At 31.2% G+C, this 121,896-nt stretch overlaps 1 protein-coding gene across 3 annotated transcripts; it reads left to right on the top strand.

The window, feature by feature from the left end:
• The first annotated feature begins 429 nt into the window (after nt 1-429).
• On the top strand, nt 430-111,119 carry LOC126772803 (suppressor of lurcher protein 1-like). Of its 3 annotated transcripts, none has more exons than XM_050493392.1 (15): nt 430-561; nt 50,441-50,477; nt 72,675-72,747; nt 76,581-76,758; nt 97,037-97,266; nt 98,472-98,628; nt 99,194-99,253; nt 99,356-99,444; nt 100,321-100,440; nt 100,793-100,861; nt 101,079-101,265; nt 107,002-107,192; nt 107,558-107,765; nt 108,734-108,960; nt 111,006-111,119. In XM_050493392.1, exons 2-15 carry the CDS (start codon nt 50,448-50,450, stop codon nt 111,080-111,082), a joined length of 1,896 nt encoding a protein of 631 aa, XP_050349349.1. In that variant the 5' UTR covers nt 430-561; nt 50,441-50,447; the 3' UTR covers nt 111,083-111,119. The 3 variants fall into 3 exon arrangements, with proteins under 3 accessions (XP_050349349.1, XP_050349347.1, XP_050349346.1); XM_050493390.1 differs by lacking the exon at nt 430-561 and adding an exon at nt 595-771; XM_050493389.1 differs by lacking the exon at nt 430-561 and adding an exon at nt 40,204-40,501.
• Nucleotides 111,120-121,896: the final 10,777 nt, after the last annotated feature.

The following is a 121,896-nucleotide window of genomic DNA, read 5'->3' as shown; positions in this document are numbered from 1 at the left end:
CAACGATATCCCACTCAATAGAATGTGAGGAAAAAAATTCCATTTTAACTTGACGCGAGGGAATTTTAAATCCGTTCGTTGTTTGACTTCGAACCCTAATTATACTCGACTATCGACTTAATAAACCGAACTGAACGAAATTCGTTATTAAATCATTAATAATATTTTTTCAGATAAAATTGGTTATTTACTTTTATTCGTTTTTTAATTTATCAATTAAGAATATAATCCCAAAACAAACTGCGTTTGTGTTGATAAATTCTCTTAATTAATATAGCTTGAGATAATTTATCAATATAATTAATATAATTAATTTGTTTGATAAAATGAAAATAAGCCAATTAATTTAAATGAGATATCATTCGAATTCATCATAATTGGTTTCTATAGTAATAGTTCATGATTGAGTGAAATATGGAAGTCTTTATAAAGAAGTTATTTTGTGTAAAAATAATTTTGTAAGTGGAATATTTATTGATGTAGATTATTTTTGGAAACGATTTTAGTTCGTGTAATTCAGTTTCGTAACGAAACGGGTGACATTTTCGACACATAATTTCAGTCTGTATTTACTGTACTTGTAAAATAAATCTTTAAAAAAGTTATTGCTTAAAAGAAAGTTTGTTTTTAAAAAAGTGTCATAGTCGCCGGCCGAAGGTTTGTGTTGTTTAGTCGGAAAAAACACATAGTTCACGCTAGACGCCTTCATAATGGCACGAGGATTACACACCATTAAGAGAGCCTTGTATCATTACAATCGTGCATCAGGTGGTAAGTGGTCTTCTTTGCTTTCACCCAAAAGTCCAGAACTGTTTTCGGCACCATAGTTAGTCGTTTGTAGTTTGAGTTGCAAGAGTGTTTTTTCAGGGTTGCAATCTAAGATCTTTTGTTCCTCGTGTGTGTTCCTCCTATAAATACACTTACTAACGCAGCTTTCTAACAGAAATTACAGCAATACAAAATTTTACCTTTATCAGTATATTCGTTTAATAAAACGTAAGCAACTTGAGAAATTACAGCAAACAATCTTATTTAGATCCCAAACAGATTTAATCGTAAAACAATACTTATAGTGTTAATAATAGTCAGTGTTATAAAGAAATAAAGTAAAGTAAAAGTAACAGCCTGTAAATGTCCCACTGCTGGGCTAAGGCCTCCTCTCCCTATTTGAGGAGAAGGTTTAGAGCTTATTCCACCACGCTGCTCCAATGCGGGTTGGTGGAATACACATGTGGCAGAATTTCGATGAAATTAGACACATGCAGGTTTCCTCACGATGTTTTCCTTCACCGAAAAGCACGAGATGAATTATAAACAGAAATTAAGCACATGAAAATTCAGAGGTGCTTGCCCGGGTTTGAACCCACGTTCATCGGTTAAGATTCACGCGTTCTTACCACTGGGCCATCTCGACTTAATAAAGTAATAACACGGTTTATTGTACATTCGATTAGCATCTAAAGAGTTATTCGAGAACATTTATAAAGGTATCAAGCGAGAAAGTAATTACACGCAGCGCAGATCGCTATTTTTACGGTAACATCGGTTCTCGTGCGAGGGAAGTGTGATGAAACGCTCTTGAAAATCGGAAACATGAGCATTAATTTGTTTAATCTATAATACTAGTTCTTTGATATTGTACTAAATTTTACCTACAAGATATCCAATTTATTAAATTTATGTACCATAACTTATATATAATATAATGGAAATAAATTGAACACGGGACTAATTATCTCTTACAAGAGATCCATACCAGAAACCTTAGTTCAAAATCAGTTGAAAATTATTTACATAATATGAGGTTTAATATATTATTAAAATTTAATAACTACTTATGGACAAATTATGTGCTTATAAGTGCTACATGAAAAATTTTCGTACAAAGAAAGAAGTACCGAATGAGACGTAGGTTCTCATAATATTTATTATTATTATTAAAAGATTCAGTGTCATATTATTAATCGAGGCATGCGTTAATGCATTCGATTATCTACAATAACCAACGACAAAGAAATCAAAATATTTTATAATACAATAATTACTTATATGTAAAAATATTAATGCATTAGTAGTTGATAGCGCGTAGTGCGTAGTAGGTAGTTATTCCGTATGAAATGTTGACAACCGATTTTTCAATCCAAAATTGAAATTATGGTCAATGTCGCATATCAACTTTCTGACATTAAATTGTTCTTAAATAATTATATTTTGCATAAAAATGAAAACAACGTTCCCATTTTATATATAAAAGCAACAATCATAAATGGAACTGGTTTTAATTATTATTAAAATTTATTTATTTAAAATGGGAAGACAAACTAACAAATGAACCACCTGTTAGCCAATGGTCACCATCGCTCATAGACCTTGGCGCCGTAAGAAATACATATTACTAAGATGTTATGTCTCACGTACCTGTAGTTACACTGGTTCACTCATTCTTCAAATCGGAATACAGCAAAATTAAGTATTACTGCTTGGTGGTTGAAGATGGTATTTATGTGGAATATGTAGGTTGGCTGGATTGGCTTTCATAAAACTGTTTGACTTTTGGTCTAGAGAATCGCAAGTTTGACTTAAGGAGAAAATGCTGCTAGCACTCTTGCCACCATCGCACGTGCTCTTGATTTTTATAGTAGCTATTTTTAGTTTTAATTTTTTTTTATATTGAAGTCCTTAATTTTAATAAATAACGATAAAAAAGGCAACAAAACATTGTTGGCAAAATACATATTTATTTAAAATAACCATTCTTACAATTGACATATTCAATTGAATAAAGATTATGTTCGCATATGTGTACAGTAACAGTCTGTGAATGTCCCACAGCTGGGCTAAGGCCTCCTCTTCCTTTTTGAGGAGAACTTTGGAGCTTATTCCACTACATTGCTCCAATGCGGGTTGGTGGAATACACATGTGGCAGAATTTCAGTGAAGTTAGACACATGCAGGTTTCCTCACGATGTTTTCTTTCACGGTCAAGCACGAGATGAATTATAATCACAAATTAAGCACATGAAAATTCAGTGGTGCTTGCCCGTTTTGAATCCACGATCATTGGTTAAGATTTACGCATTCTTACCACTGGGCCATCTCGGCTAAGTGTATCATTGAGAAATATATTTACTCACAAATTTTATGTTTATATATGTAAACTTATGTACCGATCTCAAGCCGCATAACTAACAATAATAAATCTTACGCTGACGTCATCAGACGCTCAAAATGTTACGTTAAATTTTACGATTCGACCCCTAGCGCGTACCGAGCGCTAAGATATTTATACATCAAAAAATGTAGAATTCATTGAAATAAATAATCATTAGAAATAAAGACAACGATTTCGTTGAAGTGTATTTAAATTTTCATAATAACATCAACGTTCATTATAATCTGTCGCGTCGATAGTCACGAAACATCAAACAAAGTATTTTGAACCGTGGTTCTTTTGATTATCGACGAAGTATTCGAATAAATTTAACATTTTTATTTATAACTAAATATACTAGAACAATAATTATATTTAACTTTTTTTCTTATAGTTTCCAATCCAATTTATGCTATTGACATACTAGTGGTGTATTGCATGAATATATTTTTTTTTTTATTTGAAAATCATCTTTTATTGGATGGCTTTCTTTAAAATTTAATATTATTAAATCATCTTAACCCTTGATGTGTAACAAATTGTTTTATGTAATATGTATAAGCAAGTCCTGTTAGTTTTATTATACTCGTTTATAAAAGAACAATTAATATATTAATTGTATAAAGTTTACAACATTAAGATATTCTATAAAAAATCCACAAATAGCAATATTTGCCAATTACGTAAATTTATACCTTGTTCCAAAATAAATCATTTATATATTGTATATATATTGAAATTGATATCTTAATTTTTTGTAAATAATTAAAATAATTATGTAATTTAATTAAAGAAGTAACTTAAGTATCCTTCCAATTTCGCTCGTTATGATGATTATCCAAAGCGGTTGTAGGATTACATTTCTTTTAAAGTTACTATTCAAAAGTAAGTCTATTTGTACTCGTCATAAAGGATAATAATATTATTATCATTTTTAATTATAATAACTTAATTTTAAATAAATATGACAAAAACGGATACAATTAAAGATTTGCAAAATCTAAAAGCGATTTTGTTAAAATAATCAGACAAAATAAATAAGAGTTGAACAGTGGAAAGCTCTTCCTTAGTTTCATTTAGCGTTTGATCCCCCATTATTAGTTTGGAGTAAACATTCGGCTTTTAGCTGTGACCGTAATTATTAATTTTCTTATTTTACGCCACAATAACAAATGTCGTGGTCACAAGCCAACTTTGCACGTCCACCGTGACGTAAATTTTATGAGGTTTCTTAACCTATGGCCATTTTGCTTTTGTTTTTATCTCTACTACGAGAATAATGCAAACAAAAAAAAAAAAAACATTTCGAGCTACACAGAGTAGGTTTTAAGTGTCTACTTACATTTTCATCTTGTGATTAACTTTGAAGGACTTATAACCCAAATAAACATATCATTACAATTTCATGTATTTATTAACTTAGAATCGTGGAGCAGTTGAGTTTTAATAGGATTATTAACTAGTATATAAATATTTTCTCTTTGATATATTCTATCAAATATCTCTAACCTTAGCGTATTAAATATCAAATAATATAGGTATTTAGACACAATATTGTCACTAGTTTATTTTAAAATAAATTAATGGTATATTTATGTATGAGGAGAAGGTTTGCTTACTTTTTGATTATAATTCATCTCGTGCTTGACGGTGAAGGAAAACATCGTGAGGAAACCTGCATGTGTCTAATTTCACTGTAATTCTGCCACATGTGTATTCCACCAACCCGCATTGGAGCAGCGTGGTGGAACAAGCTCCAAACCTTCTTCTCAAAAAAGGAGAGGAGGCCTTAGCCCAGCAGTGGGACATTCACAGACTGTTATTGTTGTTGTATTGTTATGTATGATAAATTAAGTAAGGCTACTAAAGATATTTTAAAGGATATGTAGTGACTAAACTTCATAATTGAGACCATTTTTGAATGGCTGTCTGCCAAGGACACTAAAACTTTTTCACAAAATCTTCCTTTCAACCGACTTTTAATAGACAGCTATCTGGATTTGAGGAGACTAGTAAAAAGTTTATTAGATTTTGTTCAGAAATTTCTTGAATAAAATCGTATTAATTTCAGACGATTTTCTATTTTTGAACTATTTTACCTGTCTTTTTGTTTCTATTCATTATAATTTTTATGGCTTAAAATAATATTGTAAAACTATAATTAACTTAAAATTATTTTACTTGTAAAGTAGTGGTTAGAAAGCCAGAATCACTGTGCCAATCACTTTTTATGTGCTTAATTTGGTTTTATAATTTATCTCGTGATCAATGGTGAAGGAAAACATCTGTATCCATCAAACTGCATTGGACCAGCGCGGTGGGAGAATAGGCTAAGGCCTGGTCTAAAGTCCAGCAATATAATATTTCCAGACTGTTACGTACGTATTTTATACTTGAAAACGATTAACGAATTTCTCAACATCGGTAAGAAATTCATCAATAACTTTCAAAATAAATTTAGCAATTTTGTGCATTTTTGCTTTAGAAAAAAACCATTAAAATTCCTCGCCCACTCTTCAAAATATTTCATCATTCAAATACTAAGAGTATTATAAATTATATCCCAACAAACTTCTTGATTTTAATCTCAATATTCTTTGATTAGCACCATTGAGCTTAGAATATGCACATCACTTCATGTAAACAATTGTCTTTATTATTTATTTTGGGCTTAACAGTAGGGGAAAATGTCGTAAGGAAACTTGCACTGTGTCTAATGAAATTATGTCATGTGTATCCACTAACCCGCATAAGCGCAGCGTTGTCAAATAAACTTCAAATCTGAGACTGTACTTTTTTTAACGCTAACGTGAAATCAGACGTTAAAATTAGGTCTTACTTATCATTCGATCGTCCTTGTTTTTGGGATCGCTGCACAAAAAAGGACTTCGCTTTTACATCTGGCCGTCTGTCTGACATCAACCCCTTTGGGAGTATTTTTGCGAGTAGATTGATTGATTGAGATGGTGTGTGTGTGGCTCAGTTCTAGTTTGCTAGTACTAAACGTGGAAAGATTTTCTATGTGTTTGGACAAACTATTTACAAAATATGAAAACGAATTCGATTGTAAAATTTTCAAAGAAATTATGATCTTCGTTTTCTTTGGTGATTTCTTTTGACATAGAAATGAGAATTGACAAACAAACGAAAAAAATACGTCAGACGACAACAAAGTTTTACGACTCTTAAAAATATTTCGATCGTTGATCGCTCAAGGAAAAACAATTGGTTACGGAGTTTTCTATTCGTTAATGGTTGATCATGCGATATATCGAAAAGCTATTTACTTTTTTTTTCAATTGACTTCATAAATAGAGGACGTTCTTAATTCATCTGTTAAAATATCAGTATAGCTTCAATCTGGTTCCATTTTAATTTACACTGGACATTGTTAAGTTTTTATTTGAAGCGAATATTCAAACAAATTTTGAAAACGTTTTTTCTAATTTAAAATTAAATTAATATTTTTTCTCTTTAACCGAATTGTCGATCGGTTGATATTTTTAGTAGCGAGATAATGAACGGTCAAAGTCACGTCCAATAGAAGTATATATAGCTATTATACTTATATTTTGTATACTGTATACTCAAGAGATACCCAATATGATTAAAGTAGACTATTAAGCATATCTTCATCTATTCTCGCGTATCTACACTGCCTGTCATAATTTAACCAATGAGATATCATTATAGGCTATGTGACATCAAACTAAATTTGATATGGCCATCCAGAGGATATAAGGTACTGCATTTAAAAAAGTGTACCGTTTGGGTTTTTTCTTTTATAGAACAGGTAGGCGGATGAGCATATGGGTCACCTGATGGTAAGAGGTCCCAACGCCCATAGACTTTGGTATTGTAATAAATTTTTACTATCGCTTACATCGCCAATACGCCACCAACCTTGGGAACTAAGATGTTATGTCCCTTGTGCCTGTAATTACACTGGATCACCCACCCTTCAAACCGCAACACAACAATACCAAGTACTGCTGTTTTGCGGTAGAATATCTGATGAGTTGGGTAGGTACCCAACAGCTCGTCTGGGTAGGTACCCAGACGAGCTTGCACAAAGCTCTACTACCAGTATTTAAATGATAGGGCTTCATTTTAAATTGCTTTGTTAGAGTTAACTCGAAAATTTCGAATAATTTATAAAATCGTCTTTATAAATCAATGTTAGTTTAGGCAAAAACGGGACGGACAGAAACGTAGTCGATATACATTCGACAAACTTTCTGATACCAAAATGAAACTTAAATATCGAAATTAAACAATACCGAATTCGAGTACCGCGTTCATTAGCAGAAGTTTGAAATAATTGTTCATTAATTGAAATTGTGAGAACGTGCTTTTTGGATATCGACAAAATAATTCAATGTTTCATTTACGATTTATTTATTTTATTTATTAATAATTAAAACAATATTATAAAATTAATATCGTTTTATTTAAATTTATAATATTATTTATTAAAAACAAATATCTTCGTATCAAGAAGATCACTAAATCCAAATAGTTGTATATTTGTTGTTATGTATGAGAAATGACTTCATTTATATACTTTGGAGATTTTATGTTATAAAATTGTTAACTGATTTAATTATACTATTGTACTATTTTTTTATTAAGATTTACATTTTAAAATTAATATTATCAATATATATTTTTTAAGAAGATCTTTGAATGTTTAAGAAGATATTTACTAATTTATTAAAGTAATAAATACGTACTAACATATATATATTAAATTTAAAATAAACAATACTTCAATCCCGTTCCTCTTCAAATATGAATCGCACTTGAACTGCAAACACTTTTAATGTAAAACTATATGTTTGTACGAAACCGATTTACCAAAATTCAGGAAGGTTCCTAAGTGCAAGCAAATATTATTACGACGTACGTACGACGAATTATGGATGGTTGGTTCTATTTTGTTTATTATAAAGAAAAAAATATTTTATTTTTTAACATAAATAAATTTTAAAATAATAATAACATCCTACAGAATGAAATTAAATAATTATGAAAATAATAAAAAACTATACTAATATGTATAAATGGTTTCCTATTAATAAAACAGTCATTAAGTTGTCTACCTTTAGAACAGACATTTCCTCTGATATAATTTCAATTAAATTCGAAGTGTTGTACAAATAAAATAAAAAGTCTTTGTTGAATAACGTTTCTTAAACTAGATAATATCTATACAGTATAACAAGCGTGTCACGAAATGTTATGTAATTATAAAGAAATAGTCTGAACTGTATCCCAATAATGGTGAGTGAAGGTAAACAGACCCTAGATTTACATACTCTATACGAATAGTTCTGCTCAACAAAGAGTTATTGGTTGTTTATAATACGTGAATATTCCATTTAACTAATTATATCCACTTTAATTTTCCTATGACAAATTCGCAGCCACTCATAAGACTGTTTTATTCATGAATAATTATGATATCTACAAAGCCAATTATGATTTTTGCTGATGAGCAAATGAGTCATTTTGATCCTGATGAGCTTGCTCAAAGTCCTACTACCAGTATGTACGTAGTATGTTACGTCAAGGTCAAATATTTGTTAATCTCTGCGATGTATTATCTTCTAGTAGTATCTCCGCATTGGAGCAGCGTGGTGAAATAAGCTCCAAACCTTCTCCTCAAAAGGGAGAGGAGGCCTTAGCCCAGCAGTGGGACATTAACAGGCTGTTACTGTACTGTACTGTACTGTACTGTATCTTCGTTGATCTTTATAGCACGTATGACGCTGTATTGTAACATGTGCAGTATATTAGTAAAAGATAATCTGGTTATTATTTTGACTATGATATGAAAATGTATATACGTTTCTCAACTTCTCATGAAGTATAGAGGAGGACCAGATTTAGAGAAGGGTTTCAAAAGAAAGGACCTATGAGATTTTTTAGTTAAGAAAAGCATACAACTCTTTTGAATTTTGAAACATTTTACTAAGCATTATTAATTCATCTGGTTTTAATTATAATAAGTTCTTATTACTTTGTTGGCAAATACTTTGAGTATTTAATTCTTATAAAAAACTCATATTAAAATTATCCAGAGTAAAATAAGACCAACGAAGCGAGGAATTTTATAATAATGTTTAACGACCGTATTAAAAATTCTATTATTGACGGAATGTACGGAATATCTTGTCATAAACTCAAAGATGCCGCGTTGGTTAGATATAGTAATTTGTCGTTGCCCCCGGAGGAAACGGGAACCTTATTTAAGGGTAGCATTAATTACATTAATTTTCTCGTGTTTTCCATTTATATGATAATTTTATTTTTGTCAAGATGTCTGCCTAATATACCACAGAAATATTAGATATTTGTATCATATAAAAATATATCATATTGAATATTTAAATTTTTATTTGTTTATTCGGAAAGATTTAGTCTGCCCACTACGAAAAGTTAATCTGCATTATGGTTTGGCTAGCGGCGCATTGATGTTGATACAAATTATATCAATAATAAAACCAGACATAGAAAACATGTACAATATTTTTATTGAAATAACGGTAATGGATCAAATTATAATATTTATATTTTAAGCAACCCAGAGTTTGAGGTTTATAAATGTTATAGATATTTTGAAATTCAAACATTGTGGGTTGAATCCCTGCTAAATTTGTATGTGATTGATTTGTGTTTATTTATTATTTATATATTTATTTAGTAATCCAACAGTTCAACAATATCATATTAAACATTACCTATATATAATGTCACTTAAACCAAAATAGGATAATATAACTAGCTTAAACATGTCTTGAATTACTAAAAATCGAATAGTAACACTTTTAAGATATGAGAATCTAATGAATGAGTTTATGAGTTCGTCCGTCCGTGTGTGTGTGTATGTTTTTGTTTTTGTAGGTATGTATTGCACTTAAAGAAATTTTAAGTTGTTGTTTTATGTGGAGGAAAATATCATGATGGAACTTGAATGCGTTGCGAATTTATGCCACATGTGTGCCACCCACCACCCATACCTACTTTTTTTACTTTGAAAATGTACTCCTGATCGAATAGCGGTCACTGCAGAAATTTAAGATAAAAAAATTATATATTTAAAATAACTACCCAGTTATTTCGTCAATGTTCATGTTATCGAAACATATTTGCATTGTCTTGATTTAGCTAACGCTGATTTAAAAAATAAACACTTGACACAATCGCGGTGAAGAAGGGTTAATTTTATAATAAAAAAAATCAATTCCTATATGTTTCACTGCAAGCATCATTAGTAAAACAATGTTTTTGTTCTGTCTTTATATGAATATTTTTAGCACCAGGAATAAAATTATGTCAGAAAACAATCAAGAATATATCGTTACATACATATTTTTCCATCAGGCAAAATAACGCCAACTTAAACGCAAGCAATGACACTAGAGAAGTTAAGTAAAACATTATTAGTTAGAACTAAATCAATATAAAAATAGATGACATCAAACAAAAACGTGTGAAAGAACGTATTTTTCACTTGACAACACTCCATTATCGGTTCACTACGTTTTTTTTTCTTTAAAAGTTACATCAAAACTGTGCATGTTTTCACAATAATAATTGCTTTCGCAACCTTAATACTGTAGTGAAAAAATCTTGTTTAAAGATTGGAGTTAGGAAATTGGCAGTTGAACACTAGCCACTAGGTACGGAAGTGCATAGAAATGCATCGAACATCAATAAATCCTTTCTAGTAAATCCGTTGGTCCTAAGGTCGAACTCTCTTCGGTCGTGTCGGATTGTCCCATCAAACGATTAGAGCGAGGGATTAAAGAGGTCATCTATATCTTCTTGAAATACTTTATTCAATATACAAGTTTTACAATTAATTATTGATAGTCAAATTAGCTACCATCAGTTCGGAAAAGAAATACTCTGACCTGAGAAGAACCGTTGAAAGAAAATCAGCGGGTTAAAAATAAATGCATAATAATAAACACCTAGATGACCAGTTTTCGTTGAGAATGGCTAAATTAAATAATATATGTTCTATAATATGTTAACTAATATGAGTTGTGTATTGGTTTTGAAGGACGTTATAATTTTCTAAATTGATACTTCATTTTTAATGACGTGAAACATTTATAAAATGAAAATTAAAAAGTGCTTGTGTGTGATGCCCTTTTTTGATTGAGGATATCAAAAAATTGAAAAAACTCTGCGGCCGTGTTTATCGTCTTATCAGTACTGGCAAGTAATAAAAAAATTGCACTTGCCTTTTGCCTACACATCTATGGACTATAATATGTCCTGTGTAGTTGGCTAGTCCTTTAAAATTACTGTCGTGATCGAAATCTGTCAGGTGATGGATATCAATATTATTAATACGAAAAATTATCGCGTTTTCTGCTTGTTGTTGACATGAGTCGCTTGATAAAAAAGTTCTTCTGTTGTAAAAGATTTTACAAGCTTTATTATTATCGTGGTAATATACATATACTGTCTATATAACTTCGTCTAAACTATATGATTATAAACTAGATAAAATGTCAAAAAGTGATATGCGACATTGACAACTATAATTATAATAATTGGGGATACATGTATCAAAATAGCGTATCAGTGTGCGTGGGTTTTCAAGATTTTACGATCGGGTCGAGCTCCGATTGCCAATTTGTTCCTTACATAAAAGCTTTGCTTATCATTTAAAACTAAAACTTTACTTACGTTTATGAATTTCATGGACACTTCCGCTAATTAAATGATTTAAAGTGTCAATAACGCGATGGATAATGTCATTTAATTGAAAGATTAAATAAGAATGTTATATGAAACAAAATTAAACATACTTGTTATGAAGATACAATTGTTTATTATCATTGACATAATATTTGATCGCATAAATTAAATTTTATAAAAATATTAGAATTAATATATAATTTTATGGGTCAATGTTGTATTTAAATAAAACATCCTTAATAATATTATGAATGCGAATCTTATTATTAATAATGCTACTATCATTAAATTTTACATACACGTTGTCAAGGTTATAGAAAAGGACATAAGACACCTAATACCTCTCTCTCTCTCGTGGGTCTCATTTTTTTTTATTATAATTGGGAAACAAACAGTTAACATCACATTCATTATAGAACAAGCAAACAAACAGAAAGAAAAAAACAAACAATGAAAAGAAATTACTAAATTGACAAATGCACACTAACTTTCTTTTTAAATGTATTGAGCATACAAGAAAACATGTCCAAGTCATTAAACTTCCTATTGTAATTCTTACAAGAGCGATAAATAAATTCATTTTGAGCATAATTTGTTCGAGTAGAGTAAGTGAATTAAGGCCGTAATGTGTGGGTCCAGTTTTTTACATCTAAATTTTCCTTAAAATAAATGGACTATCATCTAAGTTATGTATTAGTTTAATAAAAAACTGTACGACGATCCAATACGGAAGTCATTTTAGACCGATTTTAAGTCACAGTGAAACATTTAGAATTCAGATATTTAACAAATTTATGTTGAATTTTTCCTATTGTATCAATATAAATTGTATATTGTGGAACAATTAACAGCTAATGTTATCATATAGAATGGTTTTCATCTTTCACGTTATATTATATGATTTTCATAAGATCATATATCAACTTAGCAGTATTATATTTTATTAGAAAATCAATTTCTCTTAGGTTTTATCAACGTCCGCCACGTGTCGTTTAAATCGAAGTAATTTATAATATATTTGAAGCATTTTATATAGCAATTTATAAGTGAATGTCAACATTTTTGAATCTGTCTTAAGGATTATATTTTTTTTATAAAACATGTAGGTTTGACAATTGGGCTATGGGACATTGGCGCTGTAAGTAATATTACCTTTCCTTAACTCGACTATAAGCCATCAAGCTTGGGAACTAAGATATAAGTCCTTTGTGCCAGTTACACTGGTCACTTAAATTTCAAACCGGAACACAACAACAACACTAAGTATTGCTATTTGGCGGTAGAATATCTGATGAGTGGATGGTACCTACCCAGACGGGCTTGCACAAACCCCTACCACAACAGTATTAATGTATAGGTCTAATATTATTTTTGATTGCCTTATTGATCTGATGTCAAGTATAATAAGCTGGATTGGATAAACGAATATTATTTCCACATTTTATATGATCTCCAATATCTTACACAATATCGAGTCAGTTGATTTTATTTTTTTAATATTTTTGTGTCAAATGTATAAATAGTTCTGAACTTTTTAACGTAATAGCAGTTACTTGTAAAAAGAGTGACAAACTAGAATTGAGTTTTAAAACTGATCTAAAGTACGGTAGAACTCGCTAACTTATATTAAATTATACTAGTTGCTACCTGTATATTTTGTACAGCGAAAATTAAAATATAATTACCTTTTATTTATTAAAAAATTAAATATAACTTTCTTATTGCATTTGCGATAGCTTAGTGGATAAGTGGACTGTATTATGATGATTACAAAGGGGCTTACCTTGATATCCGGGCTCTTAATGAAGAAGCTATTCCTCTTGGGAACGCTCATTGGGTCTTCGAACACTTGAAGAACACAGGCAAACGGGTTATAGTATTTCTGGGATATAAGAAGCCACACAGCGTCACACGGCCCACACGTGAAGGGAAGTAAAAATTATCCAATGTAAACATTAAAGTAATTAGACTACACATATTAATTAATAAATGTTAATTATATATTTATTATCGTTATGAAGAAAAATATAAATAAATATTGGAAATCTATATTTATTAAGCGCATATTTGTCGCAATGGGGGTACCTACACGTACGCCTTCCTATCTAGACTATAACATTAAGCTTAGTACAGTGTAGTAACAGCCTGTTAATATCCCACTGCTGGGCTAAGGGTTTGAACCCACGATCATCGGTTAAGATTCACGCGTTCAAACCACTAGGCCATCTCGGCTTTTACATTTACATTAAAAATAACGAAATAACAATTACAACTGTTTAAATTGTGGTATATATAATTAGTAAAAGCCTCATATCTGTTACGTTTGAAGTAAGTGCCAGAACTGTGACGGAATTTCAATGTAATTTCAATACTCATCAATTTGACAGTACACCTAAGAGCTTTTAGTGACTTCGATCAACACGTAACTACAATACAAAAGAACGTAGCGTTTGTATTACACCATTTTTTTTTAATTTTTACCTTCTTCTTATGGTTGCCTGATAAAAGTGGTTACAGACTTAGCATCTCATTTTTAATATTTTGGCTAAGTTCTTTGATGTACAGTAAAGAGTATTTGTATTGTATTTGTAAAGAATTAATTCTGTAAATATTTTTCATCAATTTTAATAAATATTTTTTCATAATTTTACTTAACTATACTTGTCTTGTTGTGTTACGCTCTGTTTGTTGTGACGTCATAATAAAACTCACGCGTAAAATGAATATTATTAATCAAAATGAGACAAGATACATCTTCCCTTATAGGGATAATAATATCTTGCGTTCATGACAATTTTAATAAGGTCTTCGTGGATTCATTTTCTTAAGGCGTATAATATGAAATATTATAAGTTAACGTTTCCAATTTCGCGCTGAAAATTCATATATTTTGTGCAATTTGTCAACAAAATTACGGCCATTGTAATAAACATAATTGGGATGCAAATTATTAGGCTTTACCAACATAACATGAATTATGTTAACACGCAGATTATATGAATAATTACATAATATTCTATGTTATTTGTAAGCATTTGTTAGAAGTGAACCGCTAGTAACATATTGCTTAAATTAATGAATGTACTAATTTATCATTAAAATATCGGTATAAATTCATCGATGTAAAAAAAAAAATTTTTTGTTAAAGTTGCATTTAAAACATTATTCATAATAAAACTTTAATTCAGATTTCCTAAACCGTCACAAAACTTCTTTAAAAATATGTATGATTTCTTACGATGTTGCGTCATGTTATTGAAAAAATAATTATAAAAAGAAAGAAGTATATTCAGAACAAAGAATTGGAGCACGAAAACAAAGTTATATTAAATGTATAATTAATAATTAAGTTACAATATATAATAATATTAACGCTTTGGTATTTAAATTTGGAACACATTCGTATTTATGGATTTGATTGAAGTTAAGTGGCTGATCATGATAAGATGTATTGACTATTATTTATATCGTCCATGTGCTTCTAACTATAGCATATGAGGTTTTATATAATTATTATGATATTACATATGCAATATATTTATGTTAGGCAGTTGTATCATTGTAACGTATAATTATAGGGAATTGAGTCTAAGCACCTTCAACAGCACGTAGCTTACGTAGACTGGGTTCAGTACGTGTCTTTGATCTTTCTTTAGATATTCCATAGGATACCAGCTGCTGACGGAACCAGCGTGTCGTCCACACTTATAAATATGATGATAGAACTCATAGAGAACAGATATTTAAGTTTTTAATGAGAGCGCGTAAAATATATATCGACCGGTCTGTTCAGATATCGATGAGACTCGATGAGAAGAGGGTAGTACAATGCATGTGGTGCTGTAGTCACTCGTGTAACCAACAGGAACGTTTCTATTCGATTTCCTTTATTATGAATGAAAAAAGTACTCAAACTCATTTCCAAAAAAGAAATAAAACAATAGATAAATCATGTTTCTAATCATTATGTTGTCTTATAAATTGAAACAGTTAATAAAAAAGATTGTAGTATAAATTATGATAGTATTAGAAATCAAAATAAAAATAGGATTTTTAAAAGAAATAAATCAAAATAACTATACAACAATAAAGTAAACGTAGACTGATACGTAAAATTTACACACACAAATAGAACATAGGAATCAAGACTGAGCAACTGAAATACCGAGAGTCCAAGCAGAAGTGTCTAAAACCATCCTGGCCAGTCAATGAGCTCGGCAGGGCCAGTCCCCATTATGATGATCATCACGTGATTAAGTCGCGTCGCAAGGTCGTTCCCCGTCGGAAGACATTATTAACAATAGTATATATAATGTTCGTTCGAATCGACTCTCAGCCATTGCATTTAATGTGATATACAAATACTACGAGATAGTACAAATCCGTGTACAAATCAAATAAATAGAAATTTATTAAAGAAAAAAAAAACAAACAAATTAAGGAAAAATACGGTTTATCATTTTGTTCTTAAAGGATAATTTTCAACTAAGCACTTTCTACGCACAAAACACGAAACAACCGTAAGACTTGCGATTTGCTCTGCGTGTAATTACTTTCTCCGCTTGATATCGCTAATTTCTTCGAATAATCCTCAGAATTCTTATTAAAACCGCAATTAACAAATTCATTCATCAGCGAAGAAGAAACGTTTATATTACCTGATATAAATGATAAAGTATAAAATATCGATTTTTTTGTTATATAATTTAATTTCATCCATTGTTTCTAACGTTTTTTTTCCCGTGAATTACCTTTTTAAAACTGTTATATAAATAATGAAGTTGTTACCGCTCATGGCTTGTATAAAAGTGGAGGGAAGGTGTTAAGTATACCTGTGTCATTTTTTGTAATTCTGACAACGTGCGCGCCAAATCGTGATGATCGATAGAGTAGTTAAAAGTAGAGAAGTGAACGTGTAACAAACAAACTTACTTTCGCATTTCACTGGTGGTAGGGCTTTGTGCAAGCTCGTCTGGTAGGTACCACCCACTCATCAGATATTCTACCGCAAAACAGCAATACTTGATATTGTTGTGTTCCGGTTTGAAGGGTGAGTGAGCCAGTGTAATTACAGGCACAAGGGACATAAAATCTTAATTCCCAAGGTTGGTGGCGCATTGGCTATAAGCGATGGTTGACATTTCTTACAATGCCAATGTCTAAGGGCGTTTGGTGACCACTTACCATCAGGTGGCCCATATGCTCGTCCACCTTCCTATTCTATAAAAAAAAAAAAACTATTGAAAACGATTATTTTCCATATTATGTTAAACATGCCTTACCTCCATTTTCTAAACGGTTGGCTTTAATCTGAAAGCTGATTGGTCGCTTATTGCGTCATTCGCTGTCAGTGACCAATGACCATTTAGATTACGAGTATATCCAAATTAATTTGACTTTGATCAGTGTTTCAGAAAATGGAGTTTAGTCTGGCAATAAATACAACAAATTAGTGTTATATTTACATATAAGATAACATAAACAAGTCTATATATATTTTGATACATTAATCAAAATTAGATTAACTAATTCGCCTTTAATTTGGGCGTTCATTGGAAGTCTATTGCGTTATCGGCTACCACTAACCATTTCCCATTTCGATTAGACCTAAATTTGTTTACTTTAATTGTTTCAGAAATTGGATGTTAGTAAAGCAATAACTATATTTTTCATTTTCATTATTATAACATAAAATAATTTATATATAATAATATTATACTTTTTTGTTGTTGTTTTTTAGTCTCCACAGTCTGTCTGTGCCGTTGGTGTAAGTTTCTATCAGTTAAGAGTTTGGTAGTTTAATGTACTGCTTGTGTTTATTTTCAGGCAGTGTCATAATCAATATTTTTGATTTTTTTTGTCTTTATTTTGTTTTGCTTCTGTTGTCTTCCTTATTGTTATCTATTGATCTCAGCGGGATTCTGGATTCCTAGACTGGTCTGGATGGTGTTTGGCCAGCCATCATCATCTGACATCTATATAATGGATCGCTATTATAAGGTTTATTTAGGTTTATAGTCCAGAATCTCCTTGATAGCCACCATTTATACCTTATTCACCAGTTTCCGCTTTGTTACTGTCGACGTAAATATTTTCAATTATAAAGTAAATTAAAGAATTAAAATAAATTATCATACTAATGTTATAAAGTGGTAAATTTTGTTTGTTTGTTTCTGGAATCACACAAACATTTTTCTGATTTATAAGTAACTTTTCATACTATGATAGTTTATACTTTACATGATATTATAACTATTACTTATGTACTATTACATTTTGAAATATATAATGTCAACGTAGTCAAAGATAAAATTGACAGTCCGGGTGCTTTCCAAGCGAACGCTGCCAAAAATATAACAGACACACGTAAACTTTGTTCGGAAGATTTGTCGCTCTATATCAAAAGTACAATACAAAAGCGTTTGTCTATCTTTAAAACATAAATTAAATATCATTTATTTATTTTATAGTGAAGCGAACGACAATTATAATGTGTCGAACATAATATAAATGTTACAATTGTTTACAATTAACGATTTATTACACTGTATATCATAATAATAGGCTAACTTAAAATGCGAATGAATAGCAAAATATTACTCTTTGTCACAATAGTCACCAATATTTATAGAACATTAGCATTGTAAGGAATATTAACCATCCCTTACATCGTTAATGAATCACCTTGGAAATTAAGATGTTACGTCCCTCGTACCTGTCATTACATTTGGTCACTCACCCATCAAACTGGAACTCAACAATACTAAGTACTGCTGTTTGCGATAAAATATCTGATGAGTCTATAATGTCAACCCAGACAAGGTTGCAAAGACCGACCACCAAGTAAACTCACTCCAACATTTAAAAAATGATGGAAATAACAATATTACACAACATACATAAAAATAACAATAATATCGTTGCAGTACATAGATTATTTTTTATTTAAAAAAATGAGAATAAAATGAACGATAACTATAGTGAATGTACGAAGTATTTATTAATATTACTTTATTTATTGATATAAATAACTTATTAATCGTTTGTTTTCGTCGTTGTCTGTGAATAAAAATTACGGGTTGCAATTTGGACCAGGCGCAGACATCGCTTGATGGCGAGTTTAAAAAAAACGCTTTTGTGTTTTTTTCATATCCATATTTCTTCATTCTTCTCCATCACAACTTTAAAAGAACGTTTAAAAACACATCGTCGCCTAACTTATATAATTGTGGCAATTTGCTTTATGGCCTTATGCCAAAGACGCGAAAACTTTTTTAATAAAATCTTTTGCCACATCCCTACTGGACATAAATTTGGATATGACATATCTTAAGAAAAAGTTCTAATAATTTATTTTTAGGACAATAGATCGGATAAAAAGCTTCGATAAAAGTATTAAGGTTTTTTTTTAAGTCTCTATTGCTAGTTTAATTACGTAATTATGCCAGAATTTATTTAAATATCTGGGTTTTATAAACTTATTTTTTAGTAAAAATTATTATTACTAAAAAAAGTATTATAATTTAACATTACTATTCCAGGCAATTCAATTATAAGGAACTTCCAATGTGCAAGTATAACTAAATAGCAATTAAACTGCTCTTTTCAAAACATGTGTAAGAATAATTAAACTACATGAGAAAAAAAAATACGGAAAATATAGCATATACCGATTTCGGTATAAAAAATTCAAATTTGAATAAAGAATAAGATTTTTTTCAAGGAGCTACTATGAAAACTCTTTTTTGTTTTCTGTGTTTTTAATTATAATATTTTTATTTTCAAATCTGATCTTTTACAAAAAAACCGTTTGGCTGTACTGTTGAGTTACCTTTGCCTGAACAAAATGGGACAAACAAAATAAATATGACTGGCAGTAAAACAATAAATTAAAAACAAAATGTTTCTCTATTTTTTATATTTATGCCCTTATGTTTTTGTGACAAAAGCACTATTAAAGCCTTAACGAAAATTACAATTGCCTGATTCGTATTATTAAAGTCCTCGCATGCGGCTCAGACGTCTCTACTCATCGAGCAATATTTATTATTATCAATATTGTACTAATACTTAAATATTATGTTTGTATACCCAAATGTGGACATACGTTTGGATAAAAGAAACGAACCTAACCAAATGGCTGTTTCATTTTATATTAGAAAAATGAATTAATTAATAATTTATGCGCATTGATAAGAATCACATCAATTTCCCTCAAAGTAAAATTTGGCGATTAAATACGTTTCATTTCCCTCGCAAAAAATTACCATTAAAATTCTTACTTTTTATTATATTTCTTCGTTTCCTCAAATAATCATAAATTCTGTTCCAACAAACTTCGCAATTTAAGACCAAGTGATCTTTATATCTGTTAATTACGAAGAAAGAATAATCAGCGACTTCGCAGAGTGCAAAAGAGTATTTTTATTCTTGGTTTTATGAGTGGTGTTCTATTGGTGCGATTGGTTAAATTGAAGGTTAAAATTGAGTGCAACGGTTTTTTTTATGTAACGTTTAAGTGAAACAAGTTTGACACAAAAAGCTTTAGTGTATATAATGTACTTGGTTAGTTTGATCACGCGTTTGAAGGCTCTTCATGAATCTGTTCGGTCTTCGATCATCACTAATCACTACACAGTGGTGATTACGTCTAGGAGTCGTAGGAGTCTCAAGTCGTGCTTTATTAGGAGATTTAAGCTACGGAATTTATCACAACGCAATCTTGATATTTTACCAAAAAAAAACTGTTTACTTAAAATAGCTGTCCTGAATTAGAAAAAGCATAAGTAAAGTATTTTAAATAAAATGGTCGCAAGTTTTTCTGTCTGTTATAGGTATCTCTTCAGTTCTTTTAACTTATTCGAATCGAATATTTCCTCTCCAACTATGTCGTTCATAACAAGTTCTATATAAAATGATATACAACATAATATGCAAACTTTTTGATCACTCCAATAACTGAAACTTGCCTGAAATTAATCCTGAAACTATAATCTATCGTATTTATAGTGAAATTTTCAAATAAACTTGATCTTGTTACGTGATTTTGGAAAAGTACATAAAAGAATGTATCTCTTTAAATATTATTGATACGACTTACAAACTATCGAACATTGAATTATAATGCACAAACCAAAGTACATGAATAATTACTGTTTAAATTATGATCGCATGGAATGGTAGCAAGAATACTAACAGCAATTTTCCATTGAATCGAATATTAAAAAAATACAACCTACGAGTATATAGATGAAAACCGTAATGAACGAACCACTCTCGTTAAAAAGGGCGGTCACAACAAAATAATACAAAACACTGTATCCGCACTGCATTCATTACTAGAAGTTTTAATTAATTGTTGATTAATAGGCTCTCATTGTAAATGGCAACATTGGCAAAAAGCTCAACAAAGTTTGTTTGATTCTCAGGCCGTGCTCAGCGGGGAAACAATATAGTTTGATGCAGAAGTTGCACCATTGCATTAAGGTTTAAGTGAGTTATAACGAAGTATAGAGGTTGTATATTTTCATACAACTGCCAACTTTGGAACATCCCTCGGGGCTAAAAGGGATGCATGAGAAGCTGCGAAAGTTTGGTAATACGGGCTCACTAATGTATTGTAAGCGAAAAGTTTAGTTATTGTTAAATGTTATATCCATATGAATATTAAACAGCTATTGTCATGTTGGATAAGTCTACTTTGGCTTACTATATAACATGAAAATGTAATAAAAATCAAAGTAAAACAATTTAAGTTCTATTGAAGTCGTAAAAATTTGTCTATTAATTTAAATATCTTTTATATTCATAAAAATTAGACCATTTCTAATTTTCAAATGTCAAAGAAAGTCACGAAGAAATTTATTACATTACAAAATTTAATAAATAAAATAAGCGTTAATTGCGTCACTCCCTTTTTAATTAGAAGATTATCTTGCAGTTAATTTGACCTCTTTTTGTATTTTACGAGGCAAAAGCAATAACATTAAAAGGCTTTAAGCGCTTTAAAATATTCGCCTCGATTGATAATATAATTTTAGAACGCATACCTTTGCTCCCACAAAATTTATAATCATTACGCCTCATGATAATTTTCAAAGAAGTGCTTATGATCAGTTTTAGAAGATACAAATAATTATATTATTTAAAAATTACAACATAAGAAAATGTTTTTTTGATAAATGACAATAATGATATATTTGGAAGTAAACTGCTTCGTTAGTGAGGAAGATTTTATGGCTGCAGATCAGATCCGGGCTGTGAATCCCAGGCGGATTAATAAACGTGTCTTGATTTTTCTGCCAAGAAGTTTTCACTAGCAACCCGAAGTTAGAAAGTTGTATGTGTTACCCTTGCCTCGAAAATCACATACAACCGTTGGTCCTGCGTCTTATCTCTTTCCGATCGTGTGTAATTGCAGTCCCATCGGACTATGAAATGGAGAAAATAGTGTTTGTATTTCTTTTTGCGCACAACTCCGTAAACAATAATATTTCTTTGATAGTTGGACAATCTTCCTTGAGAATAGCTATGACTGACATCACTTAGGAGGAAATTATTTAGCCCATGTTGCATTAACGTGTCTTAATTTGATATAGTCTATTAAACGTTCTCAAAGTATATAAACAAGTTGAATTTACTTTACCGTAAAGAAAAATTGCTGTTAAGAATTTTGTAGGCGGTTAAGTTTTTATAAGATTGTTGAAATAATATGAGGAAATTGAATCCCGCTGCTTGTCACATACATAAAAGTATGACTGTGTAGGTTTAGAGAGGTCTAAGTGCGGACGAAGACCGATCGACGAGACAGAATTGAAAATACCAAGATTTTTTTATAAGTAATATTTACTTTGCAAAGATTAAATGTTTAACTAGTCTAATTTTATTATTAGCATGTTCACGAAAAGAATTGGGTTTGAACTCGAAATCATCAGTTATTATTTACATGTTATAACCAAATGGCCATGTCGGCCTTATTACATTTACGAATTAAAATTAAAAATAGTACAAGTCCTGGGAAAGGCATATTTAGATAAATTATATCGTTTAATACGTCATATCCTGATTCCCAGGGCAAAAAATAAACTAGCTGACCTGTAACAGTAGGCACTCGTGGCATTAAACGCGAAAATGTTTTTTTTTTTAAATTTTTGCAGTAATGTTGAAGTGTTCACATGTTTTAACTGAAAAGCATTTATACAATAGGAACTTCGACAATTTTTGCTTTATGTCATGGAAATGCATTAAATCTATTTGCAACAACGTTTCGCAAAATCTTTTTACATTGAGTATATTTGCTAAACACTCCATCTCCTCTCAAGATTTTTACTTTAAAAATTTCCAACTTCCATTTTCACCGTCCTTACAAAATACTTTGCAAGTCACTTATATTATATTTAGAAAGTTTAAGAATTGTTAAGTTTCGTTTTACGCAAGTTTTTAAGATTTACTGCGGTTGAGGTTTCATATTTTTCTACTGAAGGGTTATATTTACATATAATAACATATAATATAACATTCTTAATATATTAAGTATTATGGTTATTTTTTTTCTAATATGATCAAAGATAAAAATTTTATTCATAAACGAAAGTATTTATATAGCGCCACATAAAGGACTTAATGTGATATTTCAATTGACGTAGATTTAAGTACTTTAAACTGGGTCCAACGTTAGTTAGGTGCTATTAAAAGTGCCCTCAAACTAACAGAATCGAAAAAAGTTGCCGCGAAAATTGTGACATAAGTTATAATAATAATATGAGTGTCTAATCCATTAATAATTGACCATCAGTTATTCTACTTATCTAGTGTAATTAGGGGCATTATCAGTGTAATATTACTTACATGACTGGTAAGCCAAGAAGAAAAAACGAACACAAACCTTGCTTTATTTTGAAAAGTTTATTTTAGAAACTATTTAAAAATACTCAAATAAAATAAGAAATAGTAAGCAAAGTTAGACGAAATGTTCAAGTGACTAGAACTCGCGAAGATTGGTAGTTCAAACATTAGTAAGGACCACCGAATTTTAATGTGCGAATTTTAATATTATTACTGCTTCTCAAGAGAAGATTATGATGACTTTTGCTCAGCGGCGAGGTATTATACTTCTAATTTGAGTAAAATAAAATATTATAAACAGGCTTATGTAAACACGAACTTCCAAATTATCACTTATGAGATGACTTTTTTGTATATACACAACTTTTGACTGAATATTTAACTTACATCGTCATTTGTATAATTAGTAAACATTCAAGGACAATACGCTTTTCTACTTTTATACACAAAAGACAGTTTGAAATTAAGAGCTCTTCTAAAACTGGTCCAATTTACTAAGTGATGAGATTTGTAAAAGGTGGCCACAGTGAATAAACACCAAACACTTAAAAAAATTGTAGAAATTTATCATCAATCTCAATATAATGAAAATTATATTATTTGCAATTACATTATTAAAATTATTTTATAGATAAGAAGTACAGCATACTCCGCTGAAATTAAAATAAAACGAATGTTATTGTAACGTTATTGTTATAAACGAGGAACGAATAGTTTTAATAAGTCTTACTAACTATTAACTGGTACCAGATATATCGTGTTAATTTGAAACGTAAAAATAAAATCTTTTTACAAAATATAAATTTATTTTTCTAAATATTTATTCACTGGCTTACTCACCCTTCAAACCGGAACACAGCAATACCAAGTATTGCTGTTTTGCGGTAGAATATCTGATGAGTGAGTGGTACCTACCCAGACGAGCTTGCCCAAAGCCCTACCCTACCAAATTTATTTCTAAAGTAATATTTGTGTGAAATAAAAAAAACATCATTTTAAAAGTAAACTTGTAAATTGAAGATTTGTTATTTAATTAGTGGCAAGACCGACCAGGTAGGTGTCGCTTACTCGTCATATATTTTACTGCCAAGCAGCAATGCTTCGTATTATTAAGCCCCAATTTGAAGGATGAGTGAGCCAATGTAACTACAGGCACAAGGTAAATAACATCTTACTTCCCAATAGAAGAAAAAAAAATTTTAATTGAAGCCAAACAAATATAAAAAAAATTATTTATTGTATATAATTATATTAAAAAATTGAGATTCTGAAATGTATAATCCGCCTTAATTTGAAAGCTTTGAGTACTTTTTGATTTCCCCTAATTGGATTATAGGATCCGTAATGCAAATTCTATGTAAAATGTGGAAGAGATATGGAAAAAAACCGATTCGTATATGAATTATTCATTTAACGATTATTTGATTGATTATAAATAAGAAATATATTTTGAACATACCGATTTCTTTAATATAGCTTTAATATTATATATATTTATCAGATTCAATTATTTTTATTTGTTACTAAGTATATCAATAACACCTTCGTTAAACCACATATTTTGTACTAAATTGAATTATGGGTCAGGACTGCCAAAACAAAACTAGCTGACGTTCAAGCTGCACAAAACAAATTTATCAAAATGCTCTTTATTTACTCATATTTTACTCCAACTATTAAAATCTATACCGAAACCAAAATAATGAATATTCGACAATTATATATTGACTATATTTTAACTTTATCAAACCTTGAAAAAAGTGTCCGTTAGAGATCTAGTCGCAGACATTCCAATTGTAGCTCATCTAACTTAGTGGTTGTTTGTTGTGCAGTGTGTGGTCTTACGTTGTCGTGAAACAGCAGTGGCCTAGAGCGATTGACCAATCTCGGTTGTTTAGCAGCTAGTTCTTCCTTCATGGTTTGCAGTTGCTGACAAAAGATATCTGCCGTAATCGTTTGGCCAGATTTTAGAAAGCCGTACTGAACGACACCGGCGCTAGTCCACCAAACACTCACAAGTAAACTTTTCTGAGTCAATTTTCGTTTAGGGCAGGATTTGGCTAGGTCTCCAGGGTTCAGCCATTGCGACGAGCACTTCCGATTATCGTACAGTATCCACTTATCATCACAAGTAATGATTCGATTTAAAATCCCTTCATTATTGTGTCGGTTGAGCAAAGTAACACAGCAGTCGACGCGTGTTTGCAAGTTCGATTCACTCAATTCATGAGGTACCCATCGTTCAAGTTTTTTTACTTTCCCCGATGCCTGCTGCTATCTCTGAAGTGCTTTGTGATGGATCCGCTTCCACAATAGTCTTTAATTCTTCATTTTCCACTTTGGTCTCCGGCCGTCCACGGGGTTGGTTCTGAAGGTCGATTTTTCCAGAACGAAAACGTTGAAACCCAAAACGTACCGTGCTTTCTTTTGCGATATCAGCGCCGTACACCTCATTATTCCTTCGAGCTGTTTCTGCAGCACTGGTGCCAAGGTAGAACTCGTACTCGCAAATATACCGATATTTCATGTTTTCCATTGTGCGGTAATAAGCGACGCCAAAGAACAAAATAATACGGAAAAAACAAATGAATGACTGTTTTCAAAACTAAAATGTACCAGCTAAATGAATTTATAAATTTGGATTTGGAATTCTTAACCAAAGAGGAGATATTTTAGATCAAAGTGGTCAGTACGACAAAACTAATTTCATATGTAAGGACCTAATATATATATATATATATATATATATATATATATATATATATTAATAACTGACCGCCAAATAGAACTATATCATATAGATAAGAAGACACACTTAGGTATTCATTTAAAATATGTATTTTTGTATAAACAAAGGCTGAATATATCTAAAGGTTCTGAAGATTAAATCTAGAATCATTTTTTATCTGTTCACCGCGATATAAATTGACAGCGATAAATAATGTGAAAATTGAAAGAATCTTCAAAGACATTAAGCCGTGAAGCGATCGAAAGTTTTAATATGAAAAGGTACTATCAATGTTCGTTGTTGAATTTTCTACCCGTCCGTCCATTTGTGGTTAACCTGAACAGAAATCGGTTAGATTTATGGTGTTTTCATACGAGATTTATGATTGTCGTTTATTATTCAGTATTCACGTTACAATCGGATTTATGCCGCACTTGTATGAACTATTTCATATTGTTTTATATTAAACAAGATTCTATAAATTGAATGTTATCGCGTGTTGATAAAATTATTGTGTGTATTAAATATTATATACAGTTGTTTTCTCGTTTTAAATTTTGATTTGTATTAAAATTTATTTGAATATGAATATAACAAATATCTTTTGTACTTATATTTGTTTTTGGACATTTCAGTCTTTTTTTATAGAGTAGGTAGGCGGATGAGCATATGGGCCACCTGATGATAAGTGGTCACCAACGCCCATAGACATTGGCATTGTAGGAAATGTTAACCATCGCTTACATCGCCAGTGCCACCAACCTTGGGACTAAGATGTTAAGATGAAAGACCTACCACCAGTGACAAAGCCCTACCAGTGATTCAGATGAAGTCATAAGATTAATTATAAAAAAGTATTAATTAAGTAGAAGATATTCAATATTAATTAGCTTAAAATCCTTGACCTTCTGAAAAAAAGGACTATGACGAAGAAAGAAACGCCTTTTATTTCTGTCTAAGATTTGAGTAACTTTGCTAATAAAAAAAGAAAAATAAGTGCAAACTTCGTTGTACAAATATAAATTTTATTATTATAAAGATATTTTTTAACATTTTATTATGTGTATTGTTGTGTTTTTTTTTGTCCTCATAACCTATCGCTGTGCAGAATTACGACGATTCTGCTCAGCACCGATTCTATGCTGAATGACTAAAGACCACACCAAAGATAATATTTTTTTTCATAGTTAGTAGAAAAATTAACTTAGTTTTTTTAAGCGCATTGCTTAAATAAGCTAGCAATGTTTATAAAACAACAGACGATAGTTTTTCAACCTTAGTGCATTCTTAAGAGTCTGTTTTGTCTAAATATCTTCATGTATAAAAAACACTTGAAGTTATCAAACGGCAGTAGACAGAAAACCTTTAGTATTCGGTAATATGAAGAAAAGTAGCAGTATTTTATTTTTATATCAAATGTAGTAGAAGAGAACGTTTAACACTATTGGTATTATAATTAAATAATAAATAAATATTCTTACAATTTATTTCCATTTTTGACTTCAAATTATTTTTAATAGATAGAATATTTTACAAAATATCTTCGCCTTAAAGCGTCGGTTCCGTAAAAGCCAAGTATACGAGCTCTTTCTAGATTAAATTTTGCAGAATACTCGTAGGTAAATAAAATTCTATTCATTTGAATAAAACGCTACGCAGATTGTTACGTTCGAACAAATTACAAGGCGAAGATTGTATACTTAAAACTTTTGTTTGAGAATCATTCTCACAATTCTTTTGTATAAAAGTACTCAAAATTACGAACCTTATCTGTATATGTTTACTAAGCTTATGTTATTTGGTTATTTAGCATCACAATTATGGTGTAAATTTTATATGCACGCAATAGCTAAATTATTATATATGAAAGACTATAAAACAAAAAATCTTACCTTTTTATAATAAATCGCTTGCATACAAAACTGAGAAAATAAAAGATATTTTAATTATTATTATTTTTTAATTACATGTTATAGAAATAAAATCGTTTCTAGTATTTTATTTTATATAAAATTAGTTTTTACTTTATTCCGTTTGGTTTTTTTTTGTAAGATAAGCCATTTTTACGTTATGATTGTTTAAAGTTTCGGAGTGGACATTTTATTTATATTGTTTTTTTGTAGGGTTTTGAGATGTAGCTATTTATTATAAATATGATGTCAACCGTTAATGAATATATTACGATAGTTTTATAAAATATATTTCTAATTATATATTTTTTGAATAAAAAATGTTTTGTTACGAATTGTTACGTATAGAACGTTTAACGACCTTCAATCGACCTTGAAATTTGCTTCAATACATATTAATATTAAAAAAAAAGCGACCGCACTCATTTTTTAAATATGAATGATATGCGCAGTCTTTAATGTTGTTCAGAACAATTTATGTTGGTATCAGCCATTGGAAAATATATGCAGCGGGGATATAATAATGCAATATATGAACATTTTTAAATGGGAAATTGAGGTATTTTCAGTAAGATGTCCCGTTGCAATTTATCATGAAATTATCTTTTAAACCGAGTAACATCCGAAGCAGGAAATTAAACGTAGATAGTTTCGCTCCGCTGTAATTATCCCCACAGTTTCATCTCAACTTAAGTACGTGTTATAAATTTTTGATGCGGGCTTAAAAATTGAAGCGTATTTTTCATTTCGAATTAAAAAAAAATGCATTTAGAAATATATTTTGTTTACATTTATTATTTTATTTATTCATATACAGTTATCTTAACTTTTCATGTCATTATAAATTATTTTCTTCGTGTACCGTAATAAAAAAAAGCCGAGATGGCCCAGTGGTTAGAACGCGTGAATCTTATCCGATGATCGTGGGTTCAAACCCGGGCAAGCACCACTGTATTTTCATGTGCTTAATTTGTGATTATAATTCATCTCATGCTTAACGGTGAAGGAAAACATCGTGAGGAAACCTGCATGTGTCTAATTTCATTGAAATTCTGCCATATGTGTATTCTACCAACCCGCATTGGAGCAGGGTGGTGGAATAAGCTCCACAACCTTCTCCTCAAAAGGGAGAGGAGGCCTTAGCCCAGCAGTGGGACATTAACAGGCTGTTACTGTTACTGTTACTGTGTACCGTAATATTATATTTAAAACGATATCATTTAAAATTAAATTATCTTAAAAATTGACTGCCTTCTTGGTCTAGTGCCTAGACATAAAGACGCAGATCTCGAGGTCCTGGGTTCAAAAAAGTTATTGGGTTTAGAAAAGCCTTAAATCCGCTGGTCCTGCGGCTGAATTCTTGTCGGATTGGATCGCCGTCGAACTATAAGAGTGAATGAATGCATGTGTATTTGCGCATACACTCATGCGCAATATTTTAAATTTTATTTAAACATATAGTTATAAAAATAAAATAAATATATTTTATTAATTGTAATATTATATTCGTCTGGAAAACATTTCTATCTTGTGTGTTTAATAGAATATTGTTTTCATTTTATTAATGTTAAAGTTGTTACCTCGTAAAAAGTTACCTGTGTTATTTATTTTTGTCTGTTATAATAATCATATACATATACGTATCAGAACAGAGAGGATTTTTTTTTTAATTTTCAGTAGTATTATTCAAAAGTATATCTCGCAGCTCAAGAACACTTTTCATATTTACCCATCTATCTATTATAAGTGGTTTTGCCTTGTTTTATTAGTTTATATACTTTTCTATATGCACTAGTTAATTTTATTTTGATTGAATTATTTCGTTTATTGTTTGTAGAATATGTTTTTTTTTCAGTATTTTTGCAGATGTGTATTGAAAATCAACTACAAGACAAGTCAATGACCTTTAAACCGGCAGTAGTTATTTTTGATTAATTTACAGAGATCTATTTCGTTTCTATAAATATATAACAGTCTTCATGCTTGGTGGATAATATAATTTTATTATTATAAGGATAAAACTATAACAAAACGCAAAATATTAACAAATTTTACATAATAATTATTTAATTGAATCCTTTTTCGATGATGATGATTTCGATTCCGATGTAAGGAATGGTTAATATTTTATCACGATAAACTTCAATGTCGATCCACTCAGTATATTTCGTATGAATCCGGAATAAAACAAACAAAATTTTCCTGACTGAGACAATTCTATCTAATGTTGGCAAATCGTTGGAGCGACCTTATTATAATACAAATGTTGGACTAACAGACGACGGGTTTGCTTTAACCAATAGCTTAATGAGCTCTTCAATGCTTGGCGAATAATATAACAACAAAAGTCAATACTATTCCAACCAAATCCCTCTCATTAGCACGACCTCTTGCCAACGTTGCTGAGATGACGTTCAAAATATACACTCATATTATTTAGATTATTTTTTTTGACTTATATATTATTAATTTGTTCCAATATCTATATACTAATAACAATATTGTAAAAGGCCAATACACATTTATATTATATTTATAATATGGGGATCTTTACTAAAGAAACAGAAGCCAAAAAAACAGTTTTTAGAATTTTTGTTTGTCTGTATTTGTACCCGCATCATAATAATAAAACAATATTTAGATTTGTTTCATTTAAAGCGGAAATCGAAAAAAAAAATTAGCCATAGAATCAATAGATGAAAAGAGAATGGAAGTACACACAAAGGAAAACATAAATTACAAATAAAAACAGTGTAAGGACGGGACTAGGTAAATAAAGTAGATGTTTAAGGTTTGAAGATAAATTTATTACTGCCCTCAATACCATGTGTCAGCTGCTTATATACTACACTACATGCCCTACCAAACAAAAAAAAAATGTTGGATACATTAACATTTTTTTTTTATCAAAATACAATATGAAAAAGTAAAATAAAATTGAATATAATAATAATTAAACAAAATAAAACAAATATGTAAACAAAGGTATAATAATGCAGTGCTGAAATTTAATATCAAATATCATAATAGGTACAGTCATAATCACAAGTCTTAATAAACAATATGTTTAATGATCATTCAACATAAAGTCTTGTCCTATTTTTATGAACAGTTTTTTCTTTACCATTGACTAAAATTACAACATTCGGTGATAAATCTTTAACAACTGTATATGGACCTAAATATAATGGATCAAGTTTGCTAATATTTTCATTTTTAACCAATACTAAGTCTCCTTGTTTATACTCCACTGGGTTTATACTTCTATCATATTTTATTTTTCTTAAAGTTTTACAATTTATGAGGTTTGTTTTAGCATCATTTTGTGACTTTTGTAACCGGTATTTTAGTTCTATTGCATAATCATCAAAATTGTAAATTGGATCTATTGTCGACCTAAGATTACTTGGTAAGTTACATTGTTTGCCAAACACTAATTCGTATGGAGTAAATTTTGTACTCGAGTGTACAGAAGTGTTATACGAAAAACACCAGTAAGGAATCCATGAACTCCATTCCTGACTATGACTGTTAACTTGCATTCTTAAATAAAATGTTAAATGTTTATGACTATTTTCAAGTGATCCTAAGGTCTGATGGTGGAAGGCTGTAGACTGTAATTGACTTATATTTAAAATTTTACAAACCTCTTCCATTGTAGAATTTATAAATTCAGTTCCTCTATCGGTCACGATCTGCCGAGGGATGCCATATCTAAGTATAAAATTATTTACTAGAGTTGTAGCTACTGTGCGCGCATCCTTACCTGCTATCGGATATGCCTCGACATATTTGGTGAGGTCGCATTGGAGCGTTAAAATGTAATTATAATTATTATCTCTTGTCAATGGACCTACCAAATCTAAATAAATCTTATCAAAAGCTGAATTTCCACAGTCCGTTATGGTCATAGGTTCTTTTATGGTATTTAAATATTTATAACGTTGACATTTACTACATTTTTTTACAAAAAGCTTAACATCATGCTCTAATCCTGGCCAAAAATATTTTTTACGAATGTTATTTAACATACGTCTTATTCCTGCGTGTCCGCTAGTGGGCAGGATATGATAATCGTTTAATATAACTCTTTTCGTATCGTCGTCTATAATTTTTGCAACTCCTTTAATTACGCATAAACGGGGTCCGGACCACTTACGCATTTTATTAATAACCTGAGCTAGCTCTTTAATTATTTGAAAATTATTCTCATCTTTTATTACATATAACGTATTTATTTTTAAATCGATACAAAATGATTCCATTTCCCTCACAGAGACAGCTCGTGTACACTGTGATTGGGTAAACAGTTTCACAAAAATTGTACGATTTGACGACGAGTATGCATAATCACCACGCTCTAATGATACGCATTTTTTAAACTTTCTCCATTCTTCTTCATTCACAAATACCAACTCCGTGTAATACTTCGGTAGTTTTAACATCTCTACAACTCTTGGGTGATCAGTCCAATCGTCAGAAGAAATATTAGAAACCGAAGTAGAATTACAAGGTTTTTCATCAAGCTTCTTCTTTTGTGCCCTTGTAAGTACTGACAAAATATGATCATTCATCGCCTTTAATTCTTCACTACTAATTTCTATGCGTGACAATGCATCTGCAGCTACATTATCACACCCTTTCACATAAGTAACCTTAAAATCATACTCTTCAAGTATTAGCCGAAATTTTAACAATCTACTGGAAGGATCTGTCATATTGTATAAAAATATTAAGGGTCTATGATCTGTTTCTATAATGAACTTTCGTCCATAGAGATACGGTCTAAAATATTTAACAGACCAAACAATCGCTAAAAGCTCTTCCTCAATCGTTGGATACCTACGTTCAGCTTTATTTAAACTACGACTGGCGTAAGCTATTGGTCTACGATCAGCATTACATAAAATCGAACCTATTGCATACCCTGAGGCGTCTGTCTGTAGTATAAATGTGTTATTATAATCGAAAATAGGATATTGTAATATTGGAGGGCTCATTAACATTTCTTTTAAAGTACTAAATGATTTTTGACAGTTTTTATCCCAATTAAATATTACATTTTTACGACATAAATCATTTAATGGAATACAGATTTGGGCGAAATTCGGAATAAACTTTCGATAATAGTTCGCAAAGGCTACAAATCGTTTGAGCTCGTCTACGTTTTTAGGAACCGGATAATTAATTAACGCCTTAATTTTTTCTGGATCTGGTTTAATGCCGTCCGCTGATACCACGTGTCCGAGGTATAAAATTTCTTTTCGAAGAAAATCGCACTTATGAGGATTTAATTTTAAATTAACTTTTCTAAGCCTTGTTAAAATATCTAACAAATTTTTATTATGACTATCTAAATTTCTTCCGAAACAAATTAAATTATCCAAATATACAAAACATTTATCGTAATTAAGTCCCGACATTGCTACTGTCATTAAGCGTGAAAATGAACCAGGACTGGTTTTCAAACCCATAGGCATACGGGTCATTTGATACTGGCCAGACGGTGTTGTGAATGCGGTATATTTCCTACTGTCAGCATTTAGCTTCGTTTGATAATAAGCTTGTGTTAAATCTAATTGAGAAAAATAAATAGCTCCTGAAAGTGAGTCTAATATATCACTTATATTCGGAAGGGGAAATTTGTCATGCATTATACAATCATTTAATTTCCGAAAATCTATGACTAAACGCCAGCTTTTATTATTATCTTCTGATTTTTTAGGTACTAATAGTACTGGGCTAGACCATTCGCTGTTAGCGGGTTCGATAATATCATTGGCCAACATTTTTTGAATTTGTTTTTCTATTTCATCACGTTGAGAAAACGGTAATCTATATTGTTTAGTATAGACCGGATTCGTATTAGCTTTTAGTTGTATATTTTGTTCGTAAAGATTACACGTACCTAACTTGTCTCCTGGCAAGAAAAATACGTCAGCATATTTCGCACAAATGCTTTGTATACTAATGCTTTCTTCTTTGTTCAAATGATTCAATTTAATTAATGATAATAATTTCCGAACTCTTTTTCCGTCCAAATTTTCTTTGTTAAACGAACAAATATTATAATTCGATAATAAATCAATTTCAGGCCTAAAATAACTAAGATTAATTTCTGTTTCGCGAGTATTTAAAATTTGAATAAATATTTTTCCCTCTTTCGGTTGACAGATACTTCCAGCGATAAATACACCTTCACACAATTCTCTGGGAAATATAACACACGATTCATTCAAATAAGAATCAACTTGAAAAAACTTTTCACACCTCGGAGGTACCTTTATAAATGTATTTTTACCTAATTTTCCTAAACCTAAGGAGAGCGTAATTGGTTTGTCGAAGCTATTTAAAGTAAATGTATTATTTTCGTAATTTAATACACAATTATAATTAGTTAAAAATTCTTGTCCGATTAAACCATCTTGAATACAAGGCAAATTCTTTAAGACATAAAACTTATGTTTGAATTCTATTCCACATAAGGTAAACGGTATGTAAACATAGCCCTCAGTGTACGAGGTGCCACCAATACCATTTACGGCTACGCGTTTTGGATGTATTGGAATATTCCTATCTCTTATTACATCGTATTTAATCACTGACATCGAGGCGCCCGTGTCAACTAGCATTCTATATTTGGTACCTAATATTGTAAACTCTACGAAACTATTATATGTATTGCATGCTAGAATAAAGTTAGGATCGAAAAAATTCTAAGTTTTGGTTATTTTCCGAAGTAGGAACCTGTATATCGTTTTGGGATTGATTCATAAGATACCCATGCTGTTTTCTACCGTTATTATTTCTACCTCGCGATACTGCACGTTCAAAATTATGTCCGCGTCCTCGAGAATTACTTGTGGATCCTCTATTGTTTCCTCGGTGGTATAAACTAGATGTTTGATTCGGCATCGGCCTAAATGAACTATTTGGCGTGTAATGTTGGCGTGCGTTGTTTAATACTCGACCTCTACTATGCCCCCTATAAGATGGTTGGTACTTACCTCGATGTTGAGTCGTGAAAATCGTTCCAGCTGATGTAAAAGAGCCTTGACGCGACAGTTCCTCGTCTTTGGCTGCTCTTATAACATCTTTCAGCTCTGAGTAGTTGCGGGCCGCTAAAATAGTGCTTAATCGACTGTTCCTCAAACCTTCGGTGAATCGCTGTATTGCTAATTTTTCGTTTACGGGTCTCAATATTTTAAACGCGTTATCGTCACCGTTAGCTTGGGAAATAGTCAATTCAACAAATAAATCCTCAAGTTTCTTACCAAATTCCTCAATACTCTGCGAACCTTGTCTAGATTTTAACATTTCTATTTGTAGTGCCGTGGCTGACTGCTTAGTCAACAGATTATTTTTCATGTCGGCAATAAGTTCTGTGGAAGATTCATAGTTAGATAACAAACGTAATTTGGCATTTTTAGTTAAACGCGTTTTAAGGACAAAAGAAATAAGTAACTGTTCATGTTCTTTCCTAATGGTTTGGCTATAGAATTCGATACAATCTATTAATTTTTTAGTAACTTCTTCATCTCCTGTCATAATAGGTAGAAGAGAAGTAGCAGTTTTCATGTCAAAGTCAGTCATGGTGCTAAAATCTTGGTCACTAACTAAACAAGTTGTTTGAATTTTTTGATAAAACGATTCAATTTCTTCGCAAGCAACTAATAAGTAATTTATCTATTCCTTTTTTATATACCCTTTAGATGCATTAAAGTTTAACTCGTCACGATATTTTATATATTCGTCATATAAACTTTTTGCCTCTAAATATTTCTGTTCTAACAACTTTTTAGTTCTTTTCCCTTTACTTAGTTTAATTAAATTTATTTTTATATTTTCAATTTGATGTTTTATATCTAATATATGATCCATTTAAATCTTAAGAAACGGCTTAAAAATATACACTTAAAAATAATGATAAAATATGAATATATCTATTGTCTATAATACCATAACACCTTTGCTGATGACACTATTTCACTTCTCCTTTTATATATTTTTCACACTTTTACACTCCTATTTTTTTATAAGCATCCATTGATGCGTCTCCAGGCTAAACGACACGTTCCTGATTTATTTCTCCAGTCTCTGGTCCCCGCCTCGAACGTCTGAAAGCGCTCCTGGCCATCTCCTGACGCATCCAGTTTATGTGGCAGCGTTTATATAATTTATATATGGCAAACTTTGCCCCCAAAATTAAAAGTAAAAGAAAAATACCCAAAATTATATTTGTCACTTTCTGATTTTGGTGTATTAGTTCCACGTCGGCCGAATTCACGCCTCCTGCGGCATTTTGTGCAACCACAATTTGTTCTTTACTTTGTTCTTTGCCCATTTTGTATTATGACTCTACTAACGTTCGAACAATTAAATACACGAATGTCCAATATTACACAGAGTGACATTATATTGTTATACTGCACTTCGTTAGAACCCGAAACCGAACCTTAAATGGCAGGGTCGCCATGTAAGGACGGGACTAGGTAAATAAAGTAGATGTTTAAGGTTTGAAGATAAATTTATTACTGCCCTCAATACCATGTGTCAGCTGCTTATATACTACACTACAACAGTGTTCAAAAACCGAACTATTGCTAAGTGGCTTTTTCAATAGCATAATATTTTAATTTTTTTTTTTCATAAAAGTAACACTTGCATTATAACCTCAAAGACTGTATGTAGTCTCTACTCTACTGTACTCTACTTTTCTGTGAATTTTTATATAGCAATTTTCTAGAGCATAATATTTGAGGTTATAATACTAATAATTGTATATTTATTTAATTTTTAGTTCAATTGCAAAAAATAATAATTCAAGCATTACTGTGTTAAATACTTAAAATTTGTAATGCCTTCCCGAAAACCGTCTAATTTATAATCGACTTCTGCTCAAGCCAAACGCGCACGATTGAGAAGATTAACAGCAAGTAAACTGGAGTAAGAAGTGCGTCAAGCAGTGTTCTAGAAGTTCCGCGTCTCGATCTCAAAGTATTCTTTCGAACGCGAATCGCGTCTTAATATAATACTAATAGACGCTGTAACGCCGCGTCACGATCTGTAGAGAGTGGCGTACAAGGTAAAAGTCGATTGTGCGCGAACCGGTCTCGCCACGCGAAAGCACGGATTGCGGGAACTCGGTAAGAACTCTGATCGCAGAGCTTAATCGTATCTCACGTTCTTCCCGAGCCGATGCTCTGAAGGCACCACACGGTTTTCTGTTCTGTAGAAACGAATTCCGAACGAGAACAGCGTTTAGTTGAAAACCGCAACCGTTAAGTCAAGAAAGAAAATCACGTTTGTCTGCTTCAGCAGAACGTGAGATTTCAGGGCGCATGCATTGAAATGCATTCGTAAATACGCATGAGGAACGAATGTTGCGTTTTCCTGGTGATCGCACTCAAAACGAAATTACGCACTCACTAGAAACAGTTAAGAAAAGAGACTTACGTTTGTCAGTTGACTGTAAACGCGATGAAATATTAAGAATTTTGGACACAGATGAATAACTATGATAGACAGGAAATTACCGCACATCATCTGGAAGCCGTGTTCAAGATTTCAGTAAGCACAATCCAGTGAGATCTGAATCCGCAGTTAGAAAAAAACCGACTGCCTATTAGCGCTGATAATGCTTCGATGATATAGCATCCCGAAGAGTTGACGTGGATAGAAAAGAAAAAAATTTAATTTTGTATGACCAAATATTAAAATATGCCTATTTTATTCATATTGATTCAATAGAGGAAATATGCGCGAATTGCCGTGCCTTGAAATGGTATGGAGACCGTAAAGGAAAGTATTATTCATTTGGCAAAGTTCATTTAGAGAGAACACAAGAACCACCAGAATCTTTGAAAGGATGCACCAAAATAAATACTTTTACCCGTTTCAATTCCATTTTATTGGTATTTCATTCTCAACTCTCTCCGCAAAAATAAAAATATAGATACTTGATTCTAAATTCCACGCGTACGAAGTCGCGGGCAATATTATTTATAAAAATTTAATATAAATTTCGTTATGTTACATGCGACTGAGGATACATTTGAAAATCGAATGTACTTATGTTTTTTAAATGAAGGTTCCATTACTTGATAAAAAGCGATTCATAAAGGTACTTTTAAAATTAGAATAATATTTCATTTATGAAATTGAAATTTTCATCGTCATTATAATAATAAATGTAAAAAAAATGAAATAAGTATGAAGTTGCATTTGTTAAAATCTAATTTTTCCTAATCGACACAATAGGCAACCAATGAGCGTTTGGTATTTAGTCAGTTTAATAAGCCTTACTTTGATCAGCTATTTAGAAACTATCAGTTAATATGTTTGTATAAAATTTCGACTTTCATTATAATACTATAACTCAAGTAACACAAAGCATTTGTGTATAAAAAGACATAACTCCGGACACTATATAAAATTTCCTGTCTTTTAAATTAAATTTAACCTCATTGCCATTAGTTGCCGTGTGGTTGCGGCTGAGTTAAAAAAGAGCCATTCCATCTTATTACATAGTTCTTATAAGAGTCAACTACATTAATCGACAACGAAAACTGTCTAGCTGGCAACAGAAGTTTATTAAATATTCTTCTATTAACCCAAAGTAAAGATGGACGAATGATGTTTTTTAAATTTATAATAATTAAGCGGATGGGCAAAGGTTGCTCCTGATAATTAGTAGACGATGCCCATAGACATGGCTGTGTAAGAAACATGAACCACTCATTAATGCATCATCAACCTTGGAAACCAAGAATTTATGTGCTTCATAGAACACAGATTATAAGCGGTGCTGTTTTGCAATACAATAAATTAGGAGTGCTTGTTACCTAACCAGACACCAAAACCTATCCACAAATGACGCCCTTAAAAATAATTTTATAATAGAAGGACATTTAATTCATTAAAACCGTTTATTGGTTAGCTATTAAGTACATATACATAAATATATCTAATAATTATGACATTACAAAATAAAGTATGTTTTTTTATGAATTTAGTATCTGTGGGATACGAACATTAAAAAAGTTTGAAATAGTATCCATAACATACCGTATACGAGTGGAAAATGAAAATGTATTACCCTGTCGGGAAACGTTTGGCTGGATACTTAATCAATTGATTCCTTTGCACCCTTGAGATTTCACATCCTAAATATTTCGGTTAAAATAATAATGTTAAATGGTACCTTACTTTAATACTTTCTATAAATATTTTATTGTTTATTTCTTATAATATATTCTTACGAAAAATATTAAACAATTACTTAAAAAATTGTCTGTATGTATTGTTAAGATTAAGTCTTAAATAAAACATTTTTAATTAAAGTGAATAAATGTTAACAAGGACTATGTATCAAATTGTTTTTGCTTAAATATGTAGAATGATTGAAGAATATCGCTTCAAAAATCGTAGAGTATTCAAAAATAAGCTCAAATAATTCAAGTATAAGCTCAGTTTCTTATTTCTTACCTAATCGAATCAAAAACTTGACCGTTAAGAATATAAAAGATTGCAGACATTTATTTTAATATCTATTAATCAGGCATAATAAAAATACTGTTCATTTAAAATTATTCTATATTTAATAATATACCTATTAAAAGTATGGCTTTATGAGGATGTAAACAAGATAAATAAAACTTCATATGCAAATTGGCATGTCATTATTTGCACCTCGCATCTTTGCGGTAGAATACCTCTTGGACTTCTCAATAATATTATTCGAAAATAATCTTTATTGACATGGAAATAAGATTGAAACCTATGGAGTTTATTTTGTCCCTCGTACTTAAAGCTGGAGCGCGCTAACTCAGTTATCAGTGTGGAATGAACGCGTTAGCGGGTGGACGTCTACGTCGTAAACGTGTAGTCGTAGCTCGTAGCACTACTACGTAACCCACATTAACTACACTCGCAGACAATTAAATTTAAAAATCCTCTCGACAACGTTGTAAAAAGTATCGATAATTGAAGTTTCTGTTTTCACTTTGTTAGGAGTTCCTCGAAACTTTGTTATTGAATGAAGTTTTTCTTTAATGTTTTTCTTTGCGAGTTATTTCAGAAATTAGTAAAGTATATATATACATTTAATTCTTAGTGTGTACTGAACTGTAAAAAAATCGGATATGACTGGTAAGTTATTTCAAGCTATATCGTTTTGATTTGCAATATTTAATTTTATTTTCATGTATATAGTATTTATATAATATTCATTTAAATATCCTAAATATATTCATTGTTGTATTTAGATCACAGCATTTATATGAGTTAAAAAAAATAATAAGCTTTAAAAATAATATATGCGATTTATAGGTACGTATAATTTAGTAACTGATATTAATAATTCTCTCATGAGAATAAAAGCAATTTCATTAACGGGAATCGTCAACTGCGTCAATATCATGATTTCCAATAACAATAAAATTGCAACGTTGTGATGTTCGCGACACGAATGAGTGATTGACTCTTAATTAAAAGACCGGTTCTTATTATTTTTCATCCTTAATGCAAAAATACTACAAAAAAAACAGCTTTTATTTTAACATGTTTAAATTATTTTTTTATTCAGATTCTATTATTAAAAAAAAAATATCGGATGAAAGTTAATTATACAATAAAAACGTAGCCTTTTGGTATTGAATTCAAACACCAACTGTTAGATGAAAAGTCTATAACGATTTATCTGTGTAAATATGTAAAAGAATTTTTAATCTGTATAATTTTAATTAAACTGATGAATTTTTGACTTCACTCGATAAGATGACTATCACTTTCTACGCTTTAAACTAAATGGATTTAGGAGAAAAGGTTTTTATTATAATATAACCAACTATTAACGTTAATTGAAAAAACGTATGTAATATAAATAATATAGTGAGATTACAAGTAATGCATATATGAAGAATATTAGTTGTTAAGGCCACAAAGGAAGGCCTTTTATAAAACTCTAACACAAAGCTAATTTTAGCTTTGTTTTAAAAGCTTAGAGTAACAAGACTTCACTTATGAAGACAGACTTGTGTGTGTCGTATCTTTACTTGTATATATACATTTATACGTAGGCATAAAAATATTTCTCTATATGTTACTACACAGTTTGATATTTTATTAAAATTTCATTTAATTCATTGTAATTTAATCATTTTCAATAACAGATGGTATTGTAGATAATTTGCAACACAAAAATGAAATGAAAATTCTAAATAAGTCTTTGATGTATGAATTATTCATAATTATCACTCTCCGGCTCTCTTAGTTGAGGTATGACGCGCTGCAGAATAATGCTTAAACCAACCGTTATTAATTACTGGACGTTATGTATGTAATATCAAAGTGGTGCAGCTAAGAGAAAATTAAAGATACATTGTCATAAAAATATACGCGTTGCTTGTACGTAAAGATTATAAAAACTTTGTTACATTGAGTTTAATAATTAGGATTTCAAGTATAAAATAATAGACAGTTTTTTATTGTTTTCAACATTATATAAAGTTTTCCATAAATATTATTATATTCAATGAAAAATTATTGTATATGTATTGCTTATCTAGGAAAACGACACTTATGATTTGGCTAAAATTTTGTATTTAGATAAGGTTATCAAGTTGTATTTCTTAATTAATTATTAGAGTCGAGTAAAGCTCGGTCGCTCAGGTAATTTATTCAAAGAAGCACAATATCAGATGACGTGACTACAAAACGCGTCACGAATGTTCTGACGTCATCATGTTAAAGCGCTTATGATGTTAAGAACGAAAATAATCACTATCGTACTTATAGTATAAAGTGTTTTAATTGCTTTTATATTTTTATATTTACTAGATACGGACAGAGATAATACTAAGCTGGATAATTGTAACATTGATGTACATAATTGAAAACAAAAATAATTTCATCCATGCGAGATTGGGATGGTAGCAGTTCATTTATAAACGATATTACACGAATCAGCTGTCTGTCATAACGATAAAAAGCGACGTTACATGCGCTCAGAAAATGAAGGCACATAATCGTTTTGTATATTAAAAATTGACATCGATTCCAGCTGTCACAAAAAACTATTCAAATAAATAATTAGTGTATCGCACACCATATTTTGTACACACTTTTTTTTACTACGGGACCATTGCTGTAAAGCTGTTCTATATAAATCTGGCTCACGTAGTCATTCTGAATGATTAAAGCAAAACCACAGTCAACTCTCGCGTTATGGATGAATGACACTTTCATTCTCAACTACGTCTATAAATTAAGAGCGTTTTGCGAGTCTTCTCGAGCTAGCGCACATATAGATGAGATGTCGCACAATCGGGAGCAATGTGCAATTGTGCATAACTACCAAAACAAACGGTTACACACTACTTTTTGTTCCTTTTTTTGAAAATCGTGAAACAAATCTACCAATTTATGTATTTAGATCTTATTTAAATGTATTTTTTGTTTGAAGGCCTTGTTGGTCTAGTGTCCGGATATAAGGCCGCAAACCCCGAGGTCCTGGGTTCAAATCTCAGGTCAATAAAATGTTATTGGGTTTTCTTTCGAAAATTCTCAGTAACAGCTTGAAGTCTGGAAGTTCGAAGTGTGTGCACTCCCGTGCCCCGGAAAGCAAGTAAAGCCGTTGGTCCTGCGCCTGAACTCTTTCCGTTCGTGTCGGATTGTTGTCACATCGGATTATAAGAGTTAGGGAATAGAGAATGCACCTATGCTGGCGCACACACTTGTGCGCTATAATATGTCCTGCGTAGTTGGCTAATATCTCTTGAAATTGGCCGCTGTTGCCGTAATCAGTCCAATGGACATTTTACAAAATTAATATTTTTAACTTATTACAAGTGAAAGTAAAGTAAACTGCGCTTCACTAGATGTGCGTGGCTCTTAATGCATAGTGAGTTGCCAAATTAATTCTATGAATAATATTGGTTTTGAAATAAAGTAAATATTGAATAGGTTGTATTAATTAATTATAATTATTTTCTATAAAAACTAAATAATAATAACTTTCTCTTTTACCATAACGGCCTGTAAAGATAAAATTGTGTTCTTGCATTGCTGAGAAAATGCCTTCTCTCCTCTTGAGATGGCGTGATGTTCGAATTTGACTAGAATATCAATTCAGTGACGTTTCGGTATGTAGGAATAAATTAAATAAAATGAGAGATAACGACATTCATTTCATCTTCCAAAAGGTCTGCTTGAATTTAAATTTGAATTTGAAATTGAATGTCTCAGTGCTTTTTTAAATAATAGGTAGGCGGACAAGCAAATGGACCACCTGATGATGAGTGATCATAAACGCCCATAGACATTGGCATAGTAAGAAATGTTAACCCTCGCTTACATCGCCAATGTGCCACCGACCTTGGGAACTAAGATGTAATGTCTCTTGTGCCTGTAATTGCACTGACTCACTCACCCTTCAAACCGAAACACAACAATACCATGTACTAATGTTTTGCGGTAGAATATCTGATGAGTGGGTGGTACCTACCTAGACGACTTTGCACAAAGCTCACTAATCAACAGTAAATTCGATTTTTTTAACTCCGTCGTTGGTATATTATCTAGCATGCTTCGGAACACGAGGTCTTAGATTCGAATGCAGAGTTCAGGAATGTTAACATACTTCCGTGCCGGTGGTCCTGCCATTTTTCTTTGTCTAGTTGTGCTAATGTAATTAAGGCAACACATAGAGGATGCATCTGTATTTGAGCACAACCTTGAGCAATAATATTTTTACTCACGTATATAATGATTCTAAACATTTAGCTAGCCCGCAATTAATGTATAAGGATGACAATAACTTAAGTGGCCGAATTATTTGTACATAAATATATGAAAATATTTTTACTTCTATTTAATTTTATCACGTTACATTAGTGTGAATAAATGAAAAATATAAATTACTCGTGCGTGTAGTTTTAAAAGATAATGGTGGGCAGGCATAGAAATGCAGAGCGATTCAACATGTCCCCATTTCAATACAATGCACATAGAATACCGAGTAAACAGAAACGCTATATTAAACGGAATATTTTATATAAATGAAAGTGGAACTAACAATGACCCAAGGAAATATAAATTTTAAATATAGAACAATAATTATTAGCATGATTTTTTTATTGAAAAAAAAAAATTAAAACCATTCAATAATCTATCATTAAATATTTTTATTTATTTTCGAATTTAGAAAACAGGCTTTCTGATTATTATTCTCTGCTATTGTATAAAATATTTAATATAAATAACAAGCTCACACAGCAGCACAATTCGTATTATGTACAACAGTAGTACGTGCGCTACGCTTTCAAAGTGTTTCCCTCATTGAGTGGTCTACACTTAGGTATAACAACCTAATTTTAATCATAACTTGCAACATATTTAAGCCTTAATTTGCTTAATCCGAAGAATATTCAAAATTATTGCAATTATAGCTTCTGATTATGGAAACTCACTAGTGTAAATCAGTTGTGTAATAACAACACTATATTAAAATATTTTAATAGGAACATTAATTACATTTTACATATAATTTTGTAAATTATTTTCTTTAATACCTACATAAAATTATATAAACAAAAAAAAAGAAACGTAGATAAATACGAGTACAAATAAAGAAAAAAAAGATATTTTATTACGTTGTATTGTACCTTTTTGGTTAAATAAAATAATTTTTATATGGATATATATTATTTAAAAACAGAAAATAAAAAGTCTTAAAAAAGTTAGTATGTCGTTAAATAACCCGTATTGAGGAAACGAGGCGACAAAAGTGCTCACCCTCACATAATAGCTACTACTTACTGTAGATGGCGCAGTTAGAATTTATTAACATTGATTTCAATGTCTTGAAATCAATGAACAAACATCTTCCTATAAAGAAGTATTTTTTTACGAAATAGGTTGGCGAACAGACAATTGTGTAACCTGGTAAGTGGTCACCACCGCCTTACGTAGCCAATATGCCGCCAAGCCTTTTGCTTGTAGTTACACTGGGTAGGTACCACCCACTCATCAGATATTCTATCGCAAAACAGCAGTACTTGATATTGTTGTGTTCCGGTTTGAAGGGTGAGTGAGCCAATGTAATTACAGGCACAAGGGACATAAAATCTTAGTTCCCAAGGTTGGTGGCGCATTGGATATGTAAGCGATGGTTGACATTTCTTACAATGCCAATGTCTAAGGTCGTTGGTGACCACTTACCATCAGGTGGTCCATATGCTCGTCCGCCTTCCTATTCTATAAAAAAAGACGTTTTTATGATTGTTCAAAATTTCGGGTTCGCAAAAAAAAAAATCAATCCAATTGACCCAAAAGTTTCACATAATCGTTATATTAATAGCTAATAGTCTTAACGAGGACATTATAATATATTTGTGTGGCAAATATTTCACGAGATAAAGCTAATTATGTCAACATAGTCGGAGAAATATTTGTCAATGCGGATGCTTATTTGGCAAAGCTGTAACAAACATATAAAATGATGCCTGAAAGAATTGAAAATCTGAAAAATATCTAGATAAAAGCAACGCAAATGTTGTAGATAAGTCATTATTGATATATTATTTATATACATTATAAAACTTAATTAGACCTACATTTATGAAATCAGGTTGGGTTGCTTATAGAAATAAAAAAATATCGGATAGGATCGCATAAAAATATCCCACGTCACGAAAAAGTTATATAAGATATAACGTTATTAATGAATTTTCAATATTACGTTCGCGGTAGCTGAGTTTAATATTTTCTGTCCCTATTATTAGGCGTTAACACACACATAATTATAAATTATTTTTAAAGCATCTTAAATTATGTGCTTTACAACCAAACATAATTAATAAGTAGTCTGAGTGCGATGTTGGCTAAAAATACCTATAAACCTACCAATTAAAGTTGTTATTAATACTGCCTTTATTTACTGTTTGATGTGGTTTCTTAATTAAAACAAAGCTGATTTAATTTAATTGACCTAGCTATATGACTGGAGTAGTTCTTAGTATGCTACTTCTGAGAATTATATGGCCGAAAAAAATAATTTCTACACCCATTTACATTTTTTTCATAAAGCATACGCTTTTCCAAAAATATCTTAAAAAAATTTCCGTCAAAAAATGGACTTTTCTCGTTACGTACAAATCCCAAATAGAAATCTAAAAAATGTACAGTATCTAAACTAAAAAATATAAATCTTGTATTTAGCATATATAAAAATCAGTTTTGGCGGTTCTGTTTCGGATTTACAGTTGTGGCGGTTTTTGATCGCATATAAATTTTATCTGATATAATATCCTACAGATTGCTACATGCGTACGAGACTTTAAACGTAAAAATGTTCCCCTATAATAGCCTATATAATGCTGCCTAAGTAGCCAATCCCTAACGTTCAACTTAATGGCCCTATCTTAATGTTGATATTATATTTTCGTTATAGTGGCTTTCTTTTGTATCTAAAGGAAAAATTCTCCTGATGACTCTGTAGTTTATCTCCTATAATATATTAGACGTACAGTAACAATACGACAGCAGATCGCAGGTTCAGGCCTGGGTAAACACAACTGGATTTTATGTGTATAATTTATTTTTATTATTCATCTCATACTTGGCCGTAAAGAAGTTGTCATTTAGTTAAAATTTTACATATTTCGCACGTATTCGATTTCACATTCATGCTTCATCGAGGTAGAACATTATTTAAAAAAAACTAAACCATAGTAAAATCGTAGGGAGGTGGCCTTTTTCTTTGAGGGAACTTTAGATACAAGTTGGTTGTTTAAAACCGTAAACGGTTTACGGTTACAAAAAAAGGTTTTATTATAAAAATATTTTAAGTTAGTTTTAGCGCTTAGTTCAGCGCGTAGATTTATTAGCGTTTGTCAATTGGCTATGAAAATTAATATTTTATGACAATTATAGTAGTAAATTCTGAAATACAAATTAGATTAAACTTACGTATTCATAATATTGACATTATCCTATATAACGTTTTAATAATTACTATACTAAATCAAAATAGCGGAAGCTTAAATAATATAAGGAATAATTTATAAATCGAAATAAAAATATAATGTGCAAGATTTTAGTTAATTTTAAAGCTTAATAATTTACTTAGTTACATAATTTCAATAAAATTTAATTATTATTTCCTATAGGAAAATTACAAAACATTCTTTTTATCATCAATATAATATTTTATTGACTTGAGAGAGTTTAATATAAAGGACTGTATACTTGAATGTGTGTGTGTATGTGTACTACGCTAAAACATTTTTCTGTTAGGTATAGTTTAATGTTGGTTTATATTTCTTAAAGTATACTTAATACACACATGAAACCTAGTTTCATCAACCCATGAAGAAAAAAATGAATGAAAAAATTCTGTCACATGAGTATCCCTCTAAACGGCATTGGAGCAGCGTGGTGGAATCAAGGCCTTTCTTAAAATGAGAAAAGGAATTAATTTAGTGGAACATCTACAAACTTTTATATTACATTATATTTCTTGGGCGAAAGTAACCACGCAATATAATATAAAATATTTGATCGCGTTTTTTCTAAAATAAATTAACGGAAATTACAGTATATAGCCAAATAACACACAAGGAGCGAAAGCTATGGATTGATTTTTAAAAAGTCCTTTGATGTTTTATTTGAGAAACCTTATTGAAGTATATAAACTATAATCAATCTACTTATATCACATCTTACATGGACTGATTATAAAATAAATTAAGTGTTTGCAAGTAAGCAAAATATAGGCTTTTGCTAAGTGTGTCATTGGATGAAACTTACGTCTAATATACAGGCTCGGCCTAGTTTAGACGCTAGAGCTCGTCATTTAATAAAAAAGCGCTTACTTAAATATTGCTTATATCAAACAACAAGAAAACAATATATTAAGATATATAAATTTACATACACTTTACACAAATATATACTTGTAATGGGCAGAAGATTACGCTTTGCGGGGAAGGCCAGGCTATTATCAAATTATTATTATTTATCTAAATCATCTACTGGCGCATCTCGGGGGCAAGACCGAGACGTATGCCTACATATGTGTGTGTGGCGCTTTCTTATACCGTCATACGCCCTACGCTTCTGTACGTGGCGCGTAATCTATACACTCGATTGCTTTATATAATTAAAATTAATTATAAGAAAATTATTTAATATTTGATTTTCCGTTTAAACATAAAACTACTTTTTTTTTTCATTATAAATTGCTTTTTTTATAGAATAGGAAGGCGGACGAGCATTGACCAACGCTCTTAGACATTGGCATTGTAAGAAATGTCAACCATCGCTTACATATCCAATGTATTTTTGCGGTAAAATATCTGATGAGTGGGTGGTACCTACCCAGAGGAGCTGGCACAAAGCTCTACCACCAGAGCTTCAATAAACTCCGATGTTCCATTTGATACAGATAACTTATATCCATAAACGACATGATACGCCTTTTAAACCATAAGTGACGATTTGTTAGAAATATTATACATAATTCAATATCCAGTCTTTTCTCTATAAATCAAACTTATCATAAACATTTTCTTGACCTTTTTCCATTTATTCTGAATCAGGGCAGTCCATTTTTCTTTCCATTCAATTCATCTTTGTATCACTTGCATATCATAACACAGTACTGTACTTTGTGCAAGCTCGTCTGGGTAGGTACCTGGTAATACCTGAGAATATCTGATGAGTACCCACTCACCAGATAATCTAACGCTAAACAGCAGCCCTTGGTATTGTTGTGTTTCGATTTTAAGAGTGTGTGAGCCAGTGTACAGGCACAAGAAACATATAATCTTAGTTCTCAAGGTTGGTGGCGCATTGGCGATGTAAGCGATTGTTAACATTTCTTACAATGTGACCATTTACCATTAGGTGACCCATATGCTCGTCCGACCACCTACTCTATAAAAAAAAACGTTAGAACAAATCCTAACCGAAACTCGTAGGTTCAAGTGCGGGCAAGCACTACTCGATTACATATGGGTTTAACTGCATCGTTGGATTAGTGGCTAAATGCAAGTCCACAGAACCGGAGGTCCTGGGTTCAATTCCCAGGTCGGGCCAATTAAAATTGGGTTTTTTTTGTCGAAAAACAGTAGCCAGGAGTCTGGAAGTTGGAAGTGTGTACACTTCCGTACGCCTCGGAAAGCACGTAAAGTCGTTGGTTCTGCGCCTGAACTCTTTCCGGTCATGTCGGATTGCCATCCCATCGGAATATGAGTTAGGTAATAGAGAGTGCACCTTTGTTTGCGCACACACTTGTGCACTATAATATGTGTAGGACATAATATGTAAGGCAGTTGGCTAATCTCTCTTGAGATTGGCCAACTATTATATTAAAATAATTATTATTATATGATGGTAAGTGGTCACCACCGCCATAGAGACTGGCGCCGTAAGAAATATTAACCTTTCCTTTGTGTCCTTATCTTTGTGTCTGTTTGAAACTGACGACAAGAGTAAAGACGTCACTTACAATATATACGGTGAATATTTAAGAAAATTTTTCAAAATCCATGTTGTATATTACTCGTAAAACTAGAAATTCCTTAGTGTTTCTTATTTTCTTTAAATTTCTTATTTGTCAGCTAAAGATGTGCACGGTAACTATTATTTAAATTATACTCTTGTTTCTAGCAACACCTATCTAAATAATAATGCTCTGAATTTACATTAAAACTCAGCTGTAAGGCTTTGTGTTAAAATAATGTTTAAATATAAAATAATATGTAAAGAATGTGCTTAGGAGACAAAACGTATTAATCGCATCGATTAGCATACATCTTCACTGGCTGTTACCGTTTAAAACAAATTACTATTACTATTTTTGTTAGGATAACAATGCATAAAAAAGATTGTTCTAATGGTCTTTTATAGCAGATATATGTAGATCTAAGATTTTTGAGAAATGTAATATAAAATTAACTTTTACATATTTATATTCTTTTATTTACTAAAGATTATAAGTATGACATTACAACATACTAAGAAAAGTATATTTTGACTTGATGTTATGAAATTAAAAGTATTTACAATTCATCATTTTTGTTCCAGATTCACGATGTGGCTAAGAGGAATAGAAAATATGAAGGTATGTTTGTAATTTAATAAAAACTAACCAACTTACTTATAAACGTTGCTTAGTGGCTGTTACTTTAAACACTGATTTTTGCTCTTTCTGTCATTATTGATTTGATATTCGAAAGAAGAAGACAACCAGCTTTTTAAATCACTTGCTAGGTAACGTTTATGAGTAACGCTGATATTTTTTTTATACAAGTAATATTCGTATTTCATATAATATATATACATTTATATATGATTATTGCATGTTATTATTGATGAAAAAGAGTAATTACTGAGTTACTTGAGTACATTCTGATCTTTTATTTTATATTATAAGCTGACATTTTTTTTATTTAATCCAACTTTATTTACGATCATAATTATGCAATTATAAAATAAAAACGCAAGATTTAATGCCTGAAGGTAAAGTCAATGGCCTGTCTTGCCGTGATTTACAATAAACTACTAAACATTCAAATCCGATTGACATGGATTTTATGTATAATAAGGTCCTATAACTCCTTTATAAGGCTGCTCATTCCCAGACTATCAGGCTATAAGAAATAGAGAATAAGAACATCCACATGTTTGCGTATATTTGCTTTAACAACAAATTTATTTTAACAACTGTATCTCCTTTCACTAGAATATCATAACACTAACTATAACAATACTAGCACCTTACCTAATACATTCAACTACTTTTTTAAACAAAATAATTCGTAAATATATATATTTAAGAAGTAGAAGTTAATTATAAAGTAAGTTGAACCAAAAATGACAAATATATAATGATATATATGTTATTACTAATACATAAACAATCCGTAATCCGTCCGTAACAGCCTGTGAATGTCCCACTGCTGGGCTAAAGGCCTCCTCTCCTCTTTTTGAGGAGAAGGTTTGGAGCTTATTCCACCACGCTGCTCCAATGCGGGTTGGTAGAATTCACATGTGGCAGAATTTCAGTGAAATTAGACACATGCAGGTTTCCTCACGATGTTTTCCTTCACCGTAAAGCACTAGATGAATTATAATCACAAATTTAGCACATGAAAATTCAGTGGTGCTTGCCCGGGTTTGAACCCACGATCATCGGTTAAGATTCACGCGTTCTTACCACAGGGCCATCTCGGCTATTACATAAACAATATGAATAACCAATTTACATGCAAATCAACCAATTTCATAACCGAATTACAATATCACTTTAGACATGAAAGCATTTGATAATAGTTTCTATGACATATTATATATTACTTATGCTAAAAGTATGACTATGGTGTTCAGAAATGTATTTTTTTTTATTTCTCACTTGTATTGTACGGACTAAGACTTTTCGACTTATGAAGTCAATCGAGTAAATCTTTGAATGCATGCTTGTGACTGAACTTAAATATGTTGAATGGTTTTTTTTAGTTAGCGTATCGTGTGGACAAAATATAATATAACTATAAAACAATCTTCTTTTATAGTATGAAATTTAGTAAAACGTAGAGAGTTTAACGTAAGAAACGAGAACCAACAAGGATTGTAATGTATTGATGGTAGTAACTAGCCAAATTTAATATCGTGTAATGTATTATTACCAAATGAGGATATGAGCTAACGTAGCCATGAGCATACGGCGTAACACTAAAAGTGTCAAATTAAAAAATGCATCCTCATAATTGTTGGTCGAAAGCGACCAAATGTCCAATTAAAAAAGCATAGAAATAGAAATGGAGCAGGTTTGGAATTGCTGTTAATAAAAAGTATACAAATAACAAGTTTATAATTAGCTTCCTATTTAGAAATACGGTATTTGTAGTGTAGTTGTGAAAATATTTTTTTTTTCAACATTTGAGTTTTAATAAAGGTACAATGTTAAATAGGTCAAGCAGTTTTGTTAGTTTACTGTTAAGTAAAAAAAACAATCTCCTACATTTCTAATTGTACACTATATGCACACTGCAATAACTAATACGTAACAAGTTAAATATCGATAACGATAACAACCCTGGATCATCGATTTAATATAGGGGACAACACATCACTACTTTGACGTATGTATTTGTTTGATCTCCTCTCTCAAAACTCCCCGAATAGAGAACAAGGACCACTGCAGTTCGGTCTGATTAAGCTATATAATCTTCGGTTCTGGGATATATAATAATATGCTCGTTCACACAATACTTTTCATTTATTTATTTAATATTAAATAAAACGTCACTAAATCGAGATATTGCATTCGTTTTGATATTCTCGTTATTTATTAATTTATTTGATTATCAAAATCAACTTTTGTTTGCCAGTACAAATTAACATTGATAGGAGATTGATTATAAATCAACCTCATCACTGCAATACTAATCTCAAAAACATGAAATAACTTGCATTTCCCAGTTTTCTCTTCAAAAACTTAACAAATTTTCATATATATATTTTTAAATGAATACAGGAAGAACCTTACAAATGTCTATTTGCTTTTTTTGGTTGAGTTTGTTTGCTATACGTCTGATAATTGCCGCGTTACTAAAATGAAATTATTTTTGCTTATAAAATAGGCTAAAAAAATATCGACATATATTTATTATAGTACTAATTTCATAGACCTCAGTACAGTCAATAACATTATTTATTCATAATAAAATTGTAATCTATATAACTTTTCCAACAAGTTATATATAACATATATTGACTATTATTGTGCTCAAGTTTACCTGCATTACTATATTATTATACTTGTAGCTATAAACGCTGACGTGCTAACGGCCAGTGGACATCCGTAGATACAACAGAAATAAGCGTTTCACTTAACAAGATATCGGGTTTTGGCAGGTTATATTTTAAAACGGTTTGCGAGAGGAAATTGTGGAAATGTATTTTACAACGATACGTATGACGTGTCGATACGTTTAAAGCTCGTGCACTTTATCGCCGTCATAGTAAATCAGTACGTATGGAAAGATACGACTATTTACGTGATGTTATAATTTTACTAGAAACTTTTCCTATTATTGCGTCGATAATAAAGTTCAAAAAAATATATAACATCCATTTATTGCATATTATTCTATTAATGATTAAATATACAATAAAATGATTTATTCTCAATTTCAACAACATTCCATATCAGTACAAGACTTTCATTAAAATGACAGTTCATTATTGATTGTACTTCAAGATTGTTTTATTTATTGAGACATTTTAGATCACACTTTTGAATAATTTAAGCACTTCATTCGACGCATATAAATATCTTTAGAGTCTTCGTTTTCCATGTGTCCGTTGTATCCTCGAAAACGAGAAAAATTATAAGCGCAATCGAGGCACGTAAAAACTCAGTGGCACTTGTTTGTGTTAAAATTTGCGATCTTTGTTTCAAATTTTTTATATCTATTGCACCATCATGGCTCATAATTTAGCTTATCATTCCGTGGATATACATTCATACGTTATATTGTTAAACAAATGTTTTTGTTGGTTTGTTTAAATGGCTTATACGTTTCGTCGCATTGTCTGAAGCGAAATGACTAACTTAGTAAGTTATGTTAGGTCTTGTGTACACGTACTAAGTTTACTCTTCACATTCTAGGAAATTATTCCAATGTAATATTCGATGTCATGTGTCCATGTATTTTATGTGAAGTATTTAATATATATTTACTCGTACATCGTATACTTTGACTAATATAGTACTTTAAGAAAGCGATTGAAAACATTGGAACAGTCATGCTTAGACAAGAGAAGCAGTTTTTAAAACATGTTAGAATATTAACAAATTTAAACTCAATCTCAAATGTGTTATTTTAAACAAGAAATAACATTATCTTTATTAATGAATATAATATGTATAAGAAAAAAATGTAAAAATCATTAGAAGTAACCAAACTGTTCTTATAAGAAAATCCGTTCTTTAACTATCATATTTTTGGCCATTGTTTTCAAATATTAATTAAACAGAATATTATAGAAAAGTCATTAGATCTAAGTAACTATGCGAAGCCGTATATCTGTTTGAATTGAACTTGAAATTATATCTATGAAATATAATCAATATTACGGAGTCCGAAAACAAAACTGAAGACCGTTTTTAAAAACCAGAATCAATATTATGTAAAAGTAAAACAATTACAGATTACTTGAGACCAAAAAATTTTGATTTTCAGTTTAAGCTTACGTATTGATTGGATGAAGAACTTAATCTTCTTGTTATTTTGACCGATATATTAAGAGTGTGACAAATTGTTGTAGACTAACCATGTTCTATTATAATTTAAACTGATTTTCACTTTATCTGTGAGTTTAATTAGTTAACTTGTCATTATATACCAAAAATAGAACACTACAATACAATTAATATGTAAAGACAAAAATGTCCTTGTATATTTTTATTGTATAACATTGATTGAGTTAGAATTTTTTTTAGACTTTGGTATTGTAAGAAATGTTAGCCATCGCTTACGCTTGAGAACTAAGATGTTTTGTCCCTTGTACCTGTAATTACACTGGTTCACTCGCCCTTCAAACCGGAACACAAGAATACCACGTACTACTGTTTTGTGGTAGAATATCTGTCGAGTGGGTGGTACCTACCCAGACGAGCTTGTACAAAGCTCTACCAACAGTAAATTTAGATTTAGATTTATATAATAAATAACAATTTAATACAATCGATAGTATACAACACACAAACGATATTATCAATTACAGACGCATATATATCTAAAAATTTACGAATAATAAGGATTTGGCTATTTTGTTGATCGAAACAATTTATCGTTTTGATACGGTTTCGAATCTCATCGAAAAGCAAAGATTGTAGTAAATTGACATCCGAAAGACACTAGTAAGACCCTACAAATAGGATCGCATATTATTGAAGAAGTATGCATAATAGAATACCTCATTCTAGTATTAAGCCGACATTTCTCAAATCGTTATTAGTCAACGATAATAGAATTTTTATTATTGGCGAAATTTCTATTATGGCACTAATGATGCGCCATTATTCACTAGATAAAAATAGTGCAAAGATCTAGTGAATAATCTACTATTACAAAATGATTTAATTACAATTGAAAATAGCTACGAAATTTTAAAGAAATACTTAGTGTATAAATCGAATTACATAAAATTAAATTTTAAAGAAAATAATATAATAATGCTAATAATATGTTGACTCAGCTCGATCTATGGCTTTCTACTATTCTTTCCTTTATTGGTAAAATTGAATTGTTGACTTGACTATACATATGAAATATACCATAGGTTTATTTTAGACTTAATTTTATGTCGCAGAGTTACTGTAATAGGCATAATATTAAAATATAATTTAGGTGTTTTGAAAATTGCCTTATTGTTTGTAATTTGACAGCTATTGTAGTTTTTGCAATTATATTTGTCATAAATCCGCTTAACGCAAAAATAAAGGATATTTCACTATTAACAGATTCCTCGTACCTTATTTAATGTATTTTTTTCTTTTTTTATAGAATAGGTAGGCGGACGAGCAAATGGGCCAATAAGCGGTCACCACTACCCATAGACATTGGCATTGCAAGAAACGTAACCATCGCTTACATCGCCAATGCGCCACAAACCTTGGGAATTACACTGGCTCACTAACCCTTCCAAAAAAAGAAAGCCGAGATGGCCTAGTGGTTAGAACGCGTGAATCTTAACCGATGATCGTGGGTTCAAACCCGGGCAAGCACCAATGAATTTTCATGTGCTTAATTTGTGATTATATTTCATCTCGTGCTTGACGGTGAAGGAAAACATCGTGAGGAAACCTGGATGTGTCTAATTTCATTAAAATTATGTCACATGTGTATTCTACAAATCCGCATTGGAGCAGCGTCGTGGAATAAGCTCTAGACCTTTTCCTCAAAAAGGTAGAAGATGCTTTAGCCCAACAGCCTGTTAATGTCCCACACATTAACAGGCTGTTACTGTTACTGTTATTCACCCTTCAAACCGGAACACAACAATACCAAGTACTGCTGTTTTGCGGTTAAATATCTGACGAGTGGGTGGTACCTACCCAGACGAGCTTGCACGAAGCCCTACCACCAGTAGATATTGTTTGAAAGACAATTTCATATATATACTGAAATTACAATTTAATTGGTGTTCATTCTTGACGTATGAAATTGACACGATTACATGCCAATAAATCACTGATATCATACAATAATTACGAAATGGTGATATTACAGTTTTGAAGAAGGCTGCGACACCTAAAAAACACCATCGAATTTTGCTCGCTACATTGTTTACTCCAAAACTGTGTCATGCGTCCGCATCCTAAAAGAGGGTCATTTTCATCGAGAACGTTTCACGTTGAATTTTGCTTTAAATTTGTTAAGCGGCTGATTTGTTTTAGAAGTGTTTGTTTAGGAAGCTACTTACCGTTTGTTTGGTTAGTGTGTTGGTATGCGAAGTGGTACACGTGTGTAACTTAACCTATGATAAATTTTATATGTATTTCTATTACTACTATATATTGACGAGCTTACAAATTCTGTAGTCTTAAGCGTATGACTTTTTGTTTAACAACAGTAATTTATTTTAAAGTAATATATGTATAGGGTAAAATGTTTTTTTCGTATTTTATATACAAATTCACTTTAAAATTTTTTTATCACAGTTTATTTAGATTTGATCATAATATATTTGTCCTATTTTGTTCGATAACTTATTGTTATTTTGTGGGTAGTTCTTCTGATCCAAAATTTACGACAAGTAATTTTGACAATCCTCTCTTGATATTAACCTATAACTTTTATATAGGTAAGTAGTCTGGGCTTTGGCTTCAATACACTAAATCTATTGAGGTACTTATTAATCTGCTCTATTATTATGAACTTATAATGTATTCTGATTGATCTGGGTTTAAGTACCTCAACTATCAACTTGTCTCTTAACTACCATTATCATAATAGAATATTCCTCAATATTTATATGCTATTTATTATATTGAATAATTTAATGTATTGCCTTCATTTTAAGCTATGTACAGTCACTTTTATAATTAAACAAAAATATAAGCAATTCTTAAGTGTCATAAAAAACAGCCGAATTGAATTTAATATAATGTAATTAGACTTATATATTATGAATATATTTATTTTAAGTATATAATCACTTGGTGATAGGGTAGTGCAAGTCCGTTTAGGTTGGTACCACCTTTGGTTGGTTAGTATTTTTGTGTTTGACTTGTAAGGCGACTGAGCCAGTGTAACTACAGACACAATCTACTTGGTCCCAAAGGTTGGTGGCGAATGCGCCACATATTAGAATTATTAAGAAATTATTAAGAAATATTTATATATATAAGTAAATTTTTCTTACAATGCCGATGTCTACGATGGTTGGTTGGTGACCATGTCCCGTTCCCTTCTGCCTAGCAACTACTTATTTTATAAAAAAATATGTACCGTGTTTCACACTGTTATAAAAACTAGTCTGCCTATACATACATATATTTGATTGTGGATAATATAACATATATATAAAAAGGAAATGAATGTAATCCCTCCACATGAAATATCGGTATCACAAATCGCAATCTTCCAATTTAGATTGAAAAACGGTTCGTTCCGTTTATTTGTCAATATCAATGTCGAATTGATATATATTTTGCTAAAAAAATATAAAAGCAATTTATTCTTCCTTAAATATTTGATGTTTGATTACTTTAAATGTCTCTCAAAATCGTTACGGGTGCCTCTGATATTTTTATCTCTTCAAATATTATTTTAAGACCGTTATATAATTGGTCGGTTCTGCGTATATATGCATATACGCCCATACGCCTAATTTTTCTCTTTTTACTGTTACACAGCTAGATGCTTTTAGCTTTATGAGAGATTCAAATTAATTAATTAATTACGTTGATAAGGCATGTAAGCCTTTGCGCCCTTTCAATTTAGCATACCCTAAAGGTGACGTCATCGATTTTGCAAATTATATCTTGGCCTATACCTTTCAACGGTTCAAAAAATATTTTTACCTTTAAACAATATGTACTTTATGAGACGCGTTTTTTTAATTTATTTAATTTAGAAACAAGGATCGTTGGTGAGTAAGTAAAGTAGTAAATAATAAAATAAATAAAAATAAGCCTGAAAATGACCCACTGATGGGTTAAGGCCTCCTCTCCCTTTTTTGAGGAGAAGGTTTGGAGCTTATTCCACCACGCTGCTCTAATGCGGGTTGGTGGAATACACATGTGGCAGAATTTCGATGAAATTAGACACATGCAGGTTTCCTTACGATGTTTTTCTTCACCGAAAAGCACGAGATGAATTAATAACAGAAATTAAGCACATGAAAATTCAGAGGTGCTTGCCCGGGTTTGAACCCACGATCATCGGTTGAGATTCACGCGTTCTTACCACTGGGCCATCTCGACTTGAAATCGATCTCGTTGGTGAAATTAGAAAAATATCTTTTGATTCGCAATCAAACTAGCACAGTCGAAAAGCAATTATGAAAAAATTAAATTAACTCGTAGCAAACAGTCGTGACCTCATCGTTCCGATAAAACAGTACCAGTGGCACGGAAATGTTTTTTGCTAACTTTGAAAGTTAAAAAAATAATAATAATATATTAATTTATTTGTTAATGCTTTATACAAATTTTACACAACGACAATTAATTTTACTCAGAAGTAAATATTCTCAATATACTATATATATTATAGAATATAATGTAACTTGTATGGCACACGTAGCTAACAGACACAACAAATGAAGAGATTGCTAAAAAAAAAACTAAAAAGCAAAATAAATATAAAATTATATCCGCACAGCTATGTACTAAAGAACTATTAAAAGTAATAAAAACAATTTTATCACGTCAGAATTTATCACAATGTGTAGCAATTTAGCCCATCCAACCCTAAGGTGTCTTTCATTAACGTATTTCTATGAGCGTCACCTCTTTTTATTTCGATTTCTTTAAAACATATTTCAATTTCGAGTAAGCTACTGGTTAGAGAAAAGTAAGGACAGGTATGCTACGAATAATACTTAAATCTTTTATAAACATTTAATGTATAATTTACTTTGATATGGGTTACTTTACCTTTTCGACAGAATTCAAAATGAGAAGAGGTTCCATGTTCGACGAATATGTTTTTATTAACATCCTTTTGAGTTATAGAATTCACATGAAAATATTTTTTTATAACTGTGTATAAAATTACGAATAGATGAATCCGAATTAATAAAGAGTAGTCATTTGATCGATGATTTATGAAATTTACTTCAGTTAATATAAAACTAAAGACAAACGCAGTAATCATTTTCAAAACAGTCATGTAATTTTGTGAGCTAAAATATTCATAAGAAAATTACAAATTACTACCTTCTATTCAGCCATTACTTATAATTTAATTAAATCAAATCCATTTACCATAACCTGTTTAAACTCAATTGAAACCGATGATCTATAATCTTCTATCATTGCTTATATAATATGGGACGTAAAGGGAATACGTAGAAGAAACCTTACAAGTTCAAATCAAGTCATTCGAGGCAAACGCAACTCGACACCACTCCCTAATCCTCTTATCCTTACAGACCTTTTTGCGTATACTGCAGACTTTTCAATAATTTAATATTCTCAACCCTATTGCTATAGACATAAGAAATTAATTCGTGAAGGGAATTTTATATTGGAAATTTTGTATCGGCTGATATGCGTCTTATGTACTTATTTCGGGTTCACGGATCATTGGGCTTCCATAAGGAGAGTAAATATTTCGGTTATCGTGTGTAAATTGAATATCGTTCAGAATAATGATAAATTAATTGAATACCTATTGAAATATAAATAAACCTTATGGTTTTGGATGAATAGAACTTATAATACGTTGTACGATACGCTCTATTAATCCAATAATGTATAATATAAATTACCAGATAATAACAAAGTAAATTAAGACAGACGTGACGTGAATTTGAAGTATTTAAAATCATATATATCTATTTTGTTCGTATGTGGTGTATAAGTGTTAATCGATAATCATATGTTTAAGCGTTCTATAAAAGTATTTTTATTTAATTAAATATTTTTTACGAGAATCCCTTTAAGTAACGCACAGGTTAACTAGAATACATCCCTTCATGGGATAAGTCTGCCTTTGTAAACTTTTATGTTCTTTTAAGGTATTATATGTATATTTTCACAGATATTTTAATGACCCATAAATATAACATATTAAACTATAAAATATATATAATATATTTTTATTGGTGCTTTGTTCAGATACAGGCGGTATCAATCACATATTCTACCGCCAAATAAGTATTGTTATGTTCCGGTTGGAAGAGTGAGTAAGCCAGTTTTACTACAGGTAAAAGGGACACAATATCTTAGGTTGGCGGCATATTGATAATGTAGGGAGAGTGCACAAGTGCGCAAACACAGGTCCTTCCCTAGCTCTTATAACCCGATGGGACAGCAATTCAACACGAACACGACACGGGTTTAGACGCAGGACGCAACGGCTTTAGGTGCTTTCCGAGACACGGGAGTGTACACACTTCCAACTTAGTCTGGATTTTATGTTAGAAAATGCTCCTGAGAATTTTGTATCAGAAAAACCCAATAACTTCATTGGCCCGACCTGCAACTTAGGACCTCCGAGTCTGCGCCCTAACATCTAGCCATTAGATCAACAAGGCAGTCGCTCTATAATATGTCCTACGCAGTTGGCTAGTCTCCCTTGAGACTGACCACCGTGACTGAAATTGGTCAGGGTATCATCGTGATGGCCTTATGTTTTGACAAGTAGTACAAAGTGCTTGTCCAAACTTTTGTATTTGTTCATGCATAATCGGATTGGACGACAAATTTGACACAACCAAAAAAGTTCAGGTGCAGGACCAGCGGTTTTATATGCACTAATAACAACATAAAGACATTATGATGTTCTGCTTAAAGTAACTCATAATAAACATTGCACCATTATAGAGTTTATATGTAAATAAATGCTTAATATAGGAATCCAAGCTTTCCCTAACAATGTTAATCGAGTTTACTAGAAGTGAGTTTGAGATAAAACTTGTTCAATTTATGTTGTTTCGGATTGGGAATTTAAAACAACGTTTGAAATGTTTTTAGGGTTCATTATTTTACATACAAAAAAAAAACAAAATGTTTGTTTGACTTAATATAAAAAAGATTGGATTTTTATTGAGTATTGTTAAGAAACGCTTTTCCTAGAAGTTTCTGACGAGTTTGAAAACCTAAATTTGAAATCTAAGTGAATATATCTCTGATGTACGATTTATTTATAACATGTGTTATATATGTGCTTATGAACAATAAATGTGATTTAGTAAGGCGTTAAAAAGTAAAAAAATGGGCATAAAAATGTCCCACTTTTGGGAAAAGAGCTCGTTTCCTCTTAAAGATAATATTTGCAGCTTAGTCCACTGCGGCACTCCACGTGCACACGCAGGTTTCACGATGAAACCGAGTCCAATAACGATTATAAAATTGAATTGAAAGTGATAACACTTAGTAAATAAAACTAAGTGATGGAAGCCTATGTTTTTACTTCTGACCTTCGATTCCAATACATATCTGTTTGTTCTTTTCATCGAGTCTTGTACTTACAATTTAAAATTATACAGTCATAAATATTTATGTTTTCCTAGTGTAAAATCAATATGAATTAGAATAATATGTTTCTATAAGACTGAAGAGATGTTTGAATTGTCCTCCAAACCGATTTCGGCCACGGCGGCTAATCTCAAGGGAGATTAGTCAACTACGCAGGAGACATTATAGTGCACAAGTGTGTGCGCAAACACTTGCAACTTCCAGACTCTGAGCTGCTACTGAGAATTTTCTGACAGAAATACCCTATAAATTTTTACTGGCCCGACCTGGGAAATGAACCCAGGACCTCCGGGTCTGCGGCCTTACATCAAGCCACTACACCAACGAGGCAGAGAAGAGATGTTTATATGTTAATTTAACGTAGCGCGTGCCATTTAAACGTAATGTGATCTTCATAGAACGATACATTAATACAATGTCGCCTAAAATGACGTGATAAACTACAAAGTACGGCTTACGAACGATTTAATTTGTTCATTTGAATGTTTACGATTCGTCTTTTAATGTGTATATGAAAGTTTCGTTTCTTAACTAACTTTATTACTATTGTGACATTTTCATTATTACACATTAAAACGTGATAAAAATATACTTATCCAGAGTATAAGGCGAGTATTTTGTACTTTTATGACTTATGTAAAACTCTCTTATTTTTTTAATTTTTAATAATTGGAGTTTAATAAAAAATTACATACATACACAAGGAGAGAGAGATAAAGAGAGTTAGATATAGTTATTGAAAGAGAAGGCTGTATCACACAGACTCAAACTGTGGTTAACTCTAAACATAAATAATTGATAAAAAATAGTAATCGAATTATAACAATGTTATAGATCTTATTTTATGTATAATATATATGAGAGAACCTAAAATTATTGGAATTCTAGAGTAAGTTTACGACATTAATCGGTAAGTGGGTTTGATTCCGGAGTTTAAGCGACTGAGGTATCTGCGGTAATGTTGGCGCTCTGCCAATTCGAGGTTAGGTAAAGTTCGATAATAATAATAATAATATATCAATCTGTTAAGAATTTTAATTGAAACTTTAAGTAAATCTATTTTTATAAGGGAAATTTAAAACGAATATAAGAAAATTTTATAATTATGAATGAAAGGTAGTGGTCTGATGTTGATAAGATTAATAAGTTAAATAACATATGAACTGAAGGCAATATTGTAACTGTAGAATTATTAAGAAAACTCTTGTCATACTTGTTTTCCTACGAAGGCTTCACAACAAAACTAGCTGCACAAATAAAGCAATATCTCACTAAAGTTTTTTGACGTGGTAAGCCTTCGACATTTGATTTATGAAAATGGAATATAATATGTTCATAATATCCCATAGGGCATTGCAGATATCTTAACGGAAAATGTGCTTAACTTGTGTATATCATGCTGGGTTTTCCAAAAGAATATCATGTGGAAAACTCGTGACGAATCAAATTATGCTACATGTAGCCACCAAACCGTACAAACATTCTCCTTATGAGGAAAAAGAGGCCTTTGAGCAGTGGACCGTTCAAGGCTGTTAGTTAAGTAATATTTAAACAAAGTAATTACTTCAAATAATTTTTAAACTCAGCTATTTTTATATTACAAATCGTTTCTTATTCTATATGATATGATATAAGAAGCTAAAATTTAATAGTGATTCGAACATATATAGTATGAATAGTTAAAAAATAGAGCAGTTCAACTTGTAAATTACATTACAAATATGCTCATAAAACCCAACTCGAAATAAATACAACATTTTGATTTGATTTGAATCTGTTAAATTTTGTTCGAAATGAAAATGATTTATGATATATAATATTTGCAAGAGTGGCTACCCAGCGTCAACACCAGAACTGGCGTTCGGCCAAATGTAGAGCATTCTTTAATCCGGAGTAAATAATAGCAATTGTAAACAATGCACTGTGCTGTAATGCTCTCGCGAATGATACATTGCGAGAAATATTAAAAACTTCTGTAAAAGTTGAACGCGTATATTTAATGAAAATGTTTATATTTTTTGATATTTAGTACACTCCGAGCAAATGCTATTATTAAATATGATTAAAACATTGATTATTAGGAAGTATATAAGGTATAAAAATATTATTATTTACCACTTTATGTATTATTTTGTAATTGAAAATTTCAATAATAAATGATAGCCTATCGGTGTGAGTCAACAAAGGTGAAATTTGAGTATTTTTTTGAATTATTTTTGAATAATATGTACTAACGCTGGTCATTATGTGAATTAAAAGGTAACTTAAATGCACAAATATATTTTGTTTTATACCATTACATACTTAAATTCTGATACAAATTTAATTTATATTATGATATATTATATCATCATGGCCTGCTCCAAGAGATGAGTATAGTTTCCAATAGACAGCTACGCTCGTGGCTAAATATGTTGATTTACAAACCAAGCATGAAAGCGTCTTCATGCATGTCTTCGAGCTAAGAAGTCAAACCAGCCATAGTCGTGAACGGTATAAAGTAAAAAAACTTAAAATTTTAAAACTTTCAAATAGATTTTATCATAAGATACGAGTTAATTTTTTCAAGAACGAAACTTCATGCAATCGAATTATAAATTTACGGTACATAGTCTCATCATTAATTTAAAAGTATTAAGAAAACCTTCTAATGTTTTCAAGAAGCGAAAAGCGTTTGCCCAGTAGTAGGACATTTAACTGGCTGTAACTTTACTGCTATACAAAATACTTACTATCCTTATTAAATTCAAACACAAAAAATATAAATCAATATTTTTAGTCTTGTCACAATAAATATTGCTTACAAGCAAATCGTCAAGAATGTTGATTAAATTCTCTTTCAAAATAAAATATTTTTAAATTGTTTTCCAACAAAGTAAATTTGTCTCAACAATTTCGTTATATCAGACACTATCTAGATATTTCTTACTCAGCTATTTACTCAGATATTTTGCCACTCGAGTAAATTTTAGCTTGATATCGGAAATTGGTCTCAAAGATGAGGTAAATGTACTAGAAAGTAACTATTTAGAGAGCTTACAGTTTTGATATAAAAAATAAAATGGAATTAAGATATATTTTCTGCTCGAAATTTTATGTAAACTATTGAATAATAATGATAATATATCCTGGGAAATTATTCACACACACCCATCTGATCCCAAACTAAGCAGAGCTTGAACTATGGAAACCAGATAACGGATATACTACACATATTACTTTTCTTTTGTAAAACATACTTATATAGATATTTACCTCAGACTCAGGACAAACAGACATGTTCATGCACGTAAATGTCTGTCCTGGGTGGAAATCGAACCCACAACCTTAGGCGTGAAAGGCAGGTATCTACCAATCACACCAAACGGCTCGTCAAATAATATGTATATTCAGTATTTGTGTACTTGCTTTAATGAAACTAAAGCCATATAAATTAATTATATAATTATTATGTATGAATGCAAATGTCTGTAAAATCTCTAATTTATCCGATAAATTAAAAAATAAAATAGTATAAATACAAACCTTAAATTGCTTGTTGACTTTTGTTTAAATGTGTATCAAATTGTTTTGTATACAAATTGGATTGTTTTTAATTCATTCGTGTGAAGATTATGTTAAGTGGATAATGGATACACGAAAAGGATGCGTTAAAAACGTTTGAAACATATTGCAAATAAAATTGAAATCCATTAAATCTTTTGTATTTTTAATTTTTAGTCATTGTATAAAAAAATATATAATATTAACGTTTAAAAATTATTCAAGTATCACGCAAAAATATTGCCGTTTAAAATGAATTTATATAACAAAAATATAGTAATCATTTTAATTACATAAATATTTCATTAAAGTGAAATTAATTTTCTATGATAATTCGAATAACACTAAAATAGTGTATTTATTTAAAATTTATTGATAATAAGACAGATGGGTGAATTTTATTACTTATATTGTATGGGCTTACGCATTTACCTTCATTAGATTGAGTTGAATATTCGTATCGTCCTGTCTATTGCGTGCAGATAGCTAAGTAAAATTAACGTTTAATACATGGCGCATCAGTTGTAATGGATAATAATTTACAGAAAAAAATAAGGAGCCATTACAAAGCGCGCTGAGCAATACTTATTGTAAATTTATTATTAAAAACAGCCACCTCTGGACCGATGACAGCGGCCATTTTACACTTAATCGGAGAGCTTTTTTAAGCGGTGATACAAAAACAGCGCAGGAGATGTTATTGTGCTCAAGTTTGTGAGCCAACACGGATGCACTCTTTATTCCAACTTTTAAAATCTGATGTGATAGCAATGACATGACCGGATAGTTCAGGCTCAAGTACACAGTAGTACAGTAGTAAAAACACTTTATCTTCCAAACCTTTGGCTGCTAATAAAAACTTATTACCAGAAAAAAAAATTATTGGCCGTACATGGCACTCGAACCCATGACCTCGCCATTTTCCTTTTAAGCTAGCCACTAGACAAATACGTTATTAATATTGTGTAATCAACACGAATGTTTCAATATTATATATTAATATAATGTAAATTAATACATTAGCTTATTAGCGTCAGTCATTAAACATATTGTATATTATTGTATATAAATATTTGAACACCCTGTCAAAGGATTAGCGTAATTGCATTACATAGCAAACAGGCAAATGGTATGAATCCACAAATATGTTATAATACAATAAAATGGAATAGAATGTACATCTACTTTTATTATATTTTTATCGCTATAATAAAAATATTTTACCATTGTATGACAACTAAATAACGTGTATATATAGTTATTATGACTGCCTCGTTGGTGTAGTGGCTTAATGTAAGGCCACAGACCCGGAGGTCCTGGGTTCAATTCCCAGTTCGGGCCAGTAAAAGTTATTGGGTTTTTCTGTCAGAAAATTCTCAGTAACAGCCCGGAGCCTGGAAAGAAATTGGAAGTGTGTACACTCCCGTCCCTCGGAAAGCACGTAAAGCCGTTGGTCCTGCGCCTGAACTCTTTCCGGTCGTGTCAGATTGCCGTCCCATCGGATTATGAGAATTAGGGAATAGAGAGTGCACTTGTGTTTGCCCACACACTTGTGCACTATAATATATCCTGCGTAGTTGGCTAATCTCTCTTGAGATTGGCTGCCGTGGCCGAAATTAGTCTGGAGGACATTATTATTATATATAATTATAAAGTAACTAAAACGCGTGAATCTCAGCAAGCATTTCAGGAGTGAAATATTTTACTAATATTACATATTTATAGACGCTTACGACGCAAAAAATATGAGTGAGTTCGTAAATTTTTCACTATAATCTGAATTGTTGCAATAAGTATCATAACAAAATTGTATGATAGAACTTTAATACCTTGAGTTACTTTCACTTCCTTAGATTATCGTGTAGAAAATTCAGTGAGCGTTAAACTCATGTTTTTAAAAAAAAAAAACTTGTACAATAGAAATTTTTATTAATATAAGTATTAGATGCAGTAACTCAATAATAATATTTTTTCTTGAAAATAATCAATTTTCTACTGAAACTATTCTATAATAAGTTTCCTCTCCATAAGCACAATTTATTAATATATACATAAGTGCACTATATGAAAGAATTTGTAAAATCAATAATTTTATGACATGCACACAGATAAAGGTAAAATAAGATAGATTTTAATTAATTAATTTTTTTTTTTTTTTATATTCGCCGGGAGGGCAAATGACTACTCCAACTGATGGTAAGTGGTAGTAGAGTCCAAACGCGACGACGGCCAGTACAGACGGGAAAAACGTTCTGCACTAGCCGCCTTCGCCTTGCCGGCCCGCAAGATGCCTCTTCACGCCTCGTTTGAAGGAACCCGGGTTGTAAGAGGAGGGGAACACGTGAGCTGGTAAGGAATTCCATTTTTTGGAAGTGCGACAAAGAAAGGAGTTGCCAAATTTCTTTGTTCGCGATGGAATTGATGTCACAGCTAGGCGGTGACATCGAGAACCAGCTCGCGTGGACTTAAGAAGGAAGGGGGAAGCAGGAATTAGAGAGAATAATTCCTCAGAGCACTCGCCGTGATACAGTCGATAGAAAGCGCTCAGTGCTGCTATCTCACGACGCAATTGTAAAGGTTCAAGGGTGTTTGTGACCTTTACGTCGCCAATAATGCGTACGGCACGTCGCTGCAACCGGTCCAAGGCCTCAAGTAGGTACTTAGCGGAGCCATCCCAAAGGTGCGAGCAATATTCCACGCAAGACCGTACCTGTGTTTTGTACAGCAGGCACAGTTGTTGTGGCGTGAAAAAGCGCCGCATCTTGTTCAGAACTCCGAGTTTCCGTGAAGCTGTTTTTATAACAGCCTCGATGTAATCCCTTGGACTAAGGTCGCAGCGAACGTCAATCCCCAGCATGGCGATTTTGCTTTGCATCACCAGCGGAGTACCACAGAGGGAGGGAAGAGGGGAAAATGTTGACTTTTTCGCCGTGAGAGCGCATACCTGTGTTTTCTTGGCATTAAACTCAACAAGATTATCAGAGCCCCATTTGGCGATGAGCTTTAACGTCCTATCGAGTTCAATGACAAGATTCTTCCACCTCTCCTCAATTTCCGCTCGCCCAGCCACTGCGCGTCCGTGGTATCCACCATGCACTGTACTATCGTCTGCATAGCAATGTATGTTCCCAAGAGAGAGCATATCATTGATATGCAAAAGAAAGAGTGTGGGAAAATGTAATTACAATTTCTCTTACAGATGTTACTAACTATAAACAGTAATTAATTTAATTCGAAAGCGATGTAATAAATATCGCATTTTATATTCAATACTCGAAATTATTTATAATAAATTATTAAAACAAATTGTTTTACAATTTACTTTAGCAGGTAACATACGATAACGGTGATACAAAAAGTTTTATTCGTTGCCGATATTTTATCTGAAATGGATGACTCGATAAATTTATTAAAATCCTCGAATCGTGAATTCGTTCGTTCGTATTCGTTAGTTATAAAAATTGCAGATTTTTTTTTTATATATTTCTGCCAAATCCTTTTTCTCATAACCCCTAAAAACCCTAGAAGTCTATATTGCATCTATCACTTATCAATTAACATATAACAATATAAATAGAAAGTCTATTAATATTATAATATATCATAATTTAGTTTAGTGTAAATTTATACATTATGCGTTGATGGGCGTCAATTGTTCAACCAGTATTATTAAACATGTATTATGTATAAATATTTAATAGTCTGTCAGAGGTTTTGCGTAATTGTGTAACAATGTCAACAGACAAATTGTATTAATATAATACATAGAATAGCTAGTCTAATTATGGGTTATTTAAATGAAGCGATATAAAAATATGATAATGTAATTATGTAATATTGCTTTCATTCTTTCTACTTTCACCAATTTATGAATTATAATATAACATCTTAGATATATAAAGTAGTGCATTGACATGAGAAGACGTAGTTTATGCGGGGTTGTAGTGCTTCAATGTATATATTAGTCTCCACTTAATACGGATATATTTACTCGTCTAAAATATATGTATTAACTTATACAAAAAAATATGTGTCCCGGTAACTAGGCAACATTACAAAATATAAAAGTCAATTTTTATTTACGCTATTGTTTTTATAATTCGTTTAATTTTATACAATACTGTAAAATAATTCAAATTATTATAAGTAATTATTTTCAAATATAAAAACCATTAACGAGACTGAGTTACTTATAAAATATCGATATGTCTGATATAAAATATCGGTTACCGACTTTTCTATAGACAGTTCTTTAAGCCAGATCTGAAAACTGGCTACTTGCTAACGCATTTTAAAAACTAGCTTTTGTCACGGAATCATCAAGAAAAATATTTTTGATAGTTCCAATCATTGATACCGCTAAAACTATAATAGAAAAAAACCGTTTATCTATTCATCTTTTGTAATAATCCACGAAAGCAGTTGACTTAACAATATACTAATTGGCATTCGCATAGTATCGCAATATTTTAAGGGCAATCGATTTTCAAGGTTTAGTTAATAAAGTTTGGGAAATATTATGTTTCAAATTAAAATTACAATAATTCAACATTTTATGTACATTTAAACTTCAGAAGTACTTGTTTATAATTTAAAAAAAAAAAAAACTCACTGTAATTTAATGTTTCTTGTTATCTTATTATCTTATCGTTAGTAAATGTATCTTTAATTAAATTTAGTCTCTTACAATCATTAATTTATCTCTTTTCGTGGCTGAGGCATTCGAACAATTCTGCGAGCTGTATTAGCATAACAAGAGACTTGAATTTACCGTGAGTTTCTCCATCATTTAACTGCGTGGAACGCCCATTTGTTACGAACTCTCTCAACTACCTTTGTTACACGCTTTGAACGGCTTTAGTGGTACAAAGTTAGTTATAGTTCAAAGAGCAAGTTGACTGCGGATGGAAAGACGTCTTCGCCAGTTTGGTGCGTTTTTACTTTCTACGTTCATGTTACTAGTTTGAATTTCAAGTCATTTTCTCTCTTATGAAGTTTGAGCTTTCGTTTTGAGCTCGGTTTTGTATTTTACACTCGATTTAAATTCACAGAAAGTAAGTATTGAAGATTTCCTTTAAATATTTATATCTAAATTATATAATATGTATTTCGTTTTTCATATACTAGCTAGTAAGTAGTACATGAAAAGCGAAATAATTTAACTTCAAATAAAAAAATGCCTGGTTGTTAAATTAACAAAACCTCATTAGATTCAATACGGTAAGGTGATCATGAGTAATAAAACACTAATAACAATGGAAAGGAAATAATTAAAAATCACTTGTCCGTGCTACCTCGAGCTTATCTCAACAACCCTTATCAAAGTTTTTTTTTTGTTTGGGACTGGTCAATGGATTCTCCATTTAGTCTATTGACTTCATTTGCAATTAGGAACTCGTAAGATAAGACATCAAAGTGATGTAGGTCGTAATGAAGTCCTTTTTAGTTTGCCATTTGTTTTTCTGAATTTCAATGACGTAACTCGTTAACCAGAAAGGTCTAAGTTTAAATTATTTTTCCAATTATTGTTAAAAATAAATCTGAGTGACTTTTCATTTTATTCATAGTATTCCGTGATGATGATGACCGATTTTTGCCTAATGCAACCATTAGCTAAGCTATTTGCGCTGGTGTAACCAACCCCAATAAAGCATTGAGATATTGAGATCAGAATGGTTTTTTTGTATTAGGTAGGCAAGCTGGCAAGTGGACCATGTGAAGGTTAGTCACTACCACCCATAGACATAAGTAATGAATAAATATTAATCATAACTTTCATCGAAAATGAGCCACAAACCGTAGGAACTAAAATATTATGTATCTTGTGTTAGTTACACCTGTGTTGTGTGGAACGTAACAATACCAAATATTTCTGTTTGGCGGTAGAATACCTGATGAGTGGGTATCTAAACAGCTAGCGCAAAAACCTACCACCAGTTAATTCGTTCTCCTTATCTGGAGTCCCTGATAGCGGAACATTTATATGCTGTAACTGATAAAACAATTAGAACCTTAATAAACTATATGACTTAAATCATATTATAGGTAGTAAAACCTTATTTGTAAATATAATATGCAGTATTTATTTTCTTGCTCTGTAATAGATTAACATTAAGGACACTTTAAATATTAAATACAAATATACCTCCGCAAAGATTATCTATTATATAATTCACTTATTCCTTATTCCGCAAAACACAAGATAAAATGTCAACCTCAACTGAAACGTTTGCTAAGTAAAATATTTGTAAATGATATTATTTATTCCCAACTATATATCGATAGTTCTAGTAATCTCATACTTTTCTATTATTGTTATAACAGTAACAGTAACAGCCTGTTAATGTCCCACTGCTGGGCTAAGGCCTCCTCTCCCTTTTGAGGAGAAGGTTTGGAGCTTATTCCACCACGCTGCTCCAATGCGGGTTGGTAGAATACACATGTGGCAGAATTTCAATGAAATTAGACACATGCAGGTTTCCTCACGATGTTTTCCTTCACCGTTAAGCACGAGATGAATTATAAACACAAATTAAGCACATGAAAATTCAGTGGTGCTTGCCCGGGTTTGAACCCACGATCATCGGTTAAGATTCACGCGTTCTTACCACTAGGCCATAACTATAAATAATAATAATTAATTATATCGCTAAGTTATGTATGAACTTTTTTTTATATTAAATTTTACTTACTTTATATGAATACTAGGACCGCCCCGTCCCAATTATGTTCCTTCAACAAAATAAATCTTTTCAACCACCAAAAGTCCATGAGGAGTTTTGATATTAATTTATTTTATTATTGTTTTTTTTTAATTGGGATTTTTGGGACAATTCTGATTTAAAAAAAATAGTAGTTTAAAACCTGCGATATTTCTCAGTCAGTTAAAGGGATTACAGAATGTAATTACCTATAATAATTTAAGTAATTGTATTCTATAGACCGTGTTTCCGGCAAGCAACTCAGTACAGAATATTATTATATTAATTTAATTCAATAAAAGCGTTATTTTAAAGTACCTTTTAAAATATCTAAATAATTTAAACATTCTTTCAGACATCTACAGTGCTCTTCCTGCTCGTACACTTATCCCTGCACACGGTAGATGAAGGCCACGCTATAAATCCGAGTGAGTATAAACCGTTTCTGTTTTATTATCCAGCCATTTTGTTTGGCTCACGTAAGAGCTCCCAACACGATCGTATTACTTTCTCCATTTGTTGATATTCTCGACATCTTTCCGCGTTTCTAAACTACTTTGATATCTCATTATTTCTTTTATTTTTATTAGTAATTTTTTATTGTCGTCGAACAAAGTTTCGGTAATTGCTTAAAAACTAAATCGTATCGTATAATCGTTTATATTATTTTACGTAAATATATTATTCCTGTGAATATTCGTAAGAGGGGGCAAATGAGCAGGAGGCTCACCTAATGGAAAGTGACTACCACTGCTCATGGACACCCGCAACACCCGAGGGCTTGCGAGTTCGTTGCCGGTCTTTAAGAAATGAGTACGCTCTTTTCTTGAAGGTTTCTATGTCATATCGGTTCGGAAAAGTGCCGGCGAAAGCTAGTTCCACAGAATGGTTGTGCGAGGTAGGAAATGACTTAAAAATCGCGTGGTTGTGAATTTTCAGACATCGAGGTGGTGAGGATGGAATTTAATGTAATTTTTATTTATTTCGTTGCTACATTATGCGATTGGGCTACTGTCATCTATATATAAATTATAATTTACCTATATGTCATATAGAAATAATTTTGATATGAGCCTGTTCCAGCTTAAAGAGCTAATGTAATAACAAACTCGAGCGACATAGCATCTTAGATTTCATTTTAATTATTGTGCACCTTGGTTATGTATAGAATAATTGATTTTTCTTTCATTGTCAATATACACTCACTTTATAGTTTCATAGTAAAAAAATAAGGCCTTAAGAAAATATTTAAGGAAAATTAACTGTTCCGGATAAATATATTTATGCGTTATTACAAATAAAAATGCAGGGCATTGAACTTATAACCTTGAAAATTGAAACTTTTCTTTTTTCAATACAAAGTAAAAGAGAATTTTAAAACCTTCTAAAAGTTTATAAGTTTCGCGTTCTAGGTACATTAAGCCGACGGCTTAAACTTGTTCATCTAAAGAGGTCGACCAAATTATACACCATTAATAATAATCGTAATTTAGGAATTGAAACTCATCTCGTTATTCATTATTAATTTATAAGAAACAATGAAAGGAAATGAGGACAGATAAAAGTGAAATATTTCAAAGATTATCGCTCGAACGGAGATTGGTTCCAACAAATCGTTCAGAATAAGACCCTTATTGTATGGTGGTAATAGTGAGCTGGGAATTATTCCATTTTTTTATTAATATAGACTTAGTGGTTTGATGAGGTACCATTTTTACTCGCTATTATAATTGAGAAAATTTAAAACTTCGCAACAATGTGTGATATTCAGATGGCTAGAAAATTATTTATTTGTTTATTTTATTTGGTTCTTCGTATAACAGAAATAAAAACGAATTCTAAGTATCACAATTACTGAAAGAAGAACACAGTATCAACAAAAAGAAAACAAATTAACAACTTAACCTTAAATTAAACTTATTACATTTAAATCTACTATAAAATGTACACAACATATGTATGTGAAAAAGAAAACAATAAATTTACTAAAATATATATTAATTAAAACGTGTGTTTAAAGTATACATTTTAGAGCATCGTAATGGAATAAGCTTCAAATCTCAGAAAAGAGATGAGTCCAGTAGTAGAATATGTGCAGACTTTTCCTTTACATACAAAACTACATTTAATGCATATTCATATATATGTATAAATTACAAAAACTTACGCCTTTGTTAATATATAAGTTATTATATTATAAGTTTGATTTGTATGCATTGACCGTAGTAGTTTGAAAGTCAGCTTATTTACGATTATGAGTGAATTTTGAACATGTATATAACAGATGAAAATACAAAAAAAAAACAGGCAGTCAGGGACTGTGCTGTCAAATTTCTACATACATTGGCACTCTAAGTAATAATTATATACTTTTTTATTATATAGCTTTTTATTCACCATAATACATAGTATGTCGCCAACTCGATAAAAAAATATTAATACAGCTTAATTTAAATAAACAATAGTTAAAATACCCTTATATTATTTGTATATACTGTTTGTATTTACATAAATTTGAATCGTTATTATCCTCATTAATTTTCACAATACTTAAATTATTTGTACTTTCAACGATTTAATTATAATATTAACATTAGCATGTCGGTGACGCGAGGCTGAGTCTATCCACTAAACCAGCGCAACGCGCCTAAAGAAGTTCAAAAATATGTTTTTTTTTTCAAGTCAAATGTATTCTCAATCAATTAAGAAATCTTTAGTAAATAATAACGTTGTAGTATAAGATCAAGTTTAATTAGAATCAATATTCAGTTCAACGAAGCATAATTTCCAATATCTAAAAAAAAATACGTCAAACATTTTTTACACCCCGTTTTCTAAAGAAAATTTTATTCGCAGTATACTTCGATGATATCTGTTTGAGTAGATATTCCAAACACATAGCAGAAAATGAGGATCAAAATATGACCCCAATTCACATTCGAGCCATCAATGAAATGCTTTTGACGCGAAAAAACATTTTATGGTGATATCAAATAGCATCACATTCAAGCAAGTTATCTTCCAATTTCGCTTTAAAAAAATTCCTTGTTGAAATTTTCATTTCACGCCACGGTAGATTACACAAGGAACTGACATAGTCGCAAAAGATTTTTACATAAAATATTCATCAGGACGAAGCCGTGTCCCGCTCGCCATCCTCCCTATATTTTTGTGATATTTTATTTGTTCAAAGTGTTAATATTACGATTATTATAGCTATTATGTTTTTCATTTGCTCCGGCTGTATTTGATCGTCCCATTTCAATTACTGTCATTATGCGTGCTGATGCGACCTAGGTCGGTTTGTTTTAAACTTAAAAATTGTATGGACGTCATTTGTTTAATACAAAATGTTATTAGTCGTGAAACGTGAAATGGTCTTGTATATTGCTCAATATTATTTTAATGAAAATGGTTACATTTTATTTTATAGATGAAAACACTATGTACTTTCTTTTTATTTTTACCGACGTTATATACATAACATATTAGCAGAGATGGCCTAGTGGTTAAAACGCGTGCATCTTAACCGATGATCGTGGGTTCAAACCCGGGCAAGCACCACTGAATTATCATGTGCTTAATTTGTGTTTATAATTCATCTCGTGCTTGACGGTGAAGGAAAACATCGTGAGGAAACCTGCATGTGTCTAATTTCATTGAAATTATGCCACATGTGTATTCTACCAACCCGCATTGGAGCAGCGTGGTAGAATAAGCTCCAAACCTTCTCCTCAAAAGGGAGAGGAGGCCTTAGCCCAGCAGTGGGACATTAAAAGGCTGTTACTAATACTACTAATATATACATAATATTATAAAATGCTGGTTTTAGTATACCATTTATTAAGTATATATTAGGATATTAAGAAAGCTAACTATAGTTTCTTTCTTCATTAAATAATTTTTAGTCTGTTACTGGTTAGCAATTTTAAATTTGTGGTTTGTTATTTCGCCGTTTTAATATGTTATTGAGTAAATTATTTAATGATATAATTATTATAAGCAGTTCTAAAATGTGCTTCTAGTTACTAATATAATCTTTTTTCTTAGTAAATAGTCTTAACGATGTTACTGTGAAAAGTGTATACAAGTTTTATCGCTTTTCCTCGGATAAAGGTCTCATCAAGTTGAGGTTCTTCATTCAAATTTAATTTCATTCACTTCACATAAATTTGTTTTTAAATTTAGAATTAATTATATTTTACTTTTTATAATTTTATTGGTGATGTATAATATTCATTAATTCTTATTTTATTATCAGGTTGTTCGTGTGTTCGCTTCACATCGACACATGGCAAGGAAAGGGGAACGTTCAGCAGTCCAGACTATCCACGCCCATATCCACGAGGCCTCTGTCTTCTGTATACATTTCATGCAGAACCACATCAGATAGTTGAGCTTGTGTTCACCGATTTTGATATTTACAAAGATCACTTGGAGTAAGTAATTCTACACGATTTTTTTCTTATGTTTTTGAATGACAGTTATTACCGGAACGGAATCCTCCCAATCACTTTTACTCCACTTTATTTAGAAACTAAAACGACCAAAAAACAAATTTTGAAATATATTTTTTAATATTTGATATAAAAAGAAATCAAAACCAAAAAAAATTGTTATTTAAAAAACATTGTGTTTTTTAAATTACAATGAACTACTGATTAAAAAAGCGTCAGGTAAAAGTTTATATAATTCAAAACAAGTATATCATTGATTTATATGAAAATTATATAATCATGTTTAATATTTTCTTACTCTTAGAAAACTAAACATATAAATTGTGTCATTATTACCTCTTGAAATATGAATATTGTTTTGTGACGACAAAATGTAATGTATTAATAAGTAATTACGCATATTTTCTAAAGCAAATATGTTTACTTTTCGGATCGGTATATTTGAGATATATGCGCTCGATTCTCTTTTATGGTTCAGTCGACTTAAAGATAGGCAAATATAAATCATAGACCCATTATGTTGCCAGCTCGGGTAACCGGTTGCTTAATATCAATAAATAAAAATGAGTATTGTTATATACTAACCATTTAATAATTTGATTAATATCTAAGTAATATGTCTATTGATATTTATTTATGTGTGTGCCTAGTCGTTACAGTAATACATATGTGTGAAGTGAAATTCTCGTATGTATGAGTTGAAAAAAGGCAGCTAAGCTTAATTCGTTAGTTCTTATTTGGTCTAGATTTTAATTTTCTGAAAATTGATTCTATGTGACCAATCATAACAATGTCATAAAATCGTTTCTTATTACGTTAGTCATCATTGTATTTGATTATCTGTATATCAAAACCAGACTTATATTTCTAGTGATACTTAAGCCCATTGGACAAGTATTGAGTGTTACGTCGAGAAATTCTCACTAGTCGGTAGTTTCAAGTTCAAGTTAGCAAATAAAGCCTGTGGTCGCTTGAAGTGCTTGACTGTTCTCTGATCAAGTCGGATCATTGGATTATTAGGATGAGGACGTAAAGTGTAAATGTGTGCTTGGCACAAACTGTATATTCCTGTGTTATATTGCATTGATTTTTAAAAAAATATTTACCCTTTAACATTCACATATTACTTACAATGATTTCTTAAATCGACAAAACTATACTTGTTGTAGTATATTATAAGTTGTATGGTAAATTAATTATATTATAATTATATATAAAAAAATATTCACCTTTAACAGTTTTTTCTAATAAATATATATATTATAAAATCCTATTGACTATCATACAAGTTATCTTATAGTAGATTTAATTTTAAAGGGATTTAATACCACGTTCTACCGTCCAAAAGCGCAACAAAAATTCATCCATTCGATACGCCTTCATACCGAAAATATGACGTACGAATTTGAGTTTTACATTAAGAATATTATTTTATTTAAGGCTAAATATTATTTAATATTAAATCCCTCTTATACGTCGTAGAATATAAATCAGTATGATAAAGAGCATGACAAGATAAGAACTGAAACGATCTCATTAATAGACGAGGCTTTTGTCTCTCTCGGGACTTAAATTCTATCTTATTAAGACATTACAATAAAACAGTTCATAAATAAAGTTATCGGACTACAACGGAGCCAAGAGAGACCATTTAACCTCTATGTATATATATGCCTGAACTGCCTGATTGGTCTAGTTGCAATTCTTATAATTTTTGGGTTAGATCTGTAAAAAGTAAGTACGTTTCTCTGTGACGAAATTCTTAGTGTGGAGTTTGGAAGTGGCCGTTTACCCTTCCATGATTCAAAAAGCACGGTAAGCTGCTGATTCTGCGCTTAAACTCTTGTGTAGTATTAATGTCTCTAGCGCAGTAGCTTCGTCTTGGGAGAAAATTTTTATCGTGATCGGTATATGTCAGGTCACATCATCATTCAATATTTATAATTAAAAATATGTTTTAATACGACTTGTTTTTTGCCCATCTTCGAATTCAACGCCTTCGGAATCTTCATTGATCTAGACTCGTATTAAATAGCATATTCAAGTAAAAGTTAAAATATTTATTCAATAAATAAGAGTTACACTTTACTTTGATTATTTAAAACCACTTATTTAAGTTTTATCAAAATTAATGATATTTTGTAAAACTGTGTTCTTATTAACACATTTTACAAATTGTAATCTAATCTGTAAAAATATATATTGTACAGAAACAGTATACATGACAAACAGGACATGAAAAACGACGTTAATAATGTAATCAAATCAAGTTGGCCACAAAAATATAAGAAGTATTATAGACTAGAGCTGAGATGGCCCAGTGGTTAGAACGCGTAAATCTTAACCGATGATCGTGGGTTCAAACCCGGGCAATTGAATTTTCATGTGCTTAATTTGTGTTTATAATTCATCTCGCGCTTGATGATGAAGAAAAACATTGTGAGCATATGTCTAATTTCACTGAAATTCTACCACATGTGTATTCCACCAACCCGCATTGGAGCAACGTGGTGGAATAAGCTCCAAACCTTCTCCACAAAAAGGCGAGGAGACCTTAGCCCAGCATAGGACATTCACAGGCTGTTGCTGCTAATACTACTACTAGACTTAGATATATTTTAAAAAGATCGATTAATAAATACATAAAAGAAAATATTCTGATTGACTTACAATATTAAAGATATCAACTATTAATTAGTTCAAATCTATAGCTGATTAGAGACTTGAAGTTTGAAGGTCTATTTTCGTTTCATAATATATAATATATATAAATTTGTTATTAAGAGAAACGCATTTCCAAATTAAGATTACTAGATTAAGCAATAATCGATTCATCAAATTAGCTTATTCAAAGATTTTTTTTAACATACCAAGACTTAATTGTACGTTTTCGGGATGAGACAAATGTTTCACACTGAAAATGCAGATATTTTTTTCGAATGCAAAATATAGGAAAATATAAATATAAAAATCATTGTAGTACGAAACCAAATAACCGATGAATGGTACTGAAATCGGCATGACCCTCTGCTTACAATTTCGGCCCGTTTCGTGTCCATAAAGCAAGCGATGTAAACAGCTATTGTAAGCGCAATAAACTTCATTTGATCATAAAATCTGCCTTCGACGTGTAAAACTGTGAACAAATAAGCCGAATGAACGTGACTAAAGGGAAACGCAAGCAGTACGCAGTGTTTTAGAATTATATAAACTGAACGTCTGGAATGAGAGCGCGATGCAATTTAACGATACAGATACACGAATAAAATAGGTTGTAGACGCTTTTGAAATTGTCCGTTATTTGAAAATCCTTTTGTAGGTACGTAATCTTACATTTATTTTTTTCTTTGAAATCGAGGAATGAAAATATAAAATATATATATTTGTACTCAAGTAATAAAATATTTGGTACTTTATTCACTTCAAAATAAAGTCAAACTTTCGAACTTTTCGAACCTTAGTAGAAAATTAACGGATTATAAATTTTATATTTATAATAAGAGGTGTATCTCAATAATTGTAACCTATTATTAGAATAGGAAGAAAGTAACTTCTTCTAACTAAAAGTAATTTATCATAATAATAATATATTTATATTATCATGCTTCTATATAAAAAACGAAACAAGCCGCGAAGAGGCATCTTGTGGGCCGGAAAGGCAGGCGGCTAGTGCAACAAACAACATTTTTCCCAACTGGCCAGTATCCATCATCGCGTTTGGATTCTATAACAACTTACTATTAGTTGTGGAGCCTTCCCTACGAATATAAAAAAATAAATAAGATCTTTGACTATAAAGAACGATATCATACCTAGTAGTCAGGTCCAGATAATTGAGATTGGTATAATTGGAAGCGTAGTTCGATTTACTCATAGTTTAATATGAATCCTAATTGCATAGTTCATGTTGGGAATTAGAAAATATTTATTAACGTAAATTTGTGACTAAATGGAACACAAAATAGCAAATTACTGTTACTTCGAACCATAATTTTAACTAATGATTTGCGGGCGGACTATTCATTATTTAAGCGTATAAAGTCTCTAAGTTATTAAGAGAGATAGACCTACAAACTAGTCGTTTTCATTTAATTGCAGATTAACTAACCGATTCTTTTAAACAATGTTCGATCACTATTTTATTACTAATTATTTCAGGTACTAATGGCACAGAATTAAAATAATTTAAAACTGAGACCGTAACCGTAACACCGTAACAGCCTGTGAATGTCCCACTGCTGGGCTAAAGGCCTCCTCTCCTCTTTTTGAGGAGAAGGTTTGGAGCTTATTCCACCACGCTGCTCCAATGCGGGTTGGTGGAATACACATGTGGCAGAATTTCAGTGAAATTAGACACATGCAGGTTTCCTCACGATGTTTTCCTTCACCGTAAAGCACGAGATGAATTATAATCACAAATTAAGCACATGAAAATTCAGTGGTGCTTGCCCGGGTTTGAACCCACGATCATCGGTTAAGATTCACGCGTTCTTACCACTGGGCCATCTCGGCTCACAAAACTGAGACAAATGTTAAAAAAAAAACTGTTAAAGCCATCTTAGTGTCTATGGCTCTTAAAGCATCGATGATGTAAGAAATGATTAATATTTCTTACAATACTTAGTCTGATGAAAAATCCTGTGATCAATTTATGCGTTAATATTTTATTTAGTAAGCTTAGCATACCACTTTTATTGATAAGGCAGATCGTGTATTAAATTAAGTATTACCAATTATCCTTTTGACACACACTGGTGTGGTGTTTTACTGGTGGTAGGGCTTTGTGCAAGCTCGTCTGGGTAGGTACCACCCACTCATCAGATATTCTACCGCAAAACAGCAATACTTGATATTGTTGTGTTCCGGTTTGAAGGGTGAGTGAGCCAGTGTAATTACAGGCACAAGGGACATAAAATCTTAGTTCCCAAGGTTGGTGGCGCATTGGATATGTAAGCGATGGTTGACATTTCTTACAATGCCAATGTCTAAGAGCGTTGGTGACCACTTACCATCAGGTGGCCCACCTGCTCGTCCGCCTTCCTATTCTATAAAAAAAAAACACTGTTTTTACTAAAAATCAAAATCCCGTTACTTTAAAGAAATCTTGATTTTTTTTTTAATAATAATAAGGAACTTTATTCGCCATTATAAAAAGACGAAATTAAGCTACAAAGCCAGAAAAAGGGCTTAACAATGTGATTTTTAACTATTTAGTGAAAAGATCGTAACCTTAGCTAAGTTGTTTTTCAGTTAGCAGAACTCTGTTATTACTGTTGATGAACATACAGACGTATTAACGTACATTAAAAGTACTCGAGACAATTTTCTCTTTCGATAAACATGACAACGCTTTTTTATTGCTACTCAGGAGAGGCTATTGGGTGCACCCCATGTGGAACAAAAAAAAACTGCTTATTCGTTTACAGTATTGTAATCGGATCTATTAATAGTATGATAATATTACAGACAAAATTTTTATTGAAATAGTGTAATCAGTGCTATATTAAATACGTTGTTCTTACCTTTAAGCAGCCGAGTAAGTGACGCAAATATACAAATATAGGTTTATGTTACGTGTCACTTCAGGATGTGTGACACGACGCCATGTGAATGGGTCCTATTCATGCACTACTCGTGTTGATGAGAGTAGCGAATCCCGCGCCAGATCACGCGTCATGTAAGCAGAGAATTTTCGATACATTGAACTCATATTTCTTTAAGATTCAACATATATGAGTGGGGTCTAAAAACTAAAAGTTTGATAAATTTATTTACTTTGAAAATAGTGAAATTGAATATCGGGACCTGTTAAAAAATAAGTATTTGGTTTACACACTTGACACATAACCTCCTTTCACGTAATCTTTTACGTCAAGTTGTAAATAACAATAAAGCAAACATATAAGAATGACATTATAGCGTCTCCAAATGTCGAAATGGAAAAAAATAATTATTTACAATTTTTTTTTGCCCAACAAAATGAAATTGCCCAAAAGGTTTGCTTAATGCAACTTCATTCTCATCCTATGCTTACTATACTACAGTTTTTTTAATCTGTACTTTATATGACATTTAGTAGTAAATCATTATCTTTTAATTCTCTATATATAATTTTATTTGATATGTCGAATTCTAATACACTGGTAAAATAATGCTTTTGAAATTCTATGAAATCATTATATCATATATACACTACATTGCGACTGGGATCGTATTTTGTCTTCCCAGCATAAATAAAATTTCTTTAATTTTAGGAATATAGCCGATACAAGAAATAAAAGTTTCAATTGCTGTGGTATAAATTACATGACGTAATATATTGAATTTCTTCGATGTCAACATTGTAAACAAACGTACACGAAATAATAGAAACTTGAATTTTTGCTATGTTAACTTCAAACTTATTAAATCAAGATAAAATGTAAACTTTGAACGTTAACTTAATATTTACAAGAGATTACTTTACAGATGTGTGAAACTAATTTCGCACTTGTTTGTGTTCTTCGATTCTGTAATAAAAAAAACAAAGACGGACTCGACAGTAAATGCCGAACATTTATCCCTTAAAAGTCTTGTCATAACTTTAATTATATATTTAGCCTGGTTCATCTGCAAGCGCTACATTACACTCAGTGTAATATATTGACAAAAAGCCTAACAAAAGCCGAAGAGACCGGACACGTAAATATTTGCTCGGATACGATCGTAAAGTGTCGTACAATCAAGCGCTTTCTCGGGCGTCTGCAAGCGACTCTAGAATGTATGCGGTATAGAATGTATGCACTGCATGGGGAGTATTGCACAAAACACATCCCGAAATAGATGTTCTAAGTATTTTGTACACTAAAATGTTCACTTTATAAGATTTAAAAAATAATTATTAGCATGAATTTCTTATGAATGAAAGTTCTGATTTCTAATTCGAAAAATTATTTTTCTTTTTTCATAAATGAAATCAGAAAAGCATGAATAAAAGTTATAAATGTCATTACGATTCGTATTATTGCTTGAATTAGCTTATTTTTTGTCGCAAAAATGCTAGTGTAATTGGTTTAGTAATTCCATGTAGTATTGCAAACGGAATAGATTAAACGTTTATTCGATTTAGTGGCAGAAGCTCCAAGCTTTCCGAGGCTTTTGCCCAGAGGTGGGAAATTTACAGGCTATTACTTTGTATTCAGTTTCTTTAATAAGTTCAGTAAGTATGTATAAAATTTATTTAAATATTTTTACAGTACAATATTGTGTGTGAACGGTTCTACATACAATGTAAACAGTAACAACCTGTGAATGTCCCACTGCTGGGCTAAGGCCTCCTGTCCTTTTTTTTTGAGGAGAAGGTTTGGAGCTTATTTTACCACGCTGCTCCAATGCGGGTTGGTGAAATACACGTGTGGCAGAATTTCAGTTAAATTTGACACATGCAGGTTTCCTCACGTTGTTTTCCTCACCGTCAAGCACGAGATGAATTATAAACACAAATTAAGCACATGAAAATTCAGTGGTGCTTGCCCGGGTTTGAACTCACGATCATCGGTTAAGATCCACGCATTCTAACCACTGGACCGAGACAATGTAAACACTACTTCTTTTTCGATAATGTTATACTGCAAAAATACAGCTTAATGTCGACGAAGCGACAGTCGGCCAGTTACAAAAGTGTCGGCCTGAACTAATGTGAACAAGCTAAGTTACGCTTCACTTGATCGCGCAGGTGTGTTCGACCCTCAATATTGCGTTTCAATGCATTGTAAGTAAAATAACCTTGCAAAGACAACTCTAGGCTTGTTTCTGATATTTCATTCACATATAGCCTATAAAGATTTCGGATTTTGTGCGAAACAGAAATCATGCCTTCCTTCTGAAACTCTTTATTACCGTTATATCTTTAGCACCTTTTTATACCATACGTTATGCTATAATACTTTAAGGCTGTAATTTATACTTATGTTATATAATGGTGTTAATTTTTTTAACTAAGTAGCATTCAAATAGCGTCTTTCTTACGCATATATTTTCAGCAACTTTTATAATATTTATATATATATATATTTCGATACTCGATGAACGATTCGAATAGTAGATTTAGATATCATATTTTGCATGTTTCATATCGAATAAATAAATAAAAATAAAACGTAAATCATGATAATATTAGAATTTATAAAGAATAAATAGTTTATATCCAACAAATAAATACGAAAAACCAAAGGAGTAAGGCAAATAAGAGCATTACAGTCAATTTGTTTTTATACTTAATTTCCTATACAAACATACCTTTCATAGATCCTCCACCTTTCTCACGGGATGTTGCGAACAGATTTCTCATGAATATTATAACAGATATGAAATATTTAAACGTAACCGAAACATTTCGTATGTATCTACTCTTAGTATAACATAATTCCTTCATGAAATATCTATTGGGATAGTTCATTATCTTGATTATAATTTAATGATTTATGTAGACAAAAGAACTGTGTATTTTAAATATATATTTTTGATCGAGTGATCCAGTATACCAAAACAAACGTGATGAGGATTATAAGAATAAAGCATATGTATGTACAAAACAGGTGTAGCAACCACACTAAAGATAGAATATGAATTTAATATTTTATTATATACACATACTTTATTATATACACTATATATATATAAAACAGATACAAAAAAATGTCAAAGAAGATAAATTATATAGAGTTATTCAAGCATTGTGCAAAAAAATTAGACAGATAAAAAATTTACTTGGTGGTTGGACTTTGTGCAAGCTCGTCTTGCTAGTACTACCCACTTATCAGATATTCTACCGCTAAACAACAATATTAGTATAATTGTTCCGAGACATTGGCATTAGAGACATAATATCTTAGTACCCAAGATTGATGGCACATTGGCGATGTAATGAACTGTTAATATTTCTTACATTGCCAATGTCTATGGGCGGTGATGACCACTTACCCCCAATTTTAGCCCATTAGCCCGTCGCCTACTTATTTTATTTAAAAATTTTGCAAATATTATTTAGTGCAAAAAAAGGTATCGCTTTGCGCTTTCATATCGTTTTTTTATCTTTTAAATCACGTGATATTTTCTTTAAAGAATGTAAGTCCACCCGTTAACTTCGCATTGATTCTTGGGAATGGCGGTAAATAATGTCAGGAAACGACTTCCATATACAAGTCTTCAAGGACATTGAAATATTAAATCAAAAATTAAGTAACAGCAAGTAATTGTCGCACAGACTATAAGGTCTACTCCTCTTGATAAGATCTGGAGGTTATTCAACCATACTGCGGGATGTGACAGAATTTTATCTGACACGTGTAGGTCTTTATGACATTTTCATTCAACGCCGAACACGAGATGAATAAAAAAAATGATCATATTTAAAACCGAGTCATCCTGACACTATATTAGAATCATAATTATTTTATTCAAACATTAAACAAAACGTTAAACAAAGTTTACCCTACAATAGTTTAAATATAGTAAATAAATATTAACTTATATATAAAAATACGTAAAAAAACTGTAAAAAACCGCATTAAGAGTATGCTTTATAACGAAATCGTTTCTTTGAATTACGTTACGTCCCATATATCATCGCGTTGCGGTGACGTTCTAGAACTAATCGAGTGGAACTAACAAACGTTAGAATATACAAAAGGTATACCGTTCTATTCAATTTGTTTATACTAAATAAAAATAAACATCAGGTTTTATTTATACTTTTGTACGTAGTATTTATTTTACCGCACAAAATGCAATAACTTGTTTGTATTACTATGTGGTCTGATCTAAACGGTGCGTGTTTTTATACACAAGGCTTGATATAGTCTTAATTTGGCTAAACATTAACCATTATAAGAATATTTAAGTTTAATTCAAAGTATTTATTTATATATTACAAATTATATTTCATGTTATTTATAAAATAGGTAGGCGGCCGAGCAATGGGCTACTTGATAGGAAATGGTCACTGTTCAATTGTAAACCACCCCTTACATCGCCAATGCGCCATCAACCTTAGGAACTAAGATGTCATCTCCCTCGTTCCTGTAGTTACACTGGCTCACTCGAACTTCAAACAGGAATACAACAATACTAAGTACTAATATTTTACGGTAGAATATCTGTCAAATAGGTGGGTGGGTGTTTACCCAGACAAGCTTGCACAAAGCCCTACCACCTATTTTTTGATCCATGAGCATAAATTAATAGATAAACAAAGGAAATTATTAATTAATCGCAAATTAATTTGTAAGTAAAACTTATCGCTTAGTATAAAAATTATCGCTATGTGAATAAGAGAAAAAAAAATCGTTCGAATCGCTTAAATCAGCTTAATTTTTCTTAGCAGTTAACGAAAAAATACAAAACGCATTTGTCCTAATTGGACTACGACTTTTTAAATAGCAGCGAAACGTTAAAAGCAGTTTGTTTTTTTTATTTTTATTTGCCTTGTTTTAAAAATGGTGACGACTTCGTAACGACACAAAATAAAACATTTTAGACAGTTTAAGTTCACTAACGCCCTCGTAAATTTCCTAGCAATAAAAAACAGAAGGTAGTTTTGCGTTCCAAAAACCACCAACTACAAAGTTTATGAAAGAAAATAAATTATGTTTACATATTATTGGTACTTTCCCTTTTTATATGAGCCTGTGCCTTAACAGCTTTTTGGTAATTGGAGGTGACATTTTTACGAACATTTAGGGATCATTCCAGCTTCCATAGTAATTTCAATTATATGGCACTTTTTTAAAATATCTTGACTAACTACCAATTGTCTTATAAGCCTAATAGTTTATGATTTTATTGTAAAATACAGTGAAAGGTTTGCACACTGAATTATTGAAATCGTAGTTTTACTTATTCCTAAATATACTTTCATATCGCATACCCGCGCATGCTATTCCTTCTTTTACGTGCATACTTTATCCTGCTGTGCTCGCTTTCGCTTTATGTATCACGGGTGTATTCCAATCACAATATGAGTAACTAACAACAAAATTGTAAATTTAGATATTCCAAGTGATATGCTGATATCTCTGCTATATTATGCACTACAAACAGTTCTTGATTAATATATCTTTAATTGTAATGCGCAGTACTCCACTTAACTACTCAATTCCACTTTAATTTCACTTCCAGTTCCGAAAACAGTTTTTCGACATTCAAGACGCCATTTTTCAATGAACTGACAATGAATATTAAAGGTTATTATTAACATCTCGACTAAGGACTTGAGTTTAGATACTAAAGAATATATTTCAATCTGTTTATATAAAGTTGATAGTCATTTTGGCTATAAGATAAAATAAAAGATTTGCGTTGAGCTCATAAAGGGAATCAGACTAAGTTTTTGTTCAATAATTGTTTTTTTTATATTATTTTGCAAATCATATAACATATATCTATTAAAATTAATATAAAATTACGTATAAAAACAATGAAATATATTATTCCTTACTTTATCATTAATTCATAACGCACTCATTCAGCAATTTCCTTCTCACTAGTTTAACTCAAATATCATGTCAATTCAAGGTCAAAGTTAAGCTTCTTTCTTATGGCCATTGGAATAGACTATAGTCGTGCACACTTTTGTTTCGCTTAATCAAACGCGTTTTATTCCGCTGTATTACCATTGATCGCTGCTGTCGCGCCAGTACCGATACATCCTAGTCCAATTTATTAACCTTAAGCGAAATAAATGTTTCTCATTAGGTGAATTATTTTTCTGTGCATAATATAATATAGACGAAAATTAAATCGGTAAAGATTTATTTTAATAAGCCTACGATATTGAAAGTAGTTTCTATTATATTCATAATTTTATTGAGATTATCTACTTGATTAGATATGTTTTAATATCATATCATATTAAGCAGACAGTGTTATAATAAATAACACTGTCTGCTTAATCTTCTCATACATTTAATATTACCTAAGGATGCTTTGTAATATTGCTTGACAAAACAAGTGAGTTTAGTTACCTATTTGAAATAGGATAGCGCCAAAATGAGTAGTCAAGCAAATTAATGTGTATAATTTACTGTCTCCAAAATTAATGTTATAATTTTATTTGACGACTTTCTTGTGATAAATGTCATTGTTTACTGCAGGATCTAATTAATTAAATAATGTTTACCCTAAAAAGTTTCCACAAAATGTTTTTGTTTTTTTTGTAATTATAAATTATTTGTTGATAATATACAGTTAATTACTTTGAAAAACGTTGGTTTCCATTAATAAATGTTAAACCACAGCATATTGATTATTTGGTCGCAACCACTGTAAATGTAATTGCCGAAGGGAATGAAAAAGCGATATTTTGGCGTGACCTGCTAAAATATTAATACACAGCTTAAAGAGAATTTATATATTTTTATTATTTGTTATTTGGAATTTTTTTAGAGTATATAGGCGGCCGAACATATGGGTCATCTGGTGGTAAGTGGTCATCAATGCCCATAGACATTCAGACAGACATGGTTAGATCGCCAATGTGCCACCAACCTTGGGAACTAAGATGTTACGTCCCTTGTGCCTGTAATTACACTGGCTCACTCATTCTTCAAATCGAAATACAGCAATACCAAGTACATTATTTTTTTTTACTTTTATGAGTGGGTGGTACCTACCTAGATGAACTTGCACAAAGTACCACCAGTAATAGTAGCAATGTGGAAAAATCAGTCGATGGCCAAAATCAAAACTTTCATATTGTAGATTACATTGCAATTTTCCGTCATACTTCTAAAATGTCACTGTTTTTATAATAAGCAATATTATGAAAGAGATTCATTAATAACATTTTGAAATATAAGAAGACTTAATAGGATGAAATTGAACCAGCATTTAAATGACAATATATTTAAAGGGTTGAAGTAAAAAGGTGTAGCATAAAAAAAGTGTTGACATAAATACCGTTGAAGGGCGGGAAGCCAAGAAAATAAACCAATGAATATTAAGATTATCTACATTAACATATTAAAATGATGTTAACGTTGTTCATATATGTCAGAATATTTATATACATTGCATTTTTACCTACAAATCATAGAATATGGAAGAATTTCTTGACATTAGAAATTATACATTCAAAATTACGCCTGTAATTGAAAACTTGTTTTAAAAATATAAAACATTAACTGAATACTTAATTAATTAATCACTTAAATTCGTTATTTATAACAATATATATATTATATATAATTTTAAATTCCTTTATAAACTTGAATTAACAAAAACTAGCTATATTAAAAACAGTTACGAAACTGATAGAAATTCAACCATTAAAAAGGCAAAGTGTTTCAGAAAAACATTTTTCCTATCTCATTGGAAATGAATGGGAACAATAAATCCTTGGCGTGACAGATATAGATGACAGTGTAATTACACGATCCACCAGGCATTCTAATTGAAACTAAGCTCCGGTGGATATAACGATATTTTTGCTGACCACGATTTAACTAAATTAGCATTCATCGAGTGCTTTCAGTTAGTCATATATTTTTTTATTTCACTATGTAAATATATTTTTCAACGAATTAACGAATAAAATTAATTTATTTGTTAAACATAACAAATAATAACATGTCTTTATCTAAATATCTTCCTGCTAGGCATAAATCTCTTCTGTTTTTGAGAAACTATTGGTGTAATAACCAAGTAGCTCCATTGTGAGCTGGTCGATATATGGGGAAGATTTTCAAAATGATTTATTTTAAACGCAAAGTAAATATAAAAACTCAATAGTTCTAGCCCGGGTTTGAATCCGCAATCTTCGATTAAGTTTCAAGTATTACTGAGCCACTGAGCTTTAACGTAACAATTGAAGCCGTATATTATATTCAAATAAACAAAATAAAACACCTATTAAAAAAATAATAACGATCATGCCGATCGTTATTATTATAATTTTTCTCTGTCTAAATTAATTGCGAATACGATGTACCACTTCGAAAAATATGTCGTTCAAATATATCCCCGTCATACTTCTGTTTTACATACAGACCAGCGTGATAAGAATATCAATGTGTAAAACTAGACGGCGACGATTTTGATAAACATATTTTGGGAAATTTAAATATAAACCCTTTAAATTTAGTTTACACAACAGACACGTAGACAGTTTGATTAGAGTATACAGAGCTGTCTAATCAACATACAACTTCCGAATAGAGCAATCAAAAATTCGGCTTTTATAAAAAATTTGCATGAAAACTTCGATTTCGTTGAATCAGAATAGCAGGATTAAAATTGGTGGAGCTTACAAATTGAGAAAAAATTGAGAGTTAACCTGTATCTGTAATGAACGATACATTTTCTTTTAAGATTTAATTTGATATTAAATATTAGGTGATAATGTTGATTGAAAAAATAATGAACTTGATATGGTATACAATTATTTTAATTATCAAAACGGTTGATAATTTAATTCAGTAAATTCGATTTATAAATATTATTGACAAGAATATGAAATTCACGCTTTCCATGTTAAGTATAAACTAAAAGTGCTTCGATCTGCGAAGCGCAGTTACTTATATAATAATATTATATACTAAATAGTACTTTATTTTTGTTATGCTTAACAAAAAATATCTTCTCATTTATTAAGATAGATATTTATTTGCTCTCAATTTTAGTATGAATATGCTGACAATAATTATTAATTGTCAACAATCTCCAACAATGATCCAAACTACTATTTAGAAAAAGCCATTTATATCACTTGTCAATAATAATTTATGAAAACAAAAACTGTCTACGTACTGTCTGTCATTCTTATGCTTTTACGACTAAACCACTGAACCGATTTTTGATAAAACTCGATATGAAGCAAACTTGAACCTGAAGGTTTCTGTATACTATTTTATACTTAAAAGATTCCCCCCTAACACGCGGCCAAAGCGTGTGACTAGTATTATATATAGCGTTAATTATGTATTGCCTACTTTGCAAATTAACGTAACAACGGAATTACATATTTAGTAAAGTAGATAACTAGATAATATTATACAAGACAAAACTAATTGATGATACATGGATGTGTATTGTTTACTTAATAATGTCGAAAGTAAAGATGCTCATTTTCGTTGAGTGACGACTATAAATACAACGTACTCGTATTTAAAATATTTACCCGATTAACGTAATATAAAGATTATAATAAAATCGTAATTTAATTTATTATAATACTAATTTCCGCCTATAGCTACACCTGTGGTGATGAGGGGGATCCAGGTGTCAGTGTCAGTTAAATTTCGTGTTAATCGGTTGAGTAGTTAATGCGTAAAAGCGCAACAAAAAACAAACTCACTTTTCATTTTGAATATTAGTAAGGATCTATGGTTTTTTATTTAATTGTTATATTATCAAAAATAAACAGGATATAAAATGTGTTATTATTGTTTCATTTGTCAAAATAATTTTATTTAAAAATAGAATAATTTAATTCCATTATCAAAGTAAGATATTATACCAGTGCTATAGCTCTAAAGTCAGTGTAACTTTACTGTGATGTCATATCTTAACTATGTAAAGTTCGAACGCTAACAACGAACGAGGAGCACGGCGCGGGTACACTAGACGCAATATGTGAAAGCCTATGCTCAGTCCGAATTCATGTCATAGACGGACTTCGTGATTTACTGCCTAGAAATCCCTAATAACGTTGTTCCCTGGTTTCGTTAAACACAAACTGGCTCCGTCACAATTTTAGACAGATACTCTTAGCCAAAATTGACTTATTTTTTATTATGCTTACAAAACGTTCGAAATAATACTCATTTTGGTCTAAGTTTGAAATACTTTCCGTCGATTGGATAGTTGACTTTTGAACTCAACATTTTCGTCTTTACAAACGTCAGATATTCATTTTCATACTCAATTTAGTACTTTATCCTTCCAAGTTTCGTAGTTGTTTTTATTACTCTTTCCGATAAACCGTAAGATGACCTTGTTTTCCAACACGTTGTTTGTAACAAAAGCTTAATCGTTGTGAGACGAGTTTCCAAGTTTGAGACGTTATGTTTGCTTTATTAAAATTGATATAGGACTTATCACAAAATTATTTGTCTTAAAAGTAATATAATAATGAGTGAGGTATTGAGAAACTCGATACATCGAACGCGAACTCTAAGATATAATCAATCTTATTAAGAAATTTCACACAATTCCCAATACTGGTCTTAAGTGATTGATGCCATTGAACGTAAACATTAAACTGAAGGAAACTAACACAAGACCTAAATACTATATGTAGATATATTATTGATATGCGAAATACCAGCACGAATTGTAACATTTTCTTGAAATTCCGTCGGAAGATACGAAGCACTAATTTCTAAATTCAGAATAGGTATTTACTGTGTCGCAATACGCTTTTACCGGCAAATTATTGTCGGACGAGAGGACTCGAGCGCCTTGTCGAGGTTTCACTGCTTTTATTTCTCACCCCGATGCTTCGGATTGTTTCAAAAAAGTTTTCGTTCTCTGCAGTTAATTTAATGATTCCGAAATTGCGGTTCCAACTCTTGTACTGGTATTTGTGAACACATTCTTTTTCCGTATTATTTTCGAAAAAACCTATTTTGATTTTTAATTTTAATTATTGGATGTAGGTTTTCACATTCGTTGTAACATGCCATGCTCCGGCTTACAGTTGATCTTTCTTGCGAAGCGGGTCAGCGGGGGCACCCTTTTTATGCTCCATGACATTTTCACTGAAGGAGACTATCTTCGTCCAGCATCGCGCGCTGACGAGCATAGAGTTTATTACCCTAGGTAGCGAGAGGTATCCGCCTATGGCCGCCAGGCCACGGCGCTTACCTAGACGGACTTGCACGAAATCGGGCTTGTAATTAATATTGGTGGTAGATCTTTTTATTTGTACTATCTAGCTCAGTTTTCTTATTCATGCATTCCACTGTCCATTTCTTACTCGATTACTTCTTGTTTGATTTTTGCATTAAAAATATAAAAACCTTGAAAAAAACTAATATAAGGAGTATTAGGTATTTCGTACTATTTATTGATACAAGGCGTTACTATCCTATTTATATCATAATATATCCTAACTTTTTCTGACGTGAGACAAGGTTTTAATAAATATTTGCTCATAATAAATGCGTAGACTATATTATTGTTATTCAGTAATTTCAATAAATATAACATGTATATGACAAACTCCAAATAATTCAAAAATAGAACGTAAATTTCGACAATGTTTCCAAATAGAATTGAGAGAAGTCTACGCTGTTTTTCATTTTTAGGAAACTAACCACGTATAGATTCCAGAATAGGTGTTCGAAGTTTGAAAACGAGCTTGTTCGTACAAATTATAGTCGGACGAGAGGTTTCTGGTGCTTTGTCGATGTTCAACTACTTTTATTGCACACCACGATATCTGTATTTCGAATTGTTAAAAAGAATTCGTTGTTTGCAGTCAGAACCTGTATATGGTTGCTTGGTCACGTGATATTTTTTTCAATGAAATCATTCATAATGAATCCGTAACAGCCTGTGAATGTCCCACTGCTGGGCTAAAGGCCTCCTCTCCTCTTTTTGAGGAGAAGGTTTGGAGCTTATTCCACCACGCTGCTCCAATGCGGGTTGGTAGAATTCACATGTGGCAGAATTTCAGTGAAATTAGACACATGCAGGTTTCCTCACGATGTTTTCCTTCACCGTAAAGCACGAGATGAATTATAATCACAAATTAAGCACATGAAAATTCAGTGGTGCTTGCCCGGGTTTGAACCCACGATCATCGGTTAAGATTCACGCGTTCTTACCACAGGGCCAACTCGGCATAATGAATCATTTGTATTGATTTTAATTTTTTTATTTGGTTACAAATACGAATAAGCTAATATATAATATACCTATTGCATATTAATAACATATTATTATTTTTATCAAATTATTAATCCAGACTTAGAATGAGATCCTGCCTAAAAATAAAAATACAGGCACAATAAAATGAATTTAGAACAAATTAAAAATAAGATACACCAAATACATACAAATAGACATATAAGTATGTGTATAAATTATCCTTGAAATAAATATTTTTCTAAAATGATTACCTCAATTATATTTGAAAATATTAAAAATAACAATTATTAATTATAGCGTGTAGATGCTCTTGTGTTTATACTTGGTATCAATAAAAAATAGCTTTTTTTTTGTTTTATTTGACACTAAAAACATTATTCGCTTACAATGTGTGTACATTACTAAGTCCAGTTAATCCCTTCCTCAGTAAAAATCTTATACCACCGAGAAGCCTTGAAGTATAAAGAGAGGGGTCAAATGTGACGACGGTCGTAAAGCCCCTTGCCGTCTTAGACTTTCAGAGACTTATTTTTCACGAGGGAAGCATCTTTTAAACATAGTTTATCTTAAAGGATAGTTGAATCATGAATAGAGACGTTATTTAAAAGGCAACTTTAAGTAAACCTTTTCAGTGTTTATACGTTACGGTGTATTTAGCAATGATATAATGTTTAATGTTTACTTGGGCTTTGTGCACGTCCGTCTAGGTACAACCCTTTTATCATATATTCCACTTCCAAACAGAAATACTTAGTATTTTTATGTACCGGTTTGAAAGGTGAGTGGGCCAGTGTAATTACAAGCACAAGAGACGTAAAATCTTAGTTCCCAAGGTGGCTTAATGGCGGTGGTTAATATTTCTTACAATGCTAGTCTATGGGCGATGGTGACCTACTTACCAACAGGTCGCCTACTTGTCTGCCTACCATAAAAAATGTCAAAAAAATTGATGTTTTTATTTCCTTACTACCATACCTTTTGCTGCTGAGGGAGTAGCGGAGTTGGAGATGCTCTTTCCGAATGCACCTCTTCCTAGTTTTCCAGAAAGGCAGCGTTCTTGGGACGATGTGGGGTACAAGTCTGAGCTCGACCAACTTGTCAGGGCGGCTGGGGGAGCGGACCTGGCCAGACTCAGAGCGGCGTCGAGGGCGGAATCTGGAGCTTGGTTACAGGCTTTGCCTTCCCCCTACTTTAGGACTCTTCTCAACAGTGACTCTTTGCGTGTGGCTGTAGCTCTCCACCTGGGCTGCGCTGTTTGTCAACCACACCGATGCATCTCCGGGTCCATGGTGGGTGCCAACTGTCATCACGCATTGAGGTGTGGACGATGCTTGGGGAGATTTCACCGACACCACGTTCTATACGATATTGTCCGGAGGGCCTGGTTTTGGTGAATGTCCCATGTGTCCTGGAACCACCAGGTCTCAGTCGCTCCGATAGCAAGAGACCTGATGGTTTGACACTGGTTCCATGGCAAATGGGGAGGAGTTTGATAAGGGATGCTACCTTTGTCAATGCCTTCGCGGTCTCTCACCTGGCCCACACAACACGGACGGCTGGGGCGGCTGCTGAGAGTGCAGCAGCGAGAAAGCGGGAGAAATATATCCTCTTGTGTAAAAAATATTTATTTGTGCTACTAGCGTTCGAAACGTCGGGATGTTGGGGGTCGGATGCCTTTACTTTAATAAGGGAGATTAGCTGTCGCCTAAGAGAGAGGGGATTTGACAGTCGCTCCGGGTCCCACTTGGTGCAGAGGTTGTCCATTGCCATACAGCGCGGAAATTCGGCCTGCATTATGGGCAGCTTTGCGTCGGGTGGGAATCGGGAGGGACTATTTTAAATTTGACTAAAATAATAAGAAAAAGGAAAAAAAAATTGACATTAATCATCCAATAAAATTGAAATCACAATATTTATTGATATACAATGTAAATCATTATTGTATTGTAAAACTTTTATTAGATAAATTAATAAATTGTCCATATTCTTAAAAAAATAAAAGAATTATTTCCTAATTAAATGCAATAATTAATTTATTTAAAGTAAGCCTGCAATATCTCATTTTCGGGTTAAGGTCTCTTCTTCCTTTTAGGAGAAGGTTTGAAGTTTATTTTACCACGTTGCTCTAATATGGGTTAATAGATACATATACAGGTTTTCACACGAAGGAAATTTCGGATTTGAACACACAATCTTCAGTTGAGATTCATGTGTTCTTAATCTGTGCCATCATGTAACCTTATTATATTAGGCGATAAATTCGCATCTTTCCAAGGTGTGTTTTGATTGACAAGTACATCATTTTTGAATTTTACTACTGAAAACTTAGACAACGTATTAACGTTTTTAAAATCAATAGTAATGCAAGTTTTCATCCTATAAACAATTAAATCGATCCCCTTTCTTTCAGTTGTACGCGTGGTGACTTTCTTAAAGTATATTCTGAAGGTGGTACTCACGGTCCAGGTCCACCTGGTATTAACGAATATTCTGCCTGGTCGAGGATTCTATGCGGAAACAGGGCTGATGCACCACCGGCTATATATTCTCATGGGCCTCTAATGGTATTGGAGCTGCAGAGCGGTGAAAAGACGTCAAACGCGTCAGGTTTTATTGGCACATACAGGTTTATAGACAGACGTGAGTATTTTACGTCATCGAGCGATTGACATAAGTCTATGTATATAAATAAGTTATTTTTTGCAGAAAAGTATGAAAATAGCTACTTTTATTATTTGATATATGCCCTATTTGAAATGTTAATATAAATTATATATTTTGTTATGTATATGTCATAGTATACTATAGTTACAGACTGTAAATGTCCCACTGTTGGGCCAATTCCTCCTCTCCTTAAGATGGCTTAGAGCTTATTCTAATATAATAATAATTAAAATTTACGTAAACGTACGTATTTGTACTTTGTAGTGAAAAATTACTAATGATAATAGTGGTTATTCATAACCGCTTTAAAAGCGGCAATATTTTGTTAAAGCCATTTGCGTTTTACGAAACATTTTGTTTTAATTCTCTTAATAAATTCCAAGAATTAATAGATTTAGAGGATGAATTATTACTTCCCTATTTTATACTAACAAATAAACATTGTGACATTTATACAAATCGCAATACACAAGTGTGGGATACAATAATGGAATTCATAAATATCTTAAGCGCTGTCGCCACGACGGCGCCAAAACAAAACTTGATTTAATGTCCAAGAACACATAACACCTACTCGTAGATCAAGTATATGAATAATTAATAATATGAATGCTTCCCGCCATTGTTCTGTAAAGTCGTTTCAATAAAACATTGCTACTTCTGAAATGTATGGTGTTATACTTATTCGTAGCACTTGAAGAATGGCGTTATTTGAATAATTTAGTCTTACTTCTTATTTCATTTGCGAAGGTGTATATTCGGGAGATGTTTAATCAAATTCGACTAGCTAACTTTTTATTAAATTTGGGATAAAAGACAGTTTATGGCGGTATATGACAAAGATAAATATATAAAAGTAATGTTGAGAAAATGAGAAAGAAATTTATGAATTTACTCAACATTGAATCCATGATATTCGGCTTAGATCGACGTGTTCCTTCCGCTGGATTACCTTCGCTGTTTGTAATGTGTACTTTTAAAAAAAATAAAATCTCATTCGCACTGATGGTTACTTCTACTTAAGTGATCATTAAGATACATTTTTAAATATTTCATGTTAATCAACACGGGCTGTTGTTGTTATTTTACTTTTACGCTAAAAGTTATTTAATTTAAACTTGCTTTGAATAATATTAGTATGTTTTATTCATAGTAATTTTTTTAACAAATTTTTTCATAAGGAAACTTCGAAACGGATGGAGTTAAGGTCGTCGACACACTTTGTGACTACGTGTTTACTTCACAACCAAATAAACCCGCTCATGGGCGCCTTTATAGTCCTAGGTATCCTTCAAGCTACCCTAGCAACGTGAGATGCAGCTATCATTTCAACGCAAGGTAAATATAACAAAAACAGTTCAACATATAATATGATTTCAGAATCCTTCATTAAATTTTCCCATTAGTGAGATATGAAACAAAAAAATCACAGCTTTAAAATATATATATAATAATAAATAATAACTGAAAGTAACAAGGTGCTTAAAGCTTCAAAATTATAAAAAACTCTATTTGAAATTAATATTCTGATATAAGTAGATGGTATATAGATAAAACTTTATAACTTACTATTTAATTAAAATTATATTTGCATACGTATGTAATGTACACTCGAATATTCGTTTATTTATGTAAATAAACGCATTCAAGCGTACTTTAATTTCCACGTTCATAACATTTGGTCAGAATTATTCTCCACGGCTAAATTGGATGCATCAGCCAGCACAAGCTTAATTATTATAAACAAGATTTATCTCGCAAAATACCACGGAATGTAGTGAAACTAATTCTATGATTTCCGCTGGATTACGATTAAATCTCTTCTTTAATGTATACGTTGGCGCTTAATGTATTTTTTATATTTGTAGAAGGTAATATCTAGTTATATTTTTCCTTGTTGCAGAAAATATGAAAGGATAAAGTTGATATTTGAAGAATCGTATTTACAAAGAGGAGATGAAAGGTATTTTTTTTAATTAACTATATGTAATCATCATTAAAATTGATGGACACATATTTACATTAAATTCGTTGTTACTTTATTGACTTTGTTTTTCTCTTATAGTTGCTTAAATCGAGCTGATATTATCAAAGTGTTCGATGGAAAAACTTCTACAGCGCCAGTCATTGCAATGCTCTGCAATGAAATTGTGGGTGAGGGAAACAAACTATTTTATCAATTACAAATTCAATTATTATATCTGTGAATAATTTAATAAAAATCATCTATTGTATTAATTAAGAAACGTCTTATTACGATTTTTTTTTAAATATCATCTTTCTTGTAGATGCCCTAAATATGTTATGTAACTATATATTATGGTGATTACTTTACATTATTATCCGTTACATTTTAACAAATGCGGAATCGGATATTTTTAAAAATAAAAGTTTTCTTTCGCAAAACAAATGTTTACGTAGGCATGAAACCTTTTCCACGTAACAGTGTTTGTTTTTGGACGGTCACCGTTGAAATAGTCATTTTTTTAATTAATGGTAGCGGTGCTTGTTTTTAATAAATAACTAATATTCCTATTTACACTTGGAATGAATTGTGAAAACAAAGTTAAGGAGTGGGGGTGATAATATCCCAAGTGGTCAGGATCGTACCTGCGACTTTTACATCGCTAGGCAGCCCAGATAGGCAGCTAAGATAAAAGTATTACGTAACGCTATAAAGTAATTAATGATAGTGGTTTATAAAAATATAACAAAAAAATACAATCAAGTGACAAAGCGTATAAATATTTTGAAATTGGAAATTTTCAATATAGTACTTTATTAAAAAATTTCAAGTCGAAGTGTATTTCAGTTATTTTTCATCATTTTGCCATTCAAATGATTCATTTCAAGGCGCTACATGTGAACTTTAAACATTGCACTAAATTCGACTTTAAAATGCGACCGAAATTTAACCGTTATCACGCACAAAGAAGTTTGGCTTCAAAACTATAAATAAACAATAAGATTATTAGTAATTTAAACTAAGTACTTAAAAATATGTTATTAAATTCAAATATCAAATTTTAGGATATGAAATCTTATCAACGGGCCCAGAACTTTTCATTCAATTCACGGCAAATTCAAACATACAGGGACAAGGGTTCAAAGCAAGTTACCAGTTTTTGATGGAGGATAACTCTAGCACAGGTTTAGTAAGCATTTTCTGTAATGTAATCAGGCATTCTTTAATAACAGATTTATAAAAGCATACATTATTTATTTCACTGTGATCGGACGATATAATTTTTCTGTGTGTATGTATTAAGCTGAACTCCTCGTAAACGGCTGGAGCGATTTTGGTAAGATTTTAATGTGTTTTGTCTCAATGGTCTCAAGTTGGTTTAAATTGGACTCGATAAGTGGCGCTACGATCAGGATCCTGATTTTTTTTTAATTAAATAAAGCGGCCAGCTAGGGGGTTAATAAATATTGTAGATAATCATAACAATAAGTATAAGAATTACGTTATAAATATGTAACTTAATATGTTTATTTACAGATGTCGAAAGTAAGAAAACAGGTATAGTTGATGGATTATCCGCTTTGGGACCAGCAGTCAGTGCCGCAAGTAAGTTTTTAAAGGTTTCGTTTTCAAATTAAATCTTTTACCTACTTTTTTTATTGACAGGACCAAAGAAATTGCTACTTCTTTATACCTGAAAAGCTTAAAAAGGACAACAACATTTCATATAGCTGAGAGATTTTGTAAAACGTATTTCACTTCAATGTAACTCAAATGAAAATATCGTTTAATCTAGTATCTTATAAGTGTCAATCCGTTTCAGCGTCATCATGTCATCAAGTATTCAGGTCTGATAAGACCAGTGGCGGTAAATTGATCTCTCCTTTATATCCATCCCCTTATCCGCCGAAAACGCAATGTCATTATGACTTTTTGGCAAGAGGAAGGGAGCGCGTAAGAATAGTGTTCGAAGATTTTAGCTTACAAAGAGTGACGGGGAGCATTATTGAGTATGTTCGACATTTTATCTTATTATTACCATAATAGGTTACGTATAATATACGTAAAATGATACTAATTAATTTTATTATTTTTATATTATTTAATTTATACAGATAAGTAGCAGTGTATTACAGAGATAGATTTTATAAGTTTGAATTCTATAAAATATATTGTATTTAATATCAAAATCATAATTTATTTATACGTGTTTTTTAAGTTACTTAAACACAAGCCGATGATGGCCCAGTGATTAGAACACGTATCTCTTAACCGATGATCGTGGGTTCAAACCCGGGCAAGCACCACTGAATTTCCACATGCTTAATTTGTGTTTATAATTCATCTTCATTATTTGTAATGTATTTGTTATTAATTGTAATTTGTGCTTGACGGTGAAGGAAAACATTGTGAGGAAACCTGCATGTGTCAAATTTCACTGAAATTCTGCCACATGTGTATTCCACCAACCCGCACTGGAGCAGCGTGGTGGAATATGCTCCAAACATTCTCTTATTTCTTCGTATTTAGTTTAACATTAATTTGTCTCTTTCTGTCATCATTACTTTGACATTCGAAAGACAAAGACACAATATTTTCAACTAATCGACACGTTAACAACATTGATTCGTTAGACATAAAAAAATATGAATTGAAGTGTATGATTCAACACTATACGTAATACATACATGTTATACAATAAAATATACATAATGTATAAATAAAGAAACATATATTTTATATTTCAATTGAATATTATATATATATAAATAGCTGATATATACGAGAGTGTTTTGAATATTAACATCTTCGTGCCTTTCTACTTTTTATTCCCTCGGTGATGTATATTCGGGAATCCAATTTTAGGTTATTGTCTTGTAGTACTGATATCCATCTATGTTAAAGCTAAATTCCTCTATCAATAGGAATTACAGTTAAAAATCGGTAGTATTCATTTTTGATGCCCTAGTAACACACTGTGTAAATTCTTATCCAGTTTCATTTGGAACTATAAGATATACGAAGTTGGAATGAAATGGCAGACGTGTTCGTTTAGGTTTTATAAAAATGAATGTCAAGGATAGCTGAAATGTTAAAAGTGAAAAAGAAAAATTGAATTCTTTTACAGGAATCTTAGGAATAAAAAGTATAGCCCTTTAATTTCCGATCGATAACCTATCTCTAAAAATATCAAAACGTTACGTTTCTCTGTTACTGCACAATTATTTTTTTTGCCATATGATATCTTCAATTCGCTTATACGTACATTGCAATGTTGTTTAATTAAACAATTTAATAAGATTTAATTAGTGTTGCTAAAAATACTATCCAATTTAATAACTAAACTTTGATCTAAATTAATAACTAACATAATAAACAAAAGCATTATCCTGGCACACATTAGATACAAATTCGTTCTCGTAAAAATTGGTTGCCACGGTTATTGTGGGTTACAATTAACGGCAGCCGGTACGAGCGGTGTGGATTTATAGTTCACTGATAGAGCCACAAATCGCTTAGTTTTGTTCGATTCGAAACCTTTATATAACCACATAGCTGAAAAGCTACCACACAGAATGCGTTATGTATCTGATTAATCTTTAAACATAATAGACTTTGCGTTACCTGGAGAAATTTAAATGTATATTATACTAGCTAGTCCCGAGTTTCCACAAGCAAATTATGGTTTCGTGCTGAGATTCAAACAAATATTGAATATGCACTAACAAACCAAGACGCTACAAACTAACATCTAAGAATTCAAAGTTTAAACGGTTTATAGTTATACGTTATAAATTTCGATAAGTTTTTTTATACTATGTAATTGATTATACTATGTAATAATTTTGTTTTTATCGTTTATTTTTTTTGAGTACTTGGCCAGGCTAGTACGGGTAGTAACGGGTACGGCGGCTATTCACAAGAAAGACTAGCCAATTGCGCAATACATCTTATAAGACATACGTGTACGCAAACGAAAAAACATTTTCTATTCCTTAAATCTCAAAATCCAATAGGACCGCAAATTTGACACAACCGGAGAGAATTCAGGCGCAGACCAACGACTTTACGTGCTTAAATGCACTAACGTATTTAAAACGACAAATAAGAAAATCGGCTATCTGATAATAAGTGATTACAAAGAAGTAATCTTGTGGCTATAATTACAATGACTCACTCTACACACTACCTGGAAAACAGCGACACAAAATTTATGGTTTTTTGTATATTGCTTTAGTAGAATTCTTAGGTTGGCATTATACAAAAAAAAAATCTCGTCATATATAGATATGTGGCGTTCCATATGACAGTGTTATTTTATTGGAATATGTGGACAAATTCCTGATGATAAATGGTTTATTTTTTCACAAATAAAAGCCTAGTCAATTTTGTACATGATCGCGGTGAAAAATATTTTCTTTCATTTACATATTTTCTGCTTTGTATTAGCAACTACAGAGCGAAACGTAATTGATGTTTGACTGACCGCACATACAGTTAACAGAGAATTGTGTTTGAATTCGGCAACGTGGCTCCATCACTCGTGAAGTAAATGGACATACAACCACAATTCACCGATTATAAATTTACAACCTTCTATTTTCAAGTAACAAGAAATTAATATACATATAATATTAATATATATAAAAACTAGGGTGAATTTATTTATCATTGTCATATTGTAAATATAGAAGCTTACATGTTTGCTATTCAATCACGCAAAAAGTATCTGGACACATTTTAGGTGAAATTTAGAATATAGACTATCTTAGGTATTTTTTTTTTCACTGTTCAAATTTATTTACGCGTTTTCACATTCGCGGGGGGGTTGTGAATCAACAGCGTTGAGTGCATGGCAATTCCCATTGAATATCTGGCGGCACCCACTCTGTATGCGAAGATGAAGCCGTGACCAGAAACTAGTATAATATAAATTAAGGACATTTGTCATGTCGGAAACGATTTTAGAGATTTATTCTGTCTTCATTAATATACCGTTTCACAAAAAATGTTCAGTTATATAATTTATGTATATTTTGTGCAAATTTCATCCTCCTCAGAAACTTTATGGCGTGCGTGGCATAAATCGATAAAACTTGATGAAATGATGTATCATAGACTTATTTCTCTTACACCAATCATAAAGAATCCATGACACTATACTTTTATTAATTGACTGCTCCTATGTAATTGCAAGCTCATAACTTATATCCAGTAATCCATCTATCAGGCAAGTAAAAAGCAATTGTTTTTCTGTTGAGGAATTCTCAGTAACAAACGGATTTTGTAAATTGTTAGTGATTACAGTCCCGTACCTCAGATAGTCTGGTTTTGTGCCTGAACTTTCTCCGTTAGTGTCATCTTTGTCGTTCTATTAGATTATGATAGTGAAGGAAAACAAAGTGAATTTCTTCTTGCGCTCACACTATTGTGTAATGTAAAATTACATCCTGTTGGCTGTCTTGATATTTATCTATCTTGCCTTTGTCAGAATCGGTCATAGTGACAACATACTTTACTAAATTATAATAAAAGACATTATAACTAGATACTAACAGATGTCGATAAAAAAATGTAAGTTAACAAACATTGAACGCTTACGCTTATACGTGTAAATTAGTTAGTTAGTTATTATGACAAGTATTTTCGGAAACAAGTCACAGTAAAAACTAATAATAAGAAATTGTGATGTGTTATATTTGTAAGTTTAATTATATTCCATTTAATAATTATCATAAATAAATAAAAATGAGATTGAAAGTCGGAATGACGTTATTACAGTTGACCTTTCATAACAGTTGGAATAATATTATTCAAATAAATTGTTATTCAATTATGAAAAGGTTTTCAAGAATCAAAAAAATAAAATAAAAATAAAACATATATTTTTAGCGATTATAATTAAACAGCTTGGTTTTTATAATTTATAGCAATAACAATCGATAGGCTTTTTGTAAAAGCACTATTTTCGTACATATAAGCACATATATTCCAAATACAGACTAAAACTAAGCCTTGGCCGTGAATTGACATGACGCCATTGGTCGAGATCTATATTATATTAAATGTCAGCGCAGTTGTTATAGGAACTTAGGAATTAAAATGAAAGTGAATTTAAGTAATTTAATGAAATGGATATATATTACAAAGAAAAATATATTAATCAAGAACTGGTTGTAATACATAATACAGCAGTTATTAACGGTTTGCATGGTTATGTTCATTTAACGGTTCATTTAAATTTATTAATTTTAAGTATCGGGAATTTATTAAATCATAAAAAGTTTTGTATTCTTATAATTATATATTTATCTGATCATAATTTTTATTCATACACAAACAAAATTAGTTTTGTCTCTTTCATTCAAATAAGATATGTCTCGGTAATAAATAGGAAAAATATATTTTAATTAAGAATTTAGAATATAAAGGAATTTTTATATCTAAGGTTAATTTATCTTTATATATCTTTTCTTGCCATTAGAATATAGTATATATAGTTTTCTTAACGTTACATTGATATAAAATCTTGTGATTATGTCGAATTTATATTTCAAACAATTTAATTTTTGAATATTCTTTAATATTTATAAAAATCGTGTTGAATTATTATTTGACAGAAAACGTTGAATGCGAAGCAGGAAACGAGCACCGACCACAGTTCACTGATTATAAATTTATAGACCATTCGTTCCATTTCATCAAAATCACGAATTTCGCTTTTATCTTTATCCGAAAATGTTTTTTATTTATATAGTAATAAAATCTTATTATCTTGTGAAAATAAAACAAAGTATGACTTTTTTGACCGTGTCAAATTTTATTACGCTCGGTTCTTTTATTAAGTCGTGTTAGGAAACGAACAGACAGTATTACTTTCACATTTATTATATCTGATAATGATTCTTATATTACTTTTAATAAAATTGCTTTATCGAAGAATTCGCATTTAAAAACTGACTCGCTACAATAAAAAAGAAACATGTTTTGTGTGAAAAAGCACTTAAAAGGTTTTAGGTCAAGGCATTTTTCATGTAAGCAAGTTTTACCCCAAATTAACCCTAATGACCGGTAACAAAATGCCGGCATACCCTTTTTTCATGAATGCTATTTGTATTTTTTATTAATGTAATTGTTACACAGTTTTTTTTTCAAGTTTTAACAATTTCCTTTCATCTATCACAAAAGCAACACGCGATTAGTCAATAAAACATTATTAATAGTATTTATTTCTCTATAATATAATTAAATGTTTTGGCTTAATGTATGAATTGATTTGAAAATCATTATTTTCAATTGAGAACCTTGATGACCGGTGATGTGCTTAGAACATGTGAATCATAAGTGAAGATTGCGATTTAAAACCGAGGCAAGCACTTTTAAGTGCTTAATAATTAATATAAGATTAATTCGAAGTAGGAAAACATTGTAAAAATTTGCTTGTAAAAATTCGAATGAAAATTCACCGGCACGCATTGCACGCGTGGTGGAATAAGTTTTAAACCTTCTCCTTTAAAGGAGAGATGACCTTAAGCCAGCAGAAGGATCCTTTGCGGGCTGTTATCTCATATTGCTTGAATAAAAATATCCATTTTTTAATGTACAAAAATAGTATGTTTTTTTTTTTTTTTTCTCGGCACTCTTAACGCAAATGGAGAAAAAATACGCGATATAGAAAACAAAATTTGTACCAATAAGGAACATTTAGTTTACACATGTAATTACATCAAACCAATTAATTGCAGCTGTGAAAGTATGGACTCGTTAGACGTATTTTTATACGTCGACGGTCGGCTGGAGAAAATGGCATCCTACTGCGGCAACGACGTACCAAAGCCATTAATGTCGAATGGACCAAAATTATCAATCGAATTCCGGGGTATCTATTCGTCTAGATACAGCAGAGGGTTCAAGATATCTTATTCTTTTGTTGAAGGTACTTTTGACTGCACTTACATGTAACTCAGTAATGATTTTTCATACAATATGTAGTAAATTTTGAGAGAAAATCAAATAACGAAAACCAGTGTGCACTGATTTTATATTGACAAGAAATTACATAACAATATTTAAAATAAAAAGTAAATTTCTTAACTAAATTAACAAATACATAAATAATTTCAAAGTTTCTTACGTATGAATTCAATGTTCATAAACAAACGTAATAAATATATTAATATTATTTCCTCTCCCAAAACATTCTTTACTAAATCGAATAACTTTGACTTTATAAAAAAAAAAAAATAACAAACTGCTTTTGTTAAAAATATACAAAAATAAGTGAAACAATTTTCCTCTCAGATTATGCTATAGCAACAGGAAAACAGCTATTAGAGTTTCCATGTGCCTTCGTATACAATAGCACGGAACGGCGAAGGGGAGTTGTGACGTCACCGAATCACCCCGGCCTTTACCCGAGGGACACTGAGTGCAATTACTTCTTCTATGGCCGGAAGAATGAAAGAGTGCATCTACGTTTTACTCACTTTGACGTCGAGGGAGTAGTACCGTAAGTTATTATTTAAATAAATAATTGCTTGGCGGAATTTAAAATTATAAAAATTTGTTAGTTACATTCTTCACTGTTTTACATGTTTTACTATAGAGTAAAAAATGAATTCATTTATCAAAATTTTAATGTATTTTTTCTTATAATGTAAGATTCGCATAAGTTACTTGTATATTAAAATTTATAACAAATAATAATCCACTAAAATAATACGTTTTATTGTTTAATAAAATTACTCAAAATAATCGTTTTCAATTATATTTTATTTATTAATTTCAGAGATAAATATTTTTTTTCTTCTCTAAATCTTACTTTGAGAAACCGATTTAGCGTTTTATTAAACTTAATACTGTTGTTTAATTTTATGCCAGTAATGAGCTCTGTTTTTGATATTTAATTAATTTAAATAAAGCGAAGGAGAAAACGAAAAATAAAGAAATTATTTTAATTTATTGAAATAATATTAATTTGATCAAGCATAATGTAATGAAAAATGAATTTTTGTTCAAAATGAATATCGAAATTCGTCATTTTTACGAATTTTATTAATTTCACTAAACTTGTATTAAGTTTTACTAAATAAGTATTTGTTTATAGTAAATACCTACTAAAACTAGGATTAATTTAAATATTCATTTATTACTTTTATTATATAAATAATAATAAAAACATTTAATAAATATAGCTTGGAGTATCTATACGCCATCAATAAATAAAATTGAAATGTCTGTCTGTGATTTCACAATAACTGTCTCTTTTTAAGATAAAATGGCTATTTGCTAGTAACCAAAACCAAAATTTAATTAATTATATTAGAGTACCGCTGTTAACTAATAAATTGATTATTTTGTATGTTTATTTCAAATAGGGATTTTTCAAATGTTCGTTAAAAGGGCAGGTTTTGAAGGAATTTTGCTGGCGAAGCCGTGGATTTTGTTATTATATAATGAACCAAGTTCAACTTTCAGATGTGAAGCCGTATCTGCGAGTGACTACGTCCAATTCTCAAGTAAGATGATTGATAAGGGAAGTCAGAGGCACTGTGGTCAATTGAGAGAGCTCCAAATCGCCTCGGAGGGTAATTTCTTGAGGGTCACGTTCCGGTCCAACGACAGACTAGACGGCACTGGTTTTAAAGCTGAATATATTTTCCTTAAAGATTCAGAAATGCAAAGTATAAGACCGGACTCCAGTGGTGAGGATTTTATACTTTCAGATAAAACATGCTTTGAATTGAATATAATCTTAGTTGGTTTTGGAGAATTTGAAGTAACCTTTTTGGGTTTAAACTTTGATCAATGTTTGCTAAGACTGAATTATTATTAAATATTGAATTATAATATGTTTTGAAAATATAAAAATAAAACAAATATAAATATATATTTTAAAGTAACGTTTCTTTGATTGATCGTCAAAGAATAAATATTAGAATTCATTGAAATGATATTTTATTTTTAATTAATTTATATTTTTCTACAAACGCAGGTGTTCATTTGAAAAACTGTTCTTGAGATTAATATTGCTTATTATTAAAATGACTCTGCGTAGCAATTCATCTTTTATAATAAGTCATATTTTTACACGTTTTGACCAAATATTTATAGCAAAACATTTCACGATAGCGACAATTTAACTGTATTTATTGAGAGAGAAAATTATTCGTTGAACTTTGTTCACCACAGCGGAAGAAAAATTGGCTCGTCGCCAGAGGAAATATTTCATTTAGTTCCTTTTACATTCGAATGTAGTTAGAATACCTTCGTTTGTATAAGTTTTTATTAAAATCAAAGTAGTGTAAAATGTTATGATAAATTAAATCGTGCATCAATTTTATAAGAATGAGTCAAAGCTTGAATCTATCGCAGATTTTTTGACATAATTATAAGAGCGAACAAAATCTTTATCAAGCAGAATTTCATTCAAACATTTCTGTGACCAAGAATTATAAAATCTTATTAATAATAAATAATGTAAAATAATTCTTATATATTTAATGCATCCAGTCAACATATAAGAATACACCTGTATGCTGCGACATTTTTCACACACGGCTATATTCTGACCCCAAATTAAGCTTGTACAAAGCTTGTGCTATGGAAACTAGACAACTGATATACTACATATACTACTTTTCTTTTGTAAATACATACTTATTTATATAATTACACCCAGACTCAGGACAAACAGACATGTTCATGCACACAAATGTCTGTCCTGGGTGGGAATCGAGCCCACAATCTTCGGCGTGAAAGACATGTATCTACCAACTACGCTAACCGGTTCGACCTGTATTTTAAAAAACGGATGAAGTATCGTTTCCATACATACATTTCCATACATAGTCTACGTGCCCTCAATAAATAAATATTTACTATAAATATATAGTATACGCAAACTCTTTTCACATAAGACTGTATCAGTTCTTACCTTGAGTTATGGTTGAAGCTCTACAGTATTGTCCATAAACGTCATAAGTCATTATAATAAAATTATGTTATTAAGTTTTCTAGCATAATAATTGACGAAAATTGCTTTCAACGTGTATTTTATGAGAACATTTTAAAGCAATATTACCCCAAGGATGGTAGTAAAAACTACTCTGTTATTTTGTTCCAGTTTTTATAAATGAAATCGCAATTTTTTGTGTAAATAACAACACTGTAACAATAAACTGGCTTAATTTATTTACAGGTTAATAATATCAAAATTTAATAATAAAAAAATAAACAATCTTTTTTTCTAACTACAGCTACATAACTATTCGTACTCATTAAACAGTAAGGGTTTATATTATTTTGATATATTCCGGTTTCATTTATGTCATTCATCGCGGAAAAATGGTCATGTTTAGGAAAGATTGTGGTCCCAAAAATATATATTTAGGCAAAATAAATGGGGCTCAAGTCTTAAAAAGATAGCCTTTCCAAAAAAAAAACGAGATATCGGAAAGATAATTTAATAGCACTGCACGTTAAAATTACGCCACGAATTTATCCAACGATTTTTTCAAATAATGCTTGATATTGTAAATTCAAATAAGATTTTCTACTCTAATAATAGTTTCGTGGCGTCCCGCCAATTATAAATAAAATTCAAATGAATTAATAATAATATAAATAAATAAAATAAAATTATATATATTATATATCACCAGTTTTATAATTTATCCCGCCGTCCTTTGGATTCACGGTCAATAATTGTATCATTATAATAATTAATATTTAAATGTTTAATTTTCAGGTACTTTCGATTCAAGGAAGACAACATTCGGGCGAATAATTGTATTTCATTTCGTTTATTTTTTATTTAAACTATAAAAAACAAAATAACTTATTATTAAGAGAGAAAATAAATTATTATTGTTGATAAAATAATTGTTTTATTTTAACACTTAATAAATACTTTGGGACTTTACTTTGCTAATAATATTTATACTTACAGATAGGGGATAGGGTAGTGGTAATAGTGTAGAATAACAGCCCTCAAAATATGTCACTGTTAGGCATCACCAGCATTGTCTTCTATAAAGAGAAGGCTGAAAGATTATTTCACTACCGCGGGCTATCGTCACATACTAAATTTTTATCTGAATATGAAGGTTTCTTCTTTAGCTTTCACATGAGATGAATTATAAACATAGTACGCGAAACTGGTGGTAGAGCTTTTACTGGTGGAAGAGCTTTATGCAAGCTCGTCTGGTTATGTACCATCGACTCATATTCTACCACAAAACAGTAGTACTTGTATTGTTGTGTTCCAGTTTGAAGGGTGAGTGAGCCGGTGTAATTACAGGCACAAGAGACATAACATCTTAGTTCCCAAGGTTGGAGGCGCATTGGTGATGTAAGCGATGGTTAACATTTCTTACAATGCCAATGTCTATGGGCGTTGGTGACCACTTACCATCAGGTGGCCCATATGCTCGTCCGCCTTACTATTCTATAAAAAAAAAGAAAGCGTCAGTGTTAGCCCGATTTGCACCCGTCAACCGAACCCATTTTATTATTTTGATAGATTAAGTTATCGAATAAAATTTCAAATAGCAAACTAACAAGATTTGCTTTTAAATTTGGTTGGTTTTTCTCAAATTCAAACCTACAAGATTTTTAAATTGCGAGATATTTATAGTTATTCATAGTGAAAATCTCATTACCTCAAAAATAATTAATAATAAATTATATAAAAGCGATTTTTCATATTTCATATACGAGATTTTATACTACTCCAGTGTTCATATAATAAAATTTCGCGTACATTTAAAATTTTGCGTTTCAGTTCAAATTCAAATGTTATACATTTCACAGGAACATTAGAAAGTTCTCGAACAAGTTTGAATGTTTGCATTCAATTAGTGTCGTCGGACATTTGAGGCGGCTCGCTTTGGGACATGAATACCATTTGTAAACTTTGTTGCACAGAAATGAGGTTCAAAATCATTTATGAAAATTGTTTAAAGTTTGATTTTGCCACTTCTATATTTGTTATTGTTTCGATGGAAATATTTGCATCGATAAATGTTTGTTCTATATACTTGCTAGTCATTTTATGTTTTTAATGTTCGTCAACATTCCTTAAATTTCCTAAAACAATTTACTCTTAATAATATCATGTATATAACATTATTTTGTATAGAAGTATTTAAAAAAATGTCGTAAAGTTACGTAATTGTTTTTTTTATACATATATAACAGTAATAGTAACAGCCTCTTAATGTCCCACTGCTGGGCTAAGGCCTCCTCTCCCTTTTGAGGAGAAGGTTTGGAGCTTATTCCACCACGCTGCTCCAATGCGGGTTGGTAGAATACACATGTGGCAGAATTTCAATGAAATTAGACACATGCAAGTTTCCTCACGATGTTTTCCTTCACCGTCAAGCACGAGATGAATTATAAACACAAATTAAGCACATGAAAATTCAGTGGTGCTTGCCCGGGCTTGAACCCACAATCGTCGATTAAGATTCACGCGTTCTACTTTACATATATACCTTAATGTTAATATTTCAAAAATCAACATTCCTATAGTAAAATTAAAGCTATAATTAATCTAGTTTAAGTAAATACATCATTCATAAGAAATCAGTCCTAACCTATTTTTACATAAAAACCAAATTTCCGTAACATATACAGACACAAAAAATACTTCACAAGTTGTAGGGCCCGATATACGCCCGTCTGGTACCACCACCCACATAGCTATTCAACTTCCGAACAACAATGCATTGTATTGCTGTATTTCGTTTTTAGTGAACAAACGTAATTACAGGCACAAGAGAATCCGTCAGCCTTTCCTTTTCTCTTTTGACAATATAAAACTTATCTATTTATCTATCTTTGTACATAAAAGGCATATTGACTGTGGTACTATCCCTGAGTAGAAACTATTGAATTTAGTATATAAAAGTAATGGTATGTAGTCTATGTGCTATTTTTAGTTTTACGATTGATAAAATAAAATAGTTTTTTAGTGTACAAACTTAATACGTATGCCAATGAAACAGTTTTTAAGCTTTTGTTGTTGTATGTTTAATAATAATACTAGGTAAGTCACGTTTGAAATAAATAATTCAAAGTGATAAGGTAACGACGACTTTATTATTAATTTAATTCTTTATGATTGAAAAAAGAAATAACTCGTTTTCATAAGTACAAGAGCCTGTTTTTCAGTCCTGGATATATCACGTATTGAAAAAAAACCATATGAAAACTCAAACGGCTTACAAATATTAACTGGTTGATTTGCATTATTCCTATTATTCAACTCCTGACTTTATCATTGAATCAGGAAATTATTGCAATGTCAACCTGATTACATACAAGCACTTGCAAAGTCGATACGATTATAAGAAATAGGTTATAATATCAATTTCTTAAAGTTAACACACGTACTATTAGTTATATATAAAATAGTTCAATATATTATTTGCTTGGACTAGTCCCAGCCGCTGAATTTCACCAAGGGTCATCGCGTCAGAATTCCACCCTCACCACCTTATGGCAAACCACAACAGCGCAATTGTTGAGGCATTTCCTGCCTCGCACAACCACTGTGGAACCAACTTTTGCCAGCGACTTTTCCGAACCGATATGACAAACAAATCTTCAAGAAAAGAGCGTACTCATTTCTTAAAGGCTGGCAACACCTGCAAGACGTCAGATGTTGCAGGTGTCTATGAGCGGTAGTAGTCACTTTCCATCAGGTGACCCTCCTGCTCGTTTACCCCAAATTTTATTTATTGCTTATTGGGTTCATAAAAAATCGAAATAAATTCAACTACTTAGAATTTTATTTTGATTTTGCTATACATAAGCTGATTTAATTATTTATTGCTCTGAAAGGGACTACAAAGAGGTACATTTCATCAAAGGACAGTTTTATAGGGGTCTAAGGTCCGTTCGGGTCGGCTCGTGTGCTCGATGCGGGCAGAACATCAGATTTAAATACTTTAAAATTGGCTTATGGACAAGTTAATTCAAATTTCTAACATGTAATGTCGAATTCATTTAAATTTATTTCATACAAAGATAACATACATAATTTATTCTGATACAAGGTGTAGCTTCCTAGATTAGATTTTTTTAAACCTAATATTGATTGATATTCCTATACGCGTATGTAAGAGTAAAAGTGATAATTAATAGTAATAATTATTCATTGGAAGTAATTAAGATCGCATTAAATTATATTGTACATAGTTAAGGTAAACAGATTATAATACTGGTTGTTATCCGCAATTTAGTTCACGTGTAGTTTTCCTATTTAAAATCTATCCTCCTACCCATTAATTTTATCAATATAAAAGTGACGTCTTGAATCTTCAGTTTGGCTGGTAGAGAATGCAGAGTTGTATTAAAACCATCTTTTGTGCAATTGACTGCCTCCAATGCCTAGTAGCTAATATTAGGCTGCTGACCCGAAGGTCCTGGGTTCAATTCCCAGGTCGGGAAGTAAAAAGTTATCGGGTTTTTCTGTCAGAAAATTTTCAGTAGCAGCTCGGGGTCTGGAAGTTGGAAGTATGTACACTCCCGTGCCTCGGAAAGCACGTAAAGCTGTTGGTCCTGTGCCTGAACTCTTTCCGGTCGTGTCGGATTATTGTCCTATTGAATTAGATCCGACTGTACGCGGAAGGCGGAGGACCAGGAACTTTTGCGCACCTTTGGAGAGGCCTATGATCAGCAGTGGACTACGATTGGCTGATTATGATGACGAGGGAAAAGAGAGTGCACCTATGTTTACGCACACAGTTGTGCACAATCAGATGTCCTGCATAGTTGGCCAAACCCTCTTGAGATTGGCCACCGTGGCCGAAATCGGTCTGGAGGAATTTGTTGTGCAATTTAATTTTGTTAGTAAGTTAATTAATATACTATAAATGTGCTACTGTTGGACAAAGCCTCATCTTCTTTTTGGGGAGAAAGTTTGGAGCTCTGACACACTGCTGCAATGAGGGTAAAATATAAATTCAAATCAAGCATTTAAAAATTCAGGTGCTTGTCTGAGTTTGAACTCGAAACCATTAGTTTGAATCTCGTCTTCTAACCACTGGGCCGTCACGTAATCATCCATCCAGGTCATCGATATTGAGTATAAATATATAATTCAATTCTCTTGCACGTCTTGCTTTTTGTTTAAATAGTTTGTTGAAATTTTCTACTTTCCTTCAAGCACTTGTGTCGTATCTCATCATGTCGAGCAGAGGAAACCATCTACGAAATATAACGTAGCGATTCTTATTTTATTACAGCTTTCTAGTAAATTAAAAAGAGGAAAGCTACATAACATTCTTTGCAATGTAGATTTATTGCTCAATTAATTACAATGTAAAAAGATATAAAGTATATAGTTATATATTATAGTTATAAAGTAAGTAATACAATATTATACAGTGATTTGTAAGGCGTCTGTAATATAATACTATAATTTACAATAATAATGAATTGACTATTTATTATTATGATTCTTAAAATAAGTAATTTAAGATTACAGCCTGTGTCTATATAATATATTATAGACTATGGAAATAATCTCGATAATTTATATTATACAATAATAGCGTCCGTCTTCATTTGTTCAACCCGAACGGTTGAACAATTATTTAACTTAGTACGTATTACGTAGTTATCATTTATTTTATTTTTTTACAACCCAATCTGAGAAAGATTTTAAAACATAATGTATAAATGGTGCGGTCATAAATTTACATACAAATATTAAGATTAAAAGTTATTCTTAGTACATATATAAAAAGTAAAACATATTTAATAAATTCACATATTTAAATTAATAATTTTACCTTTTTTTAAATCATATTTAAAAAAAGTTCTTACCTGGCGCAAAGCTGCCATAACACTGGCCGTATATCATGCTGTATGTGTTTATTTATTTTCAAACTTTACAGGCAGTGTTCGACAAAAGTCACCGATGAACACTACCATAATTTTGTCTGATCTTCTTAGGTATCTGAGATACCTAAGAAGATAAGTACTGTTTACGGCTTCTGAATGTGAGCTCATCGTATATCGTTCCACATTATGATATTCCCGTAGAGAAAGATTTTTTTTTGTTTATTATAATAATATATAGTATATAAGATAGACTGATATGTGAGCCATCTCATGGTAAGTGGTTATCACTTATATTATTGGCATTATTAAAAACATTAATCATCTCTTACATCGCTAATGCGCCAATCTTTGGAATTACGATGTTTTGTCCCGTGTGCCGTAGTTACACTGGCTCACTTAGGTTTCAATTCGGAATACAACAATACTAAGTATTACTGTTTGAGGGAAAGAAAAGAAAGAATTCATATGTACCAAGTAAACATGAAGTACATATGAATTCTTTGCGCCAGGCAAATATTGAAAACACGTACATAAATTAAGTTTTAGTATTCAGCACTCCTTTTCCATGAAATATTTTAAGATGGGCACACACAAAATTCCAGGTGTTTCATTATATATAGAATAAAACTTAAATATTAAATAGGTTCTCGACAGTTAATCCTAGACATAATATCGTAGAGTCAAATAAACTATAACTTCAAGATGTTAGTTTTAAGTTGATAATGAAAATATATATTAAAGCTGCGTTGAAATAGCAAACATTAAACAAAATTAACATTAAAGTTCGCTTCATACTACACGTGAATTTCTTTAGCAACAGTTGGTGTTTTGTTAGTTTATCTGCATTCAAATTAGAATTTAGCAATGCAGCACTTTAAGCGATTTGTCTTCAAAAGCATTCTACGATTTGTCTTTCAATGAAATCAATTTTGAAGACGGTAGCGCTTTTATAATGTGGACATGTAAATTGAGAAATTACAACGTTTGAAGTTAAAGTGATTTGCATTTATATCTTATAGCATTCTTGCTTCTTTTCAAATTATGTGTTGACTTTGTGGCTTGAAAACTTAGTGTTGTAAGTCTATTTTTACTTCTCCTATTTTATTTATTTATGATTAGTGAAACTGATTACTACTTTTCTTTTGTAAATACATACTTATATATAGATAATTACACCCAGACTCAGGACAAACAAACATGTTCATGCACACAAATGTCTGGGTAGGAATCGAACCCACAACCTTCGGTGTGAAAGGCAAGTATCTACCAACCACGCCAACCGGCCCACCGATAGTAAATGTTAAAAATTTAATTATATTGCCATTGAAAACGTCAATACCATTGTCTCATGAAGAAATTATATTAAGCGCACGATATATACGAACAATAGAGTTACAATAATAGTTTCATTTTAACAATGATTGTCGCTGTTTCAATCAAAATGTTCTATATTATTGTAAACATACATTATATAATTGCAAACTGTTAGTATTCGTACTTTACCTTCATGAGTAGCGGTGTAGAAATTACATCTAAATACCAAATGAGTGTTTTGATTCTTAAAATTGCGATACGTTATGAAAATAAATTGTACCTATTAATAAATTTTATCCTATTATTGTAAAGCCGAGATGGCCCTGTGATAAGAACGCGTGAATCTTAACCGATGATCGTGGGTTCAAACCCGGGCAAGCACCACTGAATTTTCATGGGCTTAATTTGTGATTATAATTCATCTCGTGCTTTACGGTGAAGGAAAACATCGTGAGGAAACCTGCATGTGTCTAATTTCACTGAAGTTCTGCCACATGTGAATTCTACCAACCCGCATTAGAACAGCGTGGTGGAATAAGCTCCAAACCTTCTCCTCAAAAAGAGGAGAGGAGGCCCTTAGCCCAGCAGTGGGACATTCACAGGCTGTTACGGTACGGTTACGGTATTATTGTTTACAGAATTATCTGTTTCCCGTATACTTTGTATGTTATATAGTTAATTAAGTTTCTATAGGCTAGATCCAGATCAAAGGTGTAGCACCTGTCGTTCAGATCCATGTCACCTCAATGTCAAACGTCGTTGAAATCTGTTCAGTGATTATGATAAGATAACAAACAAAGAAAGAGTTAATTTCGCGTTTATAATATTATTATAGGTAAATATCATTTCCAATAAACGATTTTTGTATAAATTATTATAAGGAAACGCCATTTCAGAAACCATTTTCAGTTAGTATTAATTCTCAGCGTTTCATATAAAAGTTTTATGGCCGCACTTATCTTCCTGACAGCTGCTGCAAAATTTTTATTCCCATATTTATTTTTCATCATCAAACATCGTAAAATATCTGTGAAAATGCAATTCCTTCCATAGTCTAGTAGCAGCCTGTATGTTCCACTGTTGGACAAACCTCTCCTGTTGAGTAGAAGGCTTGGATGTGATTCCAGGAAAATGTTTCAACTCTGAAACAATATTTCATTTCACACGTAGGTTTCCTAGCTCTGCTTTTTATTACCCTCGGCGGTGATGGAATACACTCGGTGGTGCTTGTCCAGTTTTGAAATCGTTACGATTCACGTATTCTAGCGTAACAGCTCAATCCCAGCTTCACTTCTATGTACAAACAATATTAATATTTCCAAAGTTATTATTGTTTTAACTGTACAATGTTTTTTTATTAGTTTTGATGTGTCGCTCGCGTAGACGTACAGTAAACCATTATATAACATAAAAGGTTGTAAAAATAAATCAATAAAAAATGTATTACGGGCAGAAACGGTAAAAAAACTACGCTTTTTAAAAAAATCACAAATTTATCATAAATATATACTAGCTTAATATTATATACTGTGCGTGTATTCATTCCAATATATTGTTATATATCTAAAACAATTGATAAAAGTTTCTTATGTCATCATATCGTAAGAAATGTTAATCTTAGTTCCCAAGGTTGGTGGCGCATTGGTGATAGGCGATTGTTAACATTTCTTACAATGCCAATGTCTAAGGGCGTTTGGTGACCACTTACCATCAGGTGGCCCATATGCTCGTCCACCTTCCTATTCTATAAAAAAAAAGAAAGGTTTAAACCAATACTGTATGTAACCAATACACTAAATATATATTTTTTTAACTTAATACGAATTGTTGTTATTTAAGTTTTCAAATTTAATCTTACATAAATTTTATTATTTATTGTGATTATTATGCGATTGAAACTAAACATAGTAATGTTAAATAAATATACAAAGAAAATATTGTATATCGTTTTAACATATTTTTTATACTTTTTACGTAATATGTGGTTTGCCTGATGGTTTCATTATTTTCAGTGATCTGCAGAAATTAAACTAAAGTCATTGTTTATTTTTTCTCAAGATTTTAAGGATATAGAAAATCACTGTGACTTATCTATAAACGATAAATATATTACATTGTCGCAGACGTTGCGATTTTTTCATGTAATACGTCCGCACAATTAATTGCTATTCGCCTACGTTGATACAATTAAAAAAACTATAAAAAATAAGCATAGCATTATTGTAAAATATCATACTGACTGTACTGACGTCTTTATACGCTAGCTGCTATAGATATATTAAATCTAAAGTATTGAATTTAATGATTGTTAATATATTACTTGTGTTTTTGAAATCTAAAATAATGATTAACGTTTATTCTATTGGTCGTTGCTTTATTTTCATACATAGCAAAGAAACTCTTAAGGAGATTTGTCACTTGAAGTACAGTGGTTATTTTCTCAGACATTCGTAATACTACAAAGATTTTGCAAGCCCCTGACATTCCTTAAGCCCCGTCAACCGTTGCGCCTTAGTTGTTCCGTCTACATTATACTGACCACAATAGTTTCTACTAATCATACTAAAATACAAAGTAAGTACATGTCTTACCACTGTCAAATACATCTCCTTGCATTAAGGATGATAGTAAGAGGTTTCATATACCGTAAATGATATACTCGTAAATGAATATGACTGCCTCGTTGGTCTAGTGGCTAGATGTAAGGCCGCAGACCCGGAGTTCAATTCCCAGGTCGGGCCAATAAAGTTATTGGGTTTTTCTGTCTGAAAATACTTAGTAGCAGCCCGGAGTCTGGAAGTTGGAAGTGTGTACATTGCCGTTGGTCCTGCGCCTGATCTTTCAGGTCGTGGCTTTCCATCTTTTAAAATTTTAGGTTTATAGTAATTTTGGATAGAAACTTTTAAAAACCTTTTAATTAATATAAATACGTACTGAGATATTGAGATAGAAATAAATAAAAGCTTTCAATTGACTTCGTAGAAAAAAACAAGCAACAAGTCTTAGCTTATAACATTTTTATATGGATGAGGAAAAGAAAATAATGCACTTACAAAACATTTGTTTCCTCTGTGGATTGAAATGATAAGCCGACTTAAGGATCGGCCACACCTACGGAGATAAGCGAATCGGACGAGTCACGATCGCTTGCGACCGAATGACTGTGGAGTATTTGACTTGTTGAATTAAATAATGCAAAATTTAAAAAGAAATAATTATTGAATCCCGATTATTTTACGTCTGTATATAACAGGAAAATGTTGTTAAAGGTTGAAATGTATTTACCTATACATAATAATTAATTTAACATGTGGGTACTGAAAATACGTAAAATATAGAAAACAGTTAATAAGAAATATTATTAAACTAGAACTTTATAAGAGGTTAATATATTAATATTTATGTGATTTTATTATTAAACAACCCGTGCCACGGAAAGCACGTAAAGCCGTTGGACCGGCGCCTGAATTCTTTCCGGTCGTGTCGGATTGCCGTCCCATCAGATTATGAGAGTTAAGGAATAGAGTGCACCTGTGTATGCGCACACACGTGTGCACTATAATATTTCCTGCGTAGTTGTTAGTCGTAATCTCTCTCGAGTTTGATCGCCGTGACCGAAATCGGTCTGGAGGACATTATTATCAATATTATTGCAAATTTATTTTTCGCTGTTGCTCGTAGGTCGCTTTTTGGCACCAGTGTGCACAGTTCTTAATATGATCAAAGATCCTTTTTTACCAAAATTTTACCCGTTTTTATTAACGTCGTAAGAAAGCAATCCCGAGTCTTAATTCTAGCGGAAAGGAGAATTGCTTACCTTCCGGCATTATATTTCATTCGTTTATCTGCAGCCTGCGCTTAATGAACCGAATAAAATCATTACAGATTTCTTCTTGTATCATTTTATCTATCACAGATCATATTTCTTTGAGGCTTTTAATAACCACTTAACATTTATAGTCAAAATCAAACAAAAAATTATATCACTATATTTTATGGGTTCTTTCTTATATATTAAGTATAAATGATTAAAAATACGATAAACTTCCTAGGTCGAGACATTTTAATTAATCATATTATAATAACATAATTTGCAATAAAAATAGCTAATTAAGAGTTCTTACAAGTTAGTCAGAATATTTTATAATCATTAACATAAACTAATTAAAAAAAGGCAGTCATGGAACTACTGGCAGGAGTGAATCGTCGTACGGGCAGTTATTGAAAAAAATTATGATAATCAAAGAAACAATAAATAAATATGGTCTTACATCAACAATATTTTTTTTAGTATTATAATATGCAGCAACGAAAATAATACACACGCCACGCACACAAAGGGAATATAGAGACGCGGCGGCATATCGGCATAAGAGAGCGTCATGTCGTTTACCGTAACGGCATACTAGTTGATCTTGCCCGAACGTGTGCCATTAAATGTTTGATATCAACAATCATTCTTCACTATGGCG

Source organism: Nymphalis io, chromosome 13, assembly GCF_905147045.1.
Source record: "Nymphalis io chromosome 13, ilAglIoxx1.1, whole genome shotgun sequence".
Taxonomy (NCBI): Eukaryota; Metazoa; Arthropoda; class Insecta; order Lepidoptera; family Nymphalidae; genus Nymphalis; species Nymphalis io.
Note: the sequence above shows the minus strand (reverse complement) of the source record. Positions and strands in the feature narration are given on the sequence as shown.

What these genes read in the sequence shown, in the direction of transcription:
- LOC126772803 (XM_050493392.1), top strand. Translation starts at nt 50,448, where the DNA reads ATGTGGCTAAGAGGAATAGAAAATATGAAG. An exon ending in ATTTACAAAGATCACTTGGA is followed by an intron (nt 76,759 to 97,036) that starts GTAAGTAATTCT and finishes CCTTTCTTTCAG; the next exon opens with TTGTACGCGTGGTGACTTTC. An exon ending in GCTCTGCAATGAAATTGTGG is followed by an intron (nt 99,445 to 100,320) that starts GTGAGGGAAACA and finishes ATCAAATTTTAG; the next exon opens with GATATGAAATCTTATCAACG.